Source organism: Lissotriton vulgaris, chromosome 1_1 (genome assembly GCF_964263255.1).
Source record: "Lissotriton vulgaris chromosome 1_1, aLisVul1.2, whole genome shotgun sequence".
Lineage (NCBI taxonomy): Eukaryota > Metazoa > Chordata > Amphibia > Caudata > Salamandridae > Lissotriton > Lissotriton vulgaris.
Window position 1 is genome coordinate 1705535670 of NC_141685.1, and position 144179 is coordinate 1705679848.

Genomic DNA, 144179 nt, shown 5'->3' on the forward strand with positions numbered 1-144179 from the left:
ATTTCTTTACAAAGCCACACAAGCCCACGTAAATCATGCCTTCGTTTGTAAACCCCAAATAAGCCTTTGCGTTGCCTTGCATCATCTTGTGTGGCACAGGGTCGATGCAAAGGCGACGCAATTAATTAGGGCCTGATTACTACTTCATCGGTCCAACCACCAGCCAGCTGTGGCGGTGGTTGAGAAAACGCCAACAAGCCTGCGGCATCCTGACCTCCACATTATGATATTCCAGTGGGCCTGGCAGTGTGTGATAGGCACCGTCATGGTGACTGCAGCCTTCGGCTCTGAGAAAGAGCTGAAAATCAATGCTGGCCAATCCGGTGCCTCCAGCCAGTGGGGCGCACTATTTCCATGTGCCATTTTGTGAATGGAAAACAGTGTGCCCATTGACATTGCTGGCATTGGAGGGCACTACATGGGCACCAGCCACATAACACAATTGTGTTTTACACCCCTAGAGTCATTTGTTGACTCATTGTCTGCCTTTCTGACGGCCTTTGCGTGGCGGTGTCCCTGCCATTAAAAGGTCAGCAGAAAGGCAGGCTAAGGCAGTGCAGGAGCAGAGACTGCCTATACCTCTCCCGCCGCAGCAGCTGGAATGTTGGTGGAGGCAGGCGCGCAACACCCATTGAACTCACCGGGCTTCAGCCCCCCCCCCCCCCCCCGTTGCGTGTGGCAGCCCGGGATGAGACAGATCCCGGCACACACACAGCCGCACCCGAACGTTTCACAGGTCTTTAAAAGACCATTTGAATGTTAATTAGGCCTTGCAGTTGTTTCACCCCTTCTAAGAGCCCCTGCAGCTCCACTCTGCCTACTGATTAAAGGTTCAGCCCCCCCGAAATATTTTCTTAGCCCCCCCCAAAATTTGGCTCTAGTTGCGCCTCTGGGTGGAGGGGTAGTCTCAAGGTGGTCTCCCCACCCTGCTCGTTATCCAGCAGTCAGCCCGCCAGGGTTGTAATCTGCCCCTTAGCAAATATGGCCCTTGGTGTATGTGTTGTAGAAAATGGAGAAAAGCAAACCAATAATTGCATTATTGCCAAAATGTTTATAGACAGGAAAAGTATGACTGGAAAAGTAATAATATCGAAGTAAATAATAATTCAAATAAAAATAGTAAGGATATTTATTTTTCCTAAACACAAGTTGTTATAGAGCCTCTCCATTCACTAAAAAAACGTGGGTCTAGGAAAATAGTTTTAAAGTTTTGGATGTGTTTTAATGCAATACCTTCACTCCAGCACTTTTTGTAATACAAACTTTCGATACTGTTCGAATGTGAGTTAAAAAAAAAGACTTGTAAATGATACATGGGTAAATATTGTTTGCACGTTGCATAAACTGTTAGTTTTTCATATACCTTTGTCAATTGTCCCTTTTGAGACAAGTATTCCTTTATACCTCCCCTGCCTACTCTAAGTTGAGGAAATGGCGTACATGGCATGTTTGAATCTTTAACTATGAAATGTGCTTGAGACATAAGAGCTGGTCTATTTAGGTGGCACTTAAAATTGCTCTGGGATTTGTGAAGGATACATGTTGCGTAATTTTCGACTAAAAAGGCAGAAATGCATATATTTTATGTTAGGAAAAAAACATACCAATGTGACAATAGATTAAAAAAAATCAAATGTACGTACGACTTAAAAGAACAAATAATAGATACAAAAATGACATATTTATATTGCTCCTTCACCTTATTATTATTCCAGATTCGCAGTTTCTACTATGGTACGTAATACCCAAGTATTCATCTAATAAATCAAAGTTTTGCAAGCTTTAGTATTCAAAATCTCCTATAATGAATTAAGCTTCCGGTCACACCACTTCCACCCCCAACAGTGATAGACTGTCTCCCATGATGGGAAAAGATTTACTTAACTGTAGCCATTTGTCAGCTTTTGATCCCAGTTTGGGCAGTGGAGCTGGAAGAATTTTCAGCGCGGGAGGTACTGGCAAGTAGGGTCAGACCTGGAATTATTGAGCGAGCGAGTCTGACAAATGTGCAAAAATGTTTAAGTCTATGTTTTTGTCTGCCGGACACACGAGATGTTTGTAACCAGATGAGAGACATGCATAACCTTGTGCTCCTTTATGTGCCAAAACTGAATTTAATAAGCATTGTTAATATAAAAAGTATTAAGAAAAATATTCTCAAAAAAAGTCAAATTTTTGTTGTGTGTTTCAGAAAGGGGTGTAGATGAGGTGGCTCCACTAAGGCGGCTTGTGAATAGAATCCATTGACACATTGAGACGTTCCTATTTTCTTCATGAGAAATTCTTATAAAGAATATAAGAACCATCAAACCAGCACAGAAGTAACATTAAAGTCAAGAAACAAACCTATAAGATTGCCAAACTAATTTGGTTAAACATTAGGGGGTTGATTGGAAAAGGAATTTATGGTTATGGAAAGTAGTGCAATAGGAGTACTCAGTTACATACTCTCAATTTCTTTTTTCAATTGGGTCGAAACGTCCGACTCCTTATTAGTAAAAGTGCAAACAGTGTCTGTCCTTTCTATTTATACTAATTATGTATGAATATTCCCATTATCTTCCATTTCTATTCACATTTTAGAGATTTTGGGGCACATTCATAAAGACAAAAAATGTCTTTGTGAACATGTCCTCTGAAAAATAGAATCAGAAAAAGGATTCCAAAATAGTCAATATCAGATTAAGAAAGAAGGTGATAACACTTTTTAAAGGGGTTATAATTTTAGTCAAAAAAGCAACAAGAAATGACAAAGCATTTATAGTTGTAGTTCACCAGCGCCAAGGTGCAGTTTCAGTTAGGGCGTAATAAGTCTGGATAACTGTGTGGTCTAGCTTCAGCTTTTTTCTATACCCCAAAAGCTCAAAGCAGGAATACTAGGAATTATTCTCTACCAAAGTTGTCCCTTTCTCAGGCATTCTCAGCATTCTATGCAGGTCCTTTGGAGGGTGAAATATGACCAACTCCCAAATTTTTTACAAGAGCTGCATATCTTCCTCCTTGGTCATATCTAATCCTATCAGTCTACTAGGGAAGGAGATAAGGGCACAGATGTAAATGAGAGAAATAATCCAGCCAGGGACCCATCACAGCCCAATTCACTTTCAAGTGTTTCTTCCTCCAACTTTATCAGATATCAGTGGGACATCAGGAGATTAGCATGTTTGATCCTAGAGATCACTCAAAAAAGACTTAGAATTAGTCTATTATCACCCGGACCCCTCATAGCCATGGCAGGGGAAGGAAGGAAATTCCAGAACCAAATGTGGGGAGAGCCTAGACGTTTCCCCTCTGGCACCAGGTGTAAACAAAGGACTTTCGGACCAACTCTTCACAACACTCCTGGACATGTGAACTCTACACAAGAAGGATTGTCCAGCTGATTCAGGACTGCCCTGCTGCCCGAGGACTACCCATCAGCTTGAGTCCTGCCTTGCTGCTTGAACCCAGGGCTACCAGAGTGTCTACAAGGGTCCGTTAGCTGACCTACTTTTCTGAGCTACAGAGGCACAACAGGCTCCTGACTGGGGCGTCATTGAAACAGACAAATCGTGATGCATCCAGACACAAGTCCACGCATCACAGCTCCAACCTGCACCTCCACCTTAAAGCCAGACCTCGAATCACAGCTCCTGATCGGCGGCTACACCAGCACTGACCCAGTGCAATTCATCTCGATGCAAGCCTCCGCAGTGCAGACCCAGTGGCTTTATCAACCAAATGCAGTGCAAGACATCTCGATGTCTGCTTCGCAGATTCTAATCTACCCCTTTGGCAGCCCTTAAACCACCCGATGTAAGACCACACATCTCAGCTCCGGCAAGATGGCTCCTCAATGTAGCGCTGTACAGGCCGCCGCAGACTTCGCAACTTGATTCCAAGGACACAAGGTACTTTCTCAGTGAACCAAACAAGGTCCTGTACCTGGCCTGTGCGCCATCCCGATTGGCCTAAACTTGTGAATTGGTCTGGATCCAGCCCAACTAGATAACCATAATTTGCATCATTTTCTTCTTGCCACTATTTCCTCCAAAATCTTTGAAATTCAATATTTCCGGTTCTACTGATTGGATTTTTGTCATTATTATGTAATTTTATTCATTAAATTGTATTCTATTGTAAAAAATTAGAGTAAGATTTTTCTTGTCCCGTGTTTATTTATAGGTTTCATATAGCGCTAGCTAGACCCGAAGGTAACAGAACGCTTAACACAAAATAGTATTACATATAATGCAAGACCGTTAGATTCAGGTACATGCATAACTAGAGACACAGAGAATCATTAGGCAGTTAGTGTGGATACAGTAAGAGGACAATTAGAACAGCATGAGTTAAAAGAGAAAATTACATTTTAGACAGCTGAAACAATCAAACAACCGACTGTCACAAATGGTCTAGTTAGAGAGAGAGTGAGCTATTGGAACACAGTACAGTAAGCATGCATGTCAAAGTATTTGTTGAGGAGAAGGAGATTCAGGTCCCTTTTGAAGCAGGAGAAGTAGGGGTTGCATCAGAAATATCTAGGGAGTGAGTTCCATATCCTAACTGCATTAACAGAAAAAGCAAGTCCGGATGGATTTCCTTTTCAGTTTGGGAGGTAAGAGAAGAAGTGAGTTGGACTTCTCAGAGTTCTGCTTTTGTTTATTTGTTGTCTAGATAGTTAGGGGAATGTGTGTGAAGGGCTTTGCGGATTATGCAAGCAGTCTTGTAAATACATCTCCCTTGGATGGGAAGCCAGTTGAGGCTCTTAAGTACCAGTGTGATGTGTTCAAACCGTTTAAAACCTGTTATGAGCTGGGCTGCCATGTTGAAAACTGATCTCAAGGGGTGGTGAGGAGAATTTTCTGTGCCCCTGTAAATATGGCGTTCCCATAATCCAGTTTAGAGGGGATTAGAGATTGTTCTACCATTTTAAAATCATCTGTGGGAATAAATGGTTTTCTTTAGTGTGTAAAGTGAGCCTTTGGCTGAGTTTTGATGTGATCCTTCAATGACATGTTTTTGTCCAGGGTGATGCCTAAGGACTTTATGGAGTTGGAAAAAGTGAGAGAGCAATTAAGGGCATTCAGATTCTTGAGCCAGTCTTGGATAGGTAGAAGGTCACTTTTAGTGGAGAACAGCAGTAGTTCAGTTTTGTTGGGGTTCAACTTTAAGAGGTTGGAATCAAGCCGAGTTTGTATCTTGATTAGTGTGGGGTTGAAATGTAGGATGTCACTGGGTGATTTGATTTTCTAGTAGAGTTGAATTTCATCAGCATATAGGTGATATGTGACCCTGCTTGCTTCAGGATGATTGTAAGGGGTTCTATGAAGAGATTGAAAAGGGAAGTGTACACAGAAAGTACGTGGTGTGGTTTTAGAGAGACAGGTGTTGAATTTAATCTGTTGCAAGCGATGTTGCAGGTAAGATATGAACCATCTTAAGACTGTGCCATTGATACCAGAGTGGATCTTAAGTGTCTCAAGTAATGCTGGTTGATTTACGGTATGAAACCCACTGATAAGTCAAGTAGGAAAAATAGGCATGCATTACCATCATCTAAGGGTCTGTGGATGACATCTGAGATAGTGAGAATGTCAGTTTCTGTGTTACAGCCTTGCCTGAATACTGATTGGAAGTTGTCATGAAGGTTGAATTCATCTATGCGTTGATAAAGTTGTTGTAAGATGCACTTATCCATAGTTTTAGCTAGGAATGGGAGGATGGAGATAGGTCTGAGGTTGAGGAGATCACTGTGGTCTGCCACTGTTTTTTTCAGTATCAGTGTAATTTGTTCTAGTCGGAGGGAGTCAGGTACACAGCCAGAGGCTACAGATGTATTAAGGATTTTTGTCCAGAACAGGGCAATGATGTGGTTGAGATTTTGAACTATTGAGAGAAGGTGGTTCTGACCATTTGAGCCACCGGGATTTTTCACTTTTTGGTCACTGGATTTTTGATTTTTTACTGTGGGAGACCCTCATAACCTGGGCTCACCCATGGTAAACTCATGATAAAAGGAACTGCATGTGTTTTCCAACAGGTGTCCACCTTTGATAATTAAATGAATGAAATGAAATGAATGAATGAATGAAATGAAATGAAAGGGGTTTTGTAAAGCGCGACTGCTGCCCGAGGGCGTCCAAGCGCTAGGTAGAGGGAATAGAACTCTGAGGGACGGGGGAAGAGAGCCATGGGGAGGGGGTATTAATTTCTGAAGAGGAATGTGTTTAGCTCTTTACGAGAGGATGGGGTTGGACCTTAGGGAGAGGGGAAGGGAGTTCCATAGTTTAGCAGCATTGAGCGTGAAGGACCTGAATCCTGCTATGGACCTTTTGATTCTGGGAACTGCAGCAAGGAATGCGTTCGTAGATCGAAGTAGCTTGCCGGGGCAGTAGGGGGTAAGAAGTGTGTGGTTGATCTCAGGGCTAGCTCTATGGAAGGCTTAATGCAATATGCACAGGGTTTTGAATTTTATTCTTTCCCTGACAGGGAGCCAGTGGAGTGACCTGATCCCTGACTTAGCCGATTCTCTACGGGGAATTTGGGGTAGCGTACGAGCTGCACAGTTCTGAGTGTGCTGAAGTTTCTGCAGCACATATTCAGGGGCTCCCAAGTAGAGGGCGTTGTTAAAGTCGAGTCGGGACTGGATGAGGCCCTGAATGACAACCTGCTTAGCTTCCAAGGGCAGAATTGGAAGGATCTTTCTCAGCATTCGGATGATCCCGAAGCAGGTTGCTGCAGTTTTAGTTGCCTGAGTGTTAAAAGTGAGGGTTTTGTCCAACCAAACTCCCAGACTTTTGATGTCCTCCTTCGGGGTTGGAGGTGGGCCTAAACTGGAGGGCCATAGCTGGGCGATGGGGGTGGGAGTGGGGGGGCCGAGGAGCATGATCTCGGTTTTGTCGCCGTTGAGTTTTAGTGAGGATGCTGTCATCCATCTCCTAACATCCTCCATGCAGGCTGCCAGGTTGGATTGGGGGAGCCCGCTGTTCTTCTGTGCCAGGGACACCACCAGCTGAGTATCATCCACACACGAGATGATCTTGATGCCATATTGGAGGACGATCTAAGCCAGCGATCTCATGTCCATAATGTACAGCGTGGGGCTCAGGGAAGAACCCAGGGGGACCCCGCAGTTTAGAGGTCTGCTAGTGGAGCAGGAGTCACCGTCGAAGACCTGAAAAGTCCTTCCGCTCAGAAAGTAAACCCAGCCAGTCATGACTGTCTCCGGAGACTCCCACATCGGATAGTCGACACAGCAGGATTTTATGGCACACCGTATCAAATACGGCGCTCAGATTGAGGAGGACCACTGCCATTGTCCCCCCTCGGTCCAAGATCCTCCTGGATTCTTCCATCACGGCTAGAAGAGCCTTTTCCGTGCCATGTTTAGGACTGAATCCTGTTTGGGTGGAGTCCAGTAGCAGATTGTCTTCGAGGAATTTAGTGAGGTGGAGGTTAATATGCTTCTCCAGAATTTTGCTTGCCCAAGGCAAGAGGGAGATTGGAGGGTAGTTGTTAGGGTCTGTTGGATTCAGATTGGGCTTCTTAAGTAGTGCTCTCCCCATTGCCTGTTTCCAAGAAGGGGGAACCACTCCTGTTTGCATGGAGCTATTAAGTAGCTCCAATAGGGTGGGAAGGATGACTTGGTTGGCCATGTTCATCATTCGTGGGGGTGCTGGGTCGCGGGGAGAGCCTGATTTAATCTGTTGTGCAAGGGATTTGAGTGATTCTAAGTCTAGTAGAGGAAATTCATTCAAGGATACTCGTGGAGGGTGTTCTGTAGTGCTTAGGGGTGGTGGTTTAGGGGTGGTAATCTCTGGGCCGGGGGCTGCAAAGGATACATATATTTTATTAATCTTTCAATTCAGCCAACTCGTTGCATCGAGCTATGGGATTGTCAACTGGGGCTGTGGGGGGGAGATCTTAGAAAGGCTTTTAACTACTTGGTATATTTCTCTTGGCTTAGATCTAGCTGCCATGATTTTCTCTTTGTAGTAGATGGTTTGAGCTATATTTATTTTGCGTTTGTATGCCCTTATAGCTTCCCTATACCTGTTTTTTTCAGTGATGGCGTATCCTAGTCGCCACTTCCTTTCCAGCTTTCTGCACTGTCGTTTTAACTCCCTGAGCTCCTCCGAATACCAGGGGGCAGTTTCTCGTGCTCTTTTTAGCATGGTTTTCCTGGTGGGGAGGATGGAGTCGATGGAGTCCTCGGTCCATTTATTGAATTTCCTGCTGTCAGGTGAGGGGCATTGGGAGAGAGAGGGCTTGAGGTAGATAGGAGGCTCAACCACTGCTCTGGTGGGAGTCTAGACCAGTTTCTCATCTTTCGTGAAGTAGGGGTGGGGGGAGTGAATCTGTGGGTGGACCAATTAAGGGGAATGAGAAAGTGATCAGTCCAGGGGAGGTGTGTGATAGTGCCAACCGTGAGGTTGGGACAATTGCTAAAAACCGGGTCAAGCAGGTGACCTTTGTTATGAGTGGGGGACCGAATTAGTTGTTCTAGTTGGATAGCGGCTAAGCTAGAAACTAGTTCATTGGCGGTGCTGTCAGTGTTGTTGTCGAAGGCCAGTATTAATCAATGGGGATACCCAGTACAGTGCAGAACTTGGTGACAATTACATGAAACGAACAGTGATTTTGCCACAACACACTTTTCAAAGCTAAATGACTTCAAAGTTTTTTATCCCTTTCAACTTTGGTATATCAGTAAATGTTATACATATCTGTCCAAACACATACTCTATGTAAATTGCATAAACTAATTATGTTATTCGGTCATTTATTTCAAACAAAAAGATTCTTGTATCATCATAAAAAAACAGGTCATACACATATTATTATCTGGTGCAAACATGACACAAAATTAGAAGCATCACACTCCGGGGGGCATGGCTAAGCACGCAATGGCGGCAGACGTACTGAGGTAGAGCTCCGATCCGAGCTCCCATTCACCAGGCCACAAATCCGCCAAAATTATCCGCAACCACCCACAAATCAAGGCGATGCTGCAGTGTGCTATCGACTACAGCTCTGTGAATTTTGGGACCAAATGAATATTTCTGGCCGCACCGAGGATTCTAAGTGCTGCGCTGCCGCTCCCGCTGCTACCTGCCTGGCGCGCCCATCAACGAGAGGCCGAGGCTTACCACTACCCACATGGCCCAGAGACACGGCCTGATAAACGGAGGATCGGTGTCGGGCCGGAGGCACTGTCCTCAGCGAGGGCGGCTGTCACCGCGACTCGGAGACACGCTGACATCGAGCCACTTACCCTGCTGATGCCTATACCAAAGGCCCCCCTGATTTGAAGCCTGGTGCTCCCAACTGAGGCACCTGAACGGCGCGGCGTGCTGTGACAGCTGCGGAGCGCCGCATGAGGTCGGTGTTGCCCGGGAGGAAGAGTGGAGGGGACGCTACCCATGTGACACCCGTGCATTAGCACTATGGGCCACAAATAACGTGGCTACCCTGGAACACTGACCACTACTCCCCAGAGGCGCTGGTGGCGGCGCAGCAGGAGGCCGACGCCCGGAGCTGGGTGGGGTGTCGGCCCCCTGTGGACTGGGACGCTGACTGATGGACAGAGTTTCTGAATTAGGCAGAATACTCTCACCCAGTCAAGAGATCAGGGCTTGATCCAACACCGTTTTTTAGCTCACTGCACCATCCCAGCTCAGAACCTGGCTATATGCAAATTAGTCTGTCCCTGGCCCAGTGCATCATGGGAACAGGGCAGACCAAACTACCAAGCAAATTCTTTCACTGGACGGAAACAAGCTTCCGGGGACCGGTGTCTGACATTACAGCCGTCTTCGGCCCGGCTTGCTTGAATCCTGATGGTGCAATGAGCAAGGGACTCACGTCTGAGTTTACCCTTCCACGCTTATGGTGGACAAAACAATTAAGCAAAAGGGGGTGGTGATGGATAGAGTTTCTGAATTAAGCAGAATACTCTCACCCAGTCAAGAGATCAGGGCTTGATCCAACACCGTTTTTTAGCTCACTGCACCATCCCAGCTCAGAACCTGGCTATATGCAAATTAGTCTGTCCCTGGCCCAGTGCATCATGGGAACAGGGCAGACCAAACTACCAAGCCAATTCTTTCACTGGACGGAAACAAGCTTCCGGGGACCGGTTTCTGGCATTACAGCCGTCTTCGGCCCGGCTTGCTTGAATCCTGATGGTGCAATGAGCAAGGGACTCACGTCTGAGTATACCCTTCCACGCTTATGGTGGACAAAACAATTAAGCAAAAGGGGGTGGTGATGGACAGAGTTTCTGAATTAAGCAGAATACTCTCACCCAGTCAAGAGATCAGGGCTTGATCCAACACCGTTTTTTAGCTCACTGCACCATCCCAGCTCAGAACCTGGCTATATGCAAATTAGTCTGTCCCTGGCCCAGTGCATCATGGGAACAGGGCAGACAAAACTACCAAGCCAATTCTTTCACTGGACGGAAACAAGCTACTGGGGACTGGTTTCTGACATTACAGCCGTCTTCGGCCCGGCTTGCTTGAATCCTGATGGTGCAATGAGCAAGGGACTCACGTCTGAGTATACCCTTCCACGCAGAGTACAGAGGCTACGTCATAGGTGGCGAGGGCAACTCAATGCTACTGGATACTCAACCTATGGCTGAAGGGCATTGCTATGGGTGAGGACCGGGACCGCTTTTGCAATCTTGCACTCCCATGTGGACCCAGAGGGCAGATTTGTGATTGTTCAGGGAAAACTTGATGGCCGGCTGGTGGTCCTGGCTTCATTGTATGCACCCAATATAGATCAGGGAGGTTTCTTTACGCAGCTGTCTGTGGTTCTGGCGCCTTGGCATAGGGTTCCCTAGGTGCTGGGGGGCGACTATAACTGTGTACTTGACATTGTCTTGGATTGTTCCTTTCCGCCCCTGTCTGGCACTCCTGTACATGGGGCTATGAAAGCACTAAGAAACTGGGCCTTGCAATGGGATTTACACGATGCTTGGCGGAGTCGTAACCCGCATGCCAAAGTGTATTCTTATTACTCAGGCGCGCATGCATTACATGTCAGGTTAGATAGGTACATGATATCGGGTGAGTTACGCCCCCAGGTCACCCACACTTACTATATGGGTCGCGTCCATTCAGACCACAATCCACATGTCCTGGAGTTGGCATGGGAATGTCCACGCCCACCTATACCCACCTGGAGGCTTCAACCTGACTTGCTGCTTGACGCTTCCTTTCGTAACTCATTATCCACACACCTTGTTCAATATTTGGAAGAGAACAGCTGCACTGCATCCACCCCCCAAATTGAGTGGGATGCGTTCAAGGTTGTGACCAGAGGCCACTGTTTGGGAACGCAAGCTGGAATGCAGAAGCAGTTAGACAGGGAACTGACACACTTTGAGACTGATTTGCTTCGGAGGGAACAGGAAGCGGAGGAGGGCGATAGCGAGCCACTGTTAGAGGCACGCGCAGAACATACACGACTACTAGAGCGGCTGAGTCATCCTAACTATGCGGCCCACTCAGCACGCACTCACCATCTTGGTGACAAGTCGGGAAAATTGCTGGCTTGGTTGGTTAAGCAAGATGCAAGGACAGCGCCTGTAGCGGCGATATGCACTGATCGGGGAGACGTGGTATATACGCAGAGCGCCATACATGCGGCTTTTGTAGACCACTACAGGGCATTATACCGCTCTTGGTTGCAGGTCCCTATTGCGGACATAACCGAATACCTTTCTGATATAGCATTGCAGAGGTTAGAAGACATGCAACGAGATGACTTAGAAGCACAACTTACACCTGACGAACTATGTACGGTCATTTTTCCCTCTCTAATGGAAAGTCCCCAGGCCCAGATGGGCTGCCAGCCGAATTTTATAAAGCATACCCTGATCTTTTGGTCCCCGAACTTCTCAGAATGTGCACGGCGGCCATCTCTGATTCCTCCCTCCCTCCCACGTTGAATGAAGCCACTCTCATTTCCCTTCCGAAGCCTGGTAGGGGCTGCACGCAACTAGGCTCATATAGACCGCTACCCCTTCAAAATACTAGCTGAACGGTTAGTCCCTTTGGTGCCCACCCTCGTGCATAGCGATCAAAATGAGTACAAAGATATGTCACGCAGCAGTGGCCCCGATCCGGGTGTTTGGTACTGGATCTCGAGAAAGCTTTCGACTCTGTGGAATGGCCCTACCTTGTGGCAGTGTTGAGGAAATATGAACTTGGGGACGATTATATTCACATGGTGGGCTTATTATATCAGAAATCCACAGTGCGAGTACGCACTGGTAAGCTGTTGTCAGACACCATCCGTGTCAGAAGAGGCACTAGACAGGGATGTCCCCTGTCCCCGCTTCTTTCCTCGTTGGTGATGGAACCCCCAGCGGAGCTACTGAGAACACACTGCGTAGATTGGGGGATACCACTAGCAGATGGTCTGCACACAGTATCTCTATATGCTGATGACTTACTATTATATGTCAGAGATCTGACCCGCCTGCCGATAGCACTGTCAGACATCTCCCGCACCTTTGAGGCCATGTCGGGGCTCAAGATGAACTGGGCCAAGTCTGGGGTGTATTCCTTCGATGCAGATATGCAGGAGTGTGAGATCTGCATCAATAAAGAAAGACTCACTTGGTACCCCAAAACGTTCCGCTATCTTGGAATCTACATCTATAGAACCCTGCCAGATGTGCTGGAAGGTAACCTGGTGAGAGCTGTCTCCTCCTTACAAGCACAGATGTCCTTTTGGAAGACCCTCATCCTAAATGTGCTCAGCCGTGTCACGCTGACGAAGATGATAGTTTTACCCAGACTGTTGCACTATTATGCTAATCTCCCTGTATATGTCCCGACCCGTATTTTCCGAGAGCTAGAAACCTCGATCAGAAATCTTATATGGAATGCTGGGAGGCCTCGCGTGGCGCTGAAATAACTCTACACATCTCCGGATGTTGGGGGCCTGGCGGTTCCCAATCAGGAGCTCTACTACCTAGCGGCACAGCTGCAATGGGTGGCCGGATGGCTTAGCGGGAAAAATCTGTGCGACACTGCCACAGACGCCACTGTCTGGACCCACACACAGATCCACACACTGTTTCACCCCTTAACCAAGACTCTCTGCCCGTCACAATTGCACCTCGCAGTGACGCGCAAATGCTATGTGAGAAGCCTAAAGCTCACTCGTGCAGTGACACCATATGCCCCAGTGCTTCTGCTGTTGGGAACACCCAGGGATGGGGGTGTGGTGACGGAGGTGGCACTGGAGCGCTGGACACACACCGGAGTGGACACGGTGGGCGATCTGCACGCTGAAGGTGCCCGGATTCCCTTTGAGACATTAGCTTCCGGCCGAGCACTTTCTCCTACACGCAACGCTCATACACACGTTCACGCGGGCTTGGGGCGACATCTCTGGGGAGCTACGACACACTCCCTGGTACAATACTTACATGTTATGGGAAATGGCTCTCATGTGGTTCATTGGCCAGTGCAGGCTCTCCTAACCCACACGCAGTGCTCCTCCCAAAACCTGAGAGATAAATAGGCAGAAGACAGGGGAAGGGCATGGACTGATAAGGAATGGGCAGTGGTGCTGGCCGGTGCCACCAATATCCTGCGCAACTCCTGCTTCAAACTAATTCAATTCTATATCATTCACCGCACATATTTGTCACCTGATAAAATCAACAGGTATTTTGGCGTCTCGACATTCACGTGCCCGAGATGCACACTTGTGGGTGCGGACCTCCTGCATATGCTGTGGTCATGCCCCACACTACAGACATACTGGCACACTGTGACGACCACGCTCCAGATATTGGGACCTCAGGCTTATCACGGCGAAGAGACTGATTACTAAGCGTTGGAAATGCAGCGAACCTCCACAGGTAGTACACTGGCGTAGTTCTTTTGATAATTGGGCAAAGGCGGAAAGCGCAATCCTTCATAGAGAGGAAACGGCGGGACTGCGGAAATTCCCCATTGCACAGTTCTGGGATGATGCGCTGAAGTCTTTCCATCAGGCATGTCTTCACAGAGGAGTTGCTTAGACACGTCCTCCCCTGACCCTACTTGGGGGACAGGCGATGTGAGGCACTGTGAGCCTACACGATTGCTTTATGTCTGGTACCTATATGTAGTACACTTCAGTCACACCACATACACGCGCTACTGACCCACGCACAAGAGAGCATACCTATGCACCAACGAAGGCCTGACCCTCGTATGATGTGGGGTGTTCACTCTCCCCCTCCACGGGGACCCCGACCGCAATGGATTCTGCCTCCGGGCTCCCACACTCGCCATTCCCTGGAACCGAAGACACACACGAGCGACAACACACAGATGTTCTCTTTGCTCAATTATTTTATTTTTCCTTTCTTTTGCTATTATTATTTAGTATCCTAATGTTCTTTCAGTTTCATACAATTGTTAAGCTGTTTAGAATATCAAACTGTACACGTGCTGCCCCATATGTGCACGCTTTTAATAGCAGCACAGTCTTGGACGCCATGTCCTATACCTGTTTGCTATGGGCAGATAGAGGCACACAGACAAGGAATCATACCCCTTTGCAACATACCCACTAAACCCCGATGTACAGTGATTATAATCATGAAGCTGCACACTCTCTATAATCACTTCTACTACATGAACCTCCTTAATTGATCACATTACGCCTTGGGCCTTGTCACGGTTCACTAGTTCCTTGGGCATCCTCCTTTTCTGAAACCGAGTCTGTCACTTCTCCGATATGTGATTTATTTTGCAAACAAAGTGCCCCTGTGAACGTTTCTGATTTATGTGATGCGATATAGGAATGATGTCCTGTAGCAATCTGTTATTTTTTTCTGAATAACTATGTACAATTACGGGATGCTATGCTGAGTTCTTTTTTCTGTATTGTCTCGCATTATGATGTGTACTGTGCATAAACAACGAAAACCAACAAAAGATATTCAAACAAAAAAAATTAGAAGCATCACATTCCATTTTGACCAGTAAAAATTATCATGAATAATTCTAGGTCATTTTGCGAATAACTACATGTTTTTACTCTGTGCTTGAATGTTAATGTTGTTTATGTTGAGGTTCCGTGAATCCTGAACCTGTTCAATAAAGGCCGTCGTATCTAGACGATTTTGGTATCAGCGAACCGCAAATGACGAGTGCGGTATGCATGAGTGTTTTCGTCATGTTACACCGATGGATTCACTGTGTATTTGACGATCTTGTCTGAACCCTTGGGTTCCATTTTGTGTGCGGCAGCCATTTTGTGGATTGCCCTCACATAGGCTGATGACTACAGGATGACTGTTGCCAAACAAGTCTCTAGGGACACATACACCTTAGCTGACTTCTGTGTGACCTGGCCGAGCTGACTCCCTTGCCCGAGGCTAAACTTGTTGAGCCAGTTCCTTGTTAGGCAGCTGGTCAGATAGAGATCAAAGAACAGGAGATTGTAAAGTTTGGTATGCACATACACACCCCTTATCCTACATCTCATCTGTTTCTGTTCCCTTTTTTATGACCTGTTTACGATCTGGGTTTGTCCAGATTGTGTGGGAAGGTATGTTGGGTTTTTTGCATGCTTGCATAAGGTAGGACTGCCCCTTACTTTTGTGCTGAGTCATGTAACTCTAAAACATATATGAGACCTCTGTTATCTGTATTCCTCAGACTGCCTCATTCAATTGCTAAGGCAGTTGGGTGACGTAGCCTCACTTAATTAAGTTTAATAAAGATGTCTTTTCATATTTCAGCTTCTGTGCCAAGTTCTTTATTGATATTAGTAAGACCCCTGAGAATGAAGATTTTCAATTTTATCAAATGGCGCCCAACGTAGGGCTTCATCAGAGAAGTGACTTTCTGTGGGAGTGATCTTGTCAGGAGTTTGAAATCTGCTGAGGAGGACAGAACAAGATTCTACCAAGAAGGTACTCTGTGCACAGGGGTTCTGGAGATTCTTTGATTATGCAGCCCAGTATATTTATGATCTTCTTGATTTTGATCCTCCACATGATGTCACTCCTGACTGAGAACCTTTTTGGCGTGAGTATTATAAAAGACCGTTAGATCATGTAGAACTTGACAATTAGAATTTTGATAAAGTTTTGATTAGTAAAAGTAAGAGTTAAGTATAAGTGGGTCGCTCCCAGTCCTTTGTTCTTTGGTTCTTTGCTTAGTTTGCTTGGTCCTTAGTTCTATTTGAAGATTGCAATTTTCAAAAACCGAGGGTCTTGTATATTTACGAGTGTATCGATAGAGATAGCCCCTTGAAGTTTGGAGCTAGATTAGTGAGCTATAAGATGCCTGATCTTAGCAAATTTGAAGATTTGTGTTGGCTCACTTTGTAAGCGTTTGGATTATCCGGCTTCCCCTAAAGGGAATATTTAAATAGGTTAGATTTAAAAACATATTTCTTCCTTGGTGATTTTGTATCCCAAGGGAATTAAAATATGACATAATACAAAACAAGGATCCTTTGTTCTGCGCAGTTTTATGAATGGAGATATGCAGACCGATTTTTGTGTTCTGCCAGCCAAAGCTAGTGAATTGAGTGTATTTTTGGCTTCCTGCACATACAGCAGTCTGTTGGGCTGTTTTTGCAGTCTTTTGGAACACTATTGAGAAGTATTTCTTGTAAATATGACTTACAACTAGTATTCGTAAATGGTTTGGTTCAAGTACAGTCTGTGTGAGCTGCTCTTTATTTCTGTCTTGAGTATTGATTTGTGGATCAAATGTGTGTTTAACCACATGGCTGCTAGGCGTTTTCCCGTTCTGCGCTGAAAAATATAAAACACCATAAATCATGACGAGCTGGCCTTGTCATCCGCGCACGGCAGGTAAGCGCCATGACGAGCCCAGCTCGTCATTAGCTTCGAAGGGGTTAAATGTCTATGTGGTTTTCCCATTAGAGCAGCTTCTGTCAGTGAATAGCGATGGCGCTATTCACGAAAATGCATGGCGCGCTGTATTGTGTGTCCTGAATGTTTGAACACTTTCTGTTTCTGTCTGAAATAAGCTCAATGTGTGGTTGTGGGTTTCTTGATGTTTTCAGTCTGTTAATTAAAATGTTAGATTAATTAATATTAGGTGGAAATTAAATGAGAATGCAGCAATTTGCCATGCAACATGCTAAAATCGCTATATGTTGCTAATTTATAGACTAAGCAAAAACGCATATGTGCAAAATGTTAAATGCTTAAAATAGATAAAGTTAAAATTTGCATTCACTAGGAATATGAAAGGCCTAAAAAATAAATTGTGTTTTATTTAGAATAAAGGAATTTATAGCATTTTTGTACCTACATGCATTGTAACACATGGAAAAGGAAAACACTTCAGCTAAAGTGAATTTTTGCTACAATTAAATGCATCTTATTGCACACGCATTTTAAAACTTGAAATGTCTGTTTTCAGTAAGACTGAAAGAGTGCTCAGATGTGCAGGACTCTGACTGCCGTTAAGGAAGCAGATGTTGTTTTTCAAAGGCCATGGATGACATTGGAATGTTTATTTAGCCAGGGTTTAGCCGTTAGTTAATGACGGTTTGAATTTTGCATTTCGGAATAGTGTTTTACAAGGTTACAAAAATAAGGTTAATTATTTTGTATCACAGAAAGACATTTCAATTGTGGTTTTCCTCTCTTTAAGCATTGTTTTAAGCATTGGCACGAAAATATGTCTTGTTTTAAGTTAGGCTTCTGTACTTAGGCTCATACATGAATGCGTCTAAGATGATAGGCAAGAGATGCAGCTCTCTTTTATATGTGGAATTATAAAAAAGGATTGGGTTTATTAAAAATAATTAATACATTTTGAAAAATAATTATTAAAAATAAGTGCTACAAAATTCGTTTTTCACTATTTATGAAGCTTAATACTCATACTATGACATCCTAGCATTATAGTTTGATTTAAGTTGTGTTACACTGCATAATGAGGACATTAGCAATATGGAATTTTTACTTAGCGCAGGCGTACAAAACTCATTTTTCTAAGTATTTACATGGGATATGTCTGCTTAAAAATCTCTGTAATTTGTAAAGAACATTATGAGGATGATTAATGTGTATAACAAGTATAGGATATTTACTTTTTAAGTGCCCCAAACATTAAAGTCGAATTTGGGTAAAATAGACCATTTAAAAAAGTATTTTTGCCATTTAAAATAGCTTTAAAGTGCATTAGGCCTCAGTAAATGTATACATTTAGGTATAATTCAAATTCGCAGGTTGTCCCCATTTGAGTTCACTTTTAAATGGCCCAGTGAGATCCATTTAGGGTTGCTGAAATAAGTACCATTGCAACAAGCATTGGTCTGAAAACTGGTATGTGTGTTATTAGGTTCTGTGAATCATTCACAGTAAATGTAGTAGGCCTTCTGTCTTAGTCAGCCTCAGAATGAGCAGACACTGTGGGCTAGAAGAACAGGCTGCTCAAGTTGCGCTAAGATGCTACCTTTAGTTTTCCTGTAAACAATGGAAGATGCTGTCATGTTGACATTTGTGACCTTTTAAATTCAAGCCTTGTCTCTGTGGAATGCAGAATGACCTTGCTAAACAGGCCTCTGAAAGGTGGAATTTCTGGTTTCTCCACAAGAACATCAATAAAATTAAAGAACTTAATTCCAAAGTGACAATATAAAAAACGGTTTCTTTGAAAATCTCACCATCATGACATTTGTATTTCTGCTCTATGAAATAATGTTTGCTAGTTGCTTTATTTGACAGAAAATGATTGACATTTTGAAGGCTACATGAATAATAGAGAACAATTTGCCAATTAAGAATTATTCTTTACAGTGGAGATTGTGGCACAAGGCTAACATGGAGTATCAGTGAAAGGATTTTACTTTTGAAAAGTTAAAAGGGCTTCATGTTGCAAGGTGACTGACAAGATGGTAACAGTTAAGTAATGGAAATTTATTTTTGGGTCTGTTAATATGTATTATGTTTTGTCTTCTGATTAAAAGTTATAATTGATATTCGTTTGATTATGCAAAATGTTCCTCTTTTGTGTGTTGTGTATTTTTTTGCTTTTTCCTACAGATCATTCATGGATTGTTCTGGGTGATTTCAAGAAATCAAGACACGTGAGTTTGGTTGGTTGAAAACAGATGTGTTTTTGTGTAATTTCTTTGAAAAGAAATGTTTGTGCATTTTACGTATTCTTGCATTTTATCCTTTTATAAATTGTTCCAGCTGGTCCTGTGTGTCAGAAGTGACGCACAGTAAGTTGCATTTGACAGCCAAATCGCCACTACCTGTTGATCTGCTGTCAAAAAGGAGGGTTAGGATTTTAAACCTGACAAATTAGGAAGGCCAGAATGGCCCGAATATTGGGTTTTGGGACATGGTATTGTGCGCCACCGCTCATTTATATATGATACTGTTTTGTCTATGCTTTTTGTGTTTGATGCTTGATATACAGCAAGTATATCTGATGGCTTGACATGTGCGTTATGCATGTTTTGGTTTCATGTTGCTGCTTTTGATATAATTACAAGTTTACATGTGTTGTGAAGGGATATGCATGACGATGTGTATCGCTACACTACAGCTAGGTTGATTTGCTAAATTTCACAAATATGATATTTTCATTTTTGTGAACATGACACAGACAACACTTCACCAGTGTATGTCAAATTTGGCTATAAATAGTATTCAAATAAATAAAAGAGATATACAGGATCAAAATGTGTCACTTGCTCCCTCTTCCCTTAAAGGAACAGGCAGCCCTAAAATTATGTATCCTGATTGGACGTAAGGATAAAATTATAGATCTGTGACTCTTGTACATGGTGACCTAATTTCTATAATACATTACTGCTTCCTAAGTAGTGCATGGCTTTGTATCATAAAGGAAACCAGGTTTCATTTTTCCCTGAAGAAGGAATTGGAACATTAGCCAAGGTTACCGTATATGGTGTAGCGGCCAGCGGTAGAGTTACATTTTTATACTATTGTGATTTTTTTGTGTATCACTCACACTCTTGGTATTGTGTCACATGCTTGACTATCACCCAAGTAATTTCTTGTTCTTCCTATACATTTTTCTTTTGTCACTACTCCCCTCACCAATGTCGCATCATGCCTAGTTATTAGGGATTTTACCTGTAACCTAGTCCCATTTCTCTTTTCCATATTTCTTTCACTAGTCAGTTTTTTTATTATAGTTGATGTATTGTTCAGGTTCACACTTGTATGATCAGACTTTTTTTAGAATTTTCTTTAGGCCTACTTTGATGTGTCCCAGTCTAACTGTTAGGGTAGTGACGGACTGGTTAACTGACTCAATATTATAGTAAGATAAGTTTTCCACCTCAATAGGAGACACTTTACGTTTTTTTTTTAATATGACAAATTCAATGCCTATTCTAATTTGATTTTTAGTTCCTTTTTCTGCTGCTTTAATTTTTAATGGACCAGATGTATTTTAAATAATGGAAATACCAGGACTCTCTAGTTCTTGTCTTTTGTTTCCACATCTTGATCATTAGCTTTTGTATTGTATAGTCCACCTGATGCTCAATTATTAAAGTGAGGTATCTACATGTCCCTGATAAAATGTATCATGCAATCTCTCTTTTGAGGTGTTCTAGATAAGGAATTTAGGAACACCTATATGTAATCATTGATAAGAAAATGTGTTTGCACCATTAGACAATGCCACCATATGTGAAGACATCCATTTAGATAGAATTCTTGTGTAGTTATCTACCCTTAGATGATTGAGGATTTGCTCTCACACGGAAACCCAATTGAAAAGACTAGAGACACTGTTTTGCCTACTGCCTTTATGTTTGTATTGCTTTTTGAGAATGACAGTGGCCACTCCTTTGAAGATCATAGGCCACCTGTTTGCAGTCCCTTTGTTATACAATGAACTGTTTAAAGCATCGCACTTGCTTCATCAGAAGGCGCTCAACATCAGAAAAGAAGGAGGAGCTGGTTTTGCCACCTAACCAGAATTTCAGTGAAAAAGAGCGCCTGTTATGTGCTGGTTAACCTCTGACAGTGTGCAGTCCCTTGAGCCCCTTGGCCTGAGTTTTTGGCCACACACCCCCTTTTTCCTTTGCTCCAATAGAAGTGCAGTGCACCGGCGGATCCAAGATTGACAAAAAGCACTACATTCTGGTGCCCATGAAAGAGCAGCCTGAGCGTCCTCTGACACTAAATGATGAGTGTTGGAGCCTGAGAATGGTCCCGGGTCTGCACGAGATGATCTGTGCCCTTGATCAATGGAGAGCACACTACCTGTAGTGCCTGCCGCAAAGGAGAGATACGGGTGCACTGCCTTGAGACATTGAGACTTTTGAATGAGCCATGAGTGTTTGCCAGGAGGGCACTCCAACGGATCATGAAAGGCTTGAATGAAGAGGCCCATGCGGAAGAAAACAACAAAAGAAGATTTGATGGACAATAGAAGCTTGCCAGAGAGGCTTTTTGAATGGACTCTGGGCATAATTGGTTTCACAAGAGGTTTCCATGTGATTGTATAGACTTGGTGTTAGGAAACTGATTGTTTTGCTGGCATTGTTCTAAAGTACTATTCTGTTTAGTAAAAGCAGAATAAAGTCAATTTTCTGTGGAAGAGTACCCCCTTTTCACCTCAGAGCATTGATGCGGGTCACCACTGTTTCACCTGAACATACAAAAATTACTGAAATGCATAGGAGCCATACAAATGTTACTAGATAATTTTAGGATTTGCTTTTTGCTTAGGGTTGTGAAAAATTATTATTTCATTTGTAATAGTGGTCACTACTTTCTCCTGTTGTCTATATGTTCTTAATAACGTGTTTTTTAGTGTTTTTTTAAACATGACATTGTCATTTATGGGTGGGATTGTTTTTCTCTACTCAATTGACTTCTGCACCCACTTCCCAACCTATGTCTTTTCCTTCTACTGCTTCTTTGTACTCTTTTCACCCTTTTCCTGGACATGAGCAGGTTAGAAGATCAGAATTCGTGAGCAATTCTTTTGTACAGCTTTTTGCATCAACACCAGTTAGTAGTGAACGTCACTAATTGTTGAGGTGTTTGATCTTATGTCACCTACTACAGATAGAGGTATTCCCTATTTTGTCCTGCCATATGTGGCCTTTGTGCTACTACATGAGTAAGGAGACGTGTCCCGAGAGAGTTGCTAAGTAATAGGATTATGCTCCAGCAACATCTTGATGATCTGATGAATATAGACCTGGATTCAGATTAACATGAGTTTAGGTTATTGCCTATGTAAGGGCAAAAGGAGGGTCTGAGGTTCCGTGAATCCTGAACCTGTTCAATAAAGGCTGTCGTATCTAGACGATTTTGGTATCAGCGAACCGCAAATGACGAGTGCGGTATGCATGAGTGTTTTCGTCATGTTACACCAATGGATTCACTGTGTATTTGATGATCTTGTCTGAACCCTTGGGTTCCATTTTGTGTGCGGCAGCCATTTTGTGGATTGCCCTCACATAGGCTGATGACTACAGCATGACTGTGGCCAAACAAGTCTCTAGGGACACATACACCTTAGCTGACTTCTGTGTGACCTGGCCGAGCTGACTCCCTTGCCCGAGGCTAAACTTGTTGAGCCAGTTCCTTGTTAGGCAGCTGGTCAGATAGAGATCAAAGAACAGGAGATTGTAAAGTTTGGTATGCACATACACACCCCTTATCCTACCTCTCATCTGTTTCTGTTCCCTTTTTTATGACCTGTTTACGATCTGGGTTTGTCCAGATTGTGTGGGAAGGTATGTTGGGTTTTTTGTATGCTTGCATAAGCTAGGACTGCCCCTTACTTTTGTGCTGAGTCATGTAACTCTAAAACATATATAAGACCTCTGTTATCTGTATTCCACAGACTGCCTCATTCAATTGCTAAGGCAGTTGGGTGACGTAGCCTCACTTAATTAAGTTTAATAAAGATGTCTTTTCATATTTCAGCTTCTGTGCCAAGTTCTTTATTGATATTAGTAGGACCCCTGAGAATGAAGATTTTCAATTTTATCAATGTATGTACCCAATGGATTTGTTGTGATTTATGAAAACTATACACTTTATTTAACTCTGTCTCACTTTTTGCACCAGATAATAATGTGTGTATGACCTGTTTTTTTATGATGATACAAGAATCTTTTTGGGTGAAATAAATTACAGAATAACATAATTAATTTATGCTATTTACTTGTAGTATATCTTTAGACAGATATTGTGAGATAAGGCAGCTGTGACGCAGCCAGGGTAAGGGGCACCAGGCTGGTTATATGTGAGCACATGCGTGCACCCATGTAAGGGCTGTGCGGGAGAGATTCCTGTTGAGCGCAGCCTAGGACTGAGTACGGCTAGAATGGTGTAGAAAGGACTATGCAGAGTTGAGTGGTGACATGGAATAGGCATTATATTATGGGGTACACATTTAAGGGATAGGCAGTGTGCTTTACTGTTTCACTGTAGAAACACTCCATTATACTCCTATGAAAAAGGATACCACGTGGGGTAGTTTCAGTTACCTTGCACGAAAATACACTGTAATTTGTATTAAAAAAAGAACTATTAGCTATGTCCAAAGGCATATCTGTACTGCTTCCGGTTCCCTTGGTCCTACAAAATCCAGACATGCACAAAAATACACTGCAATTTGTGTGAAAAGAACAATTCTGCTATGTCCAATTGAATTCATCTATATGTTGATAAAGTTGTTGTAAGATGGACTTATCCATAGTTTTGGCTAGGAATGGGAGGTAGGATATAGGTCTGAGGTTGTTGAGATCATTGGGGTCTACCCCTGTTTTTTGGAGTATCAGTGTATTTTGTCGTTAGGAGGAACACTTCATTATACTCCTAAGGAAAAGGAGACCACACAGGCTAGTTTCAGTTCCCTCGGGCCGACAAACTTCAGACACACGTGAAAATGCATTGTAATTTGTATTAAAAAAGAACCATTCTGCTATGTTCAAGGGCAAATCTGTAGTGCTTATGGGTCATCCAGAAATGTCATATTCCTCTGGCTCACCTCAGAACCACAGCACATGTCTTGTGTGACCCTGCTTGGCTGGATTCATTACCTTCTTCCCCAAGCTGTAATATCAGAGTTCTAGCCCTTCAAGGCAAGCATTCCCCAGAGAGATAATATGCAGGATAGGGCAGAGGTGCATTCCTGCCAGCAACCTCCTCCCCCCCCTTAAAAGGTTTTGCTCAGGAAGAGGAGCTCTCGCTAGGATGTGCTCTTGCTGAGGAACACTGGTAATGGATGCTGAAGCCATGGGAAATTGGAAGGAGGAACCCCCTGACTGCTCCCAGGACTCTGGACTGTGCCTCTGAAGGAGTCCAAGACCAGTGAGGGAAGTCCTGGGTTTCTGCACAAAGAGAGAAGCAAAGAAGAGGAAACCAGGTGAAAGGCGGGTGCAGGGAGCCAGTGGAACCTGCTCCATGCTGAGTACATCCTCTGCGAGGCCAAGAAACAGAAGGAGACTTCTCCCAGGAGCACAAAGAGGCCAAGATCATTGAAATCAGCCAAACAGGGGCCGAGATATGCCCTCCAGAAGGTAGGCAACCTTTCACCTCTAGTGGGTCAGACAACAAAGCACGTGGGGCTCTGCCGCCGGTCTCCAACCTGCTTCGGGGTGGGTCAGGTACCACGGGCTGCCCCCAGAGAAAGACAAAGCTCCCCGTGAAGTGGCCCCAAAGAGGTTGAAGCCAGGGAGCGTGATGAAAGGGCACTGAAGAGAAGATTCCAGTCAGGGAGCGCCATCGCACTCCCTGTAAACTTTCCTGGGAGCTCAGGATCCCAACTCTGGGCCCTACCGAGGTGGAGGAAGTTAGGGAGCACCATCGTACTCCTCGCAAAGATGACTGCGGGACCCAGGATCCCTACCCTAGGCCCCAGTGAGGTAGTGGAAGTCGGGGAGCGTGTTGCGCTCCCCACAAAGATGACAGAGCAACCCAGGATCCCAACCCTGGGCCCCAGTGAGGTGGCGGAGGTGGGGGAGCACCGCCGCGCTCCCCGCAAAGATGATCGGAAGACCTAGGATCCCAACCCTGGGACCCCAGAGAGGTGAAGCAAATCGGCGCTTCTCATGAAGCAGCCCTATGCGGCCGCTGGTCGGACTGCCCAGAGTGCGTCTGCCGCCAGAGCGATCAGACCTGAAGAGGAGGGGCTGGCTCTCACGGCAGCACCCAAGTGTGCTGGCCGCCTGTGGAGCCGGTGAGAGCAGCCGGGGATAGGTTCTCCGAGCTGCGCTCCAATGGCCTAGATGCATGATGGGTGCCCTGGGGGGACTGCCACCAAGAAAGAGTGAACTGCGGTGCGAAGCGACCCGCATATCCAGCAGGGCTCTCCACCATATGCAAGCTTCCGAAGGCACCCCATAATGCCCTGCTGTGCCTGGCCAATGTTTGAGGAAAGCCTGCTCGTCTGTAGTGTCTGGTGACCCCTGGAGGAAGGGGTCACTGCCAAAGTGAAGCAATGGTGGGGGGTTGAGGATGCAGCACAGACTCACTTCAAAATAATTCAAAAAAGTTCCCAGCCTAAATCTCTGGTGACTTTAAGAAGATAACACCTCAAAGGTTCTGCCATGTTTTCAAGCCTGCCTGGTGCAAGAACCTTTGTTTTTCAGTGTGGAAGACCTTTCTTCTAAAGACAAGGACTATGGTTGCATATATTCTAGAGATAGCCCTTTGAGTTTTCATGTGGTGACACACTCTTCAGGAGGTTGGAAGGGGGTAAATGCACAGGTGTGTAGTTATAAAATGATGCATATGCCATAGGCTTTACAATGTAATGTTTTGATGCAGCTCATATGCAATATGTTTCTAAATTGGTTTCTCAATGTGGCAAGCATCCTTTATGGGTAGAGGGATTATAATTGCACAGCATTGTCATGAACCCTGTGGTGCCTTTTAGGGGCTGTGATTGAATTGCGTTGTTCTTGTTACCAGTTATGATAAGTACCCCTCACTCCCAGTCATGCTTAGACATCTTTTCTTGCTACTGGTTTAGTTGAATAACAAGACTGTCAGCCACTGTGATGAAAGTGCATACTTTATGGACAGTAATAGGTGCTCTCAGTCGGGGTTATATAAAACTCCGGTATGTGCTCCCCTTATGAAATGCTGGTTGAAATAACGTAGGTGGTAGCCACTTGCTTGGTGCCAGTGGTCACGGTCCTCATTCCTACTTATGGTCGACTTGTGGCATTTGGGGACAAAATAATGTTTATACACGTGAGTGGTGGTACTAGACCCCCCCCTTCTGTGGGAGGGGCGAGAATGTTCACTCAATGTAAGCAAGAAGTATTTCCATCAGTTTATGTATATTTGTAAATTGTTGCGTAGTATTGAGTGGTGTGTGTGTAATAAATATACTTTTCCTATTTCTAAAGAAATGCAGAGACTGGGCAATCATTTAATGAGTATTATTTCTGCGTATTTGTCAATGGTGATTACTAGCCCACACCACCTTCCTTGAGTAAGCCTTGGATTGCCCTGCAACTCTACCCTCTGAGAGTCAAGCACTACAATGGGGTGTCTGGTTGCCAGTAAAGGACAAATGTAGACCCATTACTTATGCAGGCCACACAACTAATGACTCTTTTTTCGACAGAGGGGATCTGTGGTGTGGGAGGTGGGATTTAAGGTTGCAAATACATTGAGGACTTCATATTCTTTCATGCGTTAGGATCAATTAGCATACTTTTCTGTTAAGTGAGATCCTGGTCGACAATGGTTTTTTGGGGGGTCTTTTGGTCCTTAATTAGCTCTTGTGGAAGGGCTACCATGGAGGGAAGTGAGTTTTTGGGGAAGGCTGGGAGGGTTGGAAGATGTGTGCCTTGAATAAAGGATTGCTTAATGTTTTCGACTTTATCAGTGAAGAAGCTGACAATTTTTTTCGCACAGTACTTTGGTAGCTATTATATTGTGATGAGAGATGAGGGTAGTACAACTTTTAAAGATGTAGAAGAGTTCCCTGGGTCTTTCCTTAGCAAGGTCAAGTTGGTTGCGGAAGAAAGAGGCTTTTCTCTAAAAACTTTGCTTCTTAGAGGAAATCCATGCAGTTCTTAGTAGTGCTAGCCTGCTAGGTGCATTGTCGAGGGATTCTGTCTCCATATCCTTTCTCCCTGTCTAAATGGTCTCCTCTCATAGTTAAAATCTGAGGTGAACCAAGATTTTGATTGTATTGTTCTCGATTTATTTAGTTTGAGCAGTGCCACTTGGTCAAGAACTTCAGTCATCACTGTATTATAATGGGCAGTGAGGTCATCGACGGAATGAGTGAGAGGTTGACGCTTTAGGCGGGCATGAATACTAGAAATTCCAAATCAGATATTGAGACTTGCTTGATATTCCTAGCCCATTGCTTAGGTTTATATGTTGAGGTTGGGTGGGATCTGAGGAGGGAATCAATATTAAACAGTATGAGATGGTGGTCGGACCAGTCAATGAGTGAGATGGATTTAAGTGAGACAAGCTAATTTTTAGTGATAATCACATCTAGAGTGGAGCCTTTCATATGAGATGGCTTGTCGCACAGTTGTTTAAGGTCGTCTATTTCAAGAAAGATTGTGAGGTTCCGGACTGTGGTGTCTGTGGAGTTGTTCCAGTGAATTTTGTAGTTCCCCCAAGAACACGTCCTTCATGTCAGTTAGGAAGAACCATGTTACTAGATCAGTTAACTCTTCTACAAAGAGGGTGCAGTCACCAGGAGGGTGGTAGATGGTGTGTAGTTTGTTAAGAGAGGAGCCTTTGGCTGTAAGTTCAACACGAGGTAATTAAAAGTCGAGTATTCTGCGTTTTTTAAGACAGAAAGATGTATTCATTCTTTGTGAAGGATAACTAGTCCACCACCTATTCTGTTTGGTCTGTCATGTCTAATGATGGTGTATTCAGGTGGTGTGATCAGTTCTAGTATGGGGGTTGAGTGATCATTAAGCCAGAATTCAATGAGGAAAGCAGTATCTATTTCTTCACCAAGTATAGTTTCGGGGATATCCGTAGCGTGGTGAACTGCTGATCTACAGTTGAGGAGCATGCATGTTAGAGGGCAGGGATTATAGTTAGTGGAATTTAGTGTTTTAATGGTGGTGTATTGAGCAAGAGGTCTGGGTGAATAGATAATTCTAGGGATTCTATTTGTGCCCATTATTAGTGGCGATGTGGAGGGAGGCTTGTGAACCATATTCTGGTTCTTTGTGAGGTAACATTCACTGATAGCATCTGCTTCCAGAGCAGATATGGTCTGAGAGCTCGGCGGGGTCTTTTGTACTGATGACACAATGGAGTAGAGGGCCAGAGGGTGCGTTGTATGGCAGATGAAGAACAAGTGTGGGGTGAGTGTCTGAAAAGTTTCAGCGATCCGTCCATCATCTCTTTGTGTTTTTTCACAATTTATAACTACCAGGAGTGTGAGAGCGGTATAACTTGGCCTGATTTGAGAGGTCCTGTCTTAGATGCAAACTGTTATTAGCTAGGTAATCGAGTTCAAGTTCTATTCGGTTCAGGAGCTGGGTAAGTGTGTCAATGAGGCTTTCTGCACTAAGAGTGGGAGTATAAACTGCAAGTTCTGAGTAAAAGGAAGGAGAGTGCATTACGCTATGGGGGTGGTCAGTGTCATTGGGACTGGAAGTGTTGACAGTTTGTTGGAGCTGAAAAGGGTCTGCACTTTTAGGGAGTGGTGCATCCGCAGGGAGTTCAGTAGCTTGAGGTCTGGAGTTGGTCACAAATTGAGACCTACTATGATTAGTTAGAGTCACAGGCATGGTGGCCTGCTGGGGTCAGAAGACCACCATGTCTGTCATTGCTTTTCAAAAAGGAATCTTTTTTTAATGCAGTTTGTGTTCCTAAATGGAAAATGGGATGCATTGAAAAAAGAAAATGAATACGGTTTGCCTGCTCCTAAAAAATGTCTTCGTTGATATCGACAAAGGAGAAGGGGTCCCGTACAGGGTCGGATTGAGATTACAATTTGGCCCGAGCAGTCCCAAAAAATGTGGGTCGTGCCCGTTCAGAAAACATCATTTGATTAGTCTCATTGCACTCATTTTTAGAGAAATGTTTGGTAACCTAAGCATTTTAAAGCTGATAGAACTAGTAAGATTGGTGAAAACTAGAAACACTGCATTTTGTCCAGGTTGGCGAGTTGACATAAAATGGCCCAAGGGCCCCAATACCTGATCGGGCTAAGGTTGCCCACATGACCTGTATTTTAATATCCTGGCTGGTGCAAAAATAAAGAAAAATGCTAAAGTCTCTATTTCTATCCTCCGATTAGTATGTGAACAGTCAAAGTAAGTTGAAAGCACTTTAAAATATGTTCTAAAGCTGCTTTACTCAACTGTGTCTAATAGTTAAACTAAAACAAGGCAGAAAAGCCATGTTCATGTTTAAAACGAATATGGATATTTTTAAATAAGGAGTGCTTTCTAATTAGCGTCCTGTGGCCCGTGCATTCAATTTATCTTCCCCACGCTACGCATCACCTTCACTCACATATCCCACTCGAAAGTAGCCCAGAGCCAGGCGTGGTAATATGGACTTTAAATAAGGAGTGCTCTCTAATTATCGTGCTCTGGCACGTGCAGAATCTTACAACATAATATAGTTGACGTTTTATTTTCTGATTTCTTTTTATAGTTTTAAATAAGATGAACTCGGTGTTAGGCAATTGGAGCGATTTACATGAGCAACAGTTACATAACACAAGATCAAATCTATTTTTACTTTAGTTGTTGGGAGATTAAGTGATTTGCCCAGAAACACAGGATGTTGAGCTGACGCTGGGACTGGAAAAATGTTCTGCGACTGCTAAAGTAGGCAGCTTTGGCCACAACACCACATCCTCTCTAGTTTAATATAAGCCTAATAAAGGTTACCTCAAGAGTGAGGCCTATGCAAATACACACACCCTTCGGGTAGACTTCTCTTAGTTCACTCCCTCCCCAGCCCTCCCATCCCTCCCCAGCCTCAGGGTGATGCCCTTGCAGGGGAGGGGTCAAGAAAAAATAAACATTTACTCCTGCTCCAGTATGCCTGAGATGTAGGTGGCCATATCCTACTCCCCCAGTGAGGACCCTGCATTTTTGCACCTGCCCCCACCCATCATTGCCTGAATGTGATGTCCTGGTAGGGAATGGGTCAGAGCAAGACACAGCTTCTCAGCCCTACCGGGGCCGAGGTAAAAATTACTCAACAAATAGAGCAACACCTGGCCACCTTTAAGGCAGATTGTTACACTTAACACCTTCGCCTCACACACCATTGCCTGAAGTGCGATGGCTTGGGAGGGCAGGAATGAAGCTAAGGTCCTTTAAAAACTGGCTCACAAGTCACCTTTAGGCACTAGCTCATCGGCCATTGCCTGACTGCACGCCTTCCCAATCCGACCCTGGTCCTGTATGCAAATGGTTATCACTGATGTGGATTTGATGATAAAATATTAATGTTTGAGACCAGATTTCCGTTGCAAAATATGAACACATGAATTAAGAAACCAGTATTTAGAAGGAACACTCTTTACTAACTACTTCCAAATACCAATTCTGTATTTTCTCTGAAACCCAAGTTGTGATTCGGTAATGTGCAACAAAATCTCAATTTAAGTTTTGTACATTTTAAAAAGCTATTGTCCCGTCGCAAAATGTCAAATTTGATCTTTGTAAAGATAACTGTAGTTCTCTATGATACATGACCACAGACCCCCAATTCCGCAAGAAACCAAAACATGATGTTGATTTATTATTATTCTTTCTCATTCTGAACTTTTTTGAGGTTCTCTGGGGTGCTGCAGCACCCTTAATCCAGCAATAAGGAGCCCCCATCTCTGGAGGCCTGGGCGAAAGTGATAAACCACTGTATACATTTACAATTACAAGTCTATCATGCTATGGTGTGCCCATAAAAGTACTCCAGGAAATGGTGGAATCAGCACCAATACAGAAGGATAATGATAGACTTATTTATTTCCGAGTAAAATATAATCTATCATTGACCTTCCGGTTCTGGAACAGGAAGGTGGTGTGAGGTGTGGAGCATGGCCTTGACTCCCTCGATGGGTTCTAAGTTATTGACAAACTATTATAAGTATTTGTTTCTGTGTCTGCCACTTATTTTTACCATTTCTCTTTGAAAACTCAATTAAATGTATTATGATGAAAAAAGATTGTTTGGAGTGCACTATGTATATGCCATACAATAATAGTAGACTGACAGAAGGCGCTGTGATTTTGAGACGTTTGTAACGGAACAGCAATGTAAGGAGTCATTGAGTTACGGAACTGAGGTTTTGAAGGATTATGTTTGGTTATTGTGTGGAGATGGCGTGGAAAGTCGATGATTAGGACAAGATAGGTTGAACAAGGAAGGGATCTGGGGCCAGATGTGGGTAATCCGATTTTACCGATTCTAAAATACAGAATTTTACCGAATCGGTATTTTAGAATCAGAAAATGGTGTTGTTAGATGGGAAACCTGAGGGTCGGCCGAGCAAGGGGGGAGAGACCTCCTGGCGAGGGTCCTCTCCTCAGATCGTACGGACGAGCAACCACCCCCCCACAGATGGACGCCACACAAAGATAGGTTCTCAACACTTTTATCAGTATTCTTAGGCAGGTTATCGTAACGTTACAGAAGAAACAGGATACTGGGATCTCTTCAATTCTAGTCTCTGTGGGAAGGGGGTAGCGGGACAGTCTCGGTACAGGTCTGGTACGGGGATATCTGGCGGACAGCTCTCAATCCTCGAGCTGGAGGGTTCTCTGGTAGGGGCCGTGGCAGCGCCAGCAGGCCTTCAAGGATGGTTCACGAAGATGAGCCGCGGCAGCGCCAGCAGGCCTTCAAGGATGGTTCACGAAGATGAGCCGCGGCAGTGCCAGCAGGCCTTCAAGGATAGTTCACGAAGATGAGCCGCGGCAGCGCCAGCAGGCCTTTAAGGATAGTTCACGAAGATGATCCGCGGCAGCGCCAGCAGGCCTTCAAGGATGGTTCACGAAGATGAGCCGCGGCAGCGCCAGCAGGACTCCAAGGATGGTTCACGAAGATGAGCCGCGGCAGCGCCAGCAGGACTCCAAGGATGGTTCACGAAGATGAGCCGCGGCAGCGCCAGCAGGCCTTCAAGGGTAGTTCACGAAGATGAGCCGCGGCAGCGCCAGCATGCCTTCAAGGATAGTTCACGAAGATGAGCCGTGGCATCGCCAGCAGGCCTCCAAGGATGAGTTTGTCTCGGTGTCTCTCGACTCCAGGATACAACTGCCTTCCTGCTCTGGAGCTGCCCCAGTTATAGGTCTGGCGTCCTTTGATATCCGGACCCTCGCACTTGGAGGTCGGGGGGTCCGGGATGAGTGAGTCCAGACACCCAGCAGGGGGGTGGAGCCAGCGCCCAGGGAGGCCGGGGGCGATCGAAACCAGGCGGATGGGGGACCATCGAAACTCCTTCTCCCATTGACTCGCCAAGTGGTCTCTTTACCCCCTGGGTGGATGGTGGTGCCTCGATGTCGGGGCTTGGCTGGGCCTGAGGCTGAGGTCGACCCGAGGCCACGAGGCCTGGTCGTGGAGGGTCCAAGATGGCGGCTGGGCCGGAGACGGTGGTCTGGGAAAAGGGTCCGGGCCAGCCGAGAAGGTTGCGGATATGAGTTTGAGTTCCGTCGGGGAAGAGCTGGGGGCGGCCCGGAGGGGCGGAAGGTGCGGCTCTTGTCCGGGGAACAGGGGTAGCGGTAGTCCGGGACCCGCCATGCGGAAGGGGTCGGACCACGCCACGAGGCCGGGTCCAACATGCGTCCCCCCCCAGCTGAAGGCAGGGAGAGTCACCCATCTTCTTGGGTATTCTCCTCGCCGAGGCGGAAGAAGCGGGACAGGCCGTCTGCGTTGGCGTGGTCGTTGCCTGGGCGATGCTCCACAGTGAAGTCCATCCCCTGCAGGGAGATGGACCAACGCAACAGCTTCGGATTCTCTCCTCGCATCTGCATCAGCCATTGCAGAGGTCGGTGGTCCGTTTGCACCCGGAAGTGGGTACCGAAGAGATAGGGTCGGAGCTTCTTGAGGGCCCACACCACGGCGAAGGCCTCTCGCTCTACGGTGCTCCAGCGCTGTTCACGGGCTAGCAGACGTCGGCTGATGAAGGCTACTGGCTGGTCAACTCCCTCTGCATTGATTTGGGAGAGAACGGCTCTGACGCCGTGATCGGAGGCATCGGTCTGTACTATGAATTCCCGACTGTAGTCGGGGGCTTGGAGCACGGGTGCGGTGCATTGCTGTCTTGAGGGTCTCAAACGCGGCCTGACACTCAGGGGTCCAGTGTACCTTCGGTGGGTGCTTCTTTGACGTGAGTTCTGTGAGGGGGCCCACAATACTGCCATAGTCTTTCACGAAGCGCCGGTAGTATCCGGTGAGCCCCAGGAAGGCTCGGACCTCTGTTTGAGTGACCGGAGGTTCCGAGGCCCGGATGGCGGCGATCTTGGGTTGGAGGGGGGCCACCTGGCCACTTCCCACCTGGTGCCCAAGGTAGGTCACGGACCCTTGGCCGATTTGGCACTTGCTGGCCTTGATTGTTAGTCCTGCCCGCCGGAGGGCGGCCAAGACCTCCTGGAGGTGTTGGAGGTGTTCGGCCCAGTGGAGACTGTACACAGCAATATCGTCCAGATAGGCGGCGCTGAACTCCTCGAGCCCCGCCAGTACCTTGTTCACGAGTCTCTGGAACGTGGCGGGGGCGTTTTTCATCCCGAAGGGCATCACCGTGAAGTGGTAGTGGCCATCTGGGGTGGATAAGGCGGATCGCTCCTGGGCGCCCGGGGTGAGGCCGATCTGCCAGTAGCCCGCAGTCAGGTCAAAGGTGCTCAGGTAGCGGGCGGCCCCCAGGCGGTCGATCAGCTCATCAGCCCGAGGGATGGGGTGAGCGTCTGTTCGGGTGACGGCATTCAAGCCCCGGTAGTCCACACAAAATCTGAGTTCGGGGCGGCGCCAGGGGCGGCAGCCTTGGGGACCAGCACGACCGGGCTGGCCCAGGGGCTGTCGGAGGGCTCGATCACTCCTAGAGCCAGCATCTTGGACACTTCCGACTGGATGCAGGTGCGTACCCGATCGGGAACTTGGTAGGCCCTGTGCCGGATAGGGGGGCTATCCCCGGTGTCGATATCGTGGAGGCACCTGGGAGTGACCCCAGGGGTGAGGGAGAATAGATCGGCAAATTGCTGTAACAAGTCTTGGCAGCTTTGGCGTTGTGCTGGGGTCAGGTCAGTGAAGTAGTGTGGCTCACTGGTTAGAGGCGGCAGACCCGAGAGCAGAGGACGGCCCGGGACCAGGGTTCGATTCCCGGCGCGGCAGGTTTCTGGACCAGGGTCAGCGGACTCGATAATTCTCTCGCCTCGGTGCCCACTCTGATCAGCGATCACACTCGGCAACTCTGGGCATTAGCTTGCCTCATCTTCACTAACGGCCCCACCAGACCGCCGGGGATGCCTGGTCTCACCCTGGAGATACCCATTAAGGGACCATCTCTCAGGGAAGCCAGGAAGGGTTTCGCAGCGGTCGAAGCGCCTTGGGACCCTAAGGGTAAGTAGTGCGCTATATAAATGCCAATACATTTACATTTACATTTACAGGGCGGAAGAGAGGTTGACTCCTTCCACGGAGCCGTCTTTTTCGAGGGTCTTCAGGAGGTCGGGTAGAGGCTCAGAGTCCTCTTCAGCCCCACTGTCGGTAGCCATCAGGAGGCTAAGTTCCGAGCGCACAAAGTGAGGCTTGAGTCGGTTGGCATGGAGGACCCGGAGGGGGTTCCTGGGGGACTCCAGGTCCACCAGGTAGGTGACGGGGCCCTTGCGCTCCACCACCTTGAAGGGTCCTGTCCATTTGTCCTGGAGGGCGCAAGGTTCGACCGGGGACATGACCCAGACCTGTTGTCCCGTCTCAAACTCAATGGACGAGGCGTTTTGATCATACCAACGTTTCATGTCCTCTTGGCTGGCTTCGAGGATGGCTTTGGCAAGTTCCCTGAACCGCCGAGTCTGGTTCCGGAGGGTCAAGAGGTACCTGTACACATCAGGAGGAGCATTCTGGGGGGTCACCTCCCATCCCTCTTTGACCAGACTTAGGGGGCCCCGGACGGGGTGCCCATACAGTAGTTCGAAGGGGCTGAATCCCAGGGACTTCTGTGGGACCTACCGGTAGGCAAATAAGAGGCAGGGCAGCAACACGTCCCATTGGCGTCGTAAGGACTCCTCCAGGCCCATGATCATACCCTTGAGGGTGCGATTGAAGCGTTCCACTAGTTTGTTCCCTTGCGGGTGGTAGGGGGTCGTAAATTTGTAGGTGACCCCGCACTGTTGCCATAGGGACTTCACGTATCGGGAGATGAAGTTTGTGCCCCGATCACTGACGACTTCTCGGGGAAGCCCACCCGCGAGAAGATCCCCATCAGGGCTCGGCCCACCACGGGAGCTGTCACGGTCCGGAAAGGTGTAGCTTCGGGATAGCGGGTGGCATGGTCCACCAGGACGAGTATGAACCAGTGACCTTGCGATGTCCGGGGCTCCAGGGGCCCCACAATGTCAATCCCCACCTGTTCAAAGGGAGTGTTGACGATTGGAAAGGGTTGCAGGGGGACCTTTAGTTTTCGGCCGCTCTTCCCGCTGGCCGGGCAGGTGGGGCAGGCTCGGCAGTGGTTGATCACATTGTTCCTCATTTTGGGCCAGTAGAAATGGGTCACCAGGCGGCTGTAAGTTTTGTCCTGCCCCAGGTGCCCAGCGAGAGGTACATCATGAGCCAAGTTCAGGAGGAAGTCTCTGAATCGGAGGGGGACTACCAGCACCCGGCTGGCCCCTAGCTCGGCAATCTTCTGTTCACTGTAGAGAAGCTCATTGTCCCAATAGACCCAGTGGGCCCCCGAGGCATCCCCTGCGCTCTGGGCTGCGGCTTGCTGTCGGATCCCCTTGAGGGAGGGACACGTTTTCTGTTCTTGGCGGAACTGTTCTTGAGTGGGGCCACCTTCCTGGCGCCACTGGGCCAGCTCCGGGAGGTCGCGGAGTGGCTCAGATGCTTCGCCGTTGGGCCCCGGTGGACCGGCCTCGGGGGTGGTGTCTTCAGTGATGACGGGCGGTGGAGGTTCGGGTCACTCGGGTTGTTCAGTGGAGGGGATGGCGCGGGCGGCCATGGATCGGGTCGTTGCACAGACCCATTCAGGAAGGCCAAGCATCCCCAGGTGCTCCCTTCGTTCAACGGCCGCCCAGGGGGAGCTCTCCAGGTCGTTTCCCAGGAGGCAGTCTACGGGGGCATCGTCTCGGACGGTCACTTTCAGCATGCCCGACGCTCCCCCCCACTCGAAGGGGACGCGGGCCATCTGGCACAGGCTCTCAGAGTTGTCCGCAGACCGTACGGGGCATAGTACGTTGGGCAACATTTGATCTGGGGTCACCAGATGGCAACGGACGGCTGTCACACTGGCTCCCGTGTTGCGGAGGGCTTCGGCCCGGTGTCCATTAATGGTGACCCACTGTCTGTACTTCTGCGTGTTGGCCGGGATGGGGGCCCGTGGGACCATGTCTTTTTTGCCTAGACACACCAGGGACATGGCTGCGGGTTCCCACTCAGTCTGATATTGTTCACAGTCTTCGGCTTCTTCTTCGCCTTGTTCCTCCCCTAGGGCGACGGTGGTGATCTGGTGGTTTAGCAGACCCGTGGCATGGGAGGGTTGGTTTCTTGGACAGTTGGGGTCATTGGCTTAATGACCGGGTCGCTGGCATTTGTGGCAGGTAACGTTGGAGCGGAATCCCGGCCGTGTCGGAGGGCTTCCTCTTCCGGCCGGGGGCGGGGGAGTGCTGGTGGGGGGCACCGTGGCGGTTTCCCTGCCCCGACCATGGCCTCTTCCTCCTCCTCGCGGACGGTGGGACCCCTGGGAGGCTCGGCCTTGGTCGCCCGCCCAGTTCCGGGGGACCCGTGTGCTCTCCCATCGAGCCGCTTCAATGGCGAGCTTCCGGGGCTCGGTCAGTTTGCTGTCGAGGAGATGCTGCCTTAGTTCAACGAAACAGTTATTGGAGAGGTGTTCCCACACGATGAGATCGACCAGTTGTTCGTAGGTGGAGACCTGGCTGCCTTTGAACCACCCCTCTAAGGCTCTGCTAAAAAAAGTTCACATATTTCACCCAGGTGGTACCGGGGATCCTTTTGCAGTCTCGGAATAGCTGCCGGTACATCTCGGGGGTGAGCCAATAGCGAGTTAGAAGGGCAGCTTTCATATGCTCGTAGGAGGTCATCTCAGCGTCGGGGAGCTGTAGCAGGGCATCTCTTCCTTCGTTGACGAATCTCCCCCACAACCCGGCCCCCCAGTCTTTTCGCGGGACACAGTGGGAGGTCATGGCTACCTCGTAAGCCTTAAACCATTGCTGGATGTCGTCGTTCCGGTAGTACTCTCGAACGACATCTTTGGGAATGTGGACCTTGGTGTCCGTAGAGGGAGTGGAGCTCTGGTTCTCGGAGATGCTGAGGTCCCTGTTTTGTTTTCTAATTTCTAGTTCTTTTAAACCGCGCTCGTGTTCGTACGCGAGCTTCTTCTCCTCCAGCTCCCTCTGGCTTTTTTTCTCTTCCCGTTCTCCCTGCAATCGTAAGTGTTCAAGGGCTATCTTTTTTTCCCCTAGTTTCAGTTCCCCAGCTAAGCGGAGTCTAGCCAGTTCCAACTCGTGGAGCCGGCTCCTTTCTCGTTCTCGGGCCTCCTCGGGAGAGAGGCCCGCGCTTCTCTGCTCCTCGGGGGTTGCAATGGTTTCTGTGGTCGCGATGTTTTCGTTTTGGGGTGGTGATGCTCCCATCTCCACCCAAGTCTGCAAAGCGTGCTTGAGATCGTCTTTGGTACTTAGTCCCGTGGTAGCGATACCCAAGTCTATGCAGAATTGCTTCAATTCCTTGTGACTGTACTCTTCCAGCCGTTCCATCTGGAATTTTGCGGTTGTTCCGGTTTCTTTTGTCGACATGGTCGCTGTGTGTTTTTTGTTTGTAGTGGGGCGAGTTACTCTCCGTACGATTTGCGTCGGCTCGAATCGCGCCGCTGGCCACCAATGTTAGACGGGAAACCTGAGGGTCGGCCGAGCAAGGGGGGAGAGACCTCCTGGCGAGGGTCCTCTCCTCAGATCGTACGGACGAGCAACCACCTCCCCACAGATGGACGCCACACAAAGATAGGTTCTCAACACTTTTATCAGTATTCTTAGGCAGGTTATCGTAACGATACAGAAGAAACAGGATACTGGGATCCCTTCAATTCTAGTCTCTGTGGGAAGGGGGTAGCGGGACAGTCTCGGTACCGGTCTGGTACGGGGATATCTGGCGGACAGCTCTCAATCCTCGAGCTGGAGGGTTCTCTGGTAGGGGCCGTGGCAGCGCCAGCAGGCCTTCAAGGATGGTTCACGAAGATGAGCCGCGGCAGCGCCAGCAGGCCTTCAAGGATGGTTCACGAAGATGAGCCGGGTCAAGGCCAGCAGGCCTTCAAGGATAGTTCACGAAGATGAGCCGCGGCAGCGCCAGCAGGACTCCAAGGATGGTTCACGAAGATGAGCCGCGGCAGCGCCAGCAGGACTCCAAGGATGGTTCACGAAGATGAGCCGCGGCAGTGCCAGCAGGCCTTCAAGTGTAGTTCACGAAGATGAGCCGCGGCAGCGCCAGCAGGCCTTCAAGGATAGTTCACGAAGATGAGCCACGGCAGCGCCAGCAGGCCTCCAAGGATGAGTTCGTCTCGGTGTCTCTCGACTCCAGGATACAACTGCCTTCCTGCTCTGGAGCTGCCCCAGTTATAGGTCTGGCGTCCTTTGATGTCCGGACCCTCGCACTTGGAGGTCGGGGGGTCCGGGATGAGTGAGTCCAGACACCCAGCAGGGGGGTGGAGCCAGCGCCCAGGGAGGCCGGGGGCGATCAAAACCAGGCGGATGGGGGACCATCGAAACTCCTTCTCCCATTGACTCGCCAAGTGGTCTCTTTACCACCTGGGTGGATGGTGGTGCCTCGATGTCGGGGCTTGGCTGGGCCTGAGGCTGAGGTCGACCCGAGGCCACGAGGCCTGGTCGTGGAGGGTCCAAGATGGCGGCTGGGCCGGAGACGGTGGTCTGGGAAAAGGGTCCGGGCCAGCCGAGAAGGTTGCGTATATGAGTTTGAGTTCCGTTGGGGAAGAGCTGGGGGCGGCCCGGAGGGGCGGAAGGTGCGGCTCTTGTCCGACGAACAGGGGTAGCGGTAGTCCGGGACCCGCCATGCGGGAGGGGTCGGACCACGCCACGAGGCCGGGTCCAACAGGTATGTAGATAAAAAATCAGTAAAAAATACAGATTCGGTAAAATTCGGAATCGGACAATCGGAATTTACCGAATCAGTATTTACCGAATCGGTATTTACCGATTCAGTATTCCCCATTCATTCCTATGGACCTTTTGGCCCATAGGAATGAATAGGAAATACCGAATCGGTAAATATCGATTCGGTAAATACCGAATCGGAAAGCAAACAAAAGTGAAACTTAAGTAGGCAGCCAATCAGGTGCTACCACCCTCCCCCTCCCTACCAGGAAGTGGCTACACAGGCAGCTGCAACTAATTAGAAGGTTCTGGAAAGGCAGTTTGAGCTGAGCTGAGTCCCTGAGCAGCAGAAAGGGTTTTGTGCACTTTTTTATATCTGCAAAATGGCAAGCAGCAAAGAAAAAGAGCAGCCTGAGAGGAGGAGGAAACTCAAATTCAGCAGCATGGAGCTGCAGGTCCTTGTTGAGGAGGTGGTGAAGGTGCACCAAAAACTCTTTGGCAGGTAGTTCCTCACTGTGGCAGAATATGCCAAAAGGAAACTCTGGCTGGATATACTGGACAAAGTAAATGCTGTTGGGGTGACTACCAGAGACACAGAGGACCTGAAAAAGTGATTTTACGACCTCAGGAGCCACACCAAAAAGAAATTGGCTGAACACCACCACAAGCAGGCATCAGAAACTGGCGGAGGCAAGAACCCTGCACCCCCCCTTATTGACCTGGAGGAGATGGTGGCCTCAACCATTGAACCAGACAGCGTCTGCGGACTGGGAGAAGTAGACAGCTCAGCCAGAGCTGCAAGGCAAAAAGGTAAGACAAATGCACAGCATTCCCCCCATACCATCATCCTTACCTGTACCCTTTGTGGACAACTGAATCCCAGTCCAGTACTGCTAGCACTATACAGGGGCAATGCATCATGGTATATGTAGTCAGGAAATGTAAGAACATGTCATACAGCACACCAACCACAAAGTCAGCTAAATGATTGCATAGAGAACAAAGCTAATGTGAGAAATATTTAATTGAAGTGACTGTGAGACAGTAGCGCTTAGCTAATGTACGCTCTTATGTCCACAGGTGAAACGTCTCGCAGGCATTCGCAGGAGACTGAAGGCACACCACCAGAGAGGGAGGAGAGTCAGGAGGCAGGTCCAACTACCCAGAACATACCACAGGACAGAGGTGCACCAAGTAGCCATCCTCCTGCACAAGACTCAGAAATGGCTCCAGAGCTGCATGCTTCCCCTCGCAGATCTCAATCCCCTCTGTTGGTGTCATCCCCTGAAATGCCAGCATCAGTCAATGATACAACACCTGCATCACAACCAAGCAGGAGGCATGTTGTGGCCCCACTACTAGAAATGGAGTCATCAGCAGCTGACAAGGAGGGGGATGAAACACACAACTTGCCTGGTACAACGCACTCAAGTGCAGGGGTGGGCCATGGTGGTGCAAGACACCACAGAGTCCACGAAAGGCCAGCAGATGCACCTGTGGAGGGTCCAAGTGTGTTCCGTGATCTGGAGGGGAGCAAGGTGAAGATACAGAGGATGCAGGGAAGAGCCATCCAGGCATGCGAACGCCAAATGAGGTCCCTGAACAATAACATAGGAGAAATAGGGAATGGCATCAATGAACTTGTAGTAGTAAACAAAGAGATGGCAGCAGGGATGTGCGGAATTAGCCAATCAGTGCAGCTGCTATGCACCAAACTAGACACTGATTTTGAGGCAAGGCGCAAGTAAAGGCAGCGCGCTCATGGCCAAAATAAAGGGCTGAACCGCCTGGCCACTGCCACATCCCTGCTATGCAGGAGAAGCAGTAACATGCAGGAGGCTATGACACAAAACTCCAATGAGGTCACTAGGGGCATGGGCAGGATGACCAGTGCTCTTGAGGCGCTGTTGAATGCCCAGACTGCACAAACAGCTGCTCTGGATGTGCCTGTAAGTGAAGAGAGCACAAGCAGGAGCAGCATTGCAAGCTCCCATGTCCCAGAGACGAGGAGGAGCAGGCGCCACACTGAGGCCACAGGCCAGCAAGACAGTGAGCACAGGGAGCAACATACAAGTGGCACTGGGAAGCGTGGACGGAAATGACTATTACAGTTCATGGTGAAGTGAACCAGGACTGACATCATTGAAGTTAAATACTTTTTGTTGCACATTTGTGCTTTAGTGACCTACGTCATTACACTATTAAACTACAGTGGGTGCATACTCCACCTGTCTGTGTCTCTTTACTTACTTAAAAGAAGTTGCGTGTGACCTCTTCCCGTCTTTGTCTGCCATCAGTTGGTGTTGCAACTCCAGATGTGTGTGGTTCAGGCACTGCTTCCTTGTATTCATGGTCCTCATAATCTGAGATATAGACTTATGTGCCCTTCTTGACCGCCAGGTTGTGCAGCATTGCACAGGCTGCAATAATCTTGCAGCAGGTGATTGGTGTGTACTGGCAGGCCCCTCCACTATTATGGAGGCAGCAAAACCTGCTCTTCCACATACCAAAGGTGCGCTCCACAATGTTTCTGGTTGTTTTGTGTGCCCTGTTGTATCTCCTCTGACTTGGTGTTGTAGGGTTGAGGTAGGGTGTGAGGATGAAGGACCGGAGGGCATATGCACTGTCCTCTAATAGTAAGAAGAAAAAACATTACTCACATGCACACACACACATCCACCTGCAATACGTATCAAGGGAGTTTCACACAGTGTTACCTAGCAAGTATCCTTCGCCAAATTCCCCCGCTGTCAGGCGTGCGTAGATCCCACTGTTTTGGAGGATGTAGGAGTTGTGGGTACTCCCTGGGAATTTGGCTACTATGTCAGTGATCACGTACTTGGAATCACAGATCACCTGTACATTTATGGTGTGGGTGGACTTACGGTTGCGATAAATGTACTCTGTGGCAGCAGGTGGGCATATTGGTATGTGGGTACCATCAATACAGCCAATGATGTTTGGGAACTGCGCCATCTGATAAAAATCTGTCTTTGTCCTTAGCAGTTCTGCATGCGTTGCAGGGAAGCTGATGTGGTATGCATTCTCTGCAACATGGCGTCAAGGAATTTTTTAAAGAAACGGGACAGACAGCTCTGGGACACCCCACCTACCACAGCAACCACACTCTGGTAACTCCCAGATGCAAGCAGGTGTAGGCTGTACAGCACCTGCACATGGGGTGGGATGGCGTGCGCCCTTGGGGTTGGATGATCCAACAGTGGGTGGAGATCCCTGATAAGGTCCAGGATAGTTTGTGGGGCCAGCCTGTACCTCTGCAGGATCTCAGGCTCAGCTGGCTGGAATAGAGTGATCCTCTGCCTGTACACCTGCTCCTCCCTCCTCCAGACCCTCTCTCCTTCTGCCTGGAGCCGTAGCCGCCTCGCAATGACATAGAATGCCGCCATTCTGGTGAAAGTGGTGCATTTTGGGGCCTTTTTTATAGCCTGCACGTGGTTACCACCTGATTGCAATCCATGGTAAATACCGATTTTTAAATACCGAATTTCATGCAAATTCGGTATTTAAAAGGGTACCTACATCTCGAAATTCATTTTTACCATTTCTTAATTACCGAACCGGTAAAGTTTCCGATTCGGTAACTTTACTGATTCGGTAAATTTACCGATTCGGAAAATTTACCGAATCAGTTGCTTTTTGGTCCCCTACATCCCAAATGCCCAATACCAGTCGGTAACAGCCAAAATTCAGTAATTTTGGCCGTTACCGACCGGTATTGGGCCACTTACATCTGGCCCCTGGTGCCTTATATATCAGACTAGCAGCCCGTCCCGACGTTGTCCGGGGATGGCCGATGTTTAGTGTTGCCTTTACTATTTGTTTGCGTAGTAATGTGTGTTTAATTCATCCGCAGGTTTTCATTGAGCCACACCTAATTTTGTTTTGCTGTCCTTGTTGAGAGTGTTCCCCCTGTGTGCGAATGTTGTTGTTTCCCAAATGTTGTAATTTGTGCTGCAAGTGCAGCAAGTTTTACAGTGGTCGCTCAGATGTTTTGGCCTTAAATTGCTTGTTTGTGAAAGGGGCTTTCCTTGTTTACGTTTTCGATCCCTTTACTAATGTTTTTTTTTTGTTTTTTTATTGGCGCAAGTACTGGCAGTGTTCCACTGATAACGCAGAGTGTTTGAAATTCGAAAGCGTTTGTGTAAGTTTAAAATTTTGTCCGCAGCATACGTAATTATTCGGAGCCTTGTGAGTAAAGTCTCGTTCATGTTCCGTCTATTGGCTTTCTTGTCTAAGAAATGGGCGCCTATTTGTTTACGTTCCTCCACCAGTGACAACGTTGTCGTTTGTCAAATGGTTAAACATTTGTTATATTTTTGTATCGTAACTCGTGTGTGTGTTAATCATTGTGTGTCATGATTGGTGGGCTTTGCGAAGCAACGCGAATGATAGGCGGCCCTTTTTGTAAGCCTGGCCCCTGTGGCACTGCATTATTATGGAAGGTGCGCCCCTTTTTGGATGTCATCCCACGAAGGTGTTAATGTTTGAAGGGTAACGCCGACGAATGCGCGAATGTCGAGGCGAGTGATAGGCGGCCCTTTGCAAATGCGCGGGATGCACAGTTAAGTGTGTGCCTTGCACAGTGAAATCATTGAAATCGCATTAGCGCTATGCACATTGAAGTGTGTGGTGAAGTGTGTGCCTTGCATAGTGAAATCAGAAAAATCGTTGGGCATATGTTTATTGTTTGTAGTTTGCGCCATGCCCCTGTAAACGCCCACATCTTTTGTTTGACACGCCCCTCTAAACGCCCACATCTTTTCTTTGAAACGCCCACGCTAACGCCCACAAGGGACTACTTTCCCACTGTTGGCGTTTTGCTTTTTTAATGTATATGGTGTCCACATCTATAGCCTATGTCCTTCTGCTACATCTCCCCTTTCAAATGGTGTATTGGGTGTAGTGATTGGTGCAGTACTTTTTGAGTTTACCTGGCTCAAAGGTTTGTGTTCTCTCTTTATAATAGTAGTATAGATGACAGAGACAGATCCTCAGGTGGAACATTTTAGGATTTTCTTAAGATACTGAAGAATGTTCAAGAGGTAGTAGCCGGGCATCACTGGAGGCAGTGTTGTTAAGGGTTTAAATATTAAAGGTTTTTTAAGTTATAGTTAAGGTTACGTTTTTTGGGATGGTGATATGGTAGGATGAGAGTGCAGTGTAGTATTTTGGGGAAATTTATCAAAAACAAAATTCCCTTATGTGTCAAATTCACTAAACTCAAAATAGTTTGCACTGAACCAAAATCCGCACTCTAATACAAAAAGTCTATTCAGAAATTTTTTATTTCATTACATACAATGTAAAAAGGATCAGCGCCTTGAGACCCTTCTGGGTGAGTAGTGCGCTTTATAAATGTCATGACTGATAGATTGCAATATTTAAAAACTGTTAAAAATCATCATAATGATACATCTAATTAACTACACCATATCACCTTTCTTGTGTTAGTTCTGTGGAGGAATTAGTAAATAAGAGCCTTGTTCATGTTTACTCTGCGCCGTTATTCATTACACCGGTATACAGTATCTACTACCTCTTTCACATGTTTTATCTTTTACACCGGATTGCCCAATTGTCCAATAGTACTTTAGGGATAAGGATTATCTTTTTAACTAAAGAGTGTTTTAAATAAATAGGGATCTACCCATTACCCATAGTCCATAATCTCCAAATGCCGCTTACCTCTTTTCCATGTTAACAGTGATTCAAAATGCCGGTATTCTGGTTCTGTTTGTCTAATCAGCTTAGAGAGGCCGACCCTTTTATAATCCATCCAGGTAAAGCCACGTCAAAGTACGTACGCAGCGGCCATATTGAGGTTATCATTCTATAATAATGGGGTAACCCAGAAGGTCAATATGGAACAGGCTTGGCACCAGGTTTAGGTTGCCACTCTCTATCCTGATGAAGACTCGCAGGTGAGGCCCCAAAGGTCCCGCCTTGCATCAGCCGAGCCAAAACGTCGACGCTGCCCCTCTGAAAAAACGTGTACCAACACCCCTCTTGCTTTATCATGTAAAGTTGTATTAAATGCACACTACAATTTACAGAATACATGTAAATGAAAGTGATAACGTGGACAGGTTTTCACAGTCTGATCTCAGTTACCAGTGTTTTTTTAATATCCTAATGTCTTTTTCCTTATCTTCATGATTTGCACTTCCCACTACCCACCACCACTATCCTACTATCCTTCCTTTTTCGCACGCAACCTATGACTATTGAAAAAGCAACTCTTAATTATTCCAAAATAAATATGTTGTTTCGAAAATTCACTTGATATTGTGGCGCTCTTTCATGTGTGGTTTCTTGACATAGGCATGCATAAAAGGAGACTAGTACTTGCATAATTTATTTTGTTGTTGTGTTTAGTTATCAATTAACAGTGCTGTATAAACTCTACGCAGCACCTATTGTTTATTATTGAATTTAGTTCACTATAATACATGGTCACAGACCACTTTTTCATATTGAGGTCATGCTCACCTGTTTTACATGCTACTGGTGTTTCGATTATAGGTGTTATATGGAAATTTATCATCCCTTTGAATTAGGAATAGTCATTATTTTTTCTATTGCGTTCAGATTGTCTTTTGCACACATTACCGGAAAATCTGCTGTACCCATTTTAACCATTGTATTTCAAACCACTGTACGTATGCCTATGCGGTCCCCATGATGTCCATCATTGTTGTCACTGACATCGAGGTCACATAAAATATGTACTGACCCCAAAGCGATGGATCTATCAATGGTTTTATTCGCTATCTAAACACATAGAACACTCGCATTACTTTGTTCAGAAAAGGAATACCTATCAATTATAATAAACAAGATTTTTATGTTTTTAGGCTTAAATCTCTCGACCCTTACTGGATATAAGTCTGGAGTTATATGTACATCCCTGATGTATCAGGAGTCAAATTATCCTCTCTACTTTTACAGTATATTTTGTCAGACCTCTATTTGTATTCTGAGACTGCTCTGATGTTATTCATATTGTCTATTGATATAGGGGTGATGTTAAGTGCTTTCTTTTTATATTTATTTAAGCATATCTATAGTCCTAGATATCTACCATATCTTATACATCTTATCAGCCAATCAATCTTTCCCATTCATCTCTATTGTTGAGACCATGACTGTACGTGTTAAATTTATACATGAAATATTGCTCGTTCTGGTTTCTCTTTCTGTCTATATTACCACCTCTTATGGATCCTTTCACTTTTTCAAGAAGAATCCATTTCAGGTCCTGTTCATTATGTTTTTTTTCCAACCAATGTTCTACTAGTGGGGCGTTCTTTTTTCCTGTTCTCAAGGCTGATCTATGTTCGTTAAGTCTAGCTCTCATTTCTCGGCCTGTTTCCCCTATGTATCCTTTTTGGCAGGGACAGACTATGAGATAAATGGCATTTATTGTCCTACAATTATCCATCTCATTGATCCAATGTCGTATCCCATTCAATTCAACTATCTATTCTTTTATTATAGATTTATCAGTTTTGAGCCATCTAATATGCTACTTTGATGTTTTGTATTTTGTTCTTTATATGTTTTCACCAGGTGATTTTGGATTGTTTTGTTTCTACTGTATGCAAAAATCGTTTTTTAAGAGGCATTTTTCCTGGATTGTTTAAGAGAAACCAATTTTTATTGATCAGATTGTTTAGTTTGTTGCTCATGCTATCAAAATTAGTGACCATTATAATAACTTTCTCTACACTGTTGGTGTTACTTTTTCCTTCAAACAAGCTTATAGCATTTCACTCTCTTATATGAGCTTCTGAGTAATCTTTTTGGATAACCACGGGCCATTAACTTATTGTTTTTTTTAGCATGGATGTCAAAATCCTTCATGTCACTTAATTACGTTGAATGCATAAAAACTGACTAAATGGGATACTATCTTTTTGACATTTAGGATGATTGCTAGTATGATGCAGTATTGTGTTTCTATCTGATGGTTTGGTTTCTAATTCCACCGAAAGAGCATAATTATTTTCTTTTATCGTTATATCTAACAATTTCACTGAATTTGTTTTTGATAAGTGATAACTATGAGGTCCCTTCTTGTCTAACTGGGGTAATTCTCTCTTTTTTTGGGTTGGGGTATTTTGGGAAAACAGCACTTTTCATACTGGAGGGCAGTACCCTAAAGTACTGAGGAAGATCTAGCAGCACTGGAGAAGTATTTGGTTCTCGCCAAGACTTCCAAGATTATCAGTAACTCACCAGTACCTAGATTGTCTATAACTATGCGCCCAGGCTACCAGGAAATTTCACACATATTCAGTAAAAAGAAATGGTGGAAGCACCACATACTCACTGATCTCTCAATTGCTGCACTGGTTTAGAATTAGGTGCCTCTATCAAGTAGATGTATCTACACACAAAGTAAAAAAGAAACAGAACATATTTGTAAATATTTGGAGGAATGTTTGGCAAACAGTTTCCTTAGACCATCTCATTTTCCCATAGTGTCCCCTCAATTCTCAGGGGCCCATTAGGATGGCGGGCGGATTGCCCCTGCCAGGCTGGAGGTAGCCATCGCCGGCCTGGCGGGGGCAATCTGCCCGCCATCCACACCTAAATGACCCGCTGCCATATTAGGATGCCGGGGGACCGCGGGGGACAGAAAGACCATCTGACGCTTTCCCGCCCAATATAGGTCCAATATGGTGTCGGTGTCTAATAGACACCGCCAGCTATATGAACATGGGCTGTTTCAGATGCCTTTCCGTGGTGGCGATGCCCCCACAGAAGGGCATGCAGCCTTCCCTTTGGGGGCGCCCTGTGGGCCCCCGGAGTGAAGGAGAGGTGGGGTGTGCACACTGTGGTGGGATGCGCCCGCCACAGTTGCGGGCGCATCCTAATACCCGCCACAGGACCCCCGCCCTTATGGCGGGCGTTCCCAATCACCGATAGGATGGCGGGCGGACTAAGTCCGCTCGCCATCTTAATTACCCCCTTAGTGTCTAAGAAAGTAGGAGAATTACAGGTCTACATAAATTATTGTGCATTACCATCGAGAATCAAATAAATTGCACTTTATACCTGTCCTGCTTCGTCAAATCAAAGAAAGTCAATATCTTCACATAGATTAATTTGCGAGGAGCATATCATCTCATTCAAATAAATGAAGGAGCTGAATGGAGGACAGGCTTCTGTACAATATGTGGGCTATTCAAATACCAAGTCATGCCATTCAGATTGTGCAATACACCAGCTACCTCTGCAATGTCCCTAGCCCTGATGTTAAAGGAGGAGGGTTATGCATGGAGCTAGCTACCTCAGCATGTAAAAAAAATCCTTGCTACAAAACCAAAAGACCTACTTACATCCCAGCCTTGGGGAGCAAGGAATCTCCTCACAGCGAGCTATGATGCCTTGTGGTGAAATCCAGAGATCCCTGACAGCCACAAAACTAGTCCACCTGCTTTCAACCATGTACGAGACAGGCAAGACATTACAAGTGGCAGTGGAGATGAAAAGATAAAATGTTGCCTTGTTTGGCATCAGAGAGACCTGATGGACACAGTCTGGACAGAAAAGACGGGCTCCAGGAAGAATGTAGCTGTGTTCTTGACATGAGGAAAAGAGCTTCTGACATACGGAGGGAGTAGTACAGGTGCTAACGCAAGCAACCAACAGAGCTCTGATTGGATGGGAAACCCAGAGTCCCAGAATCATCACAGTGACCTTTCACAGAAAGAAAAGGAGGATCAACACAAATGTCATCCAGTGCTATGCACATACAAATGACAGCAAAGACAAGGGAAAAAAACAGTTTTACAACAGAATCCAGTCCATCCCGGAGGAATGCCTTGAAAGACACATCACTATACTGATGGGGGACCTCAGTCCCAAGATTGGAAGCAACAACACTTGGCAACATAAATAAGAATGGTGAATGACTTGTAGATCTCTGTGCCATGACAGTCTGATGACAGGCAGTAGTATATTCCCACCCAAAAGAATATACAAGGTAACATGGGTATCACCAGACAATTTATCAGAGAATAAGATCAACCATGTGTGCATTGCCAAGAATTTCAGAAGGTCCCTGCAGGAAGAGAGGGTGATGAGAGGAACAGACGTGGGTCCAGATCATCACCTGGTTGTGGCTAGACTAAAGCTAAAGCTGAAGAAAGCCTGGCTGGCAACGACATACCAATGCTAGCCATATAACACCACCTTCCTCAAAGATGCACAGAAATGGAGTGAAAACTCAGTCACTCTCAATAACAAGGTTCAAGTCATGTAAGAACTAGAGGACTGCAGAGACCCAGTAGAAAGCCAGTGGAAGAAGATCAAAGAAACAGAAACACCAACCTGCAAGGAGATACTGGGTCCCAATAAAATGACCAAAATCCAAAAGAGAAAAGAGAAGTGTAGTCAACACGAGGCAAACAAAACCAGAGAAAGCAAAAGCTCAAGATTAATACACAAAAACAACAAGGAAACAAAGGGAATGTTAAGAGCAAACAATCGAAGATTCACCATTCTTGCAATAGAAGCACAGGAAGCAGCAAGTTATGGAAACTTGAAATAATTGTACAACATAACAAGGAAACTCTCCCGTAGATGTAGCTAGCCAGAGCTACCTGTTACAGACAAAGCTGAGAAGACAATCAAGGGTAACGAAGGCAAAAAACAAAGATGATTGCTGAACCAGCTTGTGGCACATGCCCACCAAACATACAGTCAGCTGACAAGGATTTGTCAACCAATTGCAGCACACCAACCAAGGAAGAAATATGGCAGGCCAGCAAATGTCTAAGAAACGGGAAAGAAGCAGCACCTGACAACATTCCTGCACAAGACCTAAAGGTAGACATTAAAACATCATGCCACATGTTCTATCCCTAGTTTGGAAGTATCTAGGAAGAGTAAAGGGTGCCATCAGACTTGAAGGAGGGATATTTCATCAAGATCTCCAAGAAAGGTAACCTGAGTAACTGCCCAAACTACAGAGGGATAACTCTTTCATCAACCCCATGAAAAGTGTTCAATAGATTCATCCTGAACAGAATGAAGGAATAAGTTGACGCTTAGTTGTGAGACCAGCAAGCTGGCTTTCACAAAGATAGATCCAGCAGAGACCAGATTTCCACACAGTGCGTAATTATTGAGCAATCAATGGATTGGAACACCACCCCCCCCATGTCAACTGCAGCAACTATGAGAAGGTATGTATAAAGAGGCCCTTTGGAAACTCCTCCGACACTACGGTGTACCAGATAAACGTATTGGAACTCTTACGAATGAATGACCTGCAAGATGGTCCATGTGAGAGAATTGATGGATGCCTTTCAAGTGAGGACCGGACCAGGGTTCATGCGAACCAGACCAGAGTTCACCAGGGTTGTTTGCTCTAGCCTTTTCTCTTCCTGGCTGTAGACTGGATCATGAAGACATCAACAGTAAGGAGAGGAAATGGTATCCAGTGGACACCTGAGACGCAGCTCGATGACCTGGACTTTTCAGACAACCCGGCCCCAAACTCCCTTACCTACCTGCAGATGCAAGCGAAGACTGACAATGTGGCAGTCATATTGGCACAACTTAGTCTTAAAATCCCAGGGGGAAAACCAAGATCCTGAAGGCTAACACAGCCAGCACACCTGCAGTCACTCTCGCAGGCGATGCACCGGAAGACGTTGAGGCCAGTGTCATAGACAAGCAGGGCCGCACAGATGTCAACATCAAGTGCACAGATGTCAACATCAAGGCAAAAATTAGCAAAGCAAGGGTTTCCTTTATTCACCTAAAGAAGAATTGGAGCACCAAGGACCTAATGCTGCAAACCAAGATCAAGCTCTTCAACACAAACGTAATATGAGTCCTTCTTTATGGAGCAGAAACTTGGAGGACAATAGTGACTACCACTAACAAAGTCCAGATCTTCATTAACATCTGTCTGAGGAAAATCCTCCACATTGACTGGCCTAACCTTATAGAGTGTACAAAAAGGGTAAAGTGCAGCGTGCTTTGTTGGGACAGGTTGTCACAAGGGCAAGGTGTAAGATTATTGCACCATCCAATCTGTTTAGGAAAGGACCCAAAAAAGTGCAATGTGCAGAGCCTAAATCTGGTCAACAGAAATCTAAATTGAACATTCCTGGTAAAAGACATATAAAATTGCTGATATAAAAGAGGCTGATCGGTATGAGGTAGTCGCCTTGCTGGCCGCCGGCGATTGTCAAGCTCAACATGATATGCATTTTTTATAGACAATTGTTCTCAACAGACAAGCCATTGGCAGCATCAAATTCCTTCACATTATTATGTATTCCGTGGTAGATTTCACAGACTAACCACAGCAGTGAAAGTTAAAAAAAAGGACAGCTAGGGATTTGACCTCCGCAAGATTACCTTTCTCCATCCAACAGAAAAAGATTCTGTTGGATGGAGAAAAGATCTTTCCTATTAAAAATTTGGAAAGTGCATTAAAATAGATTTTAAACATGCAGTGAAAATTCACTTTCAACTATTTTAATTGTAAATGTACTATGTTTAAAAATAGCTATAGAGAACTCGGATAAGGGCACCTAAATGTGTGTCAACTGCGGAGAATGTATTACATTCTTTAGGTACAGCCAAGTTATGCCAATCCAAACTATTCATCAGGATGGGAAAAACCCTGGGCCACTGGTTGCACTGAGTCAGAGACAGACAGCCTTATTCATGAAAGACCCGTTTTGCGAGTCTTTAATAGTGATTCATAAGGAATCGCTATTACAGGCTCGCAAAATGGGATTCATGTAGGAATCGCAAAAAAAAATGCGATTCCTACATATTCCTTATTTGCGATTAGTAAATTGCTAATCGCAAATAAGGAATAACTCCCCATTCATTCCTATGGGCCAAAAGGCCCATTGGAATGAATAGGGAGTATTCCTTATTTGCGATTAGCAATTAGCTAATCGCAAATAAGATAGCGATTTAAAGGGTGCCATGGGTGTCCAAAGGACACCCTGTAGCACCCCTTAAATGAAAATTTGAACAGGTGTTGCGCACACACATGTCCAAAGGACATGTGTGTGTGCAACATGCAACTTAGAAAAATGCTTTTAAAAGCATTTTTCTAAGTTTTCGCTATTTACCACGAGGTTTGACCTCGCGGTAAATAGCCGGACGAAATTGCGAATTCGCGATTTTAAAATGGATGATGAATTGCATTTAAGTAATCTCAAATAGAGATTCCTTAAATGTAATTCCTCGCAAAATTGCAAAATCGCTATTAGCGGTTTTTGCATTTGGGATGATGAATCCCAAATGCAAAAATCGCACTCGCAAAGGGTCAGATTCTCAGATTCTGGCCCTTTGCGAGCGCAAATCAGCTTGATGAATCAGGCTGAAAGATCCTACAAATTGTTGCTCCTGCTCAGCTGCATTGTTCCTTTACATTTTAAAATACATTTACTAAAGTCTCATCTTCTTACTGCTTTTTCTACATGTGGTCTTTACTCAATTGGTCTTATTTCCAAGGTCATTTAATTGAAGGTCAGATCTGTGCAATCTTTTCTCTTCTACCTCACCGGTGGTTTTGAGTGCTCTATGGACAACTATGGCTACTTTGCTGGAATCCCTACAGGGTTACGACATTTTTGAAGTTGGCACAATACTTAGATCCTATGACTTGACAACCCAGCTATGAACCTACATATCCCAGCATACACAGCAAAGCCCTAGACTGATCACAGCCTCACGGGCAGCTGACACACATGATGGTCAACTGCCTAGAATATGTACAAACAGGTCATTTAGTGTAATTCTTTTCGCAAATCATGTTCACAAAGTTAAACCTAGCCGAGGAAACCTTTATCGGACTGCAGCTGTTTCTTGTTAAAATAGGCTTGCCTGTTCCGGATGAATTGTCTGTGTTTCTTGGCAACATGATAAACTCGTGCACCAAGAAACAATGCTTGCATCTTTAAAGGGGAAACTAAAAGGAAATGTTCAATTAAATCTGTTCTCTTATTTCTAAAACAGAAATGAAATTGCATTATAAACTGAAAACGATTTTTTTGATCAAGATTTCGCTAGATTTACACGGAAATCCTGATGTTACTTCAAAGGTCTCCCAGCTTCCTCAAAAGGCCTTGGAAACAAGCTCTGATATTCAGCACACTACTCCTCTGACTCACCTACCTCCCACTCCGAGCATGCTAAGTACGCTTTAGTCCATAGGATATTATGGGTGAGTTCCCCAACAGGTATGCAATGTCTGAACATTTAACCGTGTAAATGTGGGTCAAGGGATCCGAGTCCGTGGTACGATGATTCGCTGCGGATGCTTAAAGCACCTGTAGGCGTGCTGAGCGGGAATGGCGCAAAACTTATAACAGCGATAAAAAAGTTTTGCATTTGGCCACTGTAAAACGTTACCATCGTGCAGTTTGCAGAACCCGCGCGGCTTATTACGCCTTGCAATTTCGCACCAGCACTAACCCCTCCAAAACTATCTTTAAGGCCCTGAAAGACCTCATTGCCAAAAAGGTGGTTGCGACTCATCAGGGTTCCATCTCACACTGTGAAACCATGGCGGCTTTCTTTTTGGAAAAGGTTCACGCCATCTATAGAGCCTTTCCCTCGGTCGTACCCTCTGTCGGTAGATCTCTTAAGCCCCTAACTCTGGATGTTTTACATTCTTTCCCGAGTTTAACATCGGAAAGCTTCAGTAAACTGGCCCAGCAGGTTAAGTCAGGGTCACCGGCTGATCCTATATATACGGCCAGCTCTGTTCAGAGACCTAGCATCCCACGGTTTCTCGCCCGTTTGCTCTTTGATCAACATCTCATTAGCATTCGGCGTGGTTCCAGTGAAGTGGAAACAGGCAGTGGTCATGCCCATTCTTAAGAAACCTTCTCTGGACGTCGGTAAGCCCGAGAACTACCGCCCAATTTCACTTCTCCCGTGGCCTGCCAAAGTTGCGGAGGCGCATGTCAACTCTGTCCTCTCGGACCATCTTCTCCAGACTAACATCTTAGACAGCACGCAGAATGGATTCCGGGCTGGGCACAGCACGGAGACTGCTCTACTGTACATGGTGGAGCATTTGCGCTCCTTGCTTGATGCGGGGCAAACGGCGGCGCTGGTGCTATTAGATCTGAGCGCCGCCTTTGACACCGTGTCCCACCCTATCCTTCTGCTTCGTCTGGAGGAAGCTGGTGTTACTGGCCTTGCTCTCCAGTGGTTCCGTTCTTTTCTCGCCAACCGCTCCTTTTGCGTGGCCGTTCCGCCTTATCAGTCCAAACTTCATCCTCTGGATCTGGGGGTCCCCCAGGGCTCCTCGCTGAGTCCCACGTTATTCAATCTTTACGTGAGACCGCTGGCTGAGGTTGTCAGACTTTGGGGTATGACCATGGTGTCACATGCCGATGACACCCAGTTAGCGGTCACGATCAGCGGGATGCGGATGTGGATGCCCCCAGATTCCAGAAGGGACCTCGGGCGGTCGCCAGCTGGATAACTTCCAACTGTCTCCAGCTGAACGCAAGCAAGACGGAGATCCTGATCTTTGGCAAGCAAACGGAACTCTGGAGAGACAGGTGGTGGCCGTCGGATCTGGGTCCTACGCCAACCCCGGTCGTTGAGTTAAAAAACCTTGGGGTTTGGCTTGATCCAACTCTCTCCTTTGTCTGCCATACTAAGCGCACGGCGGCCTGCTGCTTTGGCATTTTGCGTGGACTACGGCCTGTACTAAAATTTCTTGATGCCACCACCAGGCAACTTGTGATTCAGGCAACCGTGATTTCTCGGCTTGATTACGCCAGCTCCCTTTTAGCGGGATTAAATCAGTCGGAAATCACCCGCCTGCAGCGTGTACATAATGCTGCGGCGAGAGCTGTTGTGGGCCTACCTAGATTTTGTCCAACTGCTAACACCTTGCGTATGCTGCATTGGTTACCGATTGCGCAAAGGATTCAGTTCAAGGTTCTTTGTGTAGCTTACAAGATTCTCAAGGGATCCCCTGCTATGATCCTTTCCAATCTTCTGTCCCGCTATGTTCTGGTCCGAGCTTTAAGATCTTCGGACCTAGAACTTGCGGTTGTCCCCCGTTTCAAGCGTTGCGGAACTCCCTTCCCCTTGCGATTCGTGCCCTTGGGGATCTGCTCTCTTTTCGTCGAGTTGTAAAAACTTTCTTGTTTCCTTAAATTCTTTCTGTTTGTTATGTCCAGTTGTGTTGTGTTGCTACCTTGTCGGGCGCCAGGACGCTCCTTCGCTGGAGCATCTGTGCGCGTAATAAATGAGTTTAACAGAACATAACATAACATGACACTGATGCAGATGGTTACCACTCACTGACTCACTCACTAACTCACTCATTCAATCACTCTACCTTCACTGAATCTTTCAGACACAGAATGTGCCAGTATAGAAATGGTTCTATTGTGAAACTCATGTAAAGCGCCAGTGTACCCTATTGGTCATTCTCCTACTCTGTTTTACCCTAACACTGCAGCTGCAGACATGGCCAATAAGGTAAAGAAGCAAATAACTGTAAATAAGTGTAACAATGACCTGAAATTAACGCTTTGTCCCACAACACTTTATCCATTTTTATAAACTCAAACTAAACCCAAAGCTACCCGCATTTTGTAAAGAACTGAAGACACACTCTTCAAACTATATTTCATGGACGAAGAACTCCCGCAGACCTCTCTGCCAATGCTGCTTCATTGATTATAATCCTCTAATATGCTGTGGTTTACTACTTCTGCATAAAGCGCTAAAACCTTTATATTAGAAGCAAATGCTGTATGTAAAGCCCTCTGCTACCCGAAGGTTAAGTCATCAACATATAAATACTACACATAAAGAAATTAAGAACTTAAAGGAGTCACCTGAGGCCATGCTCAGAGCTTGATATTCATAGAACTTACAGAATGAGACCACCCTCGCTTGAGAGGGTTGGTACATTTACCCAGATATCTTGAACAGAGCCTGGTCTATAAAAGACATATGTGGGTTTTTGAAGCTAGAAACTAGGTAGGACTGTCTGCTCTTTTGAAACACCCAGCACACTACCTGAACTCACTTTTCACTTTTTTAAAACACAAGAATCTCACGGAAAGCCCGGGTGATCATTCAAGTGAATTTGATCTGGGTATTTGTTAGAAAAGCAACACAAACTGGGGGCCATGTTTACTAGAATGGTGGGATAGGGCAGGAATGCATTGCATTCATCTACTATGGTGCATTTCTGTCCTTTCTCCCTGCGTTGGTGCCGTTTTGGCAGCCTAGTGCCAATGCAGGTACCCTTGCACCATGGTGCAAGGGTACCTGCATTGCAGGTAGGGTTGTTTATTTAGCAGGAAGGTTAGTAGCAGGACTTAAATACATGAGATCTGAGCCTCTTGAAAGTAAAAACATGGCAGGTTTCTAAGGACAATTATACAGGCAGTTTAATCTGCTTTCAGGATTTCCTTGTGTGCTCTGATTGAGAATTAAGAACACAGCTTGCACTCTCAAGTTGACCAGAAATGAACCTCTTCGCCTCAGTTGAGGTACTGGATGACAACAATTGGTGAGCACTTGCCTGCTCGACCAGACCCCTTACCAGTTCATTAATCACTAATGCGTTAGAGCTCTAAAATGGATGTAAAGGCAACATATGTGTGCTCTACCCAACACTAAAAATAAATAATTAATACATTGATTCTCTTATACAGTAACTTACTGAAAGCATCTGGGATCTCAGGCATTAAAGAATAGTTACCTTAATGTGAATGTTCACTCTTGTAACTTTCATCTTTCAGTGTAGTAAAGTGAATTAAAGGATGCACACCATCCATTGAACTATAGTTTTCATCACGCTAGAGCAAGACTATTTTGGCTGCTGGGAGCATCTCACTTTGTGGTGTGTGCTGTAGTAGCCAGCATCACTATTTCTTAGGCACACAAAGTGAATCAGATGGCTGATAATACGTTTTAAAGAATGTTTCTCCTGAATTCAACTAATCACGTTAATACAAGTGAATGGATTCTCATTTTCAAGGCATTGCTAAGATTTTGTTAGTGATTAAAGTGACCTTTTCTATCTCACTTTTGGAATTCTTCTTGGCCCCAATGGCAACTGGTGATTGTTTGAGACTTTAAGTGTTATATGTACATTAGCCTGTCTCCACAGGCATGCCAAACAAGCATCGGGATAGCCAATAGGTCTCGTTTTTGGGACCTTATAAGTATTTAGTTATGCAGCACAATATCTTTGGTGCAAGAACATCAACTGTTGCATGGCTAAACACTTATAACATCCCAAAGGCGAGACCTATTGGCTATGTCAATGCTTGTTTACCTTTGGTATTAGAATTGTCTTTTTTGAACAAGTTGTACATTTAAGCAAAAATCAGAAGCGGGCTGGGTAATCACCCTCACCAAAATGGTAGATCTTCACTTAGTGTGATTCCAGTGTTTACAGCGGCATTCATTTACTAATAAAATATAGTATTTATTTAGTATGCATGAAGACTATGTAGTATGCCCACAAGCCGAAATATGCAAATGAGAGAATACTAGTTCTACTCAACTACCCTTCAAATACAAGATGAACACTTCAATTGATTGCCAAAAGAAGACTAGTAGTATTCCAGAAGAATAGTATTTGAAGCTTAGTAGTATTCTGTTAGAGTTTATTTGCAGCTCTTGTGCTATTTCAAGAGCAAAATGAAGGCCAGTCTCATTGATTGTGACCACTGTTTGAAGACTAATGGTATTCTTTGTGAGCAATATCTGAATACTAAAGGCAATGATTGTGAAGCCTCAAGTAACACTCGTAGAATTTAAAGTGAATGTTAATTGAACACTTTTGTGCTATTTCAAGAGCAAAATGAAGGCTAGTATCATTTATTGTGACCGCTAATTGAAGATTAGTAATATATCTGTGAGCAACATCTGAAGACTAATGGCAATGACTGTCAAGAGTTAAGTAAGACTAGCAGAATTCAAATTGAATGTTAATTGAACACTAGTCGTAGTTGAACACTTCCTGCTCTTCGACCTCAAAACAGCTGTACAAGCTCTAGCAATCCCCAGGTTAGAATATGGAAGTACTACCTTATTTGGGCTGCCTAGACCCAAACTGGCTTCACTAAATGCAACCCTTAAATCTGCTGCAATACTCATCACTGGAGCCCAAAAAAATAACACATCACTCCCGATCTGAAGACACTAAACGGGCTTGCTTATGATGCAAGGATACAGCAAAAAATTGCTTGCTTGACACATAAAGCACTGCACTTTAACACACTGAAGTACATAGCTGACAAACTGGAACTATCCAGTGGCTGCAGATCCTCTAGGAGGGCCAGTGCCTTACTGTTAAAAACACAGACATTTATTTTGGGGGGGGGGGGGACCTACAACTGAAACTTCTTTGGAATGGCCCCCAGAATCTGTAACTCCCTTTCCCCTGATATTTAAATGTAAATACGTATTTGTAAAGCATGAACTACTCACCCTTACGGGTCTCAAGGCGCTGGGTGCCGTTGTCGAAATTAAGGGGCCGATTAGGATGGCGGATAGACAAAGTCCGTCTGCCATCCTGTCTGGGGCAGGGACCATCCGCCACAAGGACGGAGGTACCGTGCCCCGATTTAGGATGCACCCACCACAGTGGCGGGTGCATCCCGCATGTTTAACATTGCGGCCGACGGTGCTGAAAGCACCGTCCGCCGCATTGTCAAAAATGCATGTTTTGCGTTTCACAGCGGTGCCTGCCATGTTGTACTGTGAAACGCAGGGGGGTACCATAGGTACCCCCCAGGTGCACCCCCCACCCCCCTTCACCGTAGGGGCCCGCAACGGGCCCCCAAAGCAAAGCCCATATGCCTTTCCTTGGCAGGCATCTGCATCCGGCCATCCTAATATGGCTGGCGGTGTCTGATAGACACCGCCACCATATTAGACCTTTTCTGCCGTGGTCGCAAGGCGACCGAGATGGAAAAGTGGCGGACAGTCTTCCCCTCCGCCACGGTCCCCCCTCGCCATTGTAATATGGCAGAGGAAAAATAGGTGGAAGACGGGCAAGGATGGCGGACGGATCGCCACTGCCTGCATGGTGGTGGCGATCCGTCTGCCATCCTAATTGACCATTAAGTGAGCTATTACCCAGAGTCATATGGCGCTGAGCTGCCGCTGAAGCCAGGGATCGAACTGTGAACTCTATGCTCCGAAGGCAGCTGCCCTGGCCACTGCACCACACCTCTCCACATATATCAAACTGAATCCATCAATCACCTCATTCAAATAAGAAGTCTAACTGTTTCTGATGAGCAAATATCTACACTAGAACGCTCTGACACAGCATATAAAATGTTACTGACACAATGTCCCAACCTGGGCTCACATCTGCCGTTCGTCTGCTGGGTGATTAACTCATGGAACTCCTCCAGATTTGCAATGGCTATTGACAGCATTTGGTGCTTGGTTGTCATTTTCATCTTGCCTAACCAATTGTAAAGCGGTCCAATAGCCTATTAGGGTCAAGTCTGCACTATATAAAACTTCATAAATAAAAAAAATTATAAACAAATTGGCGCTGGACTGATGCTGAAGATTTCTGGGTTTTGCAATGCTTGGACATTCTGTGGCTGTGGATGCAGACCTCTGGCAAGAAAAAGTGGTGGGCAGTGTGATGGAGTCTGTGCTAGGCCTAACTTTACTGGGTAACTCAAAAGGAACAGAGTAGGTTACATTCCACTTCTTTAGTATATGGTTTGGTCTTCCCCTGGAGACCACTGTGTATTTGTGCTGACTAATTTCCTAATTTTCATTTGAAATATTGTGTGTATTGTGTTGATATCGCCGGGTAAGAGATAAACCAATGTTTTAGTAAGTGTGTATAATAAATGTAACTATTTTTATAACTACACTGTGTTGTTCTTTTTTATTTAACCTACACTATGTGATTAGTTCTGGTAAAACAAGCTGCTTAACGCTCCTTCTGGATTAAGCCTGAAGGCTGCTCTCCACAGCTACTACTTAGAGAGCTTTCTATGGTTGTCTAAGACAACTAAAATCACCATAAGGGTTGTGTGGATTAGTGCAAGGTACTTCACTTAAGTAGGTGTGCACCTTATACTAAGCCAGCCTCCTACATACATTATACCAGCTACTCGCCAGCTTATCACACATCTATTGCACCCAGAAAGCAACAGAAAGCACTAATATAATTATTATGGCATAAAATGGCAGACATACATATACAGGAAAATGCTCCTCAGAGATATGTGGCTTGTGCACAATTCAAAATAGTACACAAATCATAGAGGACCACATTGCCTACAATGACTGGAGAGCTGAGGAATATGAATCCACTAGCAGGCATGAGTGAGCAATTGAGAGCACACATGGAAGAAGCATCATGCAAGCGACAAGTAAGGATCAGCTCCAGCCACGCCTACCGGGTCAGGAGTACACACACGATCAACAGAACACTGATAGAAGCAGCTGGAAGGGAACACAAGTGCACATTGTATGCTGGGAACTTACAATGGGATTAAAGGCCGCTCTTGTTTGCTTGCTTCTTATTTGATGGCTTGCCTTTTCCATTTGTTTGCCCTTCCTTGGAGCATTGGCTCTTTACATGTGTCTCTCCACTGCTCACTTTTGGGGAACTGTTTTTTTTCATTTCGCTTCAGCACTTCACAAGAGTTCATGTGTTTTACAGCTGTCTCCATAGTGTGCTACTCTAAACTCCCCCCTCTTGCACTGTGTTGATCTCTCTCAACCGTGGGCTTTTCTACTGTCTCTGACAATCCTCTTTACTGCACCTTAGCCTAATGCTTCTTTGTAATGGCTGCCTCAACACTATAGTGGACAAAAGGCTGTAGTTATTGATTCTATCTTGTCTAACACCATTTGTTTTTTTGACATTGCCAGCATCCTGTCCTGGACCTGACCTAACCTTCCCTTCACTGACCCCCAACAACCACCTGCATTCAGAGGTTCAGAGAAAGTCTTCCATGTCATTTGCCATCTTGTTCCAGTCATTTCTAACACATACCTTGAGTAATGTAAAGAAACATAGGGCCTTATTTATGAAGGCCTTGCGCCATTGGTGCGTCACTTTTTCCCATGTTAAAAGTGACGCACCGGCGGCGCAAGACCTTCATAAATAAGGCCCATAGCATTTGCAGAGAACTATGTTCCCCACACCCAAACCAAAGCCAAACATATTTTTTACTATTTTAGCATCCAAAGGATTATTTGTCCCAACCCTAAGCATCCACCACTGACATGTAGGACTTGTGTGAAAGCGGACAGATGCTATCAGACCCAACAGGGCCTCCCAGAACCCGACTTTTGGGATTCATTAGGGTGGATCAAATCCTTACAAGCCTAGTATGCAGCTATGCCATTGGTTATGGTGCTGTTCTCCTCTCTCCCATTTGTGCAACACAGGAACTTTATTTGCTGCACTGCATCCTATGTAGATGTGTGTCTTGTTTTTTTTTTAGCTCTGCTTACTGAGGACCCTCCTCTTTCTTCCTTTGAAAGGTTTAAGAGACCCTGCGATTGTGCCCTTGGAAAATCAGATACAGTTAGTTAAGCAACAGGGAAATCGAGAATTCCTATGTAACAGAATATTCGTCCTTATTTGAAGTCTGTGTGCAATTAATAATTTTTTTCATTGTACAAATACCAGATTTATCTATCTTAGTACTTCTTTAATAAGACTGTTTTATGCTTAGTACTCACTGAAAGGTTTCTCTAGACACTCCTCGCTTCCTGTGCAGGAGAGTGAAATCTGATAGCAACACCTTATTTTCTAACATCTGCTCCACTGAAAGACTCTGAACCTGAACCAGATGTTCATGTGCATACATGACGTATTTATGAAAATGGGTTAAGAAGCGCATTTTGCAGAAAACTAGAAATAATGACTACCTGAGACCCACAATGAGGCTGGGGCCTGTGCACTCCTCCCGTGGGTACCCGCAACCGAGAGAGAGGACGGGATGTGCACGGGGACGGATAGTATTAGCTCTGTTAGACTCACACAGGACGGGGTGTGCATTTGAACACAATATCACGAGCAGTGAGATATCGTGCACTGAGACACTGTGTACTCCTGACACCCAGAGGGAATAGAGTACTGCGAACAGGCACAAAGAACAACATCACGGACAGGAGTTGTGCACTGGTGCTGTTAGTACCATAACCCTTGAGAGAGACGGTGTGAAGGAGGGACAGATGTACCCATCCACAGGGAGTACGGGACCTATGCCGACCCACTGGGGGAGGATGGGTTCCCATGGCCCCATAGCGTCTCGCCAGGGCTACTAAATATTACATAAATGGTACCATAACACATGGGGACAGGGCTTTTGTGGTAGAAACTGCAGAGCGTGGTGGGACGGGGTAGCCCAGACAAAAAACTGCTTGCATGTTTAGTTCAATAAATATAATAACTAGTTAAAGGAATATAATTGGTTTATAAACGTGAAAAGGCAACTCTGATACATCTTGGGGTGAGAGAAAGCGGCAAATCGTGCTGAGGGTGCCAGAGAACTCGCGACCTAAGGAAGGCTCAATGCGTAATATTTAGGGAGACCAGCTGGCATAGGTGCAAATTCAGGATGGTGAGTGTAAAAATTCAGGACAAAGGGTCAAAATTCAGGACAAAAATTCAGGACAAAAGGTCAAAATTCAGGACAAAACTTCGGGACAAAAGGTACGTTTTACAGCCACGTCAGAGGTGGTCGCGCAATAGTATATGAGTAAGTAAATAGACAACTATCTAAGTACAAGTCAAAATAAGTTTATATTAGATTGAGACAATCATGCACTTCATGGTTTTTTAGTATGGCCGCAGCTTGCTGCCTTAGACAATTCAAAATTAGCATCTCGCTCCAGCAGGTACATTAGTCACCAGACAATGATGAACCACACCTGAATATAAGTGAGGCCGCTTTTATTGTTGATTGAAAACTACTGGACATACAAGGAACTTTGCAGTTCCAGCCCCCAGTAAACCCCCCCCCCCCCCCCTTTCCAGCCTCCCAGGGAAACACCCGATGCCCGTTCCGGCCAGTCCTGCCTTGCTTCCACCTTTCAATGGTGCCCCTCATCTTCATTTAGACCGTCTCTCATGTGTATTTAATTTCTCTTATAGTGTTACTCATCCCAATTATGTAGGGCAGGTTGTCAAAGTGTATTACATCACACACATTATATAGAGCCAATGACTCATATTAAGGTGAAAGTCAAGGTATAGGAAATGCTACTTAAGATAAAGGGTGCTACAAGGTGTAATTTCTTTTATCTATTATTCAGTCTTTCACCATTCATTCTGTCCTTCCATCTATGTGCCCATTTATATCCAAACATATTCACCATTTGCAAACCTATCCACCATATATCCTTCCATCCATCATTTCACTCATCCATCCCTCCATCCACCCTTTCACTCATCCATCCATTATTCATCTACCCACCCTTTCAGCCCATCCATCCATACAGTCATCCATCCACTCTTTTAACCATCCATCTATTCACTCATCCATCCAGCCATTTACCCTTTCACCCATCCAGCTATTCATTCATTCACTCATCCATCAACCCAGTTACTTATCCTTCCACCCATTCACTCTTTCAGTCATTCATCCTCCCTTTCTCTCTCCATCCCCCTTTCACTTATCCATCCATCCATCATCCACCCATCCATCTACTCATCCATTCATTTATTCCATCCATTGATCCTATTACTCATCCACCCTTTCACTCATCCATCCATCCGTTCTCTCATCCATCCACCCTTTCACGTCTTCACTCATCTATTCATCCCTTTGTCCATCTACCCTCTTTCACTCATCCATCCATTCACCCTTTCACTTATCAATTCAACCCATCCATCCTTTCACTGATCTATCCACCCATTCACTCGCCCATCATCTAAGCTTTCATTCATCCATCCATCCTTTCATACACCCATCCACCCTTTTACCCATCCATCTACCCTTCCACCCATACATCCATCTATTTACCTTTTCCCTCATCCATACCTCCACTCATCCATCCATCCTTTCTTTTATCTATCCATTCACCCTTTCATTCATCCCTTCATCATTTCAGTCATCCATCCAGTCATTCACACATTCCTTCACTTATTTACTCACCCACCTTTTCACATTATGAGCTGAACCTGTGTCTGCAGAGTTGTAGACAGAAGAGGCCCATCAAGAACTTCACCTCGCTGTAGTTCCTAAAGCAAGAGGTGTTGGACGGATCACTATGCCACTGCACTTAGGCAGTCTGAAAATGCAGAAGTCATGAGTCATGCATGATGCACAGTGCCGGGATGTGAGGTGACTGTGACATGGTGTTGTTTCCAGGGCTTTAAGTGGTGTAAAAAACTGGGGGGGTCTCTTCAAAGGGGGTGTTCAATGTAATTAAGGGCGTAGTTTAAAACACCTAGGCTAGAAATCAGCACTAGCATAGTGTTCCACCCGACTGGTATTATGTTGTTTATATCCTTGCATCCAGATATATATATAATACAGCAAGTATCATTACACTAACAAAAACCAGGACTATTGGCTTTGTGAACAGTTGTTTATATGTTAAAATAAAAAAGCAGTAACCATAGCTTTGTTGAATATAATATTGAAAATACTTCAGTTAAAAAATGATGACAGTGAAAGAACGATAACCCATTCTTTTTAACTTATTATATAGGCTTCTTTATATAAACTGTTTTCTAACGTTGCTAAAGTTGCAGCATTAGCGTTTTACCATTTATTTTACAGAATGCCCTGCTGTACACTGAGGCAGGAGGAGGCCGCTACATGCTTTACCAGCCCAGACTGCCCCATTGTCATTCTGTATGTGGCAATCAGACCCATACAGAATGTCAATGGGCGGGGAGGGGCTGCTCTTGTGCTCCAGGAGGAGCGCGAGGCGGCCCCATCAGGAAGGTGAGGCCTCTCACAGGGGAGCAGTGCTGCTCCCTGTGATGTCCAAAATTATGGACAAAAGGCGTTCGTAAAAGGTATCCTCACGGACAACGGACGTGAGGTCCAAATTACGGACTGTCCGTGAAATTTACGGACGGTTGGTCACCCTAGTAATATTTATGTTATGAAAAACTGGAACTGTCTCCACGGGGTATTTATTCATCTTGTCTTGTGTTGGTATATCATGGGCTAGAACTTCAAATCACCACGCACACCACCGCGCCTGCCTGGGTACACGCCCACTAAAGTGTGATCATTATCGCCTGTTTTTTGCAGGTGTCCTTGAGTCCCCCCACAGTGTTGTCCAAACTGACACACTGTGGGCGCATTGTGACGAAGACTTGATCTTGATTCTGTCAAAAAATGACATTATTTTTCACCACCAGGAGATTCCATTTTCACCCCAGCTGTGGCCCATTTCCCTGCTCAGCGACCTCGACGGCAGTTATTTAAACAGGTTCCTGCTGTGGCATGGTACTTTCCTGGATGCAGCGGACCGGGTAGGTCAGCCACGAAGCTCCGAGCAGGAGCAGGTGAGTATGCACAACCCTTTGAAGGCCAACTCTGACACCAGCAACTAATGGAGGTAAGAGGTACCGGGGATAGGCGCTAGGAGCCTTTAGTTACTGAGTTGTAAACTGACACCGTTACTTTGAGGTACTTGCTCATTGAGCGGCCGGGTCCCTGGAGGCGCTCACACTTTACCTCTTTATTGGAGTAGTTCTGTGAGCACCCGCTGCTGGGGCATTGAATGTGGCGGCATTGCCAGGAATACAGACTCTGTATGAGCGTCTAATCTGTAAACTGATCGTGTCGTTTGTTTGGGTTCACTACTACTGGCCACATCCACCCTGACACCTACCTACTGCTTGTTACAATCTGGTGAACCAGGGCCAGCAAGTGAGCATCTAACCAGTGTGCATACAGCCAACTATGAGCTGATACTTTGTGTCTCTTTTAATACAGAGACACTACGCTGAGTGTCCACAAACTCTGCTGCTAACTGATGAGGCAGAACAATATACCTGAAGAGGTGAGCTTGCGTCCACACACCACTATGATCTAAATCACGACCTACTTAAGCATGGATACACAGAGGATATAAATTTTAAAGCACGCACAGAATTTTGATTTGGTTTGCATGATAGCACTGTGTGCTTTTTAAAATATTTATGTTTGCCTCTAGAATGTGTAAGTGAGACACATCTATAGTTTTCAACTGGGATCATTTGCCACTACCTTGTCATGGTTTTTAATTCTTCTCTTTTTTTGTACTCTAGGTTGACTGCCTTTCTCCGAGGCAATGACCCACGGGTAGAGCAAGTGGTAGGTAGCGTTGCACCACACCACCCACTGTAGATAGTTTTTATTATTCACCCGGTCCTGAAAAATCGCCAACTGATCACTTTTGTGTCTATCTTAGGCGAGAAACATGTTGACCATCTGGGGGTTGAGAGAATTCTCACAATATAACAAAACGGTTGCCCCCCCCCCCCCCCAACTCCCCTCCTATTCTTTTTAACCAGGTTGCGACCTTTACAGAATAAAAATAATCACAAAGGCTTCCCTTACTTGTTTTACATTCACACACAACAGCTACATTTTCCTAGGCCCCTCACACCCACGGCACCTATACGGCAAGGAACAAAAGATCTCCGATAAAGAGCCCCTTTATGGGTGTCCGTCGAGCATTGCAGCGCCGGCTCGACGAGGAACAAACCCATATGATGAAGCATGACACCTAGTTTGCTGGGTGTGTAAGAGTCCTTGTTCTGACAGAAGTTATTCCCCACCTCCTCACTACCTAGAGTACACCGAAGGCGGCCAAATTCCCACCAAGTAACTCCGTACTTTTCTGTCTTCTGAAGACTTGATCTTCACATCTGTGCAGCTCAGTTGTGAAGAGCTCTGGAAAGGCTGCAAAGTGTTTGTCAAGCTGACATTTATTTCAAGAGACAGGTTTTCCTTTTTATCTGGGAAGAAAATAAAGTTATAGATGAGGCTTAAATCGTGACCCAGGAGACGGAGAAGCTCACAAAGAGTTACATAATTATGGCATGTCAGTGTGTCAGAGGAAAAGGGCCTTACCTGGTTTCAACATGATTTGCTCTATAAATCAACCAACGGTGGGGGGACATGGTGGCCAGCTAGCGCGTACATCGGCCGCAAGCTACACCAGTGTACTGCTCTTCATTTTCAATTCAAAACACTGCGCAGGCACAGCAGAGCAAAGGAAACTTTGCAGCCCAAGTCGAACAAAATAAGAGTCCAAAAAGAGCCCAACCCAACTCTGCTAAACAGAACAAGCCCAAAGCCCATCAAAAGAAGACCAAAAGAAGAAGACAAAAGCCTGAAAGAACTGTAGTTCCACATAATGATGAAAATTGGTTACACAAGTGAACAAGCACATCGAGGAGAAACATTTATTATCCGTTGTAGAGGAAACAGCTATATATGTAGTTCAATTAATACCGTATTGCAGCATGAAAATAAAAATATGAATGGAAAATATTTAAATTAAATTTTCTGAAAAACACAGAAACAACTTTTAGAGCACAAACCATTTACAGTACTAATGTCAAAAGGTGACTGTTTCACAAGTTAATTTGCAATCTTTTAGCTCCTAACTAAAATTGAAGTGCATTTTGGGGGTTGTAGTTCTAATTCACGTAACCAATTATTTAGCTAACACAGTCTTATCCATGTCACTGTCATACCTGCCAAGGTTTTTTCATTACTATGTGCGACATTTTCATAATTTTAGTGTAATTATGTTATTATGAGTGACACTTTCACACAAGCAAAATCAAGCAATGAAGACAAGGGAAACATAAAAATATCACAAATTACCCCTATTTGAGCAACAAGAAACTCTAAGAAGACCTTTAAACTGCAGAACAGTACCAGAAATAGAAGGGCGATAGTGATAATATTGAAGAAAAGGAGCTTGTGAGGAAGTTTACCACCGCTGCATATCCCAGACCGCTGCACACTAACACTGCAGGGATGGCCCTTTAACTGAGCAGTAACTCTCACACTACAGCTCTCTGCCCCTCTCAGGCCAGCTGTACTCTCTGAGGTTCTTGCAGGGCTGCTAGCGCCATGACAGGCAGTCTCTTTGCTGTGTTGTCTCTCTCCCAATTTAGGTTAGGGATGCAGTCACATCCCGCCTCTTCTCCAGAGATGGACAAACGACTTGGCTGGAGGGCTTCACTGGTAAGGGTGAAATTCAAATCCCATCGCCCCTGTCGGTCGAATAAGTCCAGATGGGCTGAATGGGACAGGTGCAGGAAGGGAAAACATCCTGCATCCTGCACCGAGCCAGCACCGCCAGCACAAACTCGCAGCACAGACCAACGTAAGTATTGTGCACAGCGACAAGGGGAAAATGCAAAGTAATGGTTTTGTATAATACATTGCCACCACCTATAGTGAAAAGTGCCAATGACCTAGCAAAAACATCTCTGCATGACGAGTGCACAGACCCAGTATCATGAGGATGAGGCATTCTTTAATCGTCAATCAACACTCCCACTCATCTTCGCCTTACTCAGAACCACCTAGCATTCAGAAAGCAACTTAAAACGTGGATATTTGACAAGTAATTCCCCACCCTTCCTCAAGCGCCTTGAGACCCTCTGGGTATGTAGCGCGCTATACAAATTCACTGACTTGACTTGACTTGACTTGGCTAAACTGAATTTTGTGCATACTGCAGTGCGACTGCTGCGCATCGCTCAGGTGTAACTTTTACTCTATGGGGCTGAATTGAATTTGAAAGTCAAAGAGAAGATTAATACAGTGACACTTATTTTGTGTTGGCGAGCGCCTTGACGTTAAGAGCGAGGACACCCGTGACGACTCCTCCTGGCACTGTCCCTCCCGGTCTGGGGCAGGCAGCGCCTCGATCCAGGACACTGACCACCTCATCCAGCATTGCTCTTCATCACAGCTGCACTGGTACAGTGCAGGACGACCAGGCTTCTGAATACCGCATCACCACTCTCCAGCAGCCACCGCAGTCCACATCAGTGTGCAGCATGATTTAGCCTAAGTGCGCGGGGCACGCTGCAGCGGGTGGTTACCCTCTCAAACTGCACAGCCAAAGAACTTAAACTGGGGTCCTCTCGCACCACGGGCGGCCAGGCCCACCTATTGTCGACTAGGAAAGCAAAAACCACACTGAAGACTCATGAGGTGACGTCATTACTGAAATTTAAATTGCTGTGGAATTGGGTGAAAAATTGTAGCCACTGCTGCTTGCACAGAGCTGAGCCAGTCCCCAGTCCGGCGTCAAGCGGCGCGCTGAGCGCATTCTGTCAGCTAAAGCTTTGCCTACTGGAGTAAGTGCAACATAGCAGCATTCAGGCAGCAGTTTAGGTGCTATAAATGCGTGACAATGCATTTCAATGCGGTGATGCGGAGCACCACACTGAAATGTGTTAGTCTAACGCCTAATGCGTGGTACTTGGCATATAATTGAGTTTTGCTTTCACTGCTGAGTTTTTGTCAAGTGTTCTGTGGCAGGGGTGCCTATCTGTTTGATATGAGCGCACTGTAATTTTTCCCAGTTAGCTTCAATATATTTAAGTACTACTGAGCCAAGATGGATCTCGATCTGTCAGTGGTTCTTGCGCTGTTTTAGCACGCCACAATCACATTGACACCATTGCTCCCCCTTTTAGCTGTATTAATGTACTAGTCCTTCCCTTATTGTGTTGTTTTTCCTTATAAACCATGTTTGTCACCTGCTGCGCATGAAAGCCTGAACAGACAAAAATGTTTGAATAAACTAAGCTAAAGTATAAACCCTGTGAGCAATGTACAACGGTTATCAGAAGCTTAGAGCAGCCAGACTAATAAAATCACTGTACTGTTTGGATTGTCTACCTATAGTTCAACTAAACACACACACTGTACATATTACACCTTTCAGATCATGTACTTAATGCATAGAGATACACAGAAATACAGGACATATTATTTGGGTTACTATTCTTAATGCCTACATAAATACATTATGCATACATAAATACATTATAGACAAATACCTAATCTATATGTAAATGCATACAAATCATTTGAAAATCATCATAAAGAATACTATTTTATTGATGCTAGTGAAGTCATCAGATACCCATTTTCAAATCATTCTCAAGTCATCAGAAATAGTTAAACCTTGTGAAGTAATCAGATACTTTCAAATCTTCCTTGAGTCATCAGTAATATTCACATCTTGTGAAGTCATCAGATGCTCATTTTCAAGTCATCCTCCAATCATCATCCCCCAAGTTTATAAACTTTGCTGATGACTTCAAGAGATTGATGATGTCTGATGACATGAACATTACTGCTACAGTAGTTCGATGGTCATTCAATGATTCTAGGATGGCTTCTAAAGTAATCATGTTTGACGTGGGAAATAAAACAATCAATGGCTCCATTTAAGTCAAGTGCTCCCGCCTTTCACACAAAGCGCCGCTCTAACTTCCTGCCTCTCCCTCCTTTCCACCACCCCCCAAAAAAATACAGAACTGAATGGAAGAATGCTTTCTCCATCCCCTCTCTAGTGAGCAGGGCCCCAGATCCACAACGTGCTCAGCAAAACAGCTCTATCCCCCTTGATCTCGGTCAAGCTGGCACTGTGCTTCCACTTCCTCTCCGATAGAATGCAAGTAGATAAAAGAAACAGAAAAGGGACTGCACCAGGTGCACAGTGCAAGAATAAACTTGGCGGCCATCAAACATTTGCAAAGACAACCTGTCCCCAACTTATACTTACAACGTCTCTGCAGACATGCAGACCATCTTTAAAAGCCTTTATTTATTTCTTTTTAAGCCAACTATTGTCGAAGCAGGTGAGACACAGAACGCATTGTTGAAATTAAACATTTAAGTGGATCTTTATATAGCGCAAACTTGTCCGAAAGACATCAGAGCGTGCTTTATGTGAGAACAGGATATTTTTACCCTTGAGAGCCTGATGTTGCAATTTCTTTATTAGGAACAAAGAGGTTAAGTGAACTAATCAGGGGATGTTGAACAGAGTTCGGGATTCGAAACACTAAGTTGTTTCAACACTTCACTTATTCTTTTACTATAACTGTCACAATATTATTGTGGAACTGTGAATTCCTTTACAATAACAGCCACATATATTAGGGTGTTTTAGAGTACCTAAAATGATTATAGAAAAAAAGCACAAACAGTTTGTAAACTTTATTACTAGTTAAATGGTACATCTTTTTTAGAATAGCACCACATTTAAGGCTCTAATAATTTCAATTGATCCTAATAATAATGAAAATATATACACACATGTATGTTTGTTTGTTAGTATTGTGATAGAATATTATTAACCTAGCCATACCATTCAGTTAAGTTTTCAAAGTTTGGACAAATATGCTTTGCACATACATCTTTTTATTATGATAGTAGTACGCACATAATAGATCATATTCATACAAATCTCTGCATACAAAATCATTCAATTCAGCATGCAACACTTGAATAGAAGAACGTGAAAAGTAGTATGGTAATATTCAATACAGTCCTGTAGTATTCATATTCACTGATTTTTCTGCATTGTAAATGAAGACTATTTGATTAGCAAAGAAGTATTTGAGAAGTATTCTTTTAGTGTTCAAGAAGTATTACTCACATTCCAGTAGTCTTCATACACTAGGCTTCACAAAAAGAATACTACTGAATACTAAAATTGACATAAAATAGTCTTCAAATGCTATAACAAACACAGGTTAATCACCAAATATAGTATTCAACTTCGGTAAGGGGAGACATTTAGAATACTTTCAAACGTTCTCTGTGAATCCTAGGCATTATGCCAGAATTAGAGGAGTTGACCAGATCTGTGTTCAAGATCAGTGTGCTACAGAAAATGTAGCACGGATCTACATTGAAAGTTGCTTGAAGTGAACATATGACCTCATTCATTTCACCTTTCTGTCCACTCCAGCCGTTCCCTCTACAGTCACTTACCAGCACCCCTTCAACGGTGCAATAATCTGTGATGGAAATGTATGCAGGCTGCCAGAACATAAAATCCAGCGCCCAGCCAAATGCATTATTATACCTACTCTTATGTCCGATATTCACTAGAATGACCCTGTCAGGACACCAAAATGTTTCTAAGTTTGGTCATTTTCTTTTTCTCAGGTTAGTGTGACCATTTTCTCTGAGGTGATGTGTTGTAGATTTTCACTTAGACTTGTCAAACTTAAGGTGACTGCCATAATGTGCCTTCTTGTCAAGCGAGAGCAAAACTGCACTTGTAGTCGCTAACGATGCTTGGTAAAGAATACTGAATGTATCGAGAAACTGAGCTCTGAGTGGATTCAGCACATTTCTTATGTGTATATTCAAACAACAACTTAATGTTCACAGAGAAAAACATCAAGAACTAATGACATAAGAGATTAATAGTACTTGCCGTCCTTTGTGCAGGGCTAAGAAACTGATGTCAGAGTAATTATAACCACCACACAATGCAGGCTGGCAAAAAGCAATGAAATATGAGACCGAACCAAATGACACAAAAGCAAAAAGAAGAGTGCATGTTTCTAGTACTACCCAAGGCATGCAAAAGAAAAAGAAACAAAAAAGGTGAAGAGGACCAGCCACTTTTTGATTATCTTTGGCTCTTCACCGAAGGCTGTAAGGACCAGGGACAAAAAGCAGAGGAGTTTAAGAAGATATAAATGAGCTGTAAAGGTTATTCTCTAAAATGGGGCCAGATATGCAGAGAAGGTCTCTAGTGCTCATGTTTAGCAGCTCCAATAGGACCGCTAATCAGATTAAGTGCCAACATAAAATCCTAACCATATGTCGATAATGATACAGCCAAAAACTAGGAAGAAAGGGCACAGGTGCACTGAAAGCCTTGTACTGCAACTCCAGTATAGATAGGGTGCCCTGATTTCCAAAGAGTGAGTAGTCTTACCAGGGTCACTGTTCATAGGAAAGAGTGTGAGCCATCATAAAGGAGTGTGCTAAAGTTTATTGTGCACTAATCTTTGCACATATTAAGGTATGCTGTCAAGTTAATACAGAGAGTGGTACATTTGCCATGGCTCCTCCCCTTATTGGTAGGAAGTCTTGTTTACATCCGAGAATCTATGAATCAAGACACTCCGATTTACACTCTAGTTCAGAAAGAAATTCAGTACCATTACAACTCACCCTGACTTGAATGCGCGTCTCTGGTATGCTTTCATATACCCTGCTGTAGTAAATGACCCACCAAAATGTAGGAACATGAGCGAAACACACAGGCTCACGGGTTAGGCACATGCTGTTCATAATGTTTTCAACATTTTACGATACCTACACAGAAAGCAGATCACAAAGCACAATACAAGGGTCTAATAAAGACTACGATGTTCTTAAGAATGAGTCTCTATGCTGGGTTTGGTCAAACCTCAACTGACAGCGAGTACTCATGGTTCAGCCTCTATATTGAGGTATCTATGGGTTAAAATTAGAAGTTTCATTACTCGCATATCAGCAATGCTTCACAATAGGAGTTCTAAATGTTCACGAAGGACCACATCACTGCCCTTCCTCTCTTCAGAAGCACTTTAAGAATGGATATAGTATGAGCCCCCCCCCCACACCCGCTTAAAAACAGCATTGTCAGATAAGGTCTGGCGGAAAAGTCAGAAAGCACTTCACCAGTTTCATCTAGTTTTGGGACAGTCTGTGATTAAAATGCCATCAGCGATTTATAGTCGAGACCAAGTCTTAGCCAGCAGGAAAATTCCATATTAGAAAAATAAATCTTGATTGGTGCTACTGAAGCACCTCCGGGGCAGAAAGAAACCAGTAAAAACATAACATGTGGTCGGGATTGACAGCACTTACTACGGCGCTGTTCGATAGTGCAAAAAATGGCAAACCTAGACCTAGAGGAAAAACCAAGGAAGTCTTCAGTTTTGCAAGGAATTCTGGAGTTGAATTTAACTATTCGAACAAATTTGGCAACCAACTGCCTCGGAAAGCCAGAGGGACTGCATGAAAAAAACAAGTGGGAGGGGTGAGGGGAGTGCGGCCGAGAGCAGGGACATGCAGCGTTTACCTTGCGGGAGCGAGCGCGATAATTGCTTACACATCGCGCTGCTCCCTCCCGCAAGGGAATTGCCAAATGTGCCCGCTTTGCCATTCAAAGCAATGCAATGCAGACACGTTTTGCCCTCAAAACCGAATCGATTACAAGAGGTCTCCTCCTAAGCAGCGCATGCGCGCTACGTAGGGGAGACCTGAAAATGACCAATAATATAGCCTTATAGTCGCCGTAGCGGGCTGTAAGAGATATTAAAGGCCGCCTCCAGCGTTAAAGGCCAAAGGCGAGGGCCTTTAACAAGGGAGCTGGACTTTAAGAGCTGGTATAGCCCAGCTAAGAAGGGCTATAAGGCTATTAGAACATTCTGCCACTAGAAGGCGGAATGTTCTAACAGATGAAACAAAGTGCTCTCGGAGCCCAAGGGGTTTAAATCCCCTCGAGCCCCGAGAGGCCTTTGTAAAACAACATTGGAATGTTGCTTAGCAGGCTTTTACAGGCCCGTAGAAGCTCTGAGCACTCTGTTGTTTTCTATGGAGTGCACCACATTCCAATGTTCTACTATAACCTTATAGCCCGGGCTATACCGGCTATTAAAGGCCCGCTGAATCGTTAAAGGCCCGAGCTGAAGGCGAGGGACGTTAACGAGACAGCAGGACTTTAATTGCCGGTATAGCCCTGCTACGAAGGGCTATAAGGCTATTAGAACATTCTGCCACTAGAGGGCAGAATGTTCTAACAAATTAAACATAGGGGTTCTCGAAGCTCGAGGGGATATAAATCCACTCGAGCTTCGAGAAGACTTTGTAGAACATTGGAATGTTGCTCTGCAGGCCTTTTCAGGCCCATAGAAGCAGGGAGCACTCCATTGTCTGCAATGGAGCTCCCAACATTCCAATGTTCTAATAGGGTTTAAAAAAAATCTACATTATATTATTAGCATGATCTTCAAAAGTTATTAATTTGAACACATGAACATTTTATCCTGCATTGCAACAGATCATCTACACGACCGGCTACAAACTATTTTTCTTGTACATAGGCCAGACCCTGTCAGCAGGTTCCCGTTGAAATGTTTGGCCCTCATAAAACCACTCTTTCAAACCACCATCACCCAAACAATTGGTTTACATTTTCCCTTTTGTGTGGATGTTGCTTCAATCGTCTGACCATTCAATACCTCTGTAACCTTGCAAACATAGCCATGGTGTCCAGATACGTTCTCCCTACAGGGGTCAGGGCCTTGACACTACTGTCAAACACATCAAATGCACCAATTCACTCACCCACCTCTCATTCACTGAATTAAAACCATAAATACCCCACCAGACCACAAACAGGAATCAACATTTACAAATAATCAATGAAACTACCGGCATTCAATCATTTAAAGGTCTCATGTAATGCAAGAATTAAGTTGACTGATGCCCAGAACTATTCATTTCCTTCCCTTTTATACATGCCCTTACCTCAGCCACCATACAGACAATTCAGTGATAGCCCTCAAAATATTGTTGATGAAACTCAACCTCAAAAAACCTTCTCACCACTTAGTAGAGATTTCCAACTAAAGACCCAAAACTGACTCACTTAGCCATTAAGAATTATAGGTGATGATTAAACTACATGTGCGCACACTGGAAATTAGAGGCAGGGATGAAGATCTGGATGGTTCAATAATAATAATAGATTGATCTCCTCTAGAGGAAAACGGATTACCAATGCAGAACAGTGTCACCAATTGCCATCCACATTGTCAAATTGCTCCGCTGAGTACCATGGTCAATGGTATAAAAGGCAGAGACAGATTAAGTATTACTAACACCCTCATCATCGATATGCAGAGCATGATCAATTAATTTCGAGGAGGGCACTGTCTCAATGATGAAATGACTATGTAACTCAAATCACGTAACTCAATTGGCAATGGTCTAAGAGATAATGCTTTAAATTATTTTCCCTTTGAAGGGATGTTTGGTGAATGATCTGAGGTTTTAAACCCAATATGGACTCATATAGCTTTATTCAGGGGATATGTCACTTGCTAATGTTTTCAGGAAGTCATTAAGATGCACTGCACAGGGGAAGCATTGACAATGCTCAAAAAGACTAGGACAACTGTGGAGATACAAGCTTTAACATTTTTCTGCGCTGAGGAAGGTCAGTGAATAAAGAGTAATTCAATTAAGTGAGTAGCAGTATGTGTGAATTAAGTTCAATTTACACGCAGCATTACAATGTGAGGATGGTGTTAGGCTATATTAGAGGTGAATTTGTCAGTGGAGAAATAGAGAGTGGGTCTGTGTAGGAAAAGGAGAGAGATAAGGTTTTCTTTTTAATGTGTTCTCTGAAAGGATGTAAGAAATGTTGACAACTATCCGAGGAAACTGTGAAATATGGTAACATTTAATAGGAGTCTGTCAGAAAGTCGTCCTATTTCCCTTTTCGCCTGAATTATATGCCGAGTGAGACTAATGGTAACTTACTCTGACTGTGCCCTGGGCTCTGCTGACTGGCCCAGCCCAGTGCTATGTTTAAAACAAAACACATGTATGGGGTAAACTATGTATTAGGGCCCAGCAGACTTCATACACTTTGCATGTGTGGACTGCTGAGTGGTTGTCTGCCATTTTAAAAGCAGCCCTGCACTGCCGCACTGCTTTTAAAAATAAATACACTGCAAACTCGATTTTGGTGTTATAGGCACTTTAGAAGTGATAATCTGCAATATTTTTTACATATTAGGTAACCCCCCGTCCCCCACGTCTTCCCTAGGTGTCCCTGGGGTGGAGAGTCATGTAACTTTAAGCAGGGTCCCTATAAAAGTTGTTTTATAAACCCCAGTGAGGGAAATCTGCCCATTTTATGTTTTCCCATTGTAGACACTTAGCCCATAGGCTAACATTGCAATATTTTATATACACATAATTATTGCTATGAACGGAAAGAAATATAATTCAAATACTTAGAAGAATGGAATTGATAAACCCAACAGATTTTCCTTGTTGAATTTAATAGTACTTGTACAGAAAAGAAGCTACAAGACTTTTCTGTCTGTAAGTGAAAATCCAGCCATCTTGCAAGCTTCTCTTCTTCTTGGTCAGTGCTAACAAGATTAGGCAGGCTGCCTTGATTAGGTGATCAGTGGCCATTAAGGGTAGAGGCTATCTTCTGGGGAGAGCTCTACAGGTATACAGGAACGCCATAGCAGGGAGAGGGTTCATAAGGCATGAGGCTTCAAAGGAGGACAGCCAGGGAATGCAAGGCCTACCTAACCCCTCTCCTCTGTGCCCCAGCCGCCAGTTAGAAGGTTTAGGAGAGAAATCTGCAGATGTAAGGAGGGGGACTTTATGGCAATAAGGCACACTGTGAGTTGGTTTAACTAGCTCTTACTGCTCTGCTGAGATTTAAGCCATGATGGATTTTGGAAGAATAGTGCTTTTTGGGACAAGAATATGACACACTTTGGAGGAAGTGGTTATATGCCTGAATGGCACCCTGCATCCAACTGATCAGGTGTGTCCCACTCTTGATGCCTGGAAGCTGAAAATAAATATGTGAGAGGTGCCTAACCTCTCAGTTATGCTGCCCGAAATTACAAGGAAAAGGACAACGCTCCTGGAATCTGAATTTGCACCCATAGGCCTGCACACTAAATGAATGTACCTGCTGCACACTTTGAAACTACAGCCCTGGGGACTGTGCCTAGCTTCAAGAAAGATTAAGGAAAGGTCTCCCTGTAGCCCCATGTTAATAGAGCCCACCTGCATCATCTCCACTAAGAGTCCCCAGCCTGCAGTGCATCCGGTGGACTTTTAAGGATTTGGCTAGGTGCACTGCGGTGATTTTGGTCTCAACTTTTCCAAGGACCATCCAAAAGATTCCAGGCCCTTGAATGTGGGTTTTGGACACTTTGAACCCACAAGGAAACATTCAGGAAGCACCTCCTGATGTTTGGACAAGTTTGGAGAAATTTTGGGGAAAAAGCTCCATAAGGTGACCGACCCGACCGGGAGAATCAATCCTGCCTCCTCAAAGCACGAACCAGCTTAGAGTTCAGGTTCATCCTGTTGAAAAGCTTTGGAGCTCCGGCTTCCAGGATTTGATTGGGGCTTCGTGGAAACTCAAGTCAGCAAACCATCTCCGAATCCGGTCTGCTGAAGAGCAGCGAGGGCCCTCGGAAAAAAGCTCCAGAAACATTTCTAAATGTGAAGGTTACATTTTGACCGGGGCCTCCCGCTTAGTGTATCCAACCAGGGCTCCATCGCAGTTGGCCTGAAACTTTTATTTTGTTCCCGTCAAGCATAACCAAATGTCCCAGAGGGGCGCTATACGATTTTAAGCACTATAAAGTGGTTACTTTTTCAAAATTCATTTCTCCGGTTCTCTACATTGGATTTTTGTCATTTTGTTCTGTATCTGTTCATAAAAATATGTACTAATTTTGTAAATTGGTGTGGGATTTTTAATTGTGTGTTGTGTCTTACTTATTTTATTTATTGGTATTTTTAAATGCTTTACATACCTGTCTCCAAAGTTAGGCCTGACTGCTCGGTTACAGCTACCAAGGCTTGAACATGAGATACATTTTTTAAGACCTTTACAGGACCCTATACCATGTCAGTGGACTTATAACTAGTGGTAGGTGAATACGTATCCTTACCAATAACCCACTGTGCAATATTTGGTGTTCAGCAGTGTGGATGCGAACTTGTGCTTAAAGTACAACATACAGTGGGATAAGTAAGACAGGTAAAAATCTTCTACACTGGGGGGAGTTTGGCCTAGCGGTCCAACATGACAGAGGCGCTTTAGGTGAGCTCCCACAGCCCAAGCATAAACTCTGCCTAATCCTGCCTTAACTGCTATTGGATTGCCTTCTCTCTGCCCGCTTAGGATCGCGTGCCGGAGAACTTCTGATTGGTGGCCAGAGGCTGCAGAAATAGAGCCAGGGTCATGCTGTAGGCCGCGGCGGACCCAGCTGCCCTAGTTGGATTGGTGAAGGGGGTGTCTGGCTCATGGCGGCTATAGCGGACTGCAGGGTACCTCTGGGCCCATCCTGCCACAGTGATTCTTGGCCTGGTCCTGGTTGGGTGGGCAGTGCCGTGGGCGGTCGTGCCTGAAAAGCGCTGGTGGGTGCCGGGCGGCTGCACGGCTGCCTTCGGACCCTGCGCTTGCTGGCCCAGGAGGGCCTTGTGCCTCGTTAGCCGTGCCAACCACGTGAATAGTGAGGTGTGGTGGTAAGCGCAGGAGTATCCTGAGGGTATCTGTAGAACTCTAAGGCAGTGGGAACGTCGCCTGGGCCTTAAGCTTCACTGTTAGAAGTCTGGTGACTGGTCATGGCCTGCCTGCCATGGGTGCAGCATACTCCCAGCTGCGGAGGAAGCTGGGCTAGGTCCCAGTGTGGCATTTGGAAGGGGGCCCTCCTTCAATCCTCCCGTCTACAGGGCGGCTGGTGCACACTCTCCTGGAGCCGGCTGAATTGCACCTGTTGCACTTTGCCAGAGTCCCAGCTTCCTGGGGCAACGTATGCTCATACTTCCTCTCTCCTTCACAGGCGAGGTCACTGTAGTCAATGGGCCTACCTCTCATCCTTTAATTGGCAGGGGCCGGGAGCCCTGGCACAGACCATTGCCATGATTAAGGATAAGGCTCCCCGGCCCTGCCTCCAAACAAAGCACGATGGACCACTTTACCGGCCTAGAGCGATGGGGGCCGATGGAGAGGGGCCAGATAATGTGACCCTGCTGGCTGCAATCACCCAGTCAAGTAATATGCTGGATGCTAAAATTGGGGCCGTTGGTTTGGACCTTATATTATTTCAACAAGGCCTGAGGAATGCAGTGGAGCATATTGCAGTGGATAAGACGCGGGTATTCAAAGTTTAAGACTTGGCGCATACCCTGCAACATAAAGCTGATACCCTTAAAACACTGACCAAGGTCCTGGCAGCATGGTTGGAAGATACAGAGGGCAGAGCACATCGCAATAACCTACGCTTTGTGGGATTTCCAGAGGAGTGTGAGGGGGAACATAGGCAAGTCCCTTGCCCAGTGGATTTTCCAGTGGATATCTCCGGATACCCTCTCCACATACTTCATCATAATCGGGCGAGCCCATAGGGCCCTGGCCAACAAGCCTCCTCCTGGCGCCCAGCCCTGTCCGAGCATCACTAAAATCATCAACTTTCATGAGGGGGACACCAATCTCAGGCAGGCACGGGCCCAGGAAATGCTGCTCTTTGAGTCCCACCACATTATGATATTTCCTGACTACAATAAAATAGTCCATTCAGAAAAGGGGGTGGTGATGAACAGAGTGTCTGAATTAAGCAGACCACTCTTACCCAGTCCAAAGATCAGGGCTTGATCCTTCACCGTTATTTATCTCACTGCACCATCCCAGCTCAGAACCTGGCTATATGCAAATCAGTCTGTCCCTGGCCCAGTGCATCATGGGAACAGGGCAGACTAAACTACCAAGCCAATTCTTCACCGGAAAGGAGACAAGCTACCGGGTACCGGTTTCTGGCATTTCAGCCGTCTTCGGCCCGGCTAGCTTGAATCCTGATGGTGCAGTGAGAAAGGGACTCATGTCTGAGTATACCCTGCCACACCTATAGTGGCCAAAAACAATTCAGAAAAGGGGGTGGTGATGAACAGAGTGTCTGAATTAAGCAGACCACTCTTACCCAGTCCAAAGATCAGGGCTTGATCCATCACCGTTATTTATCTCACTGCACCATCCCAGCTCAGAAACTGGCTATATGCAAATCAGTCTGTCCCTGGCCCAGTGCATCATGGGAACAGGGCAGACTAAACTACCAAGCCAATTCTTCACCGGAAAGGAGACAAGCTACCGGGGAACGGTTTCTGGCATTTCAGCCGTCTTTGGCCCGGCTTGCTTGAATCCTGATGGTGCAGTGAGAAAGGGACTCATGTCTGAGTATACCCTGCTACACCTATAGTGGCCAAAAACAATTCAGAAAAGGGGGTGGTGATGAACAGAGTGTCTGAATTAAGCAGACCACTCTTACCCAGTCCAAAGATCAGGGCTTGATCCATCACCGTTATTTATCTCACTGCACCATCCCAGCTCAGAACCTGGCTATATGCAAATCAGTCTGTCCCTGGCCCAGTGCATCATGGGAACAGGGCAGACTAAACTACCAAGCCAATTCTTCACCGGAAAGGAGTCAAGCTACCGGGGACCGGTTTCTGGCATTTCAGCCGTCTTCGGCCCGGCTTGCTTGAATCCTGATGGTGCAGTGAGAAAAGGACTCATGCCTGAGTATACCCTGCCACACCTATAGTGGCCAAAAACAATTCAGAAAAGGGGGTGGTGATGAACAGAGTGTCTGAATTAAGCAGACCACTCTTACCCAGTCCAAAGATCAGGGCTTGATCCATCACCGTTATTTATCTCACTGCACCATCCCAGCTCAGAACCTGGCTATATGCAAATCAGTCTGTCCCTGGCCCAGTGCATCATGGGAACAGGGCAGACTAAACTACCAAGCCAATTCTTCACCGGAAAGGAGACAAGCTACCGGGGACCGGTTTCTGGCATTTCAGCCGTCTTCGGCCCGGCTTGCTTGAATCCTGATGGTGCAGTGAGAAAGGGACTCATGTCTGAGTATACCCTGCCACACCTATAGTGGCCAAAAACAATTCAGAAAAGGGGGTGGTGATGAACAGAGTGTCTGAATTAAGCAGACCACTCTTACCCAGTCCAAAGATCAGGGCTTGATCCATCACCGTTATTTATCTCACTGCACCATCCCAGCTCAGAACCTGGCTATATGCAAATCAGTCTGTCCCTGGCCCAGTGCATCATGGGAACAGGGCAGACTAAACTACCAAGCCAATTCTTCACCGGAAAGGAGACAAGCTACCGGGGACCGGTTTCTGGCATTTCATCACCACCCCCTTTTCTGAATCATTTTTGTCCACCATAAGCGTGGAAGGGTATACTCAGATGTGAGTCCCTAGCTAATTGCACCATCAGGATTCAAGCAAGCCGGGCCGAAGACGGCTGAAATGCCAGAAACCGGTCCCCGGTAGCTTGTTTCCTTCCCAGTATAAGAATTGGCTTGGTAGTTTGGTCTGCCCTGTTCCCATGATGCACTGGGCCAGGGTCAGACTAATTTGCATATAGCCAAGTTCTGAGCTGGGATGGTGCAGTGAGCTAAAAAGCGGTGATGGATCAAGCCCTGATCTTTGGACTGGGTAAGAGTGGTCTGCTTAATTCAGACACTCTGTTCATCACCACCCCCTTTTCTGAATCATTTTTGTCCACCATAAGCGTGGAAGGGTATACTCTGATGTGAGTCCCTAGCTCATTGCACCATCAGGATTCAAGCAAGCCGGGCCGAAGACGGCTGAAATGCCAGAAACCGGTCCCCGGTAGCTTGTTTCCTTCCCAGTATAATAATTGGCTTGGTAGTTTGGTCTGCCCTGTTCCCATGATGCACTGGGCCAGGGTCAGACTAATTTGCATATAGCCAAGTTCTGAGCTGGGATGGTGCAGTGAGCTAAAAAACGGTGATGGATCAAGCCCTGATCTTTGGACTGGGTAAGAGTGGTCTGCTTAATTCAGACACTCTGTTCATCACCACCCCCTTTTCTGAATCATTTTTGTCTACCATAAGCGTGGAAGGGTATACTCAAATGTGAGTCCCTAGCTCATTGCACCATCAGGATTCAAGCAAGCCGGACCGAAGACGGCTGAAATGCCAGAAACCGGTCCCCGGTAGCTTGTTTCCTTCCCAGTATAAGAATTGGCTTGGTAGTTTGGTCTGCCCTGTTCCCATGATGCACTGGGCCAGGGTCAGATTAATTTGCATATAGCCAAGTTCTGAGCTGGGATGGTGCAGTGAGCTAAAAAACGGTGATGGATCAAGCCCTGATCTTTGGACTGGGTAAGAGTGGTCTGCTTAATTCAGACACTCTGTTCATCACCACCCCCTTTTCTGAATCATACAATAAAATAGTCCAGCAGCAGTGCCAGTCCTTTACAGCAGCGGAGTCTCATCTACGCAACCTAATAATCGGGTACATGCTCCTGTTTCCTGCTCGGTACGTGTGGTTTACAATGGTCACACCATATTCTTTGATTACCCGTAATGGGGATGCTCATAAATGGTTCACCTCTGACCTGAAGAAATTAAAACTTGATCTACGCCAGAAGGAAAGGAAATGGAGAGCTAAATACAACTCACAAGATAAGGAGGAGTTAGTCACAGCCCGTAGAAACTATCTAAAAACTATTTTAAAAAGTAAAGCTGACTTCTTCTCACGTAAAATACTAAGTTCTCAAAATAAATCAAAGGACATCTTTAACATAGTAAATGACCTATGCAATAGAGAGAGAACCGCCCCATCCTAGTCCCCACTCAAGAACTCTGTAACTCACTTAATGAGTTCTTTATAGGTAAAGTTTCCACTATAAAAAAGAGCATCCATAGTCCGTCTAGTGTGGAATCTATAGATGACATCTACAATAACCCCAAATTCTCGATTCCGTCCCCACTATTGACTCAAAAACTCTATTGGAGCTCCTTGCCCGTGTCAAAACCGGGTCACCAGATGATATTTGCCCACCTCATATCTTGAAAGAGATTTGTCTGGCCCTACCAACGACCATTCTCCCATTTCTGAACGATTCGCTCTCACAAGGCAAAGTCCCCTGTAACTTTAAAAATGCCACGATCGTTCCTTAAAAAGCTTTGGGCAGACCCCTTAGATTTGACCAACTACAAACCTATTTCTCTTCTCCCTTTTCTGTCTAAATTACTTGAGGCCCACGTGTCTAGATGTCTCTCAAACTTCATTGAATCCTCAGATTATCTGGACCCGAAACAAGCCAGCTTTCGCCCGTCACACTCTACGGAGTCTGTGATCCTTGCAGTCCAGGACACACTAAGAATAATGCAGACAAGGGCATCCATCAGGCTCTGGTACTCCTTGATTTGTCGGCTGCATTCGACGCGGTCGACTATAACATACTGTTGAACTGTGTCGAACAGGCCGGCCTCAGGGGTCCCGCTCTTAGATGGATAGCGTTCTTTATCACCAATCGGACGCAATCAGTGAGACTTGGAACATTTAGAGCCCCAAGGATAGCTTCCTTTTGCGGGGTGCCACAAGGTTCATCGCTCTCACCACTCTTATTCAATCTCTACCTCCGACCCTTGTTACACTCTCTAAAGGACCGTAAAATTACCATCTTTAATTACGCTGATGACTTGCAGTTGATAATCCCCTTGAATTCACCGGACTCTGTATCTGAGTTCCAGACAACAATGTTACATATACAGCACTGGATGGACCTAAACCATCTAAAACTCAACCAGGGCAAGACAGAACTAGTATTGCCCGGGAAGAGCGAGCTTAGCTGAGGCTGTCACTTTTGGCCGTCCAATATGGGCTCTCCTCCTACGGCGTTCAACTCGGTTAAAAGCTTGGGTGTGGTTATCAGTGCTGACCTTTCACTCAAAGGACAGGTGGGAGCAGTGGTATCCTCCAGGTTCTTTCAACTAAGAAAAATCAGGAAAATTGCTCACCTACTGACCCACTCGGCACTTGTGCAAGTGGTAATAGCTCTTGTACTCTCTCGACTGGACTTTTTGAATGCCCTCTATCTTGATCTCCCAGTGGGACTTTAAAAATGACTCAGATGGTCCAAAATCAGGCGGCCAGACTGATTTGGAAACAACCTAAATGGCAGTCAGCAAGGCCTGGTATGGAGAAATTACACTGGTTGCAGATGGCCCAAAGGATTGCCTTTAAGACAGGATGTACGGCTTTTAAAGCCCTACATGGCAATGGTCCTAAATTAATAAGAAATATGATAACCTACCATAAGCCTCCGCGCAGCTTACGGTCTGCTCATCTCAGCCTAGCCACCAACCCTCTGTTCAACAAAAAAAGGCAAGGAGGCAGCTGCTTCTATTACCTAGAGGCTATCCTTTGGAATTCTTTCCCTTTGTCACTTAGGAATTGTGACAATCTTCTGGGTTTCGGAAAACTTCTGAAAACATGGCTCTTTAAGCAGTCCTACCCATAAGAATTGTACTTCTGTCTCCTTGAAAACAGCGCCAAGAAACCTATGGGTGTACGTGCGCTCTAGAAATAGTTATTAACATAACATAACATAACATAACATAACCCTGAGGAGGTTTTCACATGGGCGGACAAGACGGTGGCTGTTAACCCCACACCCCGCCCCACATGGACTCGGACTCAACCTCCGCTGACAGGCGCACACAGCAGTCCAAGCCTAAAGAGAAGCGCTACCACAGATCCCGCTTCACAAGGTGCTCCTGGCCTGCTTGAAGGAACTAGATGACACACTCAAGGAATGATGGTTTGACACTGGGCTTGATGAACATTCGGGGTCCTAGACGGCAGGGAGATGCAACATATGAACTTGAGGATCTTACACTAAGATGAAGGCAAATTGCTATGGGCTGTATTCTAGGCTTTTTTGTTTTCCAGGCCCATTTGAGAGACAATTACTTGTTGGGTTCATAGGGACCTATTGGACAGGCCTAGCCGCCAGCTCCATTGGGTCCGTATCCAGACCCCTTCCACAACAGATTCTTCATTGTTTTTGAGGTATTGGGGTGGAGGGGTTGGGGCAATGTATATGTTATGCAATTTAAGTTTACTTGTTTCTGCGCAGACCTGGTGCTTCCCCGGCAGCTGTCCCCAGGCGCGATCACTATACACCACCTCACCTGCATCCAGATGGCTGACATAGGTGATACCCCCTTGGAAGGGAAGCTTCATGTTGTTACATGGAATTTTCAGGGGTACTAGATCAAATAAGGCGTGGGGCCTTGCTTAGGCAAGCATAGAGATTGCAAGCAGATATCCTTCTACAGGAGATGTGCCTTCTGGGCTCAAAGGTCCCATGTCTGGCATGCTATGGGTTTACACAGGTCTTCCATTCGGGCTTTGTGCAGGGTTCACAGGGAGTGGCCATTCTTGTGCATCGCAGGGTCCAGTTATAGGTACATAAGATCTGGGTGGACAGGCAGAGAGGATATGTATTTGTGTCTGGGACATTATGTAGGGAACTCATTGTAAAAGGAAACGTTTATGCCCACCCCCCCCCCCTACTCAGCCAGGCCTTTATTGACTGTATCATAGGAGTGGGGGAATCTGTGCCAAACAGCCAGGCAGTTATTGGCAGCAAATGCAATGATGTTATGTCAATGGAGAGAGATAGGTGGCGTGAAGCAGGGCCCGGGAATGAAGTGCAAGTGACCCAATTGCGTTTTCTCGGTGAGACCCTGGGGTGGATGGACATTTGGCGGGCCTTCCTCATCACGGAGGCAAGCTTTACCTTCTATTTGGGAGAGCATGGGTCATTGCCCTGCCTTGACTATTTATTCGTGCCACAAGATCACACACATATGGTTTTTGACATAGGGGTCCTACCTAGAGGGCTTTCAGACCACTCTCCTGTTGCACTGTGGCTTGTGGTGGGTCCCAGTCGTCCCCCATTTCGCTAGCGATTAACCCCATGGCACTTGAAGAACCCAATTTACAGGTCCCACATACACCGCGCCGTGATTGACTACTGCTCTCTGAATACAGAATCCGTCTCCTCCAGGCTCATCGTTTGGGCTATGAAGCCTAATATACACAGCATCGACAATAGCTTTAATGCGGCAGAACGCAGACGGCGCTTGACTGAACTATCTCAGATTGAGGCATTGCACAGTAACGGTACCAGAGAGGGCTCTTGGAGAAGACTAAGAATGCCTGGATATCCTTTAAGAGTAGGATATACCAATGGAGTTCCATCGACTATGCCAAAATGCAGGGACAATGTCCCATGTTACTGTCCTATTTAGGGAACATGAAACTTTACTGACCCATCCTGGAGCGGTGGGCAATAGCTTCGCCGACTACAACTAGGCCCCATATGCAGAGAGAGAGTTCCTAACAACGGCGCAAATTGAAAAATTCTTGGACGATCTGCCCGATTACTCTCTCAGCGGAGGCCAGGTCTCTACAGGATGAGTCTCTGTCACCTGAGGAATTGACAACCACATTGGTGGAGCACAGCCGGGGAAAGCCCTTTGCCCAAATGGGCTCTTAAGCTAATTCCCCACAGCATTCATGCTCCTCTTGGGTGCCCATTATTTGGGCACGATTCAAACAGCTCTTAAGGAAACATGCTTGCCCTCAGACTGGAGACATGTTGAGATCGTCACCATTCCGAGGCTAGGTCAGCCCCTCGAGGCCCACTCATCCTATCATCCTATTTCCCTCCTAAACATTGAAGCTAAGCTGCTGGCTAAAGTCTTGGCCAATAGACTAATGCCATACATGTCTGACCTGGTTCACCAGGACCACGTCCGGTTTATGCCTCACCATGTAATGTGCCACAATATCCGACGCGCCCAAGATGCTATAGCTCTGGTCGACCACCTGGAGCGCCCAGCAGCTCTGCTATTAGCAGGTATCGACAAGGCCTTTGATTCCATCAGCTGGACATATCTTTTTACGCTTCTCTGGCGACTTAATATGGGGCCCCGGTTTGACTCCTATATCCGATTACTTTACATTCGATCTGACGGCATCGGTCTGACGGCATCGGTCTGCGTGGTCGGCGCTACCTCAGCTTCATTATCCAGTGGCCGCAACACCAGGCAGGGCTGCCCCCTCTTTTATTGTGATGGCCATGGAACCCCTAGCGGCCTGGGTGAGAATAGATGCACAGGTTTGGGGATTCGAATGGTCCAGAGAGGCATCGGACCGCATAGCGCAATACGTGGACAATGTCTGTTTTTTTTAATTATGCATCTTGCCACCTCGGAGCCCCGGATCCTACAGATTATGCAGGTGTTTGGAGAGACTTCAGGGTTGTATATGAATGTCAGCAAATCAGTGCTTTTGCTGCTGAGGGGATTGCCGGAGGATGCGGCGTGGGACTTCCAATACTCGGGTGTGTTCCTGGCATGGAGTCCCGCCATTGCATGGGATCAAAATATGTCTCCACTGATCGAGCGTGTGAAAAAGGAAGAGGGAACATAGCCCCAACTTCCATTGTCCCTCTACGGTTCGCTCTGCTATTTATAAATTGATCTAACTGCCTTGTCTCCTATATAAATTGCAAAACGACCCCTTTTCTGTTCCATTGACATACTTTAGATAGGTCAATACAGTGCATGGCCAGTTCCTATTGGAGGGTGATGCATCCCACGTGGCCCTGCACATTTACTTTCAATCCACCTTCTGCTGCACCATCACGGATCCACACATCCAGTTCTATTACGGGGCCGCCAACTTTCTAGTAATCAATGAATAGTGGTACTCCCTCAGCGATGACCCAGCGCATGCAGTGGAGTGCTGGGCGACTGATGATGCCTCTATGGTTTGGTTCCTATATAGTAAATCAGATGTGGGTTCCCTTTCCCCGGCCACGAGAGTGGTGGTACTGGCATGGAGACAGACCCTTTGCAGGATGGGGTGGTGGGGACACCTAACGCTGGAGACCCTACTGTGACATAATACGATTCTTCCTCAGGTGGCCGGACTGCAAGGGATTCGGGATAGGATCGGAATAAGACTTCCACTCTGGGTGACGTGATGCGGGGCCTCGACCGGAAATTATTTTAGGATCTTCAGTCTGAATTCTCAATACCCCCAGCCAATTTTATAAATACCTTCAGCTGAGTCATGTGCTGACCACATACATCTGTCCTCTCCTGGCCCTGTCATACTTTAACTCACTGGAAAGGAAGCTTCTCGTGGGAGAACTGGACAACAATGTTTCCACTAATTATTTCTCTTGGTGTGCGGCAGCACAGAGCCTGTGTGCATTATTTTCTGAGCTGTGTGCGAAAATGGAACGCAACAGGAACCACAATGCGACTGCGAATAAGCAGGCTACACTTACGGTTGATTGGGGCAACCTCTGTTTAATTTTTGAAAGAAATGGTCTGAAAGGTAAATATTTAACTATTATTTGTCTTGCTAAAAGCGACAGGTTTTACAGAAAAGTCTAGGTTAGGTGGTAGTTTCTGAAAATATTTCAGTATTTCATGATCTGCCAGCACACCCAGAAGATGTATTGTTCTGAGACAGAACATTTCTTTATGTACATTGTCATTTATTTGTAGAGTCAAACACACAAAGCAGGTCTTCGGTTGCTTGTTGTCCAGTTCAGAGAGGATCAGACTTGGCAGTTCGGGCTGGACTGTTCATGTTCAGTGTCAAGACTGATTTGCATATGGTTGGGTCTAGGTATTGTGGGTAAAAGAATGATGAGTTGGAATGCTACCTGATCGATTGCTAGTGTCTTGCCATATTACAAGCATCCTCCCATCACCTTTTGTGTGTTTGATGTGATGTCCTAAGTGGTCCAGGGTATTTCCAGACGTGGGTCCCTTGCTCACTGTGCCACTGGAATGAAGTTACACCAGACTGTAGAGCAGCAATTAAGAAAAAACGGTCCTGGGTTGCTTGTGTACTGATTCAGGGAGGACCTTGATTGGCAGTTTGGGCTAGACTATTCCTATTGGAGCAGGGTCAAGACTGACTTGCATATGGCTGGGTCTAGTCTGAGGTGGAATGGTAGGGAAAAGAAAGGATGGGTTGGAATGCTACCCCCAGCACTTGACAGCGGTTAGACTTATTGCAAGCATCTTCCTATTGGCTTTTGTTTGTTTGATTTATTTGTAGAGTGCCAGATGCTGCTGAGGTGCATTGTAGAACTATTTAGTAGCACATGATTAACCATGCTAATCTGGAAAATGAAGCCATGTCTTACAGCAAGAGAAATTGCATTCCATCGTGTATGCCATGACATGAAATGTAATGGCTATCTAATTTACTATGACAGAAAAAGTCCATCAGCATTCATGTGGCAGGAGAATACATCCATCAGTATTACCATGGCACAGAAAAAGTCAATCAGAATTTCTTTGCACTTTCAAGTTATTTTACCCCAAGAACAGTGCAGAGAAACAACAAGCTGTCAGCAGAGTTATGTGTAAATATCTAACATGATAAGCTTATGAATATCTAATCGAAATATGCTTATCAGAGATAATGTGTCAACAAGCTTTTGCCACATGATTCCAACACTTCAGTTACTTCTTTACCAAACAAGTCTCTGTGGTGATCCATCTCCAGCATGTAAACTTACCCATACCATTATTTGACCTGCCTAGGCGCCTTGATGCCCTTGGGCTAAGTTGCACATTAAAAGACTCCCATTATTCCTCATTCATTCATACCCACTTATGTGCCCATGTCATTGCCATAGTTCAAAACCTGGATTCTTCTGCTTACATTGTTGAGAGCCACCTGTGCTCTTACATTCTCTCAGATATGTACTCTCTCAGTCAATCAAACTAAAGCTTTCAATCATTTTATATCTCTCTTGCTCGCTTTCTAACTTACAACAAACACTCTTACCAGTGGCGGCCGGCCTACATTGGGGGTGGCAGGGCCGGAGGTGGTGGTGGTGGGGGCGGAAGGAGGAAGGGGAATCTAAAAAAAACACTTACCTCTGTCTCTCTTCCCTCAGATTTGGGCCGAACAGCAACCAGGGAGCACGCCCAGGCTCCCCTGATCAATCACAATGCTACACTGCAGCGTTCTGATTGGTAAGCACCCAGGCTACCCTGAGCAAACACAACGCTGCAATGCAGTGCTGTGATTGGTCTGAGCACCAGGGTTCAGTGCTCAGCCAGGGAATGGGAGCCTGGGCATGTTCTCCACCCAGGCTGTAATGCAGCCAGCGTGGAGAACATGCAAAGCGCAAATCAATGTTTGGTTTTGGCCGAGAGGGCCGCCAAGCATTCATGCACACTTGGAGTGGGCAAACCACTCCTGCCCTGCCCTGCTCTGCCCTGAGAGCAGAGCAGCCCCGCCCACCCGCAAAGCATTTGAAAACAAGAAAATGATAATAACAAGTTATTATCATTTTATTTTTATTTTCGTCTCGCTGCTTAAGGAGGAGCCGCCACTGACTCTTACTCTTTCATACTTGCTTTTACTCTTTTATTAACTGGTTCACTCAGGCACTGAACATAATTGGACTGCTAATTTTATTTCAGATTTAAAATTCCACTTATACCTACATTTTTATTATCATTTAAGAGGTTTTCTCTCTGGATTTTCACCAGGTAAATCTAGCAGAAATCAGGGGTGAAATGGAGTTAAATACCTATTTGTGCATCATGGACTGCATAAAAACGTGAAATGTGCACGTAATGTATGTATTCCTTATTCAGAGGTCTCCAACTAAGAAGTGGGTGCAAATTATGCATCTGCTAATTCCCACAAAATATAGTTAGTGGGTGTGCAATTTCAGGCCCTTCAAAATATTGTTAGTGGGTGTGCAATTTTAGGCTCTCCTTCACCTCCAAACTTGTTATTTCATACAATTTTTAGCTTAGATATAACTCTGTCATACTTTCAACCCAAAACACTTGCAAAGTCCACTATAAATCACACATATTTACTGAGTAATTTGCCTTCCTAACAACTAAAGAGATACATTAACATTTTAGTACAACTCTGTAGTCTAGGCCACTGCCCCCTGTTCAAAACGTATTAACAAGCATTTGCAATGCAATCAGTCTAGCCTTTGGGACCTAATATGTAATTAGCGATGCAGCACATTAGCCTGGGTGCTGAAACATCTACTGTTCTTTAACATATCAGATTTGCGGCTGCTGAATGAAGTCATCTCTTTGGGGCATATCGTATTAATCTTTTTTGGAGGGGTAGTGGGCATTTGCCCTGAAGGGCATTGAAGCCATGCACAAGGACCTAAAGGCTATTCTCTGTTTTAAAGGGAGCCAGTGAAGTTCCTTCATGGATTTTGATGCAGGCGATTCTCTTGGTCTCTGTAGAGCCAGTTTTGCAGCTGATTTTTGGACTCGGTACAGTCTGTTAACCAGATAGTCCGGGACGCCTAACAGTAAGGCATTGCAGTGATCGAGCCTGCTTAGTATTACGCTGTGTACAATCAGAGAGTTTGCATGTGGGTGCAGCAGAGGTAGGAGTTTCCTTAGTCCACGGAGCGGTGTGACGCAGGTACCTGTGACTTAGTTTACGTGACTCTTCATGGATAGTTCGCTGTGAAAGGTGACCCCCAGATTGCGAACTGCTTCTGAGTATTTCAACTCTTTAACTGTTGTTAGGCTTCCACCATCCCTATAAGTGGCGAAACAAGGGGGCAGATTTATGAGGCTGTTGCGCCTCTTTGCGCCGCAATTGCGTCACTTTATTTGACGCAACTGCGGCGCAAACAATGCGCCCTATTTACAACGTGACGCATCTAGGAGATGCGTCACGTTGTAAAGCACTGCGCCATAAGGAGGCGTTCCTGCGCGAGGGGGGGGGGCGTTCCTGCGCAGGAACGCCTCCTGAAAGTGGCTGAGTGAAATCTATGAGATTTCACTCAGTCACTTTCAGGGCAATGCTGCGTCAAAACCCTGCGCCTGCTTGAAGCAGGCGTAGGGCTTGACGCAGCATTGTGCACATGGTGTACCCCCGAGCCTTGCTGGAGCTGCGTCGCGCTTGCGACGCGACTCCAGCAATGCGCCACATTTCCGGCACAGATGCGTCACGCATCTGTGCCGTTTTTGCACCATGGTGCGCCGCATTATAAATGCGGCGCACCATGGGTGGCGGAGCTGTGGCGCACCATGGCGCATGTTAACTGGCGCATCCCTGGGGATGCGCCAGTTAACATAAATCTGCCCCAAGGTTTTTATCGATTTGCGAAACTGTAAATGATCATAATAAAACCGAAGATTAAACAGGAGTAGTTTTTCACAAGAAGGAGACTGGATTTCTCTCTGGGTTTCTGTGTCTGCTGCATAAATATGTACGCCACCTGCACGGAATCCTTCTGATGTCAAAGAAATGAGTTTCAGTGAGCTGGGTCAAATAATGACACGTGGCACTTATGGTGTCAGGAGGCCACTGAGAAGGACGTGGCTGCGCTGATATTTATAGACCAGTGCATGGAACATGAACGCACCACAAAATGTCGCTCCTCAGACCTATTAGTTATGTTATGTCACTGGTTTTTGATATTGCGCGCAACTCACCCCAAGAGGAGTATCACGGCGCAGGGACCATCAACAATTGGTAGCAGTCACTAATAATCCACTAAAACAGTTGGGTTTTAAGTAGTTTCCTGAATATAAAATGATCATAGCACTGACCTATACGGACAGGAAGAGCGTCCCAGTAAGAGGGGGTGGGTGAGAGAAAGATCTTCACCCCGACTTTTTGATCAGAGGAACGGTCAACAACGTTTTATCACGCAACATTGGGGCCTTTCCTGGACAGTAAAGAGTGCGCTCGGAAGAGAAATAACAAGGCCCCTTGTGAGTGATGCCACAGATTTTGAAAATTATCCTTTTACAAATTATTTTCCCTCGACTCCTGTCGCCGTAGGCTGCAGCCCTACCGAAGCATGACAGTGTGTGTGTGTGTGGGGGGAGGGGGGGGGGGTGATTGGGGGTAAGAGAAGGAGAACCCTCCCTGTTGTCCTTTTCTAGTCTCTTGTCCCACTAGTCTACAACTGCACATGAAAAGTTAATTACGCAAATCGATAATTCAGCGCACCCCCGCTCGAGCCCCCACCAGACTGGTAGTAAAGCTTTGTACAATACACACTTAACAGTGTAATCTCTTAACTCGGGGATATATTATGCTATTTAAAGGAGGTGTTGTTCTGCAAAGTTAATGGCCCTACTCCTGTGTGGCTTTACCTCTTCTCTCGTCACCCCGCCGTCTCTCACTGGTCTTTGCCTACTTGCACCCTTTCTTTAAGGATCCCTGAAGCCACCATAAGGCGGTGCTGTACGTGAAGGGATTGATGCACCTCATAGTGTCAGTGCTGGCTGGAACAAACGCCCTTTCCATGAGGGGACCTAAATGTGCGAACTGCGGGAGCGGGTGGGCAGGGGACACAGGGTAGCAAATAGTGTTCGAGTAAAAGGGCTGATAGCCTCGGAACGAGAAAAATTACGACATAGCTGTCAGGAGTCGGAACTAACCAGCCAAACAACAATCACAATGCAGAATTTATGAGTAAAGCCAATCAAAAATATTGGCGGGGCTTCCCCCACTAGAGTGTACTGCATGCCTCGCAAAGCAACAAACAATCACTCATCCACATAAAAACAAATTAGATTCCGGAGTGATATGGAAACGTAGAAAGTCATCTCCTTGACAGTCCAGTATTGCAATGCGATTGGCACGACTGTGTGCTAGTTAACAATAATAAATAACTAAAACCGTCTCCTTTTCAAATACATAAAAAATAGACAGATAGACTGTGGGGCACTATTAAAATATGTATCGATTATTTGTTGCAGCGCTGACAATGGTACCATAACTTTTAAACATATTTCAAATGAGCTAAATAAAGTTTCCAGATGAAGAACTGATATTAGCTGGACATGGTTTAAAAGCACATTTGGTCAAAAAAATGATATACTGCGAACTAGGCCTAATGGCTATAAAATGGCTTTGCACAGACAAGAAAAATTTAAGTCTGAACATAAAGACAAGAATGCGAAAACATGAAGAGGAACTGCAATATTTAAAAGAAAGTGCACGTGGTAAATCATCTTTCAAGAGAAGAAAAGGAAAAGGCGTATGCACTATTTTCAAAATTGTTAGACTGAACAGTAGATTGTGGTGCATTTAATCATGGTTTCTTCCCCCAAATAGACAGTCACAGTTTTGCACACATTCCTTAAATAAACTTAAATTACCAAATACAAAGCCCAGTTGTTATGTTTATTTATATTTAAATTATTGTTTTGCTTTAATCGCTTCTCTTCCTCGAGCGTTCTCTGCACAGTTATGATCCTCGCTGAGAACATTACGAGGGAGTTGAGATTGAAGAAGCCCTGTGCAGGATGCGTCCTACCTTGCTCCTGTGTTCTTGTATTTTAATAAACTACTTTTCTTAAATCAACTTCGTTTCTATGGACTTTCCAATGGCGAGGAGGCTCAGAAACACTAGGAAACCATTGAACTCATTACTGGATTAATTTTTCTTCATTTTTATGTTTTTTTTCTACCTCGAGATACCTTCAGGCATTTTAAGAAAACGTTTTGTTTGGATTCTGTTTCTAAATGGACTATTTATTGTTCGTTGTTCATAAGAGAATTTTGATCTTTATCGGATTCTCGAGCACTCCCGCGTTAAGAAGATCTACAAAGACTTCAAAAGAAGGTACAGAAAGTCAGAAACTTCTGTTTAAATATTTCAAAGCCTCATTCGTTCATCAAAAAGAAAAGAGGCTGAACAACAGAAGCTACGAGAATACTGTAAATCGTGAGTTGCTTGGGAACTTTCACCGCTACGGAGGAGTAAGTACAACATTGTATTCATACTTACAGTTGGAGCAACTGCCTGCTTCACTAGACTGTTCCTTGCACACTCAGCCATTCCTGGGCTTTTCAAATCCTGCATCTTCTACGCTGTGGAATTTCTTCTTCTTGTTCGGTCAAGGCTTGTGACGTCAACGTGGTATATTGACGCTTCTCTATTTACGTAAGTTAACTTCAGTGCACGCATAGTAACACTACAGCAATTACCGGCATCAGAGCTTTGTTTAATGATCGGAACTTCGTTTCCGCTTCATTGGCTTCAAGGTAACAAAGCGCACGTGTTCTTTCAACTTTCTCAAGCTATTACGATAGAGTGCTGTTTGGAAACTCGTTATTTCCTTCATTCGACGTTACAATTTAAAACCCAAGTAAGTCTTCATCACGCTGTGAATCCGGATTTATTGTTCTTCTGTATTCCTTATTTACCAGACATTTTTATAATTTAAAATAATTCGAAGACTATTGATTCATTTTAACCTCACTGGGATTTCTTTGAGCAGTTTTTTTAACTCTTCACATAAGTCACGGTTGTGATCATTATAATTGTTTTGCTCCATTATAGTTATTACCATGGCAGCACAAACTTATACAATACAACCTTCTCAAGCATTTTGGCCATGTGGGTCTGAGCCATGCATCAAATGGTTACAATGGAAATCGTACTTTTTAAATTTTATAGAGACTATTGATGAAGAAGGGAAGATGAAGCCAGAGAGAAAGAAATATATACTTTTGCATTCAATTGGCACTGGAGGATTGAACATTTATTAAGAAATGACAAAAAATACTGGTGGGTGTGAATCTAATGTGTTTTCCGATGTATTGAAAGACTTTGATAATCACTTTTCTCCGAAGGTGTGTATTGGTATCACAAGGTATAAGTCTTTCCATGGCAAACAGGAAACTGGTGAATCAATTGATGTTTATGTTGCTGCTCTTTAAAAGATCACAGAAGACTGTAAATTTGATCACCTTCAAGAACAATTTATTAGGGACCAAGTTGTAATGCATGCCTCAGATCCAAGTATCCAAGAAAGACTTTGGATCAATGGCGATGTAGAACTTAAGGATGTTTTAGCAATTGTTAGAAAAGCTGAACTTTCTAGCCGTAGTGCCAAAGCAATCAACAATGAGAATAAAGAAGTCAATGAGCTTGTTATTTCAAAAATTCAAAATAAGTCTCATTCCAAACAAAAAATTCAACTTAAACCCAGAACTTCGGATCCTAAAAAGACCGAAGAATTAAAATGCTTATGTAATTCACATTTGGCAAATAACATACTTTGTCCCGCCATCAAGGAAAAATGTTCTAATTGCGGTCTAGTTGGCCATTTCTCGAGAGCATGCAATAGGAAGAAAAGCAAAAAAGTTCACGTAATCTGCGAGTCTAATTCTAGTGATGATGAAGACACAGTAAAACAAATTATGCATTGTTCAGTTAAAGGAACTTGTAGTGACTTTCAAGTTGAAAAAAGGTCATTTTTAATACTAAGGACGTTAATGACAAAGGTGGTAAAAAAAAACCTGTTTGTAATATGTCCATCAGTGGTGTTTTTATTGGGATCACTGACATAATATAGAATGCCAAAATATCGACCTACCAAAATATCAAGGTAAAAATATAGAATGCCAAAATATCGACCTCCTATCTCCAAACAGGTAAGTACAAAAATATTGAATCAAAAATATCGATGTAAAAATGAATAGTTAGTCAGAATATCGAATTTTTTTAAATGCTTTAAATTAATTAAAAATTAATGAAATAATAAATATAATGAACTTAAACATACTTAAAATACTTACATAACCTTAAAATTAATAAATAATTAATGTAAGTAAAAAAAACATACAAATTGATTTGTTAATGCATATATATATATATAAACGTAATATTAATAAAGAAATTACAATATTTTTACCGTAGAATAGCAGAAAGGGTAAAATTTACTATTACCACTCCAGTGAGTGCAACAGTAGGGAAAGCGTTGGATAGCGTAGGGGTAAAAATTACTATTCCCACTCCAGAGAGTGCAACAGTAGGGAAAGCATTGGATAGCGTAGGGGTAAAAAATACTATTCCAACTCCAGAGAGTGCATCAGTAGGGAAAGCGCTGAATAGCGTAGGGGTAAAAATTACTATTCTCACTCCAGAGAGTGCAACAGTAGGGAAAGCGTTGGATAGCGTAGTGGTAAAAATTACTATTTTCACTCCAGAGAGTGCAACAGTAGGGAAAGCGATGGATAGCCTAGAGGTAAAAATTACTATTCCCACTCCAGAGAGTGCAACAGTAGCGAAAGCATTGGATAGCGTAGGGGTAAAAATCACTATTCCAAATCCAGAGAGTGCAACAGTAGGGAAAGCGTTGGATAGCGTAGAAAAATTAGTATTCCATCTACAGAGAGTGCGACAGTAGGGAAAGCGCTGGATAGCGTAGGGGTAAAAATTACTATTCCCACTCCAGAGAGTGCAACAGTAGGGAAAGCGTTGGAGAGCGTAGGGGTAAAAATTACTATTCCAACTCCAGAGAGTGCAACTGTAGGGAAAGCGCTGGATAGCGTAGGGGTAAAAATTACTATTCCCACTCCAGAGAGTGCAACAGTAGGGAAAGCGTTGGATAGCGTAGAGGTAAACATTACTATTCCCACTCCATGAGTGCAACAGTAGGGAAACCGTTGGATAGCCTAGGGGTAAAAATTACTATTCCAACTCCATAGAGTGCAACAGTAGGGAAAGCGCCGGATAGCGTAGGGGGTTAAAATGACTATTCCCACTCCACAGAGTGCAACAGTAGGGAAAGCTTTGGATAGCGTAGGGGTAAAAATTACTATTCAAACTCCAGAGAGTGCAACAGTAGGGAAAGCGTTGGATAGCGCAGGGGTAAAAATTACTATTCCCACTCCAGAGAGTGCAACAGTAGGGAAAGCATTGGATAGCGTAGGGGTAAAAATTATATTCCCACTCCATTGAGTGCAACAGCAGGGAAAGCGTTGGATAGCGTAGGGATAAAAATTACTATTCCCACTCCAGAGAGTGCAACAGTAGGGAAAGCGTTGGATAGCGTAGGGGTAAAAATTACTATTCCCACTCCATTGAGTGCAACAGTAGCGAAAGCATTGGATAACAGGAGGGTAAAAATTACTATTCCCACTCCAGCGAGTGCAACAGTAGGGAAAGTAAATACTTCATATATAAATAAAAATAAAATAAATAATAATACCAATTACAAATTAATTAAAATACTTAACACATTTATATAATATATTAATTAATCAATTAAAAATGCAAATAAAAATTAAATAATACAAATATTTACCTTATTATACAAATTATTTACCAATTAATAATAAATTAATTACCAATTAGAAAATAATTAAACATTTGATAAAATAAAAAAATTATTTAAAAATAGAATTACTTACAATTAAATTACTCCGCACCCTATTCCCCTATAAACCCACAACCCACTACAGAAACTAAATTAATAAAATTAACATAATCATCAATTAATAAATTAATTAAAATTAATTACCCATTACATTTTAAATAATTACCAATTAATAATTAACAATTATTTCACAATAAATACAAATAAATAAATTAACATATTTAATTATTAAATATTAAATAACTTCCCACCCTATTCCCCTATAAACCGACAACCCGCTACAGAAAATAAATTACTAAAATTAACATAATTATCAATTAATCAATTAATTAAAAATAATTACCAATTATATTTTAATTAATTACCAATTAATAATTAATTAACAATTAATTCAAAATAAATACCAATAAATAAATTAACATATTTAATTAATTATAATTAAATTACTTCGCACCCTATTCACCTATAAACCCACAACCAGCTACAGAGTTATAATACGCAAAAATTAAATACCATAAAAATAATTAATAATATAAATAATAAATTAAATATACACTTTTCAAACATATACTAACATAAAAAACACTTTAACAATTGATATTAACTTACCTCAAATTCAATATTTTTGTAGTCTTTATTCTGTCCATTCTATATTTTTCTAGTCTATATTCTGTCCATTCTATATTTTTGTAGTCTATATTCTGTCCATTTGATATTATGTCCATTCTATATTTTTTAATTCAATATTCAATATGTTTGTAGTCTATAATCTGTCCAGTCGATATTGTGTCCATTCTATATTTTTTAATCGATATTAATGCAAATCGATAATAAAAACTCGATATTTTGACTGTATACCTTTTTATTGATATTCATGCAGATTCAGGTTCTCCGTACACCATCATTAATGAAAATGTTTGGAACTCTAAATTCTTACAAGATTTAGGAGAGAAACTATATGCTCCAGATATTTAAACCCTAAGGCTATTCTGGGGAAAAGATTGACATGGTGGGATTTAGACCTCTTAAATTCAGATTTAAAGGCAGAGAATGTTTAGGGAAGCTTTATGTGGCTAATCATAGGCCTTCTGTATTAGGATGGAAGGATCAAGGAAATCTTAATATTATTTTTTATCCCAATAGCCCTGATCCTGTACTTGTTGTTGATGATTGTACTGAAATCGGTGACTCTACATTATCTAAATTTCCTAGAGCTTTCAGTGGGAAATTTGAGACCTTTAAAGAATTTAACCATCGCATAATCTTAAAACAGAATGCTAATCCAAAAATTCACAAAGCCAGGGAAATTCCAATTTTAATACGTATTGAAGTTGAGAACGAATTGGATAAATTAGTCAAGGAAGACATTATGGATTTCTCCAGTTGTTGTGGCCCGAAGGTCTAATGGTAGAATTTGTCTTTGTATTGACCTTCGCCAACTTAATGGAAACATTGTCATTGATAAGTTTCCTTTACTTAAAATTTCTGAAATGTTGTCTTTAGTTAATGGTGCTAAGTTTTTCTCCACAATAGATTTATCGTCAGCTTATCACCAAATTTAGCTCGATTAGGAAAGTAAACATTTAACTGCTTTCATTACACCTATGGGTTGCTTCCAATACAAAAGAATGCCATTTGGTCTAGCTTCCGCAGCAGCTATTTTTCAACGTTTAATGCAGCACCTCTTCTGCAAAAACCCCAAAGTTAGATTTTTCCAAGATGACATTCTTATTTTTGCCAATGATAAAACTGAGCATGAGTATGTTTATGTTAAGTCCTTTCTTCATGAAAAATAAGTCTATTGTCACAGTTGACGCAAGCAACAATGGATTAGGGGGAGTACTTTCTCTAATTGATGAACAAGGTAAAGAAAGCATAGTTGGATATGCTTCTAGAGCACTTTCCCCCCCTGAATGCAAATTTTTAGTTATTAAGAAAGAAACGTTTGCTCTAGTCTGGGCTTTAGAGCATTTCAGGAGTTTTGTTTGGGGTGAAGAATGCTTAGTTAGGTCTGACCATAAACCTTTAGTCAATCTCCTCACTACTGAAGGGTTGTTCAAAGCTTCAGCAAGGATAGCTAGAATGTCCATGCGTCTGCAAGATTTTCTTTACAAAATCAAACATGTTCCAGGGAAAAGTAATGTCTTAGCAGATTTCCTTTAGATATTCAAGAAGCTAATGAAAATGAATGGGATCCGTTGCAAGTGGCATTTGTACATGACGAGAGTCCAGTTTTTATTGAAAAAAGTAAATGGATTGAAGAATACTTGAATGAATGGGATTTGGTGTCTTTAATTTTTTTAATTTTGCAAAGGTTGGCCAGAAAAGTCAAAGCTATCGCCTAGTCTCAAACCCTTTTGGGAAGTAAGAAATTAGTTATCGGTCAATGACGGTACCATTTTTGTGGCAGTAAAGCTATTCCACCCACTTCGTTAAGGAATTTAATCTTACAGTTGTGTCATAAAGATCATTGTATTAAAGTCAACAAAGGGATCCCAAACAAGTCAGCACAGGACCTTGGGGAACATAATTTATCAAAACAACAGTGGTCCCATGCATAAGGAATATTCAAAAACAATAAATATAGACACAGTCGATTCAATATTAGTTTTGACATGTCCAGCCAGACAGGGGTCTCAATCTTTACTGAATAAGAAATGCACAAGAAGAATTCCTTCAACAAATCACCGTAGTAGGGCACAATCCTGTACCCTTGCACTTACAGATCAATACAGTGAAGAAAAAAAGAAAAAGAAAAAAAAACAGGGCTTTTCAGGCAAAAGCTGCAGATTTCTGTAGTTTTACAAGTACACAGAAAATTCAAGCAAGCACCTTCACTTATATATGACACACAGTTTATGTTTATGTGTAAGGTGCACAAAAGGTCGACAGTGTTTCGGTCCCATTACTTAACTTAATCATGGGGACCATCATCAGGACATTAGTATAAAGCCTAATAGTTATAAGCCTCTATTGCCAAGGGGAGATCCCCGTTGTGCTTGAGGAGTAGGCAGGAGGATACAGAGCCTTGTAAAGGTGCGATTCTTAAAGAATGCGCTGGCTGCCCAGGATCGGGAGCTTAGATAGGTCCGCGTCTTTGATTTCGGAGCGCGGTAAAGGGAAGTGCCGGTTTAGTCAGCGTGATGATCTTCCTCACAATGCATTGTGAGGAAGATCACCACGCTGACTAAACCGGAAATAATATATTACGAACCCAAGTGGTTAGAAGATTTTGAATATTAATTTTTTTTGTGGTTTATTAAGGAGGAAGATGTGTCATGTTTATTTATATTTAAATTATTGTTTTGCTTTAATCGCTTCTCTTCCTCAAGCGTTCTCTGAGAACGTTACGAGGGAGTTGCGATTGAAGAAGCCTTGTGCAGGCTGTGTCTTGCCTTGCTTCTGTGTTTTTGTACTTTAATAAACTACTTTTCTTAAATCAACTTCGTTTCAATGGACTTTACACCAGTCCTGCCATGTGTGACAGAAATCAGCTTTTCTCATTTGAAGCAAGAGCTTTCACTTAGCTTTGCCTTTGTTTTCTTTTCACGTATTAATTTGCCATTTACAAGGTTCTTCTGTTGCAACAGAAAGGTCCTATATAATGCGCGCTTGTGCAGGCTCCCTGCGTGGAGGCTAATGAGAGAATGCGCGGTTGCCCAGGTGAGCACCTGCAGAGAACTGTGCTGGGCACCCAAAAATTTACACAGATCTATCAGTCCTTAGTTACCAATAGTGCCACCACCTTGGAGGCCTTCCAGGAGACATGGCAGGGGGATATCCTGGATTTGGATGATGCCGATTGGGTTAAGGCCCTGCAGTCCCCTCATGGAGAGGCAATAACCTCACGACAGAGCCTCATCCAATTTAAATATTTGCTTTGCGCCTACTTTACAAGACACCGGCTGTGGTGCATGGGTCTCATAAAATCCCCCAGGTGTCTAAGATGTGAACATGAAGGTGGGACCTTTCTACACACTGTCTGAGAGTGTGGGGCACTACTACAATTTTGGGAGGGGGTAGCAGGTTGCCTAGCCAAGGTACTTGGGTGGGATGTTCCCCTGTCTCCAAACCTCCTCCTGTTGCACAGTACAGAGGGGATTGGTGGCAATAGATACAAGCGGCATCTATTATTCCTTGGCTTCACCATCGCTAAATGAGACATTGCCCGCCAGCGGAAGAATGTCAGCCCGCCTTTGTTGGGCGTCTGTAAGAAGGGCATGGACTTCTGCATGAGCCTCAAGGTTGCTGTGTTTCAGGCCAAAGGGTGCCCCCAAAAACATCCCAATGTTTGGCGGAGGTGGGCAGAGTACAGGGGGCTGATACTCGACTGTGTACCCACTACAGACATAAACATAGATTAAGAAATACATCAATATGACTAGGACTCCAGAATAGGCCAAACTGTTCCATGACATGTGTATGTAATATGATGCAGGTGGTGGGCTGGGGAACGGGGAGGGCACAAGCGTCTCATGTGCATATGTTCATGCTCTGTTATTGTTTTCTCATTCCTTTTATTGTTTCATTTTAGCAATCCATGGGAGATCCGAACATCTACAGCTGTATTATTTCCCTTGCAATTGACTGTGCTTCATGTCTGGCCCTTTGGGCCCATATGTGGCAAAAAACTCAATAACTTTTGTTCTGAAACAAAATGCTCTAAATTCTCTAAGAACAAAAATTTTGATTTTGTAATTTTTTAAATTTTAATCCTGATTGATAGTTGTTGAGATCCAAAACTGAGGATACCATGGAGCACGATGTGGCTAAATAAACTAAACTCAGAGTGGCAGAGCTTGGCGTTTTGTGTAAGGCTTGGGGGCTACCTGCTACTAACAAGATTAGACAGTCTGAGCTGGTTAGTTCCCTGAAGGCCTGGTCCAGGTCATCCCCAGAGAATGAAGAGAAGGAGAAGGCTGCCCTCCCCCAGGTCACCAAGAAGGAGGGTGATGATGAATCCTTAACTATCAATGCCAGTGCAAACAACATTATTTCAAATGGTGGGAAGAGGGCAGGGCCAATACATAAGACCCACAGCTGTCCCATGCAGAGAGGCAACTTGAGGTCCAGCTAGCTTTAATAGCGTTGGATCAAAAGAAACTGGAATTAGCCAAGGAGCAGTGGGTGAAGAAGAAGGCAAGAAGAAATGGTGTCAGCGATGATGATTAGGATGTTGAGATGTCCAGGGGTGGTGGGGTAAGACCACAAGCTTCCCAAGGGTATAGTACCGAGGGACACCTGGAGGGGGGGATATTGACAAATGGCTCACTGCATTTGAAAGTGCCTTTGAGATGTGGGGGGTCCGCCCTTAGCATTAGGGTTCACTTTTCTGGGAACTGGTTCGATTAGTCGGGAGGGATAGACCCTACAGGGGGATGAGGCAAAATCCTACTTCCACTTGAGGCAATGCTTAGTCAAGAAGTTTGGTCTGACCCCAGAACAGTACAGTGTAAAGTTGAGGGACATCCAGAAAGGAAATACACAGTCATGGGCGGACTTTGCGGGCATCTCAGTAAAGGCGCTTTGTTTTTGAAAGAGCACATATGACTCATTGTGCACAAGAGAAGTTTTGCCAGTATCTAGTGGACTCTAAGCTGACTAGCCCTAGAGAGCTGGGGGAGTTAGCTGATGAGTGAGTGAGAACTAGGGGAGGGTGGAATTTGCGTAGTCGCGCTAGGCAAAGCTCGACGAAACAGTGAAAAATCTCTGCGAGCACGCAAAATCTCAGCGAACACGCGGAATTGCTTGTTCCGCCCTATCGCGATGCTTATTTCCTGTTCGAGAACGCTGTTTGCGTGCGAGGGGGATATATCTAGCAAACACACATTTTGAAAACGGGAACAAGCAAATAATTCCGCGAAGCCGTGTATCGCAGAATTTTTGGCAATTCCGTGTTCTCCGCGAAATGCGAAATGACCCAAATTCCGCAAATTCCACCAGCGGAACGGAATTTACTGCCCAGGCCTAGTTGGCACCCGGGTTTCCAACCAGCATCAGGGGGTGATCAGAAGAAGGGAGGACAGATCCCCCATGAGGGAAAAGCCCAGGGTAAAGAGGGTCAAAAACAGAAGTCCTTGAGTCTTCAAAAAACCCACAAAAACCTGAACAAAGAGGGGGGCCCGAGCCAATCCAAGTTGAAGGCGAAAGGGTATAAAGGAAAGAATGGTAGGTTCTTTGATCCCTCAAAGGTGGAAATGAGCTTTGACTGTATTCAGTCAGAGCACAAGAATGGAGAGGTTGTCTGCACAAAGAAGCCTCCCACTGCTGGGAAGTCCTCAGGGATTGCTAGTGTAAATGTGGGGGTGGAGAGGGCCCCAGAGATGGGTAGGGAAGTGACAGATGCAACTTTAGTGTACCTGGGTGGGATGGATATTACAACCCTAGCCCCCCAACCTCCAACCAGGGTTAAGTACAGGCAGAAGCCTACAATCAATGGAACTGAGATTAAGCCTCTGATAGACACAGTCACAAGTTTGACTATGGTCATGGACTCACTGGTGTCTAAAGAGCCGATTCTACCTAGTGAGTTTCACCAGGTGACCTATGCAGACAACAGGACCAAACTCTTTCCAATGGCTAAGATGGATTTGGAATGGGTAGGTGCGACAGGCCATATGAAGGTAGTGGTGTCTCCTGCACTCCCAGTACAGTGTTCACTGGGAAATGATCTAGAAGAATCTGAACAGACTGAAGGAGAGAGAGGGCTCCATATGAGACATCTGGAGCTCCCTGAGTGGGTTTGTGCTGGGACCAGGTCACAGACCATCCAGAAGGGGAATGTTGGACACTTGGACCCTGGAACCCTGGGCCCAGCACCCACTGGACAAGGGAACTAGGCCTGGTGAGCCGGCCAAGGGAATTCCAGATGTGCAGCAAGAATCTGACCCATCAAACCACCCAACCCCAAGAAGTCCAACAAACACGCAATCTGGTTGGCCTTTGAACTCCAGAACTCAAAAAGAGAATGCAAACGAATGGAGAGACGATGGTGCTCCAGCAGAGACCCCATAGACCACAGAAGCTAAAGTACGCCCACAGAAAGGAGCCATAAGGAAGCCTGGGCTACTAGCATCGAAACAAGCAGCAACCACTCAAAGGAACTATTCAACATCATCAGAGAATTCTCGACCCCAGCAGCCATCCGAAATGCAATCCCACCCACCCAGGACCTCTGTAATGCCCTATCAAACCACTTCCACAAGATAGCAGTCATGTACTGCAATATCAACCATCAACCAACGGAGCTAATTTCACCCTCGCCAAACTCCGCACAACCATGTTTTCACGACTGTATGGTGGCCATCTCAGGATTGAAGTCTGATAACTGTTTAAAACTGAACTCGAGCAAAACCGAGGTCATTAAGTTTGGGTACAATCCACATGTGGGGACATAGGACTGGTGGCCTGAAGGGTTGGGGATCTGCCCTACACCCAGTAAGAGAGCAAAGAATTTAGGGGTAATAGTGGACAACAAGCTTGCGCTGGGTGACCAAATAGGTATGGTAATTTCGGCTTGCTTCCTGGCACTTAAAATAATTAGAAAATAAGATTTTTCTCACCAAAAACGACCTCAAGACTGTGATCACGGCCCTTATCATGTCACGCCTTGATTACTGCATTGGCCTATATTTGAATGCCCAAAAGCAGCATATCAACAGACTTCAAATCGCTCAGAATGCTGCAGCTAGAATGTTGTCAGGGACTGCGAAATTTGTTTCCATCAAGGAATATTTAAAACAACTCCACTGGCTCCCTGTGAAACAAAGAGTACACTTCAAAGCACTATGCACCGTTTTTAGGCAGCTCAATGGATTTGGACCCAACTTCCTGAGGCGAAAAATCCAATGGTATGTCCCCAGAAGAAAGCTACACTCAATTGGAGCTAAAAAAGTGCTAGTCCCCTCATTTAAAAAAGTCAACTGGGGAGGCAGGAGCTTTATCACTTGTGCGTCTAAGGCATGGAACGATCTCCCTTTCTATCTGAGAAACTCCACAGACCTCCTTTCATTCAGGAAGGGGTTGAAAACATGGCTCTTTAACCAGTAGAATATTTATTACTCTTTCCAACAGGCAATGCTCAGCGCCAGGACACCCGAGGGTAACTGTACGCTCTAAAAATGCAAATAATGTAACGTAACATAACCACCTCACCGACTGGACCCCCCTCAACACCGAGACCACCGCAACCATCATTTTTTTAATATATCCTCATACCACCAAAAGTGTCAGCAACTCTCGGGATACTGCAAAACTGATCTGTCCGCCCTGCGGTCACTGCATTAGCCCTGAGTCCTGACACCATACAGGACCTTAACGTCTATCAGTGCCTTGGTGCAATCATTGTATGTTTAGCCGGTTCCCAAAGGAACTGCACCAAATTAAGAAGTCAGACCATATAGCCGGTGGACGGCACTTTTCTGAGCCCTGATCTAGCCGCCATACCCTAACAGACGCCTTAACCCAATCTTCAACCTTCAGTGGTATGGGGTCCCTCCACTTCTTACAGATTTCTCTTCTAGCAGTTAAAATCAGATAGAAAAGCAGCTCTCTGCAGTCGCCTCAGAAGGTGGCTTGTTATGTCATCCACTCCAAAAAGAACGAGCGATGCAATCAAGCTAATCTCCACACCCAGAATAGCTTTCAAAGATAGTTCTATACTTCCCCAGTAGTCACTTAACCTGGGACATAGAAAATAAATATGTACGTCCTTGGCTTCCACACAATCACACTTATTACACTTGGTAGTAGACTGGGGGCCAAACTTTGCGAATGTGAATGGTGTCCAGTAGAGTCGGTTAATGATGAAAAACTTATTTCTCTTCAAGCTGGCTGGTTTGACAGTGGAAAACTGGAGCCTCAGGGAGTTATCCAAAACCGATTTGAGGTCCGTTTCCTGGAAGGCTCCTCTCCAGCCAAGGTGGGGAGGTGATAGCTTCTTCTCCTCAGCCTCCGGAAATTTCTCTTACCACCTGCAACCTCCTTACTCTTAGGTCTTGTGTCTTAGAGAAGAAGCTCTAGCTCCAAGTCACCCCCTATCTCCTGTTTTGAGGCTGCAAACCAAGAAGACAGTTGGATACATTTCAACTTGGACAGGTTATTTCCAGTTTTTGCCTTTAAGACTTCCCAAGGATGCAACCCCTCAGTTGTACTCAGTTGTGATACCCGGCCTCCTGAGTGGGAGATTTAAGCTGTCTTTCAGGCATATCGGGGTACCCCCAAACTGAGGCCAGACCTGAATAATAGCCTAGGCCCCACATTCTCCTGATCTTGTTTCATACATTGAGTGCAGATCTCAATACTTTTTTTTCACAACGTATTTTTATTTTTGACAGCCGACACATGTTTAGTGCCACGAGGAACACTAATAAAATACAATAATTGAAAAGATCTCAATATTTTTAATCGGACGTTCTTAAAAAATCTGGGGGCACCAAACTTCCCTCCGCACACACTCTCTCACCATATCCCAGAGGAGCTTCCCCCACATGGAATCATCTGACTTCCCAAGCAGCATCCAAATGTTTTTAAACTGAAACACTGTGCAATATAGATTAAAATCGGGCAAGGCCAACACTCCCTTATCGAGCCAGCGTCTGAGATTTGTCCAGGCCAGCTCAGCAACCTTATAGGCCCAAATGAAACGGACAGCCTTCCACTGAATTTTGTTGATGCCTGATTTTGGAAACACAAGGGAAATAGCATTAAAAAGGTAAGTCAGTTTGGGGAGGATCACCTTTTTTATCAAACTGGCACTCCCAAAAATGGTTAACAGGAAATTTTTCCACCTAGCTAATAAACAATCTATTTCTCTTGCGACCCCTTGCAGATTGATCTGGGGGATTTGATCTACCTCTTCAGCTATTTAAATTCCCAAATATCTAATGTTTGGGCTCACTCTACCGCCCCAGTCTTTAACATTCCAACACATTACCTTGGTTTTAGATTCCGTAAGAATGTATTCTACTCTCGGATGGTATCTGCTGTGTAGATCAATAGGCCGTCTGCATAGCGCCACCTTACCACCATAAGGTGGAGAGTTAAAAGGGACAAGTAGGGCAAAAAATCTCAGAAGCCGGGCCAGAAGTTCTATATATATATCGAACAATAGGGGTGAGAGAGGGCAGCCCTGCTGTATCCTTCTTCGTATACTAAAGCTGGAAATAAATATGCCATTTAAGAGGATCTTAGCCGATGCACCCTCAGAAATCAACTGAAGTGCATATAGAAAGCCAGTGCCAAACCCCATTGCTCTCATGACCTCCCAGACAAACACCAAACACACTTGATCAAGGCATTGGCCGCATCCATAGCGACCACTGTCAGGGGGGCAGAGAATTCAGTAGCAAGATCTATTGTGCCGATAAGTTGTTGAGCCTGCTCCTGTATTTGCCTCTTATGGATGAAGCCTTTCTGATCTGAGTCTATCAGCTACGGGGCAAGCTTAGCCAAACTCCCAACTAAAATACTTATAAAGATTTTATAATCCCCATTTAGCAGGTAGATTGATCGATAGGAATCGGCTCTGGTGGGTCCTTGGAGGGTGTCAAGATAAGAACTATTGTGGCTCCTTACAAGATCTTGGGACGAGTCCACTCTGTCTGTATATTGAGTTAGTGTCAAATCCAAAAAACCTAACCAAGGGAATGGCGATTCCGCTGAATGCGCTAAAAAACAAGATCCCTGCCCAAAGAAAAAAAAATCTTTTCTTGAGTTTCCTTACTCACCCAGGGTTGCCTCTAGGTGACATGCTTCATCATTTGGATCATCCCAAAGAGCTGCTGCTCGGGCGTGCTGCGACTTGCGGAATTACGTAGGAGCACTTTTATGTGAAAAAATGCATAGTGCTGTGTTCGTGGAGTGGTAAAAGTGGTGTTAAAAATACCTAGCTAGTGAGCTAATATTTTATTCTGGCTCCTAGTTGGTAAGGATAAAAAGGGGTTAAATGGAAGGGAAAATATATAACTATTATGTGTGTAAAGTCCCTAATATTCAGTCGACATATTTTGAGGTATCCCCTAAACCTCTTCTTTAGGACCACACGGGACCACTACTTGTGAAAACCTATAATAAACTGCGGATGCACACCTAACGTGTGAGCACCTGATTCAAAATACATACGGGTTAGTCTTTGACTCGTACTATCTGTTCAGGGAATAAAACAGAATGAAAAGTTATCACATAATACTCTCACATGGGCAGGTCCATACCCAATGAGGTAATCTGATCAATGTACTCCTCTATAGTTGGTGCCCTTAGAGATAATAATTAATTAGTGCTTTAATCTAATGTGACATAATAAAACACATCAGACTTCTCCTTTGTGAGAAAGCATAGTTAAATGCAGAGATATAATTTTAAAAACACTCATGAAAAAACTGGACAACACATGACATACAACATATAAAAATGTAATGTACTCAAAACGTCTGGAACATACTTATGCTTTGGCAATACTATGCCTCATGGTCTGTCAGAGTAGAGGGGCTTGTAGTGATACCCTAAAGAGAGCATTGAAGTTAACTGTGAGAAAATAAGAGAACTACCAGCAAAACATGTTCCTGTGTCCGCCCATAACGTGGATGGCAGATGCTCAAAGAAATAGAAAAAAATAGTGCTTTGAAATGTCCGGAGGAACCTGCTGAGGAAAAGGAACTCACTTCGTCAAAGCACACCTCCGTCTAATGACACCTTCTGGCACCCAGGCGGACCGCATCTTAGCCCATCTGTCTCCTGGTGCAGTTTAATTAGGAATGAAAAAGCCCAGTCATGCAAGTGTACCAAGTTTAACTAGACTGTGGAAGTTAAAGCAAACCAAGATGGCCGCTTCTGTTGGCAATACACAAGGGCCATCTTGGGAGAATATGAGAGTGTTCCTCGGACTTGCCCCTGCGGTATGACTGTGGCAGGTACTTGTGTGGTTGTCAAGATTATCAAGAAATCAATTTGATAACGCAGGAAGTTAAATGAGGCAACATATAATAGGTCATGAAACCAATGTATGGCCCGGCCGAGTGTGTTGGAAAGTCGGCTGTTTCTCTTAGAAAAAAAAAGAGGCCATCTCGGAGGAATGACTGAAACCATTATTCATAAGTACCCTCCTAGAATCATCTGGCTGTCTAGGACAGAGGAAAATGCTACGATCAGCGTGTAATAATGTAATGGAAATAAAACAAAAGATAAGAATAAAAAGGTTGTTAGACCAACAAAAACCAAAAATTGTCTCTGTGAGAGGTTCATTGCAGGGCCATAATGGATACAAAAGGGTGATGTCAAAGCTGATATATAAAAAATATATATCTAGAAACTAAACATAAGGGCCCACATGGGTGTTCACTTGTAGGAGAAAAGTTCATAAAGGGCACAGTGATACTGAGTTTAGACGAGTGTTCACTCAGTGTTTGTGTCACAACTGTCATTATGGATATGAGACTAATTGGCCCTTGCTGGTAGCAAGAGTTTCTGATTTTGGGTCTGAAAAAGATAGAGGTGGAACAAAAACGGACGAAAAGGATGCCGTATCTAGGATGTTATACATGTATTATCAAGGTACTTCAAAACATTCGTCCAGGGTGATAATACGGTTGAGGGCTGAATGTGTGATATATGGGTAATGTGGCTCTGTCCCCACGGAATATTGCCATTCAGGCCTGCTGCGCCTCGGTGCAATTTATACACCCATCTTTGCTCCTTTTCTAATAACCTCTGTTCTAGGTTGTTGCAGTGTTTTATATGCTCTAACACTACCCAACGCATGTCGTTTGGAGTGTGTTTCATGTCGTTGAAATGTGCTGTCATTCTGGTGCTGGCTCTGTGGCATCGGATGTTGCTACGATGCTCACATATCCTCGTGCTGACCTTCCTAGTAGTCAGGCCCACATAGTTTAGATCGCAAATGCACGTGATCATGTACACCACCCCTGCAGTGTTGCAGGTGTGAATTTTCATAATTCCCACGTTATTCCTGTGTTGAAGGTCACCTTTTTAGTGGTAGTAGTTAAGTGACACACACTACAATTACCACATGGGTGATGGCCTGTTGGTAGTGTACTAATCTCCTGTTGGTTGTTGTCATTTTTGAGTGGAGGTTTTGGACGGGTATGTACCAGGATGTCCCTGAGGTTTGTCCCTCTCCTATGCGAGAACATAGGTTTTGGGATATTCAATTTGCCACTGTTGAGGAGACGCCAATGCTTATTGACTAGCTTGGTATCCCTGTCTGATGTGATGCTAAAGGTTGTTATGCATATGGGTCTCTTGTCTTTCTCTTTGTCTTCCTTCTCATATGTTTCAAGGAGGGCGTCCCTATGATTGTTTGCTGCTCGTTTCTTGGCTTTGTTGAATATGGTAATTGGATATTTTCTATTTTGGAGTTTTTGGGATAGTCCCTTGGCCTGAGCTTTGCAGTCCCTCATTTCTGCACAGTTCCTCCTGAGCCTGAGGAACTGGCCAAAAGAGAGGTCCTCTTTCAGGTGTCTCAGGTGAAAACTGTCATATAGAAGGAGACAGTTCTTAGCAGTTGGTTTAAAATGTGTTGTTGTCTTGAGAGCCCCTTCTGCAGTGTAGAGGTTTAGGTCTAAGAAAACCAGTTCTGAACTGCTCATGGTGTAAGTGAATTTCAGGTACGGGTCCTGTCGATTTAGACCACTCAATGAAGTCATTGGCTTCTGATTCATTGCCGTTCCAAATTAGGAGGACGTCATCGATGTCCCTTTTCCATTCAAGAATTTGTTGGCGGTGTGGGTTAACGGACAACATTTTGTGTTCTTCCAGGTGGTGAATATATAGTCCTGCCACACCTTGGAGCGAGGGTGCTGCCCATGCTGGTTCTGTGTCAAAGCCCACTTTCAGCATTCAAGGAATGGTGATTTGGTGTATGGTAGGTCCATTTCGCACCATAGAGGACCTCTTCTATGATGTCTAGGTTTTCTTTGTGGGGTAAGCTTGTGCACAGGCTCTCCACATATAAACCAATAGGGACATTGCATGTTGGGTTGAACTGTAGGTCTTGAAGGAGGCAAAGTACTCCCTTCGTGTCCTTCAAGTAGGTGCTGGTTTTTTGTATCAGGGGCCGCAAGAAAGTGTCTGCAAATTTTGAAAGTGGCTCCAAAATCAATCCAATCCCAGAAACAATTGGGGCGTCCTGGGGGTTTTTCCAATGATTTATGGATTTTTGGGATTGTGTAAAAATATGGTATGACTGGGTGTGTATTCACTATGAATTCTCCATCCTTCTTGGTAATCCAGTCATGTGCTAACGTTTTTTCCACCATGCTGGTAATTCCAATCCATAAGCATTCTGTGGGTCTTCCTTGATACGCTTGTAGTTCCTTTCATCTGTGAGAAGTCTCAGGCATTCCTTTCCGTGTGCCTCTGACGATTCCACCACCCTTATCTGCTGGTTTTATTGTGATATTCGTGTTGCTGGCGAATTACCTGATCACTTCTTGTTCCATCCTAGTGGTGTTGTGGAATGTTTTTATAGTTCTAGGAGTTGCTTACTTCCTTCAGAACTGCCTTCGCAAAAGCAAGGAGTTCTACCGGTAGGGTAACTTATAGGGTTGTGAAGGTTGATTTCTGATGTAAACCAGTATCCCCTCTTTGGTTTTCCATTGTCGTTCTGTTTTCAAAGAATATTTGCAGCTAGATCTTTCGTATGAACTCATTCAGCTCGCAGCTGAGTAGACACTTGTCAAAATTCGGTGTAGGTACAAAGCTTAATCTCTTTTCCAAAACCGTCAGTTGTGTTGTTGACAGGGTAGTTCCTGACAAGTTGACAACTAAACTGGATTGTTGCTGGTTGTCAGGTTGTTCGGTAAGCCCATACTCATCGTGTTCATCCTCGTTGACTCCGGCGGGTGTGACCACTGTACCTGCGGTCCACTATTCATTCTTCCCCTTTGTGTACCTTTTCCTCTTCCTAAAAAAGGAAGCGATGATCCTGATTGATCCGATTGAGGGGCTGACTTCTAGTAGGTATATGGTTGTGGTTGGTAATTTGGGGGGCCATAACAGAAAGGAGGAGCAGGGAACGGTGGTGGTTGGTATGTTTGCCATCCATAACCCTGTCCTCCTCTATTCCTTATCCTTCCTCTGTGATTGTGGCAGCTCCTTGTGTTATTTCGTTGGCCCACACTATTGTCAGAGTGGAGTGCTCACACATTAGGTGTGCATCCTCACTTTATTATAGGTTTTCACAAGGAGTGGCACGCCTGGGGCTGGTCCCCGTATGGTCCTGAAGAAGAGGTTTAGGGATACCTCGAAACATACCGACCGAATATTAGGGACTTTATACACATAATAGTTATATCTTTTCCCTAATATTTAACCCCTTTTTATCCTACTAACTAGGAGCGAGAATACAATATTAGCTCACTAGTTAACATCACTTTCACCACTCCATGAACACTGCACTCCACATTTATTCACAAAAAAGTGCTCCTACCTAGTTCTGCAAGTCACAGGACGCCCCAAGCAGCAGCTGTTTGGGATGGCCCCAATAATGAAGCATATCACCTAGGGGCAACCCTGGGTGAATGATGGGACTCAAGAAAAGAATTTTATTTTATTTAGACATGGGTCTTGTTTTTTTGCGCATTCAGCAAAATTCCCATTCCCTTGGTTAGGTTTTCTGGATCTGACATTTATAGTTTTTTTGTGAACTACATGTACATTGGAGGATGAACCTAACCAGTACCTTCATCTCCCCCCTTTTTTGATTGTATATTGAGTTAAACAGGTTTTCTAAGACCGGGACCATTTCCACTATTAATAAATTATAGACTTTATTCTGGAGGGTGCCCATATACACAGCCTTACCGTCCCTACTCTTAGTTAGGCTTAAACGGATCTCTTCCTTAGTTATAGAGGCCTCAAGTATCTCCTGAATCTCCATTGTTGGACTTGGCAGTTGTATTTTACTTAGCCAAGCATTGAGGATGTCTTGATTGGGACAGATCTCCTCCTTGTATAGTGGAGGGAATAAGGATACTAGACAAGCTTGCATGTCTTCCGTTCCATCCGAGACCTCCCCTCCTGGCATTTACAATCAATTGTCTGATGAAATTCCTTGATCTGTCTGCTCTAGCTTTCCACACCAGCAATGCAACTGCCTTTTACCCATCCTCAAAATTCTGCATACAGCTGGCTTGCCACTGCGCTCTACACTTTTTGATCTACTCTGATCCTATAGACTTACCTTGCCTCTTCTAGGAGTCTCTGTATCTGTTCCCTTGTAGCAACTGACCCCAAGCCAGCCTGGAGAAAGTTAGCCTCCAGTGATCCCACTCTATCTTCAATTTCCGTTAGACTTGATTTCTCGACATGTGCCAGATTTTGCAACACCCCTCTAATATTTGGCTTAATGACATCCCACACAACATCAAAGGAGGTGGTCCTAATGATGTCATAACAATAAGCTTCTTTAGGGCCTCACCCGTCTCAGAATCAGTAAGGATGGCCCTCTTTATTGTCCATCTTGGCCCAATAGGACATGCTGATCGCAGCATGGTCCGAAATTTGACCAGGGAGGATACTAATTGTCGTTATTGTCTCTATAGTAGCCCTGTCTGCAAAGAGGTAGTCTAACCTGGAGAAGTGGCTGTACTTTTTACTGTGAAATGTAAAGCCTTGGCTGGGTCCTATTCTATACCTCCACATATCTAAAAGCGCCAGATCATGCAGCATATTTTTTAGGGTCTGGCACTACCGGGGGGGCAGGATCATTGTACTTCCTGTTGGACCAATCTTGCGTAGGGTCCAGTAAAACATTGAAGTCTCCCCCAATTACTAATGGAGATGTTGCTTCCATTAGGTTGTATTCTAGATTGGATAGATGGGAAGGATCTTCAATGTTGGTCTTGTAAAAGACAGCACAAACTACCTCTGCCCCTCCGCATCACAAGGTTGCAACTATCTACCTCCCGGATTTATCAATTTTGGAGGATTGAATAACACATCCTGCCCCCCATCTTATTACAAAACCAACACCTTTACAGTGTGCAACCTGCTCTGAGACTAAAAAGCACTCTATCCAGGGATGTTTTGAGACTAAGGCTCGGCTTTCGTTAGTATCTAAGTGGGTTTCCTGGAGCAGACATACATGCGCTTTACTCTCCTTCAAGTATTTCATTACCAAACTCTTCCTACGCTTACACCTAAGCCCATTGACATTCCAAGATAAGAATGTTAACTCAGTAGCTCCCATCATCTTAATGGTGTAATGTCACTGCTGCATTGAACCCTTCTCTACCCTCCCCCCCACCCCTGGGGAACCCACCCTGACTTTGTAGGCATAAAGCCTAGTAATCTTCCCTCATCAGTAGAATATCATGTGTGGCATGTTGGGCTCCTACCTCCCCGCTTATCTAAGGACCTGCACCTTTCCTAATTTCATCAATCAGGGCATCGACTTCCTCAACTGAGCGGTGGTTATACATGTGGTTATTTCACATTATTCGGAGCGAGGCCGGAAATTTTTACTAAGCTTTGGCTCCGAATGTATTCAGCTCCTCCATCCTCTTCCCCAGTTCTCACTGTTTCTGAGCATGCCAGACGTTTGATCTTTTAGAGAACGAGTAGGATCCAGCTGAATAAGGGCCTTCTTTTAACTCCATGGTCAGAATCTCCTCCTTGCTTGTATAGGTAAGGAATGTCACTCACAACCGCAACCATCATGGCTTCCAAACCGCCAGGCACTCTGACAGACCCCTGCTCACACCACAGATTCAACCTAGGACGGAAGGAAATCTGCCCTCTGCTCACTTACATCCTCAATGCTGCCATCTTCCCGGAAATATGGAAAAATACGTAGAAGTGAAATCCCCTCCTAAAGAAACCCATCGCAGACCCCAACAACCTCAAGAACTACTGCGCTATCGCACTCCTCGATGTCCCTGTGAAGGTCCTTGAGAAAGCCATCAACCAACAGCTCACAGACCACCTGGAGAGAAACAACCTATTAGACGTCTCCAAATTTGTCTTGCAATCCAACCACAGCACTGTAATGGCCCTCATCGCCGAAATAAACTATATCAGAACCATCCACAACCACGCAGAATCCGCTGCCCTAATCTTCCGGGACCGCTCCGCGGCCTCCGAAACTGTGTCCCACCACATCCAGGTCAACAGACTTCACCACATCGGAAGCAACGCGCTCAAGCTGATCACCTCGTTTCTTGCAGGACGCATGCAAAGAATCTGCCTACGCCTCCGAACCCAAGGACACCATATGTGGCATCCCCAAAGCCTCCTCACTCAGTCGCACCCTCTTCAACATCTACATGACTCCACTGGCCAACATCGTCCTAGCCAAGGACTCATCATCAGCTCATACGCAGACGACAGCCAACTCATCCTCTCTCTCAACGAAGACACCTCCACCAGAGTCAACTTCCCGGGACCCTATAACCAACGTTGCTAACTGAATGAAGACAAACTGCCTGAAACTGAACACGACAAGATGGAAGTGCTCATCTTCAGAAGAAGCGCCTTCCCTTGGGACAACTTTCGGTGGCACCACGCTCTCTGACCTGCACCGACCCCCACCACCCACGGCAGGAACATGGGCATCATCCTAGACAGCGAGCTCTCCATGAAGCACCAGGTTAACAAAGTAACCTCCACAAATTTCCACATCCTCCGAATGCTCCACAAGGTCTCCAGGTGGATCCAGCCCAGCGCCAGGAGAAAAGTAACACAGGCCCTCATCACCAGCCAACTGGACTATGGAAATGCACTATTCGTCGGAATCACCACCGAGCTCCTGAAACAACCCTAGACCATCCAAAAGGCAGCTTCCAAGACAATCAAGCATCACCCCTCTCTTCAGAGACCTCCACTTGCTCCCAAACAAGAAGAGAGGCCACTTCAAACTACTCACTCACGCTTTCAAGGCCCTCCACAACACCGAACGGCCTACATCAACCACTGCCTGACCTGCCAGACAATTCTGCTCAGCCCACCTCGCCCTCATCCCACGCATCCATCGGATCCAACGAGGAGGCCGATCCTTCTCCTACTTCACTGCCAAGTACTGGAACGATGTGCACCTCCATCTTCGGACCTCCACCACCCTAGCCGACTTTAGGAGACAGCTCAAGACGTGGCTGTTTGATTAAACTACTTATCCTCAGCGGCTGGATACCACCAGGTAAAAAGCCATGCATTACAAAACCTGCTGATATGATGGGGAAGGATATGGCCTCTGGCCTCTGAGGAAGGGACTCCGTCCAGTTCTGTAACTTTTGTGTCACCTGTCAGGCCAGTGGCATGGCAGGGGGCAAGTCAAAGACTCCCTTAGTACCATTGTCAGTGGTTGGAACTCCCTTAGAGGGGGTGGAGGTGGACATAGTGGGTCCCCTAGAAACACCCACTGCATCAAGGAATAAGTATATCTTGGTGGTAGTGGACCATGCCACAAGATACCCAGAGGCAAAACCCGTCAGAACAGTCACTGCTTCCACAGTGGCTAGGGCCCTACTTTGTGGGTTCTCCAGAGTGGTTTTTCGAAAGAGGTTGTTTCAGATAGGGCAGATATTTCATGTCTAGCTATCTGAAAGCGATGTGGGATGAACGTGGTGTTACTTACAAGTTTACCACCCCATATCACCCCCAGACTAATTGTCTGGTGGAGCGCTAAATGAGACCCTGAAGGGCATGATCAATGAGTTGTCTAACAAACTCAGGAGGAAATGGGATGCTCTCCTCCCATGTCTAATGTTTGCCTACATGGAGGTCTCACAAAAAGGGGTGTTGATTTGAGTCCCTTTGAGCTGTTATTCTGACACCCTGGGAGGGGGTCATTGTGCCTGTTGAGAGAGTCTTTAGAGAAGCCTATTATGAAAGCAAAGGACAATATGCTTGACTATGGGCTAGGCCTGAAATCTCACAGTGAAAAGTACATGTACAAGACAGGCAGAAATCTGGAGGCCAGCCAGGAGCTCATGAGGCACTGCTATGATCAGAAGGCTGCATTGCCTGAGTATACTCATGGACAATTGGTGTGGGTGTTAGAGCCTCTGGCTCCTAGGGTTCTCCATGACAAGTGGACTGGGCCCTATCAATCACTGCGAAAAAGGCTGAGGTTATCTACCTGGTCGATCTTAACGCCCCAAGACCCCTCATAGGGTCCTGCATGTCAATAGATTGGACAGGCATGACCTTGTTACTGGTCACAGATGAGGGAGAAGAGGAGGAAACTGAGCCAGTTCCCGATCTCCTCTCCAGTAATGTGCATTATGAGTCAGTAGAGGGAGTGATACGCTCTCCCAAATTGACAGCCCGGGAGCACAGAGACTGCAAGCAGGTGCTGGGATATTTTTCTGGTCTGTTCTCCTTGACCCCAGGTATCACAATTAGGTGTGTGTACTACATTTACACTGGTGACAGCCCACCTGTCAAAAACCAACTGTACAGGTTGCCTGACCAGGTCAGAGCCAGTATCAAGGCTGAGGTGGCTAAGATGCTAGAGTTGGGGGGTAATTGGCCCCTCTAACAGTCCATGGGCCAGCCCAGTGGTGCTGGTTCACAAACCTAACTCCCAGAGGCAAAAGAAGGTGTTAAGGTTCGGTGTGAACTACAGGGAACTGAATGCAGTCACTAAAACTGATGTTCACCCTATACCTAGAGCTGATAGGGACTGCTAAGTATCTGAGTACATTTGATGTGGCTTCAGGCTGCTGGCAGATTGTCCTCACTGAAGGAGCAAAGGAGAGATCAGCATTCTCCACACCAGAGGGATATTACCAGTTCAAAGCTATGTGTCAGAAGACCAACTACTTCCACAGGAGTCGACGATGGTCCCAACGCCCAACCACCAGTACCGCCACCAACAAATAATTCCTGGTGATGGCAATAGCAGGGGGAAAGGGGAAGTGGAAAAAAAGAGAGACTCCCTTGGAAGATATACTTGCTCGACCCCTCATGCGCCTCAGCTTCTCACCTTCTCAGCATGGGATTAAAATACTGCATCTGCATGGGAAGAGACAGAATCTTGCAACAACAATCAACAAATTCCTACTATATTCTTATTTTAAATGTAGCTAAACAATACTCCTTCATACCCCACTGTCCAAGGCAATTGCTTCTCTTTATGTGAAGATGTATTCCAAAAAGTCTCTTGGAATGTCTTTTATTGTTTAGTCATCACTATTCAGTCTCTGTAGATATATAAGAATATATTGAACTGGCTTAGCGATTTGAGAAGAAACTTGGACAGTTCCAGAAAATACTAATTAATCCTGTAATACCAACTGGCACTGGCTTCTTGACAGAGCGTTACACGGTACCTTATCTTCCAGCTGAATCCTCCAGAGAGCTGGCTTACCGCGTTGCGTCGTCTTTCTTCTGTAACCTTGTGACTCCTCAGGCTCATTAACTCAAATACGAGTTAACACACTCAAATAATAAACTTCAGAAAAAGAAAATACGTCTTCGCGGCTAGCCGGGGTAAAGCAAGCAGTTCGTCAGAGGAGCGTTACAAAAATAATATCGCCATTAACTGCGCATTCGAAATTCTCAGCTGGAAAGCAGAGACTCCAGAAGAGAAAATATGTACTTCGAAATTACACCTCCGATATCCAGGTAGAAACGCTTTCCTAAGCGCTAGCAAATTATCCCATAGACAATTCAAACGCGCGATGCAGCTCGCCTCACGCTACAGTTGAAGTGCGCATTTTCTCTGGGTTCACGTGCATTAGATTTCTCTTGGTTCTCGCGCGCTGACAAACACTAGAGCGCTGACCCAAGTTTGCCTTGTCAAATTTACTGTCTGACTCTGCTGCCATTTGAAGGTTCTTTAAAACGCAGATTAACAGACTTCTGTTTGAAGCATGTTGCCTTTTCCAGTGAGGGTATTTGATGGATGCCTGAAAACGCTTACTAGCCTTTCTATCTTTCCCAATCACACAAACACTCCCCACCATAGACCTGACACTATGACCTTTGGCTTAAAGAATGCCCCTTGCACCTTTCAAAGGTTGGTGAACAAGGTCCTGTCTGGGTTGGAGCAGTGAAGTGCGGCTTATCTGAATGATATAGCTGTGTACAGTTACACTTGGGAGCATCACTTAAGCCACCTGAGGGAAGTGTAAGACCAGAGAGTGGACAGTGGAAATGAGCACCAAGATATAGCACCAATCTCGTATCGACCAAAAATAATAGTTATTTCACAAATAAGTTCAGTGTGCCACTTGCAAAACTGATGCCCTCTGTCCAAGGGCACCACACGTGGAACACGAGTCCAAAATGATTATCACCAAGTTTTTGGGCACCACTCAAATCTAATACAGTCAATTCCGGTTTCTCAGAGTCCTGTTCCAAGCAAGAAGTCTTGATATTTACTCAATTCGTATTTATTTTCTTATATCAATTTGTCAAGAGAATCATCAGCCAACGCGTTTCGTTCTGAACACCAGAACTTCTTCAGGGCTGGAATAATCAAACATACATGAAGACAAAATGTCACACAGATATATATAAAAACACATATAAAAATACATACAACCATATAAATACATATAAATACATATCACATGTGTACACATTTAAAATACACACCATAAAGTTGCATGACAATACATTTTTGTATGTAGTTTTTTAGAGGACTACAACCTCACTTTTCATTAATCATAATGAGGTCTCAATGTTGTTAATAATACGACGGACACATACAACCTGAGTTGACAATTACCCAATTCTTGTATTACTAAGACTCAGTGATTATTTAAGAGTAACAAAACAACATTACAAATAGTAAAAAAGACAACGAAAGAGAGTGGGAAAGAAGAGTCTCTGCAAACCGTATGTGATTGTGAGCACCATGTACAATGATTTCCACAAATGTATTTTGGATCCTTCCTAGACTCGAAAGATCAAGTCGGTGTCTTTCGATCAACAATTTTATTCTTATTTCATGTCTGAATTAACGTGACTGAAAAGAAGAGATATATAGAACACATCACAAAGGACATAATACTAATGGCCACAAACGTCGATGCAAGTAAAACACCACTGAGCATATCCGGTTGGAGGTGGCTAAAACCCCATAGTATAACCACCATAGATGGGATTCATTGTCCCTCCCAAAGATTAGTTGGAAAATAAATAGATCTCCAAACATAATAATGCTCCATGTAGTAGAAAGTGTTCCATATTCAAGTATATACCTATGCCCAGAGGGTTGGAGAGGATATCATCATTGCTTATATGGAAACAAAACATTCACATTGGTTCCATATGGTCTTAACCCTGGGCGGGGTACACACATGCATACAATTAAGATATACAACCATCGGTGTCAGCGCGGTGGCGAAATATCACATAATTATACCAAAAACTATCCTACCTGGATAAATATGTCTCTCCCATCAATTGTAGATTTATCAATTCTTCAAGGGATTAAGTTAGGGCATATGATAGTCCGACGTCAAATACTATTGCAGTAGAAAGCCTATAAATAACCAGAATGGGCCATTTCAAAATCGTGTAAGACACTTAGCACAATTTCATATTATTTCAAACAAGCACATAAAACTAACGAAATAATATAATTAAAACCAAGACAACCATACCTTGTTCAAGGTCTGAGAATCTGTAGGTATATATTCTCCTTAGTAATCCAAATAATAATCCAACACAGTATGGTAAAAATTTGTAATAATAGTCAGAATTCGTGATAATAATCACAACCTAAACATGATAAAAAAGCACACATATTAGTGCACCCCGGCTAAAGACCTAAACTCGTCATACGCATGTCTCAGAAAGGGTAACGACCGTAATGGAACTGCCAAACCCAGGGGCGCCGTATTAGTTCGAAAGAACACGGCACATAGCAAATATAAAACACGAATGCCCTCTCGCAGAACATGGAGCCCAGATTAAGCCCAAGAAGATATTTCTAGAGGCGGTGTTGAAAAGCAAGGGTTTCTACAAGAGTATATACACCCGAGAAGAAAATATTTATGCGCTTACCACTGCAATGGGGCCATGTACGCCCATGCACCGATCTACCTCTCAGTCCTGGACCTGTTTGAATCGCGTGTCAAACGTCCTGGGCGGAACCGGCATATTTTTGTGTTCCGCCCGCGCGTATTCTTGCGTCATAACCCGCGCGCACTGTGTGACGCAAAACATGGTCCACAGTGCGTGCGGAGCGGCCATATTGAAACATGTCCAGTTTGATTGAAAATAGATAAACAGTACATGAAAACACTACAGAAACGGATAGACGCACAAAAATAATTATCTATAAGGCAACACAAACAACAACCAAATCGGGTACAACAGTAAAAAGAAGGTATTTCATGGGTCCATTGTGTACTCCATCCCTATTGTAGTGGTATATATACATCACATACCAATAGGAACATGTAATTCAGATAACTCTCAATGTGCAACTAATGAACGAAGAATTCTCTAAGAAAAATTATTTTATCTCAAGAAAGGAGGAAGTAGGTTGAAATGGAGTTAAGGGTTCGAGGAAAAAACAGGGAATAATCATATAATGTAAAATACATACCCAAAAGAATGGTAAACAAGGATTTGAACATTAAGCAAAATTGCATTGAGCCCAATGCAATATGCTTGGGCATAGAATAGAGGTATACCGTATGCCCTTTGATGATTGATACCTGAAACAGGCGGAATGTGGCATCTGGCATCTCCCCACATAAAACCTGCACGGGATCTCCCAAAGAGATGGTGGTCCGTTAACAGCTGAGAAAGTATAAAGTTACAGGAGATCTTCATGCTCTGAAAGAAATGGTGGTACATTTACAGCTCTACAAGAGTGAATACCAGATAATCGTCGTACTTAGTTACAGAAAATAGTGCATCTCATCATAGGTATTATGACCCATTTCTATACACTTAAGACGGCAAATCCACATGGCTTTCCTTTTTCTGAGGGTAAGTTCCCTATTACCCCCTCGTGGATTTGGGGGAATGTGGTCCATGCTGTGGAACCATATTTTATTGTCATTCATGTGATTCTCCCGCATATGATAGGTCATAGGGTATTTCAAGTCATACTTTTTCAATGCTCTAACATGTTCCCGTATTCTAAGTTTCAAAGACCGGACAGTACTCCCCACATAAATCTTATTGCATCCACAACCTATTACATAAATTACATGGGTGGTATTACAATTTATGTAGTGCCTTATGTCATATTCCTTTGAAGTATTGTACCTGAAGGAATTTATCTTGTTCTTGCCATAAGGGCACATATTGCACCCAGTGCATGTATAGAATCCATCGAGTGCACCCAGAAACCAAGTTTTGGTAACTTTTTTACGAGGGTAACTGGGGCACAAAAAATTCCGTAAGGTTTTGCCCCTTCTGAATGTAACCTTGGGTGTAGGTGTGACCAAGTCCCTCAAGTTAGGAATTTCACACAATAGCGCCCAATGTTTTTTCAAAATCCTGAACAGATTTGTGCTGTTATTGGTGTATTGTGTTGTGAATGTCAATCTAGCAGTTTCCTTTTTTTGTCGTTTGGGGTGTCTGCCCCTGTCCAACGTACTCTGTCTAGTTACCTTTTGTATTCTCATATCAGCATTTGTCAAAATGGCATCATTGTAACCCCTTGCTCTGAACCTTTCTTTAACACCATTAATATTTTCCCTAAAAGTATAATCTGTGCTGCAGATGCGGCGTACCCGCACCATCTCACCAAAGGGTATATTCTTGATGACAGAGCTGGGGTGTGCACTCGAAGCATGCAATGTGCCATTGCAGGCTGTTGTTTTGTGGTAGAGTGCACTCTGTATTTTACCCTCATTGATATAAAACAGAATGTCCATAAATTCGATACTTTCCTTACTGTATTTGATGGTCAGATGAACATTATGTGGGTTATCGTTTAAATATCTATGGTAGTCCATGAGTTGGTCGGGGGTCCCTTTCAATATTATGATGATATCATCAATATACCTCCCCCAGAAGACAATCATGTCCATCCAGGGGGAGGCATATTTACCCCAAGCATGTTCCTTTTCCCACCAACCCATGAAGAGTCCCGCATACAAAGGAGCAAATCTGCTTCCCATTGCGGTCCCCTGGGTCTGGTGGTACCACGTGCCACAATGTAAGAAAAAGTTCCTTGATAAGATAATGTCAATCATTTCCAGCAACATTTCGTTGTGTTCGAAATGGTCCGAGGTTCGTGTCGCAAGAAAATAACTCACTGCCATATGTCCAAAGTGTTTCATAATGCAGGTATACAACCCAGTCACATCCATGGTGATGAAAATTAGGTCATCCGACCATATCAATCCATCAAATTTTCCCAGGATGTCACCGGAATCTTGTATAAACGCTGGTAAATTAGTAACAAAGGGTTGTAAGAAGCCATCTACATACTGGGATAATTGTTCGGTGGGGGAGTCGATCCCTGATATAATAGGGCGTCCGGGGGGAAAATCTCCCCCTTTGTGAATTTTCGGAAGGATGTAGATACAAGGAGCCAAAGGATTTTTGACCCTCAAGTATCTACACTCTTCTTCCGACAGTAGTCCGATCTCCCCCCAACCGTGTATCTTCATGTCGATATAGTTGACAAGGGAGGAAGTGGGGTTATCATTTATTCGCTGATAACAGCTAGTATCTTCCAGTTGTCTTTTTATCTCATTGTTATAATCAGTAGTATTCATCACAACCACATTTCCTCCCTTGTCGGCCTCTTTGATTGTAATAGACTCTTCTATACTAAGGGTATCTAGAGCCAATTTTTCAGCTCGAGTTAAGTTTTGTTTGTATTTAGAAAATTTGTTCGGGGATTCCATAAGTTTGTAAAGATCATTGGTCACTCTTTCCTTAAAAATGTCTATGTTCCTGTGGGTATTTGTGGGTATAAATTTGGATCGCGGTCTCAATCCGCTTGTTATCTCCAAATCCTCACTGATGTTAAGATTCTCTCTTAGATCTTGAACAGAGTAGTAATCATCATCACTTATGGAAAGAAGCATTTGCATGTTCAACAAATCGGACACAGTATGAGTAGTGACTGTAGCGGAAGAATGTTTAGTCGACACATTGTTTGCAGGATTGTCTTGAAAATGATCTTTTAATTTTAATAAACGTACAAACTTATAGAGATCCATCATCATTTCTGTTGGATCCCCAAACTGAGCAGGGCAAAAATTCAAACCTTTTTGTAATACATTAATCTCTGTTTCCATCAGCAATCTATCAGACAAATTTACAACAGTGAGTGCACCCTGACTGGTGTCATTTGTAGAGTGCGTACTTAAGTTTTCTTGGACCGGGTGTCCATTGCGTGAGTGGTCTCCTTCCTTGTTCCCTTTGTTCCTCCACCTCTTCCCACCCCTCCTTGTCTTGCGTCTTTTTGGACCATTTTGTTCCACAGATTCTTTCCATTTCTAATAAAAAATTCCTTTTACCAGGTGAAGTTGCTGACATAGCCCCTTCTTCTCTGGAAGTTGAACTTTCAATTGAGGAAATGGCACTGCTACTTATTGAGAGTGATTCACTAGGTTTCTCCCTAGGTCTTTTACCATCGCCTGTGGGTTTGACATTATCAAACTTGTGCGCAAAAGTGTATATGCGCCCATTTTTGAAAATGTTGTCATCTCTCTTAATTTTCCTGAGTTTTTTGTCTCTAAGGTAGATTTGGTGGGACTCTATAACTCCATCGAATATCTCATAGTTTTTCTTTATCACCTCCTTCAGGCTAGAGCAGTTAATTTCACGTTCTAGTTCAATGATTTCCTGTTTTAAGCTAGCTACCTTTTTCTCTGAGTGTTTTATAAGTATTCGCATCATGGTGTTCGATGCCTGCTGTAAATTATCTTCCCAATCCTTGAGTGCCTCCTCCTCTAGGTCCTCAAAGGTGGGGAAGTTTAATATACGTAGCCCACGGGGGATTTTCTGATTGTCCAAATATTTTTGTAGTGTCACCCCGTCCCACCAGCGAGACGTTTCCTGTTTCCTCAGTCTTTCTAATTTGAGAAATTTAGCATGCAATCCTTCCACAGTGTTGGTCTTTTTGGTGGAAGAGCTACTGGGTTGGCCTGCTCCAAAGAGCCCCATCGCCATTTCCTCTCTTTTATCATTAAACTTAGACATTCTAAACAGATATATATCATCTGAGCACACAAATCACACAAAGTGCAAAGACTCTATTCCCAAAATACAATCATAAATTCAATCATCCGAATTTTCTAGAAAACATACATATGTAATCTTGAATTCAATGGTCCGAGTTGAGCAGAAGTAATCCAAGAAAAATCTAACACCAGAGAGTGGACAGTGGATATGAGCACCAAGATACAGCACCAATCTCGTATCGACCAAAAATAATAGTTATTTCACAAATAAGTGCAGTGTGCCACTTGCAAAACTGATGCCCTCTGTCCGAGGGCACCACACATGAAACATGAGTCCAAAATGATTATCACCAAGTTTTTGGGCAACATTCAAATGTAATACAGTCAATTCCGGTTTCTCAGAGTCCTGTTCCAAGCAAGAAGTCTTGATATTTACTCAATTCGTATTTATTTTCTTATATCAATTTGTCAAGAGAATCATCATCCAATGCGTTTCGTTCTGAACACCAGAACCTCTTCAGGGCTGGAATAATCAAACATACATAAAGACAAAATGTCACACAGATATATTTAAAAACACATATAAAAATACATACAACCATATAAATACATATAAATACATATAACATGTGTACACATTTAAAATACACACCATAAAGTTGCATGACAATACATTTTTGTATGTAGTTTTTTAGAGGACTACAACCTCACTTTTCATTAATCATAATGAGGTCTCAATGTTGTTAATAAAACGACGGACTCATACAACCTGAGTTGACAATTACCCAATTCTTGTATTACTAAGACTCAGTGATTATTTAAGAGTTACAAAACAATGGGACTCTTCATGGGTTGGTGGGAAAAGGAACATGCTTGGGGTAAATATGCCTCCCCCTGGATGGACATGATTGTCTTCTGGGGGAGGTATATTGATGATATCATCATAATATGGAAAGGGACCCCCGACCAACTCATGGACTACCATAGAGATTTAAACGATAACCCACATAATGTTCATCTGACCATCAAATACAGTAAGGAAAGTATCGAATTTCTGGACATTCTGTTTTATATCAATGAGGGTAAAATACAGAGTGCACTCTACCGCAAAACAACAGCCTGCAATGGCACACTGCATGCTTCGAGTGCACACCCCAGCTCTGTCATCAAGAATATACCCTTTGGTGAGATGGTGCGGGTATGCCACATCTGCAGCACAGATGATACTTTTAGGGAAAATATTAATGGTGTTAAAGAAAGGCTCAGAGCAAGGGGTTACAATGATGACATTTTGACAAATGCTGATATGAGAATACAAAAGGTAACTAGACAGAGTACGTTGGACAGGAGCAGACACCCCAAACGACATAAGAAGGAAACTGCTAGATTGACATTCACAACACAATACACCAATAACAGCACAAATCTGTTCAGGATTTTGAAAAAACATTGGGCTCTATTGTATGTAACGCCCAACTTGAGGGACTTGGTCACACCTACACCCAAGGTTACATTCAGAAGGGGCAAAACCTTACGGAATTTTTTGTGCCCCAGTTACCCTCCTAAAAAAGTTACCAAAACTTGGTTTCCGGGTGCACTCAATGGATTCTATACATGCACCGGGTGCAATGTGTGCCCTTATGGCAAGAACAAGATCAAGTCCTTCAGGTACAACACTTCAAAGGAATATGACATAAGGCACTACATAAATTGTAATACCAACCATGTAATTTATGTAATAGGTTGTGGATGCAATAAGATTTATGTGGGGAGTACTGTCCGGTCTTTGAAACTTAGAATACAGGAACATGTTAGAGCATTGAAAAAGTATGACTTGAAATACCCTATGACCTATCATATGCGGGAGAATCACGTGAATGACAATAAAATATGACTCCACGGCATTGACCACATTCCCCCAAATCCACGAGGGTGTAATAGGGAACTTACCCTCAGAAAAAGGAAAGCCATGTGGATTTGCCGGCTTAAGTGCACAGAAATGGGTCATAATACTGATGACGAGATGCACTATTTTCTGTAACTAAGTACGACGATTATCTGTTATTCACTCTTGTAGAGCTGTAAATGTACCACCATTTCTTTCAGAGCATGAAGATCACCAGTAACTTTATTCTTTCTCAGCTGTTAACGTGCCACCATCTCTTTGGGAGATCCCGTGCAGGTTTTATGTGGGGAGATGCCAGATGCCACATTCCGCCTGTTTCAGGTATTAATCATCAAAGGGCATACGGTATACCTCTATTCTATGCCCAAGCATAATGCATTGGGCTCAATGCAATTTTGCTTAGTGTTCAAATCCTTGTTTCCCATTCTTTTGGGTATGTATTTTACATTATATGATTATTCCCTGTTTTTTCCTTGAACCCTTAACTCCATTTCAACCTATTTCCTCCTTTCTTGAGATAAAATAATTTTTCTTACAGAATTGTTCGTTCATTAGTTGCACATTGAGAGTTATCTGAATTTCATGTTCCTATTGGTATGTGATGTATATATACCACTACAATAGGGATGGAGTACACAATGGACTCATGAAATACCTTCTTTTTACTGTTGTTCCCGATTTGGTTGTTGCTTGTGTTGCCTTATAGATAATTGTTTTTGTGCGTCTATCCGTTTCTGTAGTGTTTTTGTGTACTGTTTATCTATTTTCAATCAAATTGGACATGTTCCAATATGGCCGCTAAGCACACACTGTGGACCATGTTTTGGGTCACACAGTGCGCACGGGTTATGATGCAAGAATACACGTGGGCTGAACACAAAATTATGGCTGTCCCGCCCAGGACGTTTGACACGTACTGAGAGGTAGATCGGTGCATGGGCGTACATGGCCCCGTTGCAGTGGTAAGCGCATAAATATTTTCTTCTCGGTGTATATACTCTTGTAGAAACCCACGCTTTTCAACACCGCCTCTAGAAATATCTTCTTGGGCTTAATCTGGGCTCTATGTTCAGCGAGAGGGCATGCGTGTTTTATATTTGCTATTTGCCGTGTTCTTTCGAACTAATACGGCGCCCCTGGGTTTGGCAGTTCCATTACGGTCGTTACCCTTTCTGAGACATGCGTAGGATGAGTTTAGGTCTTTAGCCGGGGTGCACTAATATGTGTGCATTTTTATCATGTTTAGGTTGTGATTATTATCACGAATTCTGACTATTATCACACATTTTTACCATACTGTGTTGTATTATTATTTGGATTACTAAGGAGAATATATACCTACAGATTCTAAGACCTTGAACAAGGTATGGTTGTCTTGGTTTTAATTATATTATTGCGTTAATTTTATGTGCTTGTTTGAAATAATATGAAATTGTGCTAAGTGTCTTACACGATTTTGAAATGGCCCATTCTGGTTATTTATAGGCTTTCTACTGCAATAGTATTTGATGTCGGACTATCATATCCCCTAACTTAATCCCTTGAAGAATTGATAAATCGACAATTGAAGGGAGAGACATATTTATCCAGGTAGGATAGTTTTTGGTATAATTATGTGACATTTCGTCACCGCGCTGACACCGATGGTTGTATATCTTAATTGTATGCACGTGTGTACCCCGCCCAGGGTTAAGACCATATGGAACCAATGTGAATGTTTTGTTTCCATATAATCAATGATGATATCCTCTCCAACCCTCTTGGCATAGGTATATACTTGAATATGGAACCCTTTCTACTACATGGAGCATTATTATGTTTGGAGATCTATTTATTTTCTAACTAATCTATGGGAGGGACAATGAATCCCATCTATGGTGGTTATACTATGGGGTTTTAGCCACCTCCAACCGGATATGCCTAGTGGTGTTTTACTGTGCATCGACGTTTGTGGCCATTAGTATTATGTCCTTTGTGATGTGTTCTATATATATCTCCTTTTCAGTCACGTTAATTCAGACATGAAATAAGAATAAAATTGTTGATCGGAAGACACCAACTTGAGTCTAGGAAGGATCCAAAATACATTTGTGGAAATCATTGTACATGGTGCTCACAATAACATACGGTATATAGATACTCTTCTTTCCCACACTCTTTCGTCGTCTTTTTTACTATTTGTAATGTTGTTTTGTTACTCTTAAATAATCACTGAGTCTTAGTAATACAAGAATTCGGTAATTGCCAACTCAGGTTGTATGAATCTGTCGTTTTATTAACAACATGGAGACCTCCTTATGATTAATGAAAAGTGAGGTTGTAGTCCTCTAAAAAACTACATACAAAAATGTATTGCCATGCAACTTTATGGTGTGTATTTTAAATGTGTACACATGTTATATGTATTTATATGTATTTATATGGTTGTATGTATTTTTATATGTGTTTTTATATATATCTGTGTGACATTTTGTCTTTATGTATGTTTGATTATTCCAGCCCTGAAGAAGTTCTGGTGTTCAGAACGAAACGCGTTGGCTGATGATTCTCTTTACAAATTGATATAAGAAAATAAATACGAATTGAGTAAATATCAAGACTTCTTGCTTGGAACAGGACTCTGAGAAACCGGAATTGACTGTATTACATTTGAGTGGTGCCCAAAAACTTGGTGATACTCACCTCAGGGAAGTGCTTCAGTCCATACAGCAGGCAGGTCTGACTATCAAGACCAGCAAGTGTCAAATAGGGCAGAGTACTGTGAAGTACCTGGACCACTTGGTTGGTAGAGGCCATGTACAGCCTTTCCACGCCAAAATCCAAACCATTTTGGATTGGACAGCTCCTGCTACCCATACACTGATCAGAACATTCATTGGTTTGACTGGGTATTATAAGTGAATTGTACAGAATTATGGGATCCTTGTGGCTCCCCTGACAGAAATTACTTCTAAGAAGAGGCCAAAGAAAGTGATAGCAAACGCCAGAGTGTCAGAAGGCCTTGAAATGTGTCTGATTTGACAAAAGAATTCATGATTCAGACAGATGCTTCAGAACAAGGGATTGGGGCAGTGTTGGCACAAGCGAATGAGGTGGGCCTTGATCAGCCACTTGCCTATGTTAGCTGGAGACTTCTTCCAAGAGAGCAAAGATGGAGTGTCGTTGAGAGGGAAGCCATTGCTGTGGTTTGGTCCCTGTAAAAAGCTGACACCATACCTGTTTGGTACTCACTTTCTGGTTTAAACTGACCACAAACCTCCCAGGTGGCTCTTGCAGATGAGAGGGGAGAATCCCAAGCTGTTAAGGTGATCCATTTCCCTACAGGCACAGGATAGACTTTACAGTGGAACACAGACCTAGGGATGCCAAGCCATTTTGGATCGACTTTACAGGTTTTTCCATTTAGCTGATAAGGACTACCAGGGTATAGGTTAGTTAACAGTCAACTTTTGTTGAGGTGGGGGCCATGTCATAAAGTCTTCCTTTTGCCTTGTTCGCCCCCATTTTTTGCTGAAGGTTACTGGTGGCCACCGACTCTGACTGTGCCCTAGGCTCTGCTGACAGGCCTAAGCCAGTGCTATGTTTAAAACACAACACATGTAGGGGGTAACCTATACTGAGTCAGTGGACTTATTACTAGTGGCAGGTGAATAATTACCTCTATCAGTAACCCACTTTCCAACTGAGTCACACTATGTTTGCCCAGATTTTGCTTTTCTAATATTGGGCTGTAGAATTTTAAATCGATAGTAAATTAACTGTGTTGTCTTCTGTTAGAGTTTGGTTTCTTTACAGTGTGAATTTTTCTCCAGTCCTATTCTAGTTTTCTAGAAAGTGTTTTGCTTTTGTTTCACATTAGTAAGTATTATGAATCATGGGGTATAATTGCCATGTATTTGAGTTTCAAATGGGTAATATTAGCCATAGTATTAAGCATTAGCCTGTGTATCTGTGGAGTGATTAACAGCTGATTGCAGAGCAGTACCTTCAGACACACTTTTCCAGAGATATTTTAATGTGAAAAATCCAAAATAAAGCAGTCATTACAATGACCTATCTTTACAACGCAACTGTTACAACACTTCTGCCTTTACATTACATGCCATTACAATGCATGCCACTACAATGCATGTCACTACAACACATACCATTACAACGCATGCACTTACAATGCATTATAAGGTAAATAATGGATTTTTTTTCTATTGGGGTGTGTATGGGTTTTGGGGTACATGGGAATAGTAATTTTTACCACCCAACACTTAGTAATTTTGATCCCTACGCTATCCAATACTTACCCTACTGTTGCACTCACTGGAGTGGGAATAGTAATTTTTTTCCCTACACTATCCAACACTTACCCTACTGTTGCACTAAAAGTATTATGGGTTGTAATGGTATGCGTTGTAATGGTATGCGTTGTAATGGTATGCGTTGTAATGGGATTTTTGAAAAAAGCGTTGTAATGGCATGCGTTGTAAAATCATGCAATGTAATTGTAGTTGTGTTGTAAAAGCATGCGTTGTAATTGCATGCGTTATAATCTCATATATTCATCATAATAGTATTTAACAAGATACTTTATATAAATACCGGCAATGTCATCCTCACTGGCCTCCCGACTAACACCCCACTTCACTTAAATTTACAAGATGCAGGTGTTGACGCTCCAATCCAATTAAAGTTAAGCTGGGTCAATTAACTGGAAAGAGACAATCCACCAAAAACTGTCTCTATTTATAATGAATTACTATTGAAAGACTTTTAAAGAAAAATGTGCATAACCAGACTTCTTCTGTAATCATTTCTTTTAGATGTATTCACATATCAAGACATCATTACAGAAAGCAGATGTTATTTAGGACCATCCAATTCATACAAGATGACTCATGTAAAGGAATTCCTCCTGCGTCTGCAACATGGGGTTCGGTGGATTTATCACGTTGAGAAACAGGAGGTGACTTCTAGGGGCCTTCCACCTCCACAATCGAACACTGTTTAAAAGCGAGCAGCCGAGGTAAACAAGAGCTTCCCGTTTATCTACTCAGGAGGAGTGCAATACCCAAGAAGTATCCAAAGGTGATTATTTAGCCTTGGATATCACTGCGAGGTTCAATTGAGGAGGCCGAAGACCCCTAGAAGTCGACGCCTGTTTCTCAATGGGATACATCCATGGAACCCTGTGCGCCAGACGCCTTAGGAATTCCTTTACATGAGTAATCTTTTTTGAGTGACCAGAGGACAGATATCTGAGTCAGTTCACCGATCTGCGCATGAGTAGGAGCAGCTGTGACGCAACATATGACAGGGTAGAACCCCTACAAAGGCCACACACAAACCATCAAGTTAGTCCTGAAAAAGCCCCCACCCAGACGAATACAATATCGCACAATATCTCAGAGGTCGAAACGTCGACGCTTTGTTGCCAAGTGTTAATGATCACCCAGACTAAGAGAGAAATAATAAGATTAATTACCGACTGGGTTGATACTTTTGTTTTCAAGAATTTCACACTGTGTCTACATATAATTTTTCTTCGTAGTATATGTTCATGTATTTTGTGTATAATGTTTTATGATATGTAAATATATATATATTGTTTTTGTTCACTCTATGTCACAAACCATAATGTCATTGTAGAAGAGTCGCTCTGTGTGTGTGGACATACATGTATTTAATTGTTTGCACTAATCTTTCTAAAACATTTAATATAAAGAAACTTATTATGAAATAGAATACATGAGTTTCCTTTTTGGTTTGGATATAAGTTAAGATTCATCTTTTCATTTATTGATTGTTCTCATCTTTATAGAGAGATAGAATTGGACGAAGATTCTTTGAACCAAGTTAAGGAGTGGCAGAACCACTGTTCTCTTAAAGTACTTAATCCCAAGGTTCTGCACTATACTGGGCTACCCCATTGTTTCATACCCCATGTAACCCAGCAACAGACAGTGGGCTACGCCCACCATGAACCAAAACTGTCAATCACGACGGACAAGAATAAAAGGGCAACAAGACCACGCACATGGGAAATCCAAACGACCTCCCACAGCCGAAGCACTTTGTGGCCTGAAGACCTCACTCCCTAGCCCAACAGAGGAGCATGAACCCCAGTACCAGGAGCTCTACAAGAGCTAGTCACCATTCCACCATGCCGGCCCTATAATCACCCTGCGGATGGGCAGCACATGATCAAAACGGACAAACTGAGGCAATAAAGCTACTGCAGGAGCAGGCAGTGCAAATATAAATAAAGAACCACACTAAGAAAAAACTGTGCCCTGCACAAAGGGCCATAATTTTCATATCACCCCAGCCAACGGGGGAAGAGCTTATGGATCACTGATAAAGTAGAAGAAGACATACCAATTAAAACACCAGGACTCAAACCCATAACCTTGAGAGGAAGAGTCCAAGTCTTGCACCGCTAGGAACCACAGTGACTCATTATCAAAAAATAAATAAAACTCCCTAATGCGAGTAGCAGATTGGCCACCTCAAATGCAACCATCACGACACTGGAAAATTTTTTCCTGCCAAAGCCAGCTGGTTGCCAAGACAACGCTGCTCTCGTCGGAGCGTTCCGGCAGCACTCATCAGACGGAAGTGCCCAGACATGTTGAGGAGCATGTACATGGCAGTCAAAAGGAAATTCACAAAAAAAACACCTCTACAGCAAAAATATAACCCCCAAAAGCTCAAACACCGAAGCGGAAGCCAGACTAGCACAGGAGTATCTGACAAAGCTTGTGTGGACACCCAGCTAACGCAACCCCTCATCGCACATTACCTCCCACCGCCAATGACAGGCGGAAGCCACAAGATGGCCGAACTGGCCTAGCAGGGTGAGGCACCTGCCGCCGATCTCACTGAAAGCACGTGGATTGGCAGAGAAAAAAGTGCCTCGCAACCCTCACCTGTCCAAAATTGTCATAAATACAACTCAGGGAATCATGGAAAGTAAGAAAGAGAATAATGAAAAAATATCATAAAAACGTCCCCGGGTCCGTCACTGGCCGCCCATCAGGCAACAGATGTCCCAGGTGGTCTTGCATGCCCCAAATGCCAGTGTGACCACAAAACAACAGAAAAAACAAACTGCTACAGCAGGCTTGGAAAGACAGAAAAAATAAATAGAAAACATACCTGCAGCCAAGATGATATTCATCTGCAGAAAAAAATAACAGGAAATTATGTATCGACACCTTTTTGTATGGGGGCCTTCTTGAATTGAAAAGGAAAAGTCAAGTTAGGTAATTAGGTTCTGCATGAATGGAGATAAACTTGTAAGTAAGGACTGTGAGAGGAAGACGGACGAGGAGGTAATGCTCTGTCTGAGACATAGATGCTTCCTTCTAAAGTTCGTAGATAACTTTTATGATCATTTGAATAGTTTAATTTTTTTAACATCGAAACCATAGAATGTCTATATAAAATGTGCATGTTCTACATATTTCCTTTCTAAGCATTTCTCTTTGCAGTCCATTTGTGGCACTAAATTGAACGCTTACCTGTAGGTTTAGAAGAGTGGTTATTACAGCTTCTCTTCCCCGAAAACACCCCCTGTAGGGAACCATCTAGCCCCTGCATCCAGCAGGGTCATGTCCACCCCCAGAGGCCAGGTGTGGCTGACGGATTAATGGTAGGGAGTGAGTAGATCGAGGTAACTTATGTAACAGCTTACTGGGTAGACATGTCCTTATTGTATGGTTCATATTGGTGACCTGACCTGGACTATGGAAACACCCTCTACGCCGGAACCACAGCCAAGCTACAGAAAAGACTACAGCGCATCCAGAACGCCTCCGCCCGACTCATCCTGGACATCCCTCGACGCAGCCACATCTCTGGCCACCTGAGGAACCTGCACTGGCTCCCCGTCAACAAGAGGATCACGTTCAGGCTCCTAACCCACGCACACAAATCTCTCCACAACTTGGGCCCCAAGTACCTCAACGACCGCCTGACCTTCCACACGCCCACCCGCCAGCTACGGTCCGCCAGCCTCGCCCTAGCCGCAGTACCACGTATCCGCAGAGCCACCGCCGGAGGCAGATCTTTCTCCTCCCTGGCGGCCAAGACATGGAACTCCCTCCCCATCCACCTTCGGCTGACCCAGGACCACCTCGCCTTCAGGAGACAACTCAAGACCTAGCTGTTCGAGCAGTAGCGGCCCCCTTCCCCCAAGCGCCTTGAGACCCTTCCAGGTGAGTAGCGTGCTATACAAGTGTTGTGATTGATTGATTGATTGATTGATTGATTGATTGATTGATTGACCTGTGCCACCACGTTGGAGATGTGGACGAATCCAAGGCCCATCCTCGAAGCGCTGTACTGGGTTACAAGTCTTCGCCGTTCGGTGCTGGTGACTGACATGCAGACCTAGGAGGAGATTGCACGCAGCAAACACAATCTCCTTCTTACTCGCCACGCCACATACCTGTTCTGGAAATGTATTCCTCTCTTATGTGACCCAGCAACAGGATTCGACGCAACACAGAAGCGGAGGAGGTTTACCATATGACCAGTGGGAAGCAGCAGGAAAGACAAACAAAGGACAAATTCAACAGGTGCGTGCAACGTGTCCTTAGGGGTCGACTGCGGGTCAACGTGGAAGACCAGTGTGGCTGCTTCAGATGAGTCAAGCAAGCCTCTTGCTGCCGACCGCACCGACCAAGCATCCACTAAAATAAGTAGAAAAAAGATTTCCAAACATTTATTTGCAAATTTACTGCAAACTTGAACTGTTTTAGTGTAAGGGGTGAAGTAAGTACGGGAAAGTGCATTGATTTATTTTTTTTAAATGACAGGGTGGACGTGGAAAGGAGAGACATTAGGAACATTACATTTCATTGCACAAGAGGAATCCAACCAAAAAAAAGAAATGTCATTTCACAAATGTCCTATCTCTGCAAATATAAACAATAAGTAAGGGAAGAATTAGGATAACGTGAAAAAGTCAACATTTTTGTAAACCTAATGCTCTTCAATTATGCATTAACTACCTAGGTGCACGCCTGAAATATTTTTAAATGAACCAAATACGCAATAAATATGGCCATGCATAGTCATGAACTACGTACCTTGATATTTTACGAATACCTTTGGTACAGTAGTTCATATATATTTTTTCAACATCAATTTGTCCTAGAACAGTATTTTATTGTTTCTATACTATGCCCATGCCAACCTAAGGCAATTTACCTACAATAGAAATTTGTGTGTGACAAAATACTAGGCTCTAGGCAGACCAACAAATGTGCATATCACAAGTACATGCAAGCACAGTATATCTATGGCGTAGGTGAAAATCTTTAGTTACCACCGAGATAGGAAGCTTTTTCTTACAAGTATACAGCTGATCAAACATGGCCATTTTTTTAACAAGAAAGACTTAAATTTAAATATATACTGAATACTTATTGTGATACTATGCATGCATTAGTTTAATAAAAATGACCATAATTTAACCGCAGGAAAATTGCTCATGCACTAAACTTTAAGATAATTAGTCTCCGATAAAAAGCTGAGCATCAATTCGAACGCACTTTTAACTATGTTTTATCATTTTGTGTCATGCTGATACTTTATGATGAATGGTGTGGCCAAAGTAACTATTGCCTCAAAATTCTAAGTTTATATAACCAACTAAATATTATTGAAAATAAAGAAAATAAGCACGGTAACAATATATTATTCCATCCGGGGAAAACGTGGGAACACTCAACTGTTAACCTTATTGCGAAAGACTAAACCTGAGGTAAGTAAACCGTTTTCAGAGAACCATCTTTTTCAATCAAATGTTGTGGCATTCAACAATCGTGCACTACTCAAAAAGACCATAAAATGTGGATTACATCTTTATATGTAAGGCATGCACTAAGCGGAAGAGATATTAGGCCAGTGAGATTTTGCACCAATTCTGGAGCAAGGCTTCAAAAAATGAGATGAGTAGAAATGTATTTTACAGTTTGCATAAAACAGTTGCATTCCAGGGTGACAACATTCTGCGCTGTTTGTAGAATCTGAGTCGAAGGCTGAAGCAGATCACCTTAAAGTTGATGTACTCTCACCTAAAATGTTTTCGCCATCATATTTACATGTTTGAACATATAATTATGTTCCTCAAGCGCCTTATTCAACTCTATGGATTTCTGGCAACTACAACTTGCTGAAGTATAAAGGACTGGGCATGTCTTTTGTCTAAGTCAACCTTTAGCTGCCATTGAGAGAATATACCACAGCCATAGCCAAAAAAAACCTCGAACCATTATCTTTCTTCACCGTTGACTTTTTGTAGCCCTGAGCATAGCATGTAGTAGCCCTGAGAATGCAGAATTCCAGCGTACAAGAATATTGCATTGACACTTCTTAGAGGTGTCACTAAAATCATGTCAACTGGGTCTTGGTTAATGCTTTACCCTGTATCTGGATGTTGACAGGCAGTTGAAGGAAGGCCTGATCAAAGGAGAGAGTGAGGACTAGGTAAGCTAGTCCGGATCCCCAGTTATATATGGTATATCTATAAGGACTAGCTATAAGTGCGAGACTCTGTTATGTACGCTTTTATCTGGAAAACCATTGGGTTTGTTATAAAAGCCCTCACCCACCAACCTAGTTGGTGGCATGCTTCATCATCGGGCCCACCACAGTGACACCTAGCGTGTCCCGGTTGTGCTTCAACGCCAGAGTTACTGCGGAGCTGGTATCATTGCTGAGTGTGCAGTGTAGTGAGTGAGAAAGTGAAAATGAAAAGCTATACAGTGGGTCCCAGTACCCAAGGGTAAGATAATTCAATTTTATTAACTGGGCCCCTGTTAGCGGATAAAAAGGCAGTCGGACATGTTGGAGAACTTATGATCACCTGCGTCCAGTGTGGTCTACATGTTTCAGTCAGGCCTTTAAAAACTGTCTTTCCTCAGGACCAATAGGTGATATAGTGCAATTAAATAATACTAAATTATAGTGGTTGTGTTTGTTTTTAAATGTGTCGCACTCCCTAAAGTGCGTCTATATGTAGAGGGGGATTCCCTCTTGCTTTTAACAGGCTAGTATCTGTAAAAGTCTCCTTGGGTCACTCTGCAGAGAAAAAAGGCCGGAAATGCCGGTCTGGTTCCTCCTTGGACCTGTCGTCCTTCTGCGGTGCCCGGATTTAGTATTATTTAGTATTATTTTCTACAACAAGTCCGACTGCCTTTTTATCCGATAACTGGGGCCCAGTTAATAAAAGTTAATTATCTTACCCTCGGGTACTGGGACCCACTGTATAGCTTTTAATTTTCACTTTCTCACTCACCACACTACACACTCAGCAATTATACCAGCTCCGCAGTAACTCTGGCGCTGAAGCACACCCGGGACATGCTAGGTGTCACTGTGGTGGGCCCGATGATGAAGCATGCCACCAACTAGGTTGGTGGGTGAGGGCTTTTATAACAAACCCAATGGTTTTCCAGATAAAAGCGTACATAACAGAGTCTCGCACTTATAGCTAGTCCTTATTGATATACCAGTTAAAGGAAGAGCCAGGCACTGGTATTGATTCCATTACTTACCAGTAATCTTCATTATCCTGAGTTCTAGTGTTTCTTGTCCCAGTCCTGAACACTTGAGGTGCCCAACCCCCTAGCCCCTCCCCCCCCCCCGGCAGCCACTTCCTCTAAGGTTCCTTAAGAAGAAAACAAGACACCTGACATTCTTTCTAATCTACCCATGCCACTCAACACTCAAGAACCTCCCCTTTGCTTCCTGTCGTCCTGCCGTCACAAAGCAAATTTCTACTGGGGATATTCTGTAAGAGAGGGAAGAAAGGGCGGGTTGTAGGACCTGGGGCACTAGGACTCAGGGTAACGAAGATTACCGGTAAGAAATGGGACCATTACCCCATCTGCCATGCTCGCTATCCCAGTCCTAAACACTTGAGGATATACCCAAGCATGAACAAATAGCACCAATACAAATTGTGAAGTGCCTGATTGATTAAATGAAAGTCATAGGAATCATAAATAAAATCGCAATTACTTCTTTGCTGATTTCAAAATTACTGATGCAAAATTCATATTACATTCCTGTAGAAGATGTAAACAATAATGTGAAACAAAAGTTGTTAGAAATGGGGTGAGGCCAAGCAGCGGACTGCGATGGCCGCCTAACTTGTTTGCTCCATAACCCATACCTCCCCTACGCCTATCCGTTAACAAATTCCGAGTCCCAAAGGAAGCGAACCGCAGCGGAAGGTGTGCGAAGCTGTAATCGAGGACTCCCGGGATCTAACATCCGTGGTTGCTGTCGCTGCGTGCCCCATTCAGATTGGGCATGCTGCAACATTGGAGCCGGGGCCTAAATTACCGCTTGTGGCCGGCGGTGGGGCCGAGGAGGGCGGATCGCCATAGCGGCGGGACCCGGGTTCGACTCTGCGGCCCACAACTGACCCATCGCAGGGCAGAGTGACACCTTGCGGTGGGGCCCAATATTTGCAGATATGTGGGGCAAGGAGAAGGGGCCTGTACAGCATCGAGGCGGCGCTGGCACTTCCATAGCGTGCCAGAAGAGATGGTGATGAGAAAAGGGCATAACTGTGGTGGAACCCATTGGAGGTTGTTGTTGCTCCCCCTAGGGCCCCTCTCCACCCACACTATCACCCCAGTAATCAGAGCATTGAGGGGGTGAAATGAAGTGGTGGTGATCCTTCTTGCCTGAAGTAGCCCTCTAATCCCAGCAGCTACTCGTGTGCAGAGTGAAGGAGAGCGCTCTGCCGTCCTGGGACCCCCTTTTCCCGGCGGGCCCACTGGCTTCCGGCACCCAGAAACTACTCCAGAAACACCGGCTCCTGCAACCTGGAGGTGAATATAACCTGAGTTGTGCTATCCTGGGCACAGGCCTACACTGCCATGGACAGGAACAAAAGCACAGGGTCACAGGGTTCTAAGACAGTCCAGACCAACAAACTTGACAGCTACACCCTCCCCAGGGACTCGCCACAGGAGCCCCACACCAGGAGTAAATCAATGACCGATCCGCAAGGTGAAAATTCAGAATTGACTCTGAAAGACGTCATGGAAGCCATAACTGGCATAAAGACCTCCCTGGAGCACAAGATGGATACCTTCTTCATCAGGGCTGGACTGACCATAGAGGGCACCGGGCGTTTACCCAGTGGGCCGCTAGGGTGAGGGCCGATTTTGGGCCCCTGGGGCCGTTTTTGCAGCATATCTGCAAAATCGGCCTTGCAACAAAATCGTCCAAAACTGACCCTGGCAAACAGTCCAGCTGCTCCCAGGGGGACCGGTCAAGCTCTTTGCCAGGGCCAGTTTTGGTTCCCAGTCCGGCCCTGCTCTCCATTGATGCAAACCTAATTTGTGCAGATCTTACTAAACTAAACGAGAAGGTCAAACAAGTTGAAATCACGGCGACAAGCCTAGTTGGAGATAACTCGCAAATCCAAAGTGAGATCTGCAGTCCTTCCGCAAATTCGCTGAATTCAAACTAGATGATTATGAAGGACGGCATTGGCGGAATAACTTACGTATCCCGGATTGCCGGAGAAGGCGGAGGGGCAGGCACTGGACATATTCATAGAGGACCTCATCCTTAAACACCTGCAGCCCAAAGGCCTCAGCAAATTTGTTGTCATCGAAAGGGCACACAGAGTTCCAGGAGGGCGCCCAAGGCCGGGGGCCCCCCCCATGACCGATGTTGACAAGAATCCTAAATTTCAGGAACAGTGATCCTTCAGACCGCCAGACCAGCTCCTATTGGACAACACCATTGTTAGAACTGGGGGTCTCTACTTGGCAATGGTATACACATTTGTCCAAATAGGGACCCTTGCTTCTAAAACTTGCTCCCCTGTAGGTTCCAGGGCATCCCCCTCAAGGTCTGCCTCCTCCTGGACCGTGGGAATAATGGGGGCTGGTTTCCCGCACCCCCTACCTCTTTTTTTGAAGGCAGGCTCCTGGGACATACTTCCAGGCTCCAGGATCTCTTGAACACCCTTGGCTGCCATAGACCGAGTGGTCACACACGCCCACTCAGGCAGACCCAACATCTCAAAATGAGCCCTCTGTTCCACCTTAGCCCAAGGGGAGCTTTCCAAATCATTGCCCAACAGATAGTCAACAGGCATGGCTGGCCTCACAGCTACTTGAAGAGTACCAGAGACCCCCCACTCAAAGGGAACCTGAGCCACCTTGCAATGGCTCTCTGTGTTGTTAGCGGCGACAACTGGGAAGAATGCATTGGGGACCACCTGCTGTTTAGACACCAAGTGACACTTAACAGCTGTCACACTGGCTCCAGTGTCTCTAAGAGCCTCCACTGAATGGCCATTGATGGTCACCCTCTGCCTTTACTTTTTAGTGTTATCAGGCAGCTGAGTTTTTGGGACCATTGTCTCCTAATGAGACAAGGGACATTTCTGCAGGACCCCACCCACCTTGGTCACACTTCTTCTCCACCCCCAGGGCTTCACTGGCCATCTGACGGGGGTGCATGGGGTGGAACATACTGACCCTTTTGGGGACACTGGGATCACACCAACGGTGTCCCACCTGCTTACACTGAAAGCAGGTAGAAGGCCTCCTATTTACAGGTTTACATGTCGGGGTTCTGACTTCTTCTCAGGGGGAGGCTGGGAACCCTTCCCTTGGTTCCCTTTGGGAATTACTTTGGGGCCCTTTCTGGAACTCCCTCTGTTTACCCTTGTCCCTCTCCACTCTTCTGCTGGCGACCCTGCCCACCCTTGGCGGAGTCTCCCACAAGACCCATGTGGGCCCTGGTACTGACCCAGCAGTCCGCCTCTTCAGCAAGCTTCCTAGGGTTAGTCAACTTGCCATCAATAAGGTGCTGGCGTAGCTCTGGAAAACAATTAACAGACAAGTGCTCCCTGGCAATCAAATCATAGAGAGCTTCTAAAGTATCTGCTTTGCTACCCTTCACTCAACCATCCATAGCTCTGCAAAAGAAAGATACATATTCTACCCAAGTGGTTTCCTCCAGCTTCTTACAATTTCTGAACCTCTGTCTATAGAGTTCTGGGGTCAATCCATACCTTGTCACCAGGGCTTCCTTCATGTGGGCATAAGACATCCTATTCTCACTGGGTAGGTCTAACAAAGTA